General features: G+C 51.2%; 3 protein-coding genes across 3 annotated transcripts; 2 read left to right on the top strand and 1 right to left on the bottom strand.

Moving 5' to 3' along the window:
- The first annotated feature begins 4730 nt into the window (after positions 1-4730).
- Positions 4731-23748, top strand: LOC144610888 (E3 ubiquitin-protein ligase TRIM7-like). The gene is made up of 6 exons (XM_078429869.1): positions 4731-5111; positions 11299-11394; positions 13752-13982; positions 17299-17321; positions 20692-20825; positions 23228-23748. Exons 1-6 carry the CDS (start codon positions 4731-4733, stop codon positions 23746-23748), a joined length of 1386 nt encoding a protein of 461 aa, XP_078285995.1.
- Positions 23749-34942: 11194 nt separating this feature from the next.
- On the top strand, positions 34943-90932 carry gars1 (glycyl-tRNA synthetase 1). The gene is made up of 17 exons (XM_078426243.1): positions 34943-35296; positions 53470-53571; positions 57291-57393; positions 60395-60536; positions 62730-62818; positions 63500-63576; positions 69884-70029; positions 70870-71019; positions 72321-72483; positions 74465-74629; positions 77898-78010; positions 80909-81049; positions 82537-82622; positions 84189-84298; positions 85772-85865; positions 89190-89380; positions 90649-90932. The coding sequence occupies exons 1-17, from the start codon at positions 35006-35008 to the stop codon at positions 90763-90765; spliced, it is 2280 nt and encodes a 759-aa protein (XP_078282369.1). The 5' UTR covers positions 34943-35005; the 3' UTR covers positions 90766-90932.
- Positions 90933-95780: 4848 nt separating this feature from the next.
- Positions 95781-113095, bottom strand: LOC144610895 (E3 ubiquitin-protein ligase TRIM21-like). Its single transcript, XM_078429882.1, has 6 exons — positions 112715-113095; positions 109288-109383; positions 104933-105163; positions 102885-102907; positions 99881-100014; positions 95781-96351 (listed from the first exon to the last, which is right to left on the bottom strand). The coding sequence occupies exons 1-6, from the start codon at positions 113093-113095 to the stop codon at positions 95831-95833; spliced, it is 1386 nt and encodes a 461-aa protein (XP_078286008.1). The 3' UTR covers positions 95781-95830.
- Between the last annotated feature and the right edge of the window lie 31084 nt (positions 113096-144179).

Genomic DNA, 144179 nt, shown 5'->3' on the forward strand with positions numbered 1-144179 from the left:
GCACCTGCGGGGAACATGGATAGGTGACGCTTCAGGTTGGGATCCTTCTTCAGACTGATTGTAGATGGGGAGAAGAAAGATGGGAAAGGGGAAAAGCATGGCAGGTGTAGTTCAGTTCAATTTAGTTTAGTTTAGTTTTGGAAAAAAACTGCAGATGCTGGTTAAAATCAAAGGTAGACACAAAATGCTGGAGTAACTCAGCTGGTCAGGCAGCATCTCTGGGTGGTGGGGGCCTGGAACGCGCTGCCAGGGGTGGTGGTGGAGGCAGATACCATGGTGGTGTTGAAGAGGCTTTTGGATAGGCAGATGGATATGCAGGGAATGGAAGGATGTGGATACATGCAGGGATGAGCGTTGGACAGCACTGGGCCTGTACTTGCTGGAGTTTAGAAGGTTGAGGGGGACCTCGTTAAAACTTACAGAATAATAAAAGACATAGAAACATAAAAAATAGGTGCAGGAGGCCAGTCGGCCCTTCGAGCCAGCACCGCCATTCATTGTGATCATGGCTGATCATCCACAATCAGTAAACCTGTGCCTGCCTTCTCCCCATATCCCTTGATTCCACTAGCCCCTAGAGCTCTATCTAACTCTCTTTTAAATTCATCCAGTGAATTGGCCTCCACTGCCTTCAGTGGCAGAGAATTCCACAAATTCACAACTCTCTGGGTGAAAAAGTTTTTTCTCACCTCAGTTTTAAATGGCCTCCCCTTTATTCTTAGACTGTAGCCCCTGGTTCTGGACTCCCCCAACATTGGGAACATTTTTCCTGCACCTTGCTTGTCCAGTCCTTTTATAATTTTATACGTCTCTATAAGATCCCCTCTCCTCCTTCTAAACTCCAGTGAATACAAGCCTAGTCTTTTCTATCTTTCCTCAAATGATAGTCCCGCCATCCCAGGGATCAATCTCGTGAACCTACGCTGCACTGCCTCAATTACAAGAATGTCCTTCCTCAAATTAGGAGACCAAAACTGTTCACAATACAGCAGATGTGGTCTTATCAGGGCCCTATACAACTGCAGAAGAACCTCTTTACTCCTATACTGAAATCCTCTCGTTATAGATAGAGTGGATGTGGAAAGGATGTTTCCACTGGTGGGAGAGTCTAGGACCAGAGGTCAGAGCCTCAGAATTAAAGGGCGCTCTTTTAGAAAGGAGGTGAGGAGGAACTTCTTTAGTCAGAGGATATTTAATCTGTGGAACTCATTGCCACAGAGGGCTGTGGAGGCCAAGTCAGTGGATATTTTTAGGTGGCTCCCGGGCCTCGGGACCTACACTGTCTGGGCCTACACTGTCCGGAACTACACTGTCTGGACCTACACTGTCTGGGCCGACACTGTCCGGACCTACACTGTCCGGAACTACACTGTCCGGACCTACACTGTCCGGGCCTACACTGTCCGGACCTACACTGTCCGGGCCTACAGCGTCCGGGCCTACAGTGCCCCCTGGGCCTACACTGTCCGGGCCTACACTGTCCGGACCTACAGCGTCCGGGCCTACAGTGCCCCCCGAGCCTAATAAGCGGCAAGGGCGGTCCAGTGAGGGGCAAACCAATTTAGCCCAATATACGGGATGTCCCAGTTAACACGGGACAGTTGGTGTTATGGGAATAGCATGCTCTGTGGCGCAGTACCGGGCATATATTACCCAATAGGCAGTAGTCAAGGAGATCCTGAATTAAAATGGCTGAACCCAAGACTCGAGTGTAAAGCCTCTGTTAATTAGTTGTGTAGCTGTAATGGAACAGGTTACAGAAAGGAAACACACTAACAAAACATGGTGTCAGATCAGGGCCTGTTTCAGGATTAGTCGAGAGGACGACAGCAGATGACGTTTGTGAGTAATTACTGCTGAGAGACGATTGTACGGCCTACATTGTTTCCATCGATAGAGGGGCGGATTTATCAGGAAAATGGATCAGCTGAAGCCCCCTAGGCAACTGAATTTTGAGGCAAGGGACCTGCCGATGGAGTGGAGACAATGGAGGGAGGAGTTTGAGCTCTATGTTGATTTGAGCATGGAAGGGAAGGAGGACAAGACAATGAGGAAACTGCTCATGTACCTAGTTGGACCGCAAGGGAGAGAGCTTTACCAAACGCTCGAGACACGGACGCTAGAGGGCAACGTACAAGAAGTTACGCTAGCGCAGGCTCTCGATGCTTTTGAACAGCATTGTCAACCCGTGAGGAACGAGACCATCGACAGGTATAGATTCTTTATGAGGAGCTAAGAGAGAGGGGAAACTTTTGATTAGTTTTTAATAGAACTGAAGCTCTTGGCAACTCATTGCGGTTTCAGATAGTTGAAGGATTCACTGATACGTGATAGAATAATATGATGCATTAGGGATGACATGCTGCGGGAAAGACTTCTCCGAGAAACCTCACTTGACTTAGAAAAGTGTGTGAAGGCATGCCAGGCTTCGGTGCTGGCCAAGGCCAGAGTTGATGTCCTGTTAGGGGACCAGCGACAAGATGTCTGTGCAGTGAGGCAGGAGGGGAAACGATACCAGCCAACCATAGAGTGCAAATACTGTGGATGCAAACATGAGAGAAAGAAGGAGAAATGTCCTGCATATGGCAGGGAGTGTTTCAAATGCCATCAGAAAGATCATTTCGCCTCACAATGCACAGAAAAGCAGGGGCAGCAGAAGAAAGAAAAGAAAGGGAAAAAACCTGTGCATGCAGTGGTGGTAATGGCCATTTTAAAACGAAATAAATAAACAAACAAATGAATAAATAAAAAGGGGAAAGGGAATGAGGAACCAGACATGTGTTGTTCAAAGTTTAGGTAATTCCGAGCACTGAACTGTCGCAGATCCAAGGGAGGAGAATTTGGAAGCTACCACGGAAATGGAGTGTCAAAGGCATGTTGGAAAATGGACTGTTGGAGACATGTTGGACTCAGTGAAATAAGATGCCATGGAAGAATTTAATTTATGGCTATACATATAGTTCCTGTACGTATCTGTTTTGTAAATAAAGGGGGATGTTATGGGAATAGCATGCTCTGTGGTGCAGTACCGGGGATATATTACCCATGAGGCAGTAGCCAAGGGGATCCTGAATTAAAATGGCTGAACCCAAGACTCGAGTGAAAAGCCTCTGTTAATTAGTTGTGTAGCTGTAATGTTGCAGGTTACAGAAAGGAAACACACTAACAAAACAGTTGGCAACCCCACATGTCACTGCAGGGGGGCACATGAGTGTGAAGCATGTTTGTGTGAACACCGCTGTGAATGGAGGCAAACACAAACCGCTGGAGGAACTCAGCGGGTCGGGCAGCAACTGTGGAGGGAAATGGACAGACAACATTTCGGGTCGACCCTTCTTCAGACTGATTTTAATAAGGGGGGAAAGCTGGCAAGAGAGGTGGGGGGGTGGGTCAAAGCCTGGTGAGTGATGGGTGGATACAGGTGAGGGCGGGGTTGAATGGCAGATGGGTGGAGCAGGTGACAAAGGCTGGAGGTGCAAAGGAGACAAGAGGGTGTCAAACAAGGTGAGAAGAGGAGCGAATTGTGAAGCCAGATGAAGAGGCCATTTGGCCCTTCGAGCCAGCACTGCCATTCAATATGATCATGGATGATAATCCAGAAACAGTACCCCGTTCGTACTTTTTCCCCATGTCCCTTGATTCCGTGTGTAGGTGGAATGAGGGGGGGGAGGGGGAGGAGGAGTGATGGGGAGAGAGGGAGAAATGGGATGGGGCAGAGGGAAGGGGGGGGGAGGGAAGGGGGGGGGGGAGAGAAGGGAGAGAGGGTGTCAGTTCAAATTGGAGAATTTGTATCCAGTGTGGATACATAAGTAGATGGACACAAAGTGCTGGAGTAACTCAGCGGGTCGGGCAGCATCTGTGGAGAGGAGGAATGGTTGGCATTTGGGTGTTGACCCTTCATCATAAGTTCTGGGAGGGACGTAGACCATTCGGCCCATCGAGTCCCCTGTGCCATTCATTCTATGTGACATCCATTGGGTTGTGAGCTGGCCGAGCGAGGGGCTGTTGCTACAGTTGGGGTGTGGAGAGGTGAGCGGTGGATGCAGGGATGCTGGGCGTGTGTGAGGAGCGGCCAGTTTTGGCCATTGGGCTAGCAGGGCGGGGCCGGGCCGATGGGCGTGTGTGAGGAGCGGTCAGTTTAGGCCATTGGGCTAGCAAGGCCAGGCCGGGCCGAAGGGCGTGTGTGAGGAGCGGTCAGTTTAGGCCATTGGGCTAGCAAGGCAGGGCCAGGCCGAAGGGCTTCTGTGAGGAGCGGTCAGTTTTAACCATTGGGTGAGTTGGCCATTGGACTAGCAGATCGGGGCCAGGCCGAAGGGCGTGTGTGAGGAGCAGTCAGTTTTGGCCATTGAGCTAGCAGTGTGGGGCCAGGCCAAAGGGCTTGTGTGAGGAGCAGTCAGTTTTGGCCATCGCGTGAGTTGGCCATTGGGCTAGCAGGGCTAGGCCGGGCCGAAGGGCGTGTGTGAGGAGCGGTGAGTTTAGGCCATTGGGTGCGTTGGCCATTGGGCTAGCAGAGCCAGGCCGGGCCGAAGGGCGTGTGTGTGTGTGTGGTGCTGGGGAAGGGTTAACCCTCGCCAGGCCGGGCTCTCTCTCTCTCCCTCCCTCTCTCCCTCTCTCTCTCTCCCTCCCTCCCTCTCTCTCTCTCCCTCCCTCCCTCCCTCCCCGGCTCCCCGCTGTCCGCGGTCACTCTGCTGTTGCCGCCGCCGGGAGCGGTCTGGCCCGCAGCCGCCCCCATGGACACCCCGGTGCCAGCGTCGGACTGCGCCGTGTGCCGTTCCCCCGGCCTGGCCGCCAGTGCCCGGCGCCTGCCCTGCGGACACCGCCTATGCTCAGACTGTGCCCGCTACTCGGACACAGCGCTGGGCGGCAGCCTGGACTGTCCCGCCTGCAGCGGCCCCGCCGCCACCGTCACCGCCACCGTCCCGCACACGGCAGCAGTGGCGGCAGCAGTAGCAGCCGGCGGACGGGCCGATCGGCTGTGCCCCCAACACGGGCAGCCCCTCGAACTGTTCTGTGAACAGGATGGAGAGTGTGTGTGTGCACCCTGTATGGCCAGTGGCAATCACCAAGAACACACCGCCACCACTCTGGACAGCGCCCGCGACTCACTCAAGGTACACGGGAGAGAGGGGGGGAGAGAGAGGGAGGGGAGGGGGGGGGGGGAGAGAGAGGGGGAGTGAGAGAGGGGGAGAGTGAGGGGGGGTGAGAGGATGAGAGAGGGGAGAGTGAGAGAGAGTGAGAGGGGGAGAGAGGGATAGAGAGAGGGGTAGAGAGAGTGGTAGAGAGAGAGAGAAGGGGGTAGAGAGTGTGAGGGGTAGAGAGATAAAGGGGGTAGAGAGGGGGAGAGAGAAGGGGGAGAGGGTGGGGAGGTAGAGAGAGAGGGGGGGAGAGAGAGAGGCGGGAGAGGCAGAGAGAGAGGGGAGGTAGAATAGAGAGAGATAGAGAGAGGGGGGAGAGACAGGGGGTAGAGAGGATGGTAGAGTGAGGGTGGAGAGAGAGGGGAGAGAGAGAGGGGTGTGTGAGAGGGGGGGGGCAGGGACAGAGGGGCGCAGGCCGACCAGGGGAGAGGGGGACATAGAAGGGGGTCAGAGAGAGAGGGGTGCAGAGGGGCGTTGGGGACGAGGAGGCAGTGATGGAGGGGCGCAGAGGTACAGAGGAGTGCACCTGCAGAAAGTTTCAGGGAGAGGGGAGAGAGGGGTTCAGGGAGAGGGGGGAGAGGGGGATATAGAGGGGTGCGGGTAGAGGGGTTTAGGGAGAGGGGGATATAGAGGGGCACAGGGTAGAGAGGGGATATAGAGGGGCGCGGGGTAGAGAGGGGGATATAGAGGGGCGCGGGGTAGAGAGGGGATATAGAGGGGCGCGGGGTAGAGAGGGGGATATAGAGGGGCGCGGGGTAGAGAGGGGATATAGAGGGGCGCGGGGTAGAGAGGGGGATATAGAGGGGCGCGGGGTAGAGAGGGGATATAGAGGGGCGCGGGGTAGAGAGGGGGATATAGAGGGGCGCGGGGGGAGAGGGGTTCAGGGAGAGGGGGATAGAGAGATGGGGTAGAGGGACAGAGGGGTTTAGTGTACAGAGGTGTAGACAAGCGCAGTAAACACAGGTGCAGATGTGTAGAGGGGCACAGGGATATAGAGGGGTGCAGGGAGAGAGACAGAGGGGTGCATGGGGTTTAGAGGAGCGTGGGGGTGTAGAGGACAGATGTGCAGGGTGACAGGTATATTGTGTGTATAGAAAGCAACACATGTGTGTAGAGTTGTGGTACAGTTGCCAGTATGTAAAGGGATAGGAAATCAACTGCAGATGCCGGTTAAAATCGAAGGTAGACACAAAATGCTGGAGTAACTCAGCGGGTCAGGCAGCATCTCGACCCGAAACGTCACCCATTCCTTCTCTCCTGAGATGCTGCCTGACCCGCTGAGTTACTCCAGCATTTTGTGTCTACCTTCGATTTTAACCAGCATCTGCAGTTTTTTTCCTAGGCAGAATAGTTTTGGGCTTCTGTATCCTCTCTGTGCTCCAGGAGAGGGGAGAAAAGGGAATGGGACGTCTTTGATTATGTTGGTTGATTTCCCGAGGCAGAGTGAATTGTAGATGGAGTCAATGGTGGGGAGTCTGGTCTGTGTGATGGACTGGGCTACATCCACAAGTCTCCGCATTGTCTTGCGGTCGTGGGCAGAGCTGTTCCCAAACCAAGCCGTGATGCAACGCGACGGTATGCTTTCTACGGTCTTCTTCTTCTTGCGTTTGAGGCAGCAGAGGTTATGTGCCGCCCTCCAGGCGCTGTAGCCAGTGCAATGTGCTGTTGTCGAGGGCCGTGAGGTCTACCCCTCCACCAGGGGGACGGAGGACAGTGCAGTCGGACATGCCGCGCTGCACTGTTTGCTGGTCTGCTCCACACACGCAGGCTGCTGATGGTCGCAACCCCCAACGATGCATGTTGGCATTAACCGGCCGACCCCTGTGTGGAGCCGGTTCAGGGCGACCCACTCTTTGCGGGGCGTGTCCGAGCGGGGTGGGGCTGTGGTGTTCGGTGCGACAGTGAATTGAGGAGGTGGCGATGTCTGTTCCCAGCTGGTTCTCCATGCTCCTAGTATGTTGAAACCAGATACACAGAGGGTCGCTGCGTGACGGGAGAAAGGGTGACGAGATGACAGGCGTTGAGGTCCCAGTTGCTGTGAATCCTGGGCGAGGTGGTGCAAAGGATGTTTGGTGTCCGATGGGGCCTTGCACATCAGCCTATGAGTGAAGAACTCTCTGCGAAGCTTGGCGGGTGCGATACCTGCGAGCACCGGCAGGAGATCCGTGGGAGTAGGGCGTAGGCAGCCGATGATGATCCGCATGGTGTCGTTGAGGGTGGCGTCTAGCTTGCTAGTATGAGCGCTGCGGCACCATGCTGGGGCAGCGTACTCAGCGGCGCTGTACACGAGTGCAAGAGCACTGGTTCCAAGAGTAGATGTCCTGGCGCCCCATGACGATCCGGCCAAGCAACGCAGGAGGTTGTTCCGTGCCGAGACTTTAGCAAAGAGAGCTTCAAGGTGTTGCTTGTAGGTCAGCTGCCGATCTAGTTTCACCCCGAGGTTTTCGGAAATGGGTTGTAGGGTAGGGGTGACCCACTGAGGGTGACGGTTAGCTGGCGTTGAGCTTCCTTGTTGTTCAGGTGAAAGGCCGTTGTGGTGGTTTTTGCCATACTCAGTTTGAGTCTCCAGGTCTTAAGGTAGCCCGCGACAAGTTCCATATCCGCCAAGAGCACATCCTCAACATTTGACCAGCTCTTGTCCGGGTGCAGTAGGGCCAAGCATCTGCGTATCCATACTGGCGCGAGGTCGTGCGTGGCAGATCGCTGATATAGAGATTGAAGAGCATGGGGGCCAGTACCGAGCCTTGGGGGACTCCGTTTCTTAGGTGTCGCAGTCGGCTAGATTGTCCGTCGCTGGTCTTGAGTACAAAACTGCGGTTGGCAAGGAACCGCACTAAATGACGGTCAGGGATGGTTCGGAGGAGCTTCAAGATCAGGCCCTGGTGCCACACTGTATCATAAGCGGCAGTGAGGTGCACCAGGGTGATGCCCGCCTTGTCACCCTTTTCCAAACTGTCTTCGATGTCATTGGTCAGCTTGACTATTTGGTGGGTGGCGCAGTGTCCACGCTGAAATCCGGCTTGTTCAGCGGGTAGTTGAGGGTCAACGATTGGATGGAGCCGGGCCAGGAGAAGCCGTTCCAGGAGCTTGTACGGGACACAGAGGAGTGAGATGGGCCGATAGTTCCTTGGGTCGTCCGCAGGCTTGTTTGGTTTTAGTAGTTCAATGACGGTGGCTTTCCGCCAGATCTTCGGAATGGACTGACCAATGAGGCAAGAGGAGTAAAACTCATTGGAGCCAGGCCAGGCATTTAGGACCGCAGTGTTTCAGGAATTCTGGGGGGATGTACGGTAGCGGCACGGTACGGCACGGTAGCGCAGCGGTAGAGTTGCTGCTTTACAGCGAATGCAGCGCCGGAGACTCAGGTTCGATCCTGACTACGGGTGCTGCACTGTAAGGAGTTTGTACGTTCTCCCCGTGACCTGCGTGGGTTTTCTCCGAAATCTTCGGTTTCCTCCCACACTCCAAAGACGTACAGGTATGTAGGTTAATTGGCTGGGTAAATGTAAAAATTGTCCCTAGTGGGTGTAGGATAGTGTTAATGTACGGGGATCGCTGGGCGGCACGGACTTGGAGGGCCGAAAAGGCCTGTTTCCGGCTGTATATATATATGATATATATGTTATCAGGACCCTGAGCTTTTCCACATTTCAGTTGAGAAATAACAGAAGAAAGCATCTGTAGAATTTCTACGGTGCATCTGTAGAAGTTTGTCAGTTATTGGGGATGTGCCAAATTTCCTCAGTGTCCTCAGGAAGACGGGCAAAACACACACCTCCAGATTCAGGAGCAATGTCTTCTCAGCTGTTGTCCGGCAACTGAACGGTTGTCTCACCAACCAGAGAGCGGTCCTGACCTCCCACCTGCCTCATTGCAGACCTTTGAACTGTCTTTACTCAACAACCGTAGAACTATCTTTACTCAACAAATAGGGCGGTCACGGTGGCGCAGCGGTAGAGCTGCTGCCTAACAGCGAATGCAGCACCGGAGACCCGGGTTCCATTCCGACTACGGGTGCTGCCTGTACGGAGTTTGTACGTTCTCCCCGTGACCTGCGTGGGTTTTCTCCGAGATCTTCGGTTTCCTCCCACACTCCAAAGACGTACAGGTTTGTAGGTTAATTGGCTTGGTAAATGTAAAAATTGTCCCTAGTGGGTGTAGGATAGTGTTAGTGTGCTGGGAACACTGGACAGCGCGGACCCGGTGGGCTGAAAGGGCCTGTTTCCGCGCTGTATCTCTAAACTAAACTAAACTAAACAACCTTTGAACTATCTTTAGTCAACAACCTTTGAACTATCTTGACTCAACAACCTTTGAACTATCTTTACTCAGACCTTATTGCACCTCAGTGTTATATCTTTGCACTAAATGTTGTGCACTTTATCCTTTAGCTGTGTTCTGTGGACTGCTTGATTGCATTCATGCACAGCCTTTCCTTTGACTGGATAGCACGCAACAAAAAGCTTTTCACTGTACCTCAGTACACGTGACAATTTCTGAAGAATGGTCTCGACCCGAAACATCACCCATTCCTTCTATCCAGAGATGCTGCCTGTCACGCTGAGTTACTCCAGCATTTTGTGTCTATCTTCGGTGTAAACCAGCATCTGCAGTTCTTTCCTACACAACAATAAACGGATGTGTCTTTAGAATTAAAGGACGTCCTTTTAGGAAGGAGATGAGAGATTTCTTCAATCAAAGGGTGATGAATCTGTGGAATTCTTGGCCACAGAAGGCTGTGGAGGCCAAGTTGGTGGATATTTTTAAGGCAGAGATAGATAGATTCTTGATTAGTACAGGTGTCAGGGGTTATGGAGAGAAGGCAGGAGAATGGGGTTGGGAGGGAGAAATAGATCAGTCATGATTGAATGGCGGAGTGGACTTGATGAGCTGAACGACCTAATTCTGTTCCTAGCACTTATGATCTATGACGCTGTGGCATCAATCAATGTGGTTGGTTCACGACAGATTGTTGGTAATATTAACGCCAATGAACTTCAAACTCTCAACCATTTACACCTCAGCACCATTGATGGCAGAGTGCCAACCTGAAAAGTTGTTTATCTACACTGATCAGCCAAAACATTATGACCACTGACAGGCGAAGTGAATAACATTGATTATCTTGTTACAATGGCACCTGTCAAGGGGTGGGATATATTAGGCAGCAAGTGAACAGTCAGTTCTTGAAGTTGATGTGTTGGATGCAGGAGAAATGGGCAAGAGTAAAGACCTGAGCGACTTTGACAAGGGCCAAATTGGCCAGACGACTGGGTCAGAGCATCTCTGAAACGGCAAGGCTTGTGGGGTGCAGTGGTACCTACCGACAGTGGTTTCCTGGTACCCTGGTTTCTACTAAAAGGGGGAAAAATAACAACTTGCTTAAAATTACTGTTAATGTACTTGTGCTCTAACACCAGGATAAGTGCTCAACCATGAAAACCAAGCCCAATGCCAAAGTAACATCTAAACCTTTCCACACTTATCCTATGGTTTGGGCGGCATGGTGGTGCAGCGGTAGAGTTGCTGCCTTACAGCGCCAGAGACCCGTGTTCCATCCTGACCTTAGAAACATGGAAAATAGGTGCAGGAGGAGGTCATTTGGCCCTTCGAGCCAGCACCGCCATTCATTGTGATCATGGCTGATCATCCACAATCAGTAACCCGTGCCTGCCTTCTCCCCATATCCCTTGATTCCACTAGCCCCTAGAGCTCTATCTAACTCTCTTTTAAATTCATCCAGTGACTTGGCCTCCACTGCCCTCTGTGGCAGAGAATTCCACACATTCACAACTCGCTGGGTGAAAATTTTTTTTCTCACCTCAGTTTTAAATGGCCTCCCCTTTATTCTTAGTCTGTGGTCCCTGATTCTGAACTCCCCCAACATTGGGAACATGTTTCCTGCATCTAGCGGTGCTGTCTGTATGGAGTTTGTACGCTCTTCCCGTGGCCTGCGTGAGTTTTCTCCGGTTGCTCCGGTTTCCTCCCACGCTCCAAAGACGTGCGGGTTTGCAGGTTAAATGGCTGCTTCGAAAATTGTAAAATTGCCTCCAGTGAGTAGGATGGTGTTCGTGTACGGGGTTTTCACTGGTCGGCATGGTGGGCCGAAGGACCTATTTCCGCGCTGTAAAGTCTAAAGAGTCCAAATGTGCCCTCTCCCCAGACCAAGTTGCTCACCCGTGTGAAGACTCTGTTCCAAACTCAACAGAATTGTCACTTCAAATACCAGGACCTGAAGAAGACAGAGAATGAGATAAAGGTAAGTGAGGCATGAAGGTGTGGGTGCAAGTGGCCTACTCCCGCTCCCATGTTCTTGTGTTCATGTCTAGCAGAAAGGCAGGTGTGGGGCGTGGGACCAACACGAGTTCCCTCTGATCGACGGACAAGGGTGGAGTTGCAGGAAAGGAGGCACAGAGATTGCAGGGGCTGCAATCTTGTATTCAACACAAAGTGCTGGAGTAACTCTGCGGGTCAGGCAGCATCTTTGGAGAATGTTGAGAGGTGATGTTTCGAGCCAAGACCCTTCCTCAGACTCTATTGTCATTAAAGATGAAGACGGACATAAAGTGCTGGAGTAACTCGGCGGGACAGGCAACATCTCCGGTGAGAAGGAATGGGTGACGTTTCGGGCTGAGACCCTTCTTCAGACTGAGAGTCGGGGGAAAGGGAAACGAGAGATATAGATGTTAATATAGAGAAATATAGAACAAATGAATGAAAGATTTCCAGGTGAGGCAGAGGTTCACCTGCACCTCCTCCAACATCATCCACTGCATCCGCTGCTCCAGGTGTCAACTTCTCTACATTGGCGAGACCAAACGCAGGCTCGGCGATCGTTTCGCTCAACACCTTCGCTCAGTCCGTCTCAACCAACCTGATCTCCCGGTGGCTCAGCACTTCAACTCCCCCTCCCATTCCCAGTCTGACCTTTCTGTCCAGGGCCTCCTCCATTGTCAGAGTGAGGCCCGGCGCAAATTGAAGGAACAGCACCTCCTATTTTGCTTGGGCAGTTTACACCCCAGCGGTATGAACATTGACTTCTCTAACTTCAGATAGTCCCTGCTTCCCTCTCTATCCCCTCCCCCTTCCCAGTTCTCCCACCAGTCTTCCTGTCTCCGACTACATCCTATCTTTGTCCCGTCCCCTCCCCTGACATCAGTCTGAAGAAGGGTCTCGACCCGAAACGTCGCCCATTCCTTCTTTCCCGAGATGCTGCCTGACCCGCTGAGTTACTCCAGCATTTTGTGACTGCCCGCAAAAAGTAACGCTGATCAAGGAAAGGTGGAGTGGTTTCAGTATAAATAAAAGTCCCACACAATGGCTGCTTTACTCCTGTTGCATCCATGTGGATACAGAACTATCACACTGTGTGTATCATCCATTATCTGTGCAAATTGTGTTTCCAGGAGTGTTATGCTGCTGCAAGTAAGCATTTCATGGCTCCATTGTCACAACATGCAACAATTAAACACGCTTGACTCTCTTACTCTCTCTCGTTTCCTGATCTCCAGACTGCCATCTTAGAATATAGAACATAGTACAGCACAGGAACAGGCCCTTTGGCCCACAATATCTGTGCTGAACATGATGCCAAGTTAAACTAATCTCCTCTGCCTGCATGTGATCCACATCCCTCCATTCCCTGCATATCCATGTGCCTATCGTCAAAGCCTCTTAAACGCCACTGCCTCCAAATCTGCCTCCACCACCACCCCAAGCAGCACACTCCAGGCACCTGGTGTCCTCTACGTTTAATAAAACGCCCTGCACTTCTCCTTTAAACTCTTCCCCACTCATTATAAAGCTTTACTTAGATATACAGATACATAGACAAAAGGTGCAGGAGGAGGCCATTTGGCCCTTCGAGCCAGCACCGCCATTCATTGTGATCCTGGCCGATCATCCACAATCAGTAACCCGTGCCTGCCTTCTCCCCATATCCCTTGATTCCGCTAGCCCTAAGAGCTCTATCTAACTCTCTTTTGAATGCATCCAGTGAATGCTCCTCTGCCTTCTGTGGCAGAGAATTCCACATATTCACAGCTCTCTGGGTGAAAAAGTTTTTCCTCATCTCAGTTCTAAATGGCTGACCCCTTATTCTTAAACTGTGGCCCATGGTTCTGGACTCCCCCAACATTGGGAACGTGTTTCCTGCATCCAGCGTGTCCAATCCCTTAATAATTTTATATGTTTCTCTAGGATCCACTCTCATCCTAAATTCCAGTGTATACAAGCCCAGTCGCTCCATTCTTTCATCATGTGACAGTCCCGCCATCCTGGGAATTAACCTGGTGAACCCACACTGCACTCCTTCAATAGCAAGAATGTCGTTCCTCAACTCCTTCCTTGGACATACAGCGTGGAAACAGGCCCTTCGGCCCACCGAGTCTCCCCTCCCCATCCTCCTGCCCCCATGAACACCCCCCCCTGCAGAAAATGGCCCCTCTTGGAAAAAGTCCCTCAAAGAAAGGGCCTCCAAAGAAAGATCCCTCTGCAGCCCTCCACCCATGGCGGTGGGGGTGTCTCCCCTCCCCCTCTCCTCCCCTTCCCCCCCCCCGCCCCATGGCTGACCAGGTTAACGGACGAGGGCCATGGTTTGTGGATTGTGGGTTGCAGATACAGATGGGCCGGCTGAAGGGGAACCTATCAAAGAAGTTCTCGGAGTGGCGGGAGAGCCTGCAGGAGGGGGAGGCGGAGGTGCTCAGCATGGTGGACGAGGAAGGTCAGCGCCTGCTGGCCCACAGCTCCCGCTCTTCGCACATGCTCAACCGCACCATGGACCACATCCAGCAGATCGACGAGCAGTCCCAGCGCCTGACCCAAGAGGACCCCCTCGCCTTCATCCAGGTATCTCCCACCTCTCGCCACACCCTCACACGCCACTCACCACACTGATCACACACTGTGCCACACGCGGGCACGGTGGCGCAGCGGTAGAGTTGCCGCGTTACAGCGAATGCAGCGCTGAAGACCCGGGTTCCATCCCGGCTACGGGTGCTGTCTGTACGGAGTTTGTACGTTCTCCCCGTGACCTGCGTGGGTTTTCTCCGAGATCTTCGGTTTCCTCCCACACTCCAAAGACGTACAGGTTTGTAGGTTAATTGGCTTGGTATATAATGTAAATTGTCCCTAGTGGGTGTAGGATAGTGTTAATGTGCGGGGATCGCTGGTCGGCGCGGATCCGGTGGGCTGAAGGGCCTGTTTCCGCGCTGTATCTCTAAACTAAACTAATCTTAACTCTGCTTCAGTTCATCTGCGCCTTCATTAGAAGTTTCACATTTTTAAATGTCAGTTAAAAACATATCTTTTTAATCAAGCTTTTAACTGATTTTACTTCGTTTGTCTTTTTACCCTCTCAATTTTACATTTTATATTTTTATTTTATATAAATCTGTGCCTTGTATACTATTAACAGCTTATGTCTTTACTGCTTTAAATTGTATTTTTGTTTTTGTGGAAAGCACTTTGTGGCTGCATTCAATTGCATGAAAAGTGCTATGTAAATAAAATTATGATTATTATTATTATTATTAGTGAGTGGAGCAGAATTAGGCCATTCGGCCCATCAGGTCCACTCCGCCATTCAATCATGGCTGATCTATCTCTCCCTCTCAACCCCATTCTCCTGCCCATAACGCCCTGTGTAGGAAGATGCTGGTTTACACCCAAGATAGACACAAAATGCTGGAGTAACTCAGCGGGACAGGCAGCATCTCTGGAGAGAAGGAATAGATCGGGTAGATACACAGAGTCTCTTGCCCAGAGCTGGGGAATCGAGGACCAGAGGACATAGGTTCAAGGTGAAGGGGAAAAGATTGAATAGGAATCCGAGGGGTAACTTTTTCACACAGAGGGTGGTGAGTGTATGGAACAAGCTGCCAGAGGAGGTAGTTGAGGCTGGGACTATCCCATCGTTTAAGAAACAGTTGGACAGGTACATGGATAGGACAGGTTTGGAGGGTTATGGACCAAGCGCAGGCAAGTGGGACTAGGGTAGCTGGGACATCGTTGGCCCATGTGGGCAAGCTGGGCCAAAGGGCCTGTTTCCACATGGTATCACTCTATGACTATGACTCTATGAATGGGTGACGTTTCGGGTCGAGACCCTTCTTCAGAGTCTGACGAAGGGTCTCAACCAGAAACGTCATCCATTCCCTCTATCCAGAGATGCTGCCTGTCCCACTGAGTTATTCCAGCATTCTGTGACTACCTCTGACATCCATACTAACCAAGAATCTATCTACAGTGCCCTCCATAATGTTTGGGACATTAAATTAAACACACCTGAGCAATTACAAACACCCGTGAAGCCATGTGTCCCAAACATTATGGTGCCCTGAAATGGGGAGAGCGATGTAGAAACACAGCTGTAATTTCTACATGGTGAAACCAAAATGTATAAAAATGCCCTTTAATAAAATCTGACAATGTGAGCTTTAACCACACGTGACTTTTCTATTACAAATCTCAAATTGTGGAGTACAGAGGCAAATAAATAAATGCTGGGTCTTTGTCCCAAACATTGTGGAGGGCACTGCATCTCTGCCTTAAAAATATCCATTGACTTGGCCTCCACAGCCTCCTGTGGCAATGAATTCCATAGATTCACCACCCTCTGAGGTGCAGTGAAAGGTTCATGTCCTGTTCTGTATTGCCCAGAACAATAACCACAATGGTGTAAGTAATGTAATAGTAGTTCACTAATTAACTTCAAACTTAAACCATCATCATAACTTACAATAAATGGCTGTAGCCTTTCAAACTGTGTCCTGGCCAAGATCCAGGCAAGTCTTTAGTTTAGTTTAGTTTGGAGATACAGCATGGAAACAAGCCTTTCGGCCCACTGGGTCTGCGCCGACCAGCGATCCCCACACATTAACACTATCCTGCACATACTAGGGACAATTTACACATACACCAAGCCAATTAACTTACATACCTGTACGTCTTTGGTGTGTGGGAAGAAACCCGAAGATCTCGGCGAAAACCCATGCGGGTCACGGGGAGAACGTACAAACTCCGTACAGACAGTACCCGTAGTCGGGATGGAACCCGGGTCTCCGGCGCTGCAAGCGCTGTAAGGCAGCAACTCTACCGCTGCGCCACCGTGACTGCCCCAAGTCCTGCTTCACCGCCCTCTGGTTGGATGGTGTTTCCAATCAACCGCGCACACGTGTTGGCCAGCATGCATGCGCATAAGAAACCGATCGGGACGGTACGTTCATAAGTTGTCAAACCTCCACCTTAAAAATACCCAATTACCTGGCCTCCACAGCCGTACACCTCAAACCCTCTAATAGGTTCATGTCAGAGGAGCTGAATCAGGCCATTCGGCCCCTTCTAGCCTACTCCGCCATTCAATCATGGCTGATCTATCTCTCCCTCTCAACCACGTTCTCCTGCCTTCTCCCCTGATACCCGTAGTAATCAAAAATCTATCTCTGCTATTAAAATATTCACTGACTTGGCCTCCACAGCCTTCTGTGGCGATGAATTCCACAGTTCCCCACCGTCTGACTAAAGATGCACAGTTTACCACCCTCCGACTAAAGAACAGCTTTTTTTGTTGCGTGCTAACCAGTCAGCAGAAAGACTGTGCACAATTGAGCCATCCACAGTGTACAGATACAGGATAAAGGGATGACTTTCCGTGCATGGTAAAATCCAATTAAAGATAGTCCAAGGGTCTCCAACACAGAAGCCAATTAACCTACAAACCTACACGTCTTTGGAGTGTGGGAGGAAACCGGAGCACCTGGAGAAAACACACACTGTTACAGGGACCACGTGCAAACTCTGTACAGACAGCACCCGTAGTTAGGATCGAACTATACACTGTAAGGCAGTAACTCTACCGCTGCGCTACCATAGCTGTGGAAACGGATACAATCGCGACTTTCAAAGGACACATTTGGGCAGATTTCGGGGATCGGAGGGATGCGGGCCAAATGCAGGCGAATGGGACCAGCCCAGAATGCCAACTTGGCCCGCCTGGGCCGAAGGGCCTGTGTCCGTGCTGCACAGCTCCACGACTCAAACCTCCTCCGCTACGTTTCCGGCGCCTTCTGTTCTCCCATTGGGCAGATTCTGTGGTGTTGGTTTACCGGGTGTAATCATTTAAAACCGTGATCTAATCACCTCTCTCTGCCTTTCTCCCACCCAGGCCATGAAAGAGCTCCTTTCAAAGTAAGTCCGTTACGGCCAGAAGATTACGTAAGATACAGTCGTATGTTGTTAAACTGGAAAGAGTGCAAAGATTTACGAGCTTGTTTCCAGGACCTGTGGCCCTGAGCTGTAGGGAGAGGTTGAGTAGGCAGGGACTTTATTCCGTGGAGCACAGGAGGATGTCGGGTGATCTTATATATAGGATCATGAGAGGAATAGATCGGGTAGATGCACAGAGTCTTTTGCCCAGAGTCGGCTTATGGTGAAAGATTGAATAGGAACCTGAGGGGGCAATTTTTTTTTTACTCAAAGGGTGATGGGCGTCTGGAACGAGTAGTTGAGGCAGGTACTATCACAACATTTAAGAAACAATTAAGGCGGGTACATGGATAGAACAGGTTTAGAGGGACACAAAGTGCTGGAGTAACTCAGCGGGACAGGCAGTATCTCTGGAGAGAAGGAATGGGTGATGTTTCGGGTCGATACCCTTCCTCCCGAAATGTCTCCCATTCCTTCTCTCCTGAGACGCTGCCTGTCCCGCTGAGTTGCTCCAGCATTTTGTGTCTCTCTTCGATTTAAACCAACATCTGCCGTTCTTTCCTACAGGTTTAGAGGGAAATGGGCCAAACGCAGGCAGGTGAGACGAGTATAGCTGGGGCATATTGGTTGGCATGGGCAGGTTGTGCTGAAGGGCCTGTTTCCACATTGTATTACTTTCGATGATAACATTTTGAGAGGAGAGAAAATATTTTTGATATGTTGAGGGCAAGAGGTTTTTGAGGTGGGAAAGTTGAGGGCAAGAGGCATTTGTGACATCACCTTGTCCCTTATTTGGACGTGAGATAGTTGGCACCCCTAGGGGAGACATGGTTGTGAGTCCAGGTGGGGTGCAGAGGAGTGTGTCGGGTGGGGGCATAACTCCCCGTGACCTGCGTGGGTTTTCTCCGAAATCTTCGGTTTCCTCCCACACTCCAAAGACGTACAGGTATGTAGGTTAATTGGCTGGGTAAATGTAAAAATTGTCCCTAGTGGGTGTAGGATAGTGTTAATGTACGGGGATCGCTGGGCGGCACGGACTTGGAGGGCCGAAAAGGCCTGTTTCCGGCTGTATATATATGATATGATATGATATTTAAATTTTTATTTTTATTTTGAAAGCTCTTTAGGTAAAATGTTTGTTATTGCAAGTCTGAAACTCTCTAACATCTGACCTCTTTCCCCATTGATACGATTGGTTTTGGATTTTCATGGATAAGGTTTCTTAAGTATGCAACAGTAGCGTTTAGCAGAACCATCTGCATATTTGTTCAAGGATACTCTGTTAAACAATGTGGCTGGTACTTCAAGGCCATCGAACACAGCATCAGCGAGGGAAAGCCCTGCTTCTGTATCATTGTAGCTGGGCAGCGGAAGGCAACAGATAAATGTTTTGTGTTACTGTAGAGGGGTGGTTACTGTATCCAGTTGTATGAGTTTTGTGTGTTTTCCAACTTGAGAACAAATTTGGCAACAAATAATACCCGTGACCTAGAGATGGCCCAAGTTCATCAAAAAGGCACAGGTTTAGTTTAGTTTAGCTTAGGGATACAGCGCAGGGATATACCCCTTTAGGAATATACCCCTTTCAGCCCACCGGGTCCGCGCCGACCAGCGATCCCATCCTATACATTAACACCATCCTATACCGACGAGGGACAATTTTTACAAACCTGCACGTCTTTGGATTGTGGGAGGAAACCGAAGATCTCGGAGAAAACCCACGCAAGTCACGGGCAGAACGTATAAACTCCGTACAGACAGCACCCGTAGTCAGGATGGAACCCGGGTCTCCGGCGTTGCATTCGCTGTAAGGCGGCAACTCTACCGCTGCACCACCGTGCAGGCTTAGTATTAGCTTAGATTTACCTTCGATCACAACAGCGCGTGCTGTCTGTGTGGAGTTTGCACGTTCTCCCTGTGACCGTGTGTGTTTGCTCCGATTTCCGCCCACGTTCCAAACACGTTGGGCTTTGCAGGTTAGTCGGCCTCTACAAATTGTCCCCAGTGTGTGTAGGATGGAGCTAGTGTAGCGCCAAAGGGCCTGGTCCCATTCTGTATCTCTAAACAAAATGAACTCAATTGCTCCTTGTGTTTCGGGTGGATGGGAAAGTGGGATAACATAGAACTGGTCTCTGGGTCTCCTGCGCTGTGAGGCAGCAACTCTACTTCTGTGCCACAATGCAACCCTAATTCCTAAGACCTCCTATTTGAGACGGGCTTGTGAGCTCCCTGTCCTGATTACTGCCCCCCTGAAGTGCCCCTGAGGGAGGGGAGGGGGTGGAATAACACTGCACAAGATGCTTCATCAGGCTGAGTTTACGAGAATGATCCCAGGAATGAGTGGGTTGACACACGGTGAGCGTTTGTTGGCACTGGGCCTGTACTCGCTGGAGTTTAGAAGGATGAGGGGGGACCTCATTGAAACGTACGGAATAGTGAAAGGCCTGGATAGAGTGGATGTGGAGAGGATGTTTCCACTAGTGGGAGAGTCTAGGACCAGAGGGCATAGTCTCAGTATAAAAGGACGCACCTTTAGAAAGATGCAGAGGAATTTCTTCAGTCAGAGGGTGGTGAATCTGTGGAATTCATTGTCACAGACGACGGTGGAGACCAAGTCATTTAAAGCGAAGATTAATAGGTTCTTAAGTAGTAAGGATGTCAAAGGTTATGGGGAGAAGGCAGCAAAATGGGGCTGAGAGGGACAGATAGACGGCAGAGTAGACTCGATGGGCTGAATGGCCTAATTCAACTCTTATGACATGAACTATGAGAGGAGTTGAGGTGAATGGCTGTGAAGGCCAAGTCATTGGATATTTTTAAGCCGGAGATTGATATTCTTGATTAGTGCGGGTGTCAGGGGTTATGGGTAAAGGGCAGGAGAATGGGTTCGAGAGGGGGAGATAGATCAGCCATGATTGAATGGTGTAGTGGTCTTTAGTTTAGAGATACAGCGCGGAGTGGACTTTAGTTTAAGAAATAGGCCCTTCAGCCCACCAAGTCTGCACCGACCAGCAATTCCCACACATTAACACTATCCTACACACACTAGGGACAATTTTACACATACACCAAGCCAATTAACCTACAAACCTGCACGTCTTTGGAGTGTGGGAGGAAACCAAAGATCTCGGAGAAAACCCACGCAGGTCAGGGGAGAACGTACAAACTCCGTACAGACAGCACCCGTAGTCGGGATGGAACCCGGGTCTCCGGCGCTGCAAGCGCTGTCGGGCAGCAACTCTACCGCTGCGCCACCGTGACCGCCCTTGATGGGCCGAATGGCCTACTTCAGCTCCTATCACTTATGAAGCTTATGAGTCAGTGCCACAGGAATGTTTCTCTTCCGTTTCAGGGCGTCGGACGTACAAAAGCAGAAGATTCCAAGTCTGCACAAGGACACGCTGAACATGAGCCTGATATCTGACTACACCAAGGAGAGGGTGCAGAACTCCATGCTCTATCACTCCGCTATAACCAGCATTGTCGGTGAGTTACAGAGACCCTCAGGAGGAGGGAAGCAGATGGGGTGAACGCAGTCTTTTACCACGGGTGGGGGAATCAAGGGACCAGAGGGCATAGGTTTAAGGTGTGAGGGGCAAGATTTAATAAGGCGGCACGCTGGCACAGTGGGTAGAGTAGCTGCCTTACAGCGCCAGACACCTGGGTTCCATCCTGACTATGGGTTCTTGTCTGTATGGAGTTTGTACGTTCTCCCTGTGACCGCATGGGTTTCCTCCGGGTGCTGCAGTTTCCTCCCACACTCCAAAGACGTGCGTGTTTGAAGTTTAATTGGCTTCTGTAAATTGTCCCTAGTGTGCATAGGATAGTGCTAGTGTGTGCGGGGATCGCTGGTCGGCGCAGACTCGGTGAGCTGGAGGGCCTGTTTCCGTGCTGTATCTCTAATACTAAAAACTAAAGGAACTCGAGGGGCAACTGTTTCCACACAGGAAATGGTGGGTGTATGGAACAAGCTGCCAGAGGAGGTGGCCCAGGCAGGTACATGGTTGGAAACGTATGAGAAGGATATGGGCCAAACGCAGGCAAGTGGGACCAGCATAGATGGAGCATCTTGGTCAGCGTGGGTGAGTTGGGCTGAAGGACCTGCCTCCGTGCTGTATGACTCTATATTACTAGCAGGATTTTAATCTGAGATTGGCCATGCAGGCTGGAACAGGAAAGGTGCCATTAAGATGTATGCACAAGGAACTGATGCAGATGCATGTTCACAAAAAAGACACAGAGTGCTGGAGTAACTCAGCGGGTCAGGCAGCATCTCTGGAGAACATGGATAGGTGATGTTTCGGGTCGGGTCCCCTCTGGTGAACCTCCTCCAACGCCGCCACCTCCTTCCTGTAATGGGGAGACCAGAACTGCATACCATAGATTCAGGGAGGCCGAGAGCATGGAAACAGACCCTTCGGCCCAACTCATCCCTGTCAACCAAGATGGTCCATCTACACTAGTCCCACCTGCCTGCGATTGGTCCAAATCTCTCTAAACCGTGCCTATCCATGTACCTGTCAGTGTCTTTAAATGTTCATGAAACATCACCTATCCACGTTCTCCAGAGATGCTGCCTGACCCGCTGAGTTACTCCAGCACTTTGTGTCTACCATGAAATTATTGGATGTGGGGAGGATGTTTCCACTAGTGGGAGAGTCTAGGACTAGAGGTCATAGCCTCAGAATTAAAGGAAGTTCCTTTAGGAAGGAGATGAGGAGAAATTACTTTAGTCAGAACTAAAGAAGGGTCTCGACCCGAAACGTCACCCATTCCTTCTCTCCAAGATGCTGCCTGACCCGCTGAGTTACTCCAGCATTTTGTGATACCTTAGTCAGAGGGTGGTGAATCTGTGGAATTCTTTGCCACAGAAGGCAGTGGAGGCCAGGTCAGTGGATATTTTTAAGGCAGAGATAGATAGATTCTTGATTAGTACAGCTGTCAGAGGTTATGGGGAGTAGGCAGGGGAATGGGGTTAGGAAGGCGAGATAGATCAGCCACGATTGAATGGCGGAGTGGACTTGATGGACCGAATGGCCTATTTCTACTATTTCCTATGGCCTCATGACTCTCTCCACTACCGTTCCGTCGATGAAGACAGGTTTGAGGCTGGGGGGGAGGTCAGTACCCGTGATAGACCCGGCGGTGTCAACCGCTCTTGACTCTCAGATGATCCTGATCTCCAAGTGTTGGACTAGTTCATAACTTCGTAATTCATAGGAGCAGAATTAGGCCATCCAGCCCATCAAGTCTACACCATTCAATCATGGCTGATCTATCTTTCTCTCTCAACCCCATTTTCCTGCCTTCTCCCCATAACCCTTGACGCCCGTACTAATCAAGAAGCTGTCCACAGCCGTGTGTGGCAAAGAATTCCACAGATTCACCACCCTCTGGCTAAAGAAATCCCTCCACATTTTCTTTCCAAAGGAACGTCCTTTAATTCTGAGGCTTTGTCCTCTGGTCCTAAAATCTCCCACTAGACTTCAAGACTTTAGAGGTACAGTATGGAGACAGGCCCTTTGGCCCACCGAGTCCATGCCGACCAGCGATCATCCTGTACACTAGCGTTATCCTACACAATCTGCAATTTTACTGAAGCCAATTAACCTACAAACCTGCACGTCTTTGGGATGTGGGAGGAAGCCGGAGCACCCGGAGAAAACGCACGTGGTCACGGGGAGAACGTGCAAACTCCGTGTTGTCAGACCACGTCTGTAGTCAGGATGGAACTTGGGTCTCTGGCGCTGCGAGGCAGCAACTCTACCGCTGCGCCACCAATGGAAACGTCCTCTCCACATCGTCCAGGAATCTTGCTGGACTGGAGCAAGGCTGGTGTGGTCAGTAGGTCACGGCGGATGACACTCTCTCTCTCTCCCTCTCTGCAGGCGAGTGGGCTCGGCTGACCTTGGACCCCAAGACGGCCTACTGGTTCCTGACGGTGTCGGAGGATGCCCGCACCCTGAGCTTCGGCTACGACCTGCAGCCGTACCCGTCCAACCCCGAGCGCTTCCGCACCCACCGCCAGATCCTGTGCTGCCAGAGCTTCTCGTCGGGCTACCACACCTGGGTGGTGGAGGCGGAGGGGATCGCCTGGGGCATCGGCGTGGCCTATGGCAGCATTGCCCGCGAAGGCCTCACCTCAGACCTGGCCAACAGCGACAAGGCCTGGTGCATCCACTTCAGCCACGGCACGCTGACTGCCAGCCACTGCGGAGCCCACACCGACATCATCAGCGACCCCACCTACAACAGGTTCCAGGTGGAACTGGACTTTGACATGGGCAGTGTCTCCTTCTACCAGGTCAACCACTCCCTCAAGCACCTCCACACCTTCAAGACCACCTTCAACGAGCCCGTCTTCCCAGCCTTCTCCTGCTTCTACATCTCCTCCCTCAAGCTCTGCTAAATCAATCCCTACCTTCCAATCACCTGCAGTTTAGCTTGCGTGTAGATAGGAACTGCAGATGCTGGTATCTACTGAAGATAGACACAAGGAGTAACTCAGCGGGTCAGACAGCATCTCCGGAGAAAAAGGATGGGTGACGTTCTTCAGAAGGCTTAGTGTGGTTTAGTTTGGATAGACACAAAATGCTGGAGTAACTCAGGGGGCCAGGCAGCATCTCCAGAGAAAATGGATGGGTGACGTTTCGGGTCAGGACCCTTCTTCAGGAGGTTTAGTGTGATTTGGTTTGATTTAGTGCTGGAGTAAGCGCCGGAGTAAATCAGCGGTTCAGGCAGCATCTCTGGGGGAAAAATAGCATTGGTGATATTTCAGATCGGGACCCTTCATCAGTCTGAAGAAGGGTCCCAACCTGAAACATCACCTATCCATAAATGCTGCCTGACCCGCTGAGTTACTCCAGCACTTTGTGTCTATCTCCCCAGTCTTGCTGATGTGGAGAGCAAGGTTGTTGTTCTGGCACCATTCAATGATTCACACAGTTAGAGGGGTCAGGAGAATGGGCAGGGTGGTCAGTAGGTGACCACTGACCCACATGATAAGTGATCCTGGTTCTTCAGAAGAGTCTGTTTAGTTTAGAATTAGACACAAAGTGCTGGGGTAACTCAGCAGGTCAGGCAGCATCCCTGGAGAAAAAGCACAGGGCGGCACAGTGGTGCAGCGGTAGAGTTGCTGCCTTACATCGCCAGAGACCCGGGTTTGATCCTGACTACGGGTGCCGTCTGTACGGGGTTTTTTGTACGTTCTTCCCTGACCGTGTGGGTTTTCTCCAGGTGCACCGGTTTCCTCCCACACTCCAAAGACGTACAGGTTTGTGGGTTAATTGGCTTGGTATAAGTTTAAACTGTCCCTGGTGTGTAGGATAGTGCTAGTGTACGAGTCATAGCTGGTTGACGTGGACTCGATGGGCCTAAGGGCCTGTTTTTTGCACCATATCTCAAATCTAAGGACGATTCAGGTCGAGACCCTTCTTGAGGCCGTTTGATTGATTGAAAGATACAGCACGGATACAGCCCTTCAGCCCACCGAGTCCACGCTGACCATCGATCACCCTTTCACACTAGTTCTATGTTATCCCACTTTCTCATCCACTCCCTACAGGAGGGGGGGAATTTACAGAGCTGTCTGTGCGGAGTTTGCACATTCTTCCTGTGGGTTTTCGCCCAGTGCTCCGCTTTCCTCCCACATCCCAAAGATGTGCGGGTTTGTAGGTTAATTGGCTTCTATAAATTGCCCCTCGTGTGTAGGATAGAACTAGTGTACGGGTGATCATTGATCGGCGTGGGCCGAGGGGCCTGTTTCCATGCTGCATCTCTAAACTAAACTACACACTAGGGGCAATTTACAGAGGCCAATTAACCTACAAACTCGCACGTCTTTGGCATGTGGAAGGGAACTGAAGCATCCGGAGAAAACCCACGCGGTCACGGGCGTAACGTATAAACTCTGTACAGACAGCACCCGTGGTCAGGATGGAACCCGGGTCTCTGGCGCTGTGAGGCAGCGACTCCACCTGCTGTTCTGATTGTAGGGGGTGAGGAAAGCTGAAAAATGAGGGAAGGCAGGACCTGTGTGGGAGGTAATAGGTCGACACAAGTGAGGGAGGCAGCTGGTTGGAATAAAGGCCAAAGATAAGAATGGAAGGAAGGTGTGACACATGTTTGAAGAGTTGCTGATTGTAAAGGGAAGTTAGTTTATTGTCACGCGTGCCAAGGTACTGACGTAAAAATCTTTTCACTGTCCCTCGGTACACGTGACACCAAACTAAACTAAACCTGTCCCACACTTTGCGGGAAACCAGGCCGTTCGGCCCACTGAGTCCGTGCCGACCACAGTGCACCCATGCGTACACTAATCCTATCCTGAACCACTCCCAATATGAAGAGGTATAGAAACAGAGTGCTGGAGCAACTCAGGCAGCGTCAGTGGAGGAAGACAAGACTAAGTGCTGGATTATTTCAGCGGGCCACGGAGCAGAGAAGTCAGATGAAGGGTCCTGACCTGAAATGTGACCTATCCATGTCCTCCACAAATGCCGTCTGACCTGAGTTACTCCAGCACTTTGTGTCTTTTTGTAAGCCAGGATCTACTGTTCCTTGTTTCAGCATCTTTGAAGGACGTGGATTGGTGACAATTTGAGCTGGGACCCTTTGTCGTACTCCCGACCAGTTTTACCCTCCCTCCCCTCCCCTCTCTCCCCATCCCCCACACTTCTTGTCCACTGTTCGCATCCATGTCTCCCTCTCCTTTGCACATATTCCCCAGCCAACAATGGACCATTGTGTGCTCCAGCAGTACACAAGTCAACACACGTCGCCACATGTCCACAGCGCCATCTTGTACCTTCAAAGTTCTCAGATGAAGTGCCTTATCTTGGCCTTAATGGCCCGTAGTCCTGGCGACGGCACTGGTTGGCAGGCTGTGCGTTCCAGTCTATCTGGGTGAAAAGGTTCCTCCTCGGATCCCCTGTGAATCTCTTGCCCCTTCACTTTCAAAATCTTCCTCTCCAAAAAAAGCACCTAGTTTTATACACTTCTGCTGTGATCTGCGGATGAGTTCTGAGTAGTAGTATAGGTTTATTATTGTTATGTGTACTTGGCTACAGTAAAAAGCTTTGTTTTGCATGCTATTCAATACAATCAAGTCAAGCTCAAGTACAACAGGTAGAGCAGAGGGGAAGACACAGAGTGCAGAATATAGTGCTCAGCATTGTAGAGCATCGGTTCCAGAGACAAGGTCCAATGCCCGCAATGGGGTGGAGGCGAATCGGACAGTACCCTAGCTTATGGAAGGACTGTTCAGAAGCCTGATAACAGAGGGGAAGAAGCTGTTCCTGGGTCTGGAGTTGCGCGCTTCAAGCTTCTGCTTGACGAGAGCAGGGTGCAGGAATGACCAGGGTGGGACAAGTCTTTGATTCTGTTGACTGCTTTTCTGAGGCAGTGTAAAGTGTAGGTGGAATCGATAGTGGGGGAGTCTGGTCTGTGTGATGGACTGAGCTACATCTACAACTCTCTACGATTTCTTGCTGTGGTGGGCAGAGCTGTTCCCAAACCCAGGCGGTGATGCAACCAGACAGTGTGCATCTGTCCATGGTGCATCTGTGGTAGTCACTAACTGTGATGTAAGGGAGGGATTTTTTGAAAGGTTTGTAGTGTCTCCCCCACTGTCTACCCTTGGGTTCTGCAGCTTCCGGTAGCTCACTTTCTGTGTATCAGAGCAGACCACTGCTCTGCAAGTCATCCATCTGTGATACTAGCTCACCACCCATAGCCGGGATGGAACCCAGGTCTCCGGTGCTGCAAGCGTTGTAAGGCAGCAACTCTACCACTGCACCAGGGTGTATTTTTAAAGCGGAGTTGGTGGGTTCTTGATTAGTAAGGACGTCAAAAGTTATGGGGAGAAGGCAGGAGAATGGGGGTGAGAGGGGAAGATAGATCAGCCATGATGGAACGGCGGAGTGGACTCGATGGGCCAAATGGCGGAACCTTGCTCCTTTGTCTCATGGTCTTACGATTTTACAAGTGTTCTGAGCCGTATTCTCGGGTGGTTCCAATGTCTCGGCCCACTAACACCGATTCTTTGTCTTTCATGCTGCCCTCTAGCTGAATACTGACCCAGCAGCTGCTTCCCCCTGCACCAGATCCTTTCCGGGTTGTGCGACATGTTGAATTGCTGTGACTTTCCTCCCCAAATAAATTGCAAACGCTTCATTCACTTCCTCGTTGCCTTATTGATGTGGAGTTTCAAACCGGCGGCAGGTCAAAAGGTGGCGAAAGAGAAAGGAATGATGTTCTTCAAGCGCTCCGGGAGGCACGGTGGCGCAGCGCGTAGAGCCTCAGCCTCACAGCACCGTAGACCCGGCTTCCATCCCTACCTCGGCTGCTTTCTGTGCGTGTGTGTGGAGTTTGTACGATCTCCCTGTGACCGCGTGGGTTTCCCCTGGGTGTTCCGGTTTCCTCCCACATCCCAAAGACGTGCAAGATTGGCCCTCGGTAAATTGCCCCTATTGTTTAGTTTAGTTTAGAAATACAGCATGGAAACGGGCCCACGCCAACCAATGATGACCAATATACAAGATCTATCCTACACGCTAGGGACAGAAAATAGGTGCAGGAGGAGGCCATTTGGCCCTTCGAGCCAGCACCGCCATTCATTGTGATCATGGCTGATCATCCACAACCAGTCTCTAAACTAAAAAACTAAACACCCCCTGTATCTGAAACTTCCTTGAGGGAGTATTTCTGTCAGTTCATTATTATCAAGTGTACCAAGATACAATGAAAAACATAGAAAATAGGTGCAGGAGGAGGCCATTCAGCCCTTCGAGCCAGCATCGCCATTCATTGTGATCATGGCTGATCATCCACAATCAGTAACCCATGCATGCCTTCTCCCCATATCCCTTGATTCCACTAGCCCCTAGAGCTCTATCTAACTCTCTCTTAAATTCATCCAGTGAATTGGCCTTCACTGCCCCCTGTGGCAGTCCTTTTATAATTTTATATGTTTCTATAAGATCCTCTCTCATCCTTCTAAACTCCAGCGAATGTAAGCCTAGTCTTTTCAATGTTTCCTCATATGACAGTCCCGCCATCCCAGGGATCAATCTAATGAACCTACGCAGCACAGCCTCAATTACAAGGATGTCCTTCCTCAAATTAGGAGACCAATACTGTACACAATACTCCAGATGTGGTCTTACCAGGGCCCTATACAACTGCAGAAGAATCTCTTTACTCCTAAAGTGAAATCCTCTCGTTATTAAGGCCAACATGCCATTAGCTTTCTTCTCTGCCTGCTGTACCTGCACGCCAACTTTCAGTGACTGGTGTGCAAGGACACCCAGGTCTCGCTGCAACTCCCCCTTACCTAACCTCACACCATTGCGATAATAATCTGCCTCCTTGTTTTTGCCGCCAAAGTGGATAACCTCACATTTATCTATATTATACTGCATCTGCCACGCATCTGCCCACTCACTGAACCTGTCCAGGTCACCCTGCAACCTCCTAACATCCTCTTCACAGTTCACACTGCCACCCAGCTTTGTGTCATCCGCAAACGTGCTAGTGTTGCTTCTAATTCCCTCTTCCAAATCATTAATATATATGGTAAACAGTTGCGGCCCCAACACTGAGCCTTGCCGCATTCCCCTCGCCACTGCCTGCTATTCTGAAAAGGACCCGTTTACTCCTAATCTTTGTTTCCTGTCTGCCAACCAATTTTCTATCCATGTCAACACCCTACCCCCAATACCATGTGCTCTAATTTTACTCAACAATCTCCCGCGTGGGACCTTATCAAAGGCTTTCTGAAAGTCTAGATACACTACATCCACTGGCTCCCTTTCATCCATTTTACTTGTCACATCCTCAAAAAATTCCAGAAGATTAGTCAAGCATGATTTCCCTTTCATAAATCCATGCTGACTTGGACTTATCCTTTTACTGCTATCCAATTATTAAATGCTATACCGTTATTAACTCTTTAATAATTGACTACAGCATCTTTCCCACCACCGAAGTCAGGCTAACTGGTCTGCAATTCCCCGTTTTCTCTCTCGCTCCTTTCTTGAAAAGTGGGATAACATTAGCTATCCTCCAATCCACAGGAACTGATCCTGAATCTATTGAACATTGGAAAATGATCGTCAATGCGTCCATTATTTCTAGAGCCACCTCCCTGAGGACCTTGGGATACAGACTATCAGGCCCAGGGGATTTATCATCCTTCAGTCCCATTAGTCTACCCAATACTATTTCTCGCCTCATGCAAATTTCTTTCAGTTCCTCTATCCCCCTAGATCCTCTGTCCTCCAGTACATCTGGGAGATTGTTTGTTTCTTCCTTCGTGAAGACAGATCCGAAGTACGTGTTCAACTCTTCTGCCATTTCCTTGTTACCCATAATAATTTCACCCATGTCTGCCTTCAAGGGACCCACATTTGACTTTGCTACTCTTTTTCTCTTAACATATCTAAAGAAGCTTTTACTGTCCTTCTTTATATTCTTGGCCAGCTTCCCCTCGTACTTCATCTTTTCAGGCCATATTGCCCGTTTTGTTACCTTCTGTTGTCCTATGAAAGTTTCCCAATCCTCTGGCTTCCTGCTACTCTTTGCTGTGTTATACATCTTTTCTTTTATCATATCATATCATATCATATATATACAGCGCGGAAACAGGCCTTTTCGGCCCACCAAGTCCGCGCCGCCCAGCGATCCCCGTACATTAACACTATCCTACACCCACTAGGGACAATTTTTACATTTACCCAGCCAATTAACCTACAAACCTGTACGTCTTTTTAGTTTTATTTCATCCCTAACTTCCCTTGTCAGCCACGGTTGCCTCTTACTCCCCTTAGAATCTTTCTTCCACTTTGGAATGAAATGATCCTGCATCTTCTGGATTATGCCCAGAAATTCCTGCCTTTGCTGTTCCACCGTCATTCCTGCTAGGATCCCTTTCCAGTCGACCTTGGCCAGCTCCTCTCTCATGCCTTCATAGTTTTCAACTTTGAACTTTGTTCAACTGCAACACTGACACTTCCGATTTAACCTTCTCCTTCTCAAATTGCAGATTAAAACTAATCATATTATGATCACTACCTCCAAGCGGTTCCTTTACCTCGAGTTCTCTTATCAAATCTGGTTCATTGGACATCACTAAATCCAGAATTGCCTTTTCTCTGGTAGGCTCCATTACAAGCTGCATTAAGAATCCATCTCGGAGGCACTCTACAAACTCTCTTGCTTGGGGTCCAGACCCAACCTGCTTTTCCCAGTCTACCTGCATATTGAAATTCCCCATCACCACAGTGGCATTACCTTTGTTACATGCCAGTTTTAACTCCTGCTGCAACTTACACCCTACATCCGGGCTACTATTTGGGGGGTCTGTAGATAACACCAATTAGTGTCTTCTTACCTTTACAATTCCTCAACTCTATCCACAGTGACTCTACCTCATCAGTCCCTATGTCGCCCCTCGCAAGGGACTGAATTTCGTCCCTTACCAGCAGAGCTACCCCACCGCCTCTGGCCACCTGCCTGTCCTTTCTATAGGATGTATAACCCTGAATATTAAGTTCCCAGGCCCGATCCTCCTGCAGCCACGTCTCTGTAATCCCCACAATGTCATATCTACCAACCTCTAACTGAGCCTCAAGCTCATCTACTTTACTTCATATACTTCGCGCATTCATATACAATACTTTTAATTCCTTAATCGTCTCACACTTCACATCGATCCCTATTACACTTGGCCATACTCTCCTATCTCTTTCTTTCCTGTTAATTCTGGGGTCATTAACTATCCCTTTACTCTCTTTCCCTTTAACTCCATCCTTGACTATCCCATTTGACACCCCCACCTGTGTTATCCAGTCAGATGATACCATACATGAGCACAATCAAAGCCATAAACAAGTACAACAGGTAGTGCAAATAGAAAAATACCAGGGTGCAGAATATAGTGTTGCAGTGTTACATTTATCAGACTTACATCCAAGCTTATGGGAGGACCAAAGCTAGACACAAAATGCTGCAGTGACTCCATGGGACAGGCAGCATCTCTGGACAGAAGGGATGAGTGATGTTTCTGGTCGAGACGCTTCTTCAGACTGAAAGTCAGGGGAAAGGGAAATGAGAGATATAGACGATGATGTAGAGATATAGAACAAATTAATGAAAGATATGCCCCACACACTGACCCCTCCCCACACACTGACTCCTCCCCACACACTGACCCCTCCCCACACACTGACCCCTCCCCCACACACTGACCCCTCCCCCACACACTGACCCCTCTCCCAGACACTGACCCCTCCCCCAGACACTGACCCCTCCCCCACACACTGACCCTTCCCCCACACAGACCCCTCCCCCACACTGACCCCTCTCCCAGACACTGACTCCTCCCCGACACTGACCCCTACCCACACTGACCCCTCCCCACACACTGACCCCTCCCCACACACTGACCCCCTCCCCTACACACTGACCCCTCCCCCACACACTGACCCTTCCCCCACACACTGACCCCTCCCCCACACTGACCCCTCTCTCAGACACTGACTCCTCCCCGACACTGACCCCTACCCACACTGACCCCTCCCCCACACACTGACCCCTTCCCACACTGACCCCTCCCCCACACACTGACCCCTCTTCCAGACACTGACCCCTCCCTGACACACTGACCCCTCTCCCAGACACTGACCCCTCCCCCACACTGACCCCTCTCCCAGACACTGACCCCTCCCCCAGACACTGACCCCTCTTCCAGACAGACCCCTCCCCGACACTGACCCCTACCCACTGACCCCTCCCCCCGACACTGACCCCTCCCACACACTGACCCCTCCCCCACACTGACTCCTCCCCCACACTGACCTGTCCCCCACACACTGACCCCCCCGACACTGACCTCTCCCCCACCCTGACCCCTCCCCACACACTGACCCCTCCCCCACACACTGACCCCTCCCCCACACACTGACCCCTCCCCCACACACTGATCCTTCCCCCACACATTGACCCCCCACCACACAGTGACGCCTCTTCTCGCAGCGGTTACGGTGGCGCAACGGTAGAGTTGCTGCCTTACAGCGAATGCATCGACAGAGACCCAGGTTCGATCTTGCGTGGGTACTGGTTCCAAAAGGGTTATCTAGATTTTTTATGTGGGCAAGTTCGGTGAGATGATCCATGTCCAAGTTGTCGAGCTGTGACTTGAAGAGTGACAAGGTTGGTGCACATCTGGTGGTGTCGGGAAGGATGTTCCACTCTGGGATAGTCCATGGATATAGTGACTGCAGGTAGCTATTAATTTTTGCTCTAATTCCAGTATAAATGAAATGACCTGAGGACTGTAAATTTCTGGGTATTGGATTGAATAAAGCGAGATATGTTACTGGGGATGATGCAAGGAGTGTCTTTGTAGATAGTACATAAGCAGGCTTTGATGCGTCTTGACTCCAGCGACTTCCAGCCGCTGTCTGGCCTGAGTAATCGTCACAAACAAACCGTGCTGCACGCCTCTGAACCTTGTCAAGGGTGTCAATGTTATTTTTTCGGTAAGGGTCCCATATTGTCTGGCAATATTCCAACAGTGGGCGGACAAGTGTTATGTACGCTACCTCCTTTGTTGGTTTGTCACAACCGGATAAATTTCTCCGAAGGCCCAAAGTTCTGTTTGCTTTTGTGGCAATCTGGTTTATGTGTCTGTTCCAGGCTCGGCCAGATGCGAGTTCAACTACCAGGTATGGGAGGTGATCAACTTCTTTCAGCAAGGATGAAAGACACCCCCTACATGGCCACCCTTTGCTACCTCGGTGTTTGAAATCACGCAGAAGTTTCCTCTCTTCTGTCCATCCCCGGGGCTGCAGTGCATCATCCAGAAGGCTCAAACTCTGGGAAGAGAGACTAGAGAAATCTCCGGAGACACTCACAGGGCAATCGATCCATCTGAGAAACTCCCGCCAGGTTCCGACCAACCGTGGATAACCTGGCGCAGTCTCAACAGACTGCGGACAGGCGTGGGGAGGAGCAAACCGAACATGCTGAAGTGGGGATATACTGAAGATGCGGCAGACTGCGAGTGTGGACGGAGCCTCCAGACTATGGAACATCTCCTGAGCTGTGGACATGCTGCATGACACACGCACTGTAAAGGATCTTGCTGAGGCCAACCACGTGGCACTAATATTTACTCGCGATTGGCAAATGACGTGGCATAAAATTTGTTCGCTATTGGCAAACAAGTTGTGTGATGACACGAATAAATAAATAAATAAGCCCCATGCAGCCGTTGGTGCGCGTCCCCGCCTCTCCCCGCCCCCGTCCCCAGCGCTAATAGCTGCCACACCAAACGAGTTGACACTGTCCTTAACTCGGTAATGTGGGTCATCACAGAGACGCTTAAGTCAACACCTTTGCAGTGGCTCCCTGTCCTCTCTCACATCGCCCTTCCCAGCACACGCAGAAGGGAGAGGATGTTGAAAGATTGGTGCACCATCGAGGCCAACCCTGACCTTCCCATCCATGCTGACTTGAACAATCTGCCCAACATGCGCATGAAGTCCCGCAAACCCTTCTGGTCTTCAGCCAAATCCCTGGAAGACTTTGACCCCAAGACTGAGTGGCACAGAGCCTGGAAAGATGCCAACACCAACAACGAAGAGGTCATCACAGACCCCCACAGTGAAACCACCCAGCAACTGATGCTGCTCTGGCCTGGATGTCTACCCTTGGCCTACAACTTTAGGCTGTGCACGCCATACGCACGAAGAAGAAGCCCCTCGCGCGCGTCCCCCCCCTCCCTGGTAGTGCGTGTGCGTGTCCCCGCCCCTCGCGCTCCATGCGGCCGTTGGCGCGCGTCCCCCCCTCCCTGGTAGTGCGTGTGCGTGTCCCCGCCCCTCGCGCTCCATGCGGCCGTTGGCGCTCGTCCCCGCCCCTCCCTGGTAGTGCGTGTGCGTGTCCCCGCCCCTCGCGCTCCATGCGGCCGTTGGCGCGCGTCCCCGCCCCTCCCTGGTAGTGCGTGTGCGTGTCCCCGCCCCTCGCGCTCCATGTAGCCGTTGGCGCGCGTTCCCGCCCCTCCCTGGTAGTGTGTGTGCGTGTGCGCGTCCCCGCCGCTCGCGCTCCATGCGGCCGTTGGTGCGCGTCCCCTCCCCTCCCTGGTAGTGCGTGTCCCCGCCCCTCGCGCTCCATGCGGCCGTTGGTGCGCGTCCCCGCCCCTCCCCTCGCGCCTCATGCAGCCGTTGGTTCGCGTCACAGCCGTGCCCAGGCCCTCCATGGCCCCGGCCCAGCCCCTCCATAGCCCCGCCCCCCCCCTCAGCCCCTCGCGCCCCATGCAGCCGTTGGTGCGCGTCACCGCCGTGCCTCTGGCCCCGCCCACAGCCCGATATGACCCCGCCCCCTCCCACAGCCCCTCGCGCCCTATGCAGCCGTTGGTGCGCGTCACCGCCATGTCCCTGGTCTCTGCCCGCCCCCCAGCCCCTCTCTGGCCCCGCCCCTTCCCACAGCCCCTCGCGCCCCATGCAGCCGTTGGCGCGCGTCACCGCCGTGTCCCTGGCCTCTGCCCGCGCCCCAGCCCCTCCCTGGCCCCGCCCCCTCCCACAGCCCCTTACGCGTCACCGCATCTCGCTGACTCCGCCCCCCAGCCCCTCCATGGCCCCGCTCCCTCCCACAGCCCCTCGCGCCCCATGCAGCCGTTGGTGCGCGTCCCTGCTGCTGCTGCTGCCGCCGCCGCCGCCGCCGCGTCCCTCGCCTCTCCCTGTGCGCGCGCTTTGCTGCTGCGGTTGTCCGGCGGCTGGGCGGCGCGGGCGCGGCTGTCGGGCCCCGGCCTCCATTACCAGCTGCACCGGCATCACCACCAGCAGCACCGGCATCAGCTGCAGCCGCTGCCGCCACCACCACAGGCCGCCACCATGGATGGAGACGCGAGTGGCGTGGAGATGGTGCTGGCGCCGCTGAGGCAGGCGGTGCGGGAACAGGTAGGACAGGGCAGGGGAGGGGATGGCAGTGGCTGGCAGGGCAGGGGCTGGCAGGGCAGGGGAGGGGATGGCAGTGGCTGGCAGGGCAGGGGATGGCAGGGCAGTGGCTGGCAGGGCAGTGGCTGGCAGGGCAGGGGCTGGCAGGGCAGGGGCTGGCAGGGCAGGGGCTGGCAGGGCAGTGGCTGGCAGGGCAGTGGCTGGCAGGGGAGGGGATGGCAGGGCAGGGGCTGGCAGGGCAGGGGCTGGCAGGGCAGGGGCTGGCAGGGCAGGGGCTGGCAGGGGAGGGGATGGCAGTGGCTGGCAGGGCAGTGGCTGGCAGGGCAGTGGCTGGCAGGGCAGGGGATGGCAGGGCAGGGGATGGCAGGGCTGGCAGGGCAGGGGATGGCAGTGGCTGGCAGGGCAGTGGCTGGCAGGGCAGGGGATGGCAGGGCAGGGGATGGCAGGGCAGTGGCTGGCAGGGCAGTGGCTGGCAGGGCAGGGGATGGCAGGGCAGTGGCTGGCAGGGCAGGGGATGGCAGGGCAGGGGATGGCAGGGCAGTGGCTGGCAGGGCAGGGGATGGCAGGGCAGTGGCTGGCAGGGCAGGGGATGGCAGGGCTGGCAGGGCAGGGGATGGCAGGGCAGTGGCTGGCAGGGCAGGGGATGGCAGGGCTGGCAGGGCAGGGGATGGCAGGGCAGTGGCTGGCAGGGCAGTGGCTGGCAGGGCAGGGGATGGCAGGGCAGGGGATGGCTGGGTAGGGCAGAGGAGGGGATGACAGTACAGGGGATGGCTGGGCTGGGCAGGGGATGGCAGGGCTGAGCGGGGATGCCAGGGTAGTGGATGGCAGGGCAGTGGATGGGGGGGCAATTGATGGCCAGGGCAGTGGATGGCAGGGCAGTGGATGTGGGGGGGGCAATTGATGGCCAGGGCAGGGGCTCGGCCTCGGTGTGTAGATTGTGCCTTAATTTACAATTTATCACTGCTATTCATTATTCATTTCTTACACTGCATTGTAACTTTTATTCTTGTATTTTATACCTGTCTTATTTTATTTTAGCTTGTTTTCGTTTTCTGCTCTCTTTAATGACTGTTTTTAATTGCTTTTAACTGCTCTTTAATGTTTTATGTAAAGCACTTTGAATTGCCTTGTTGCTGAAGTGCTATATAAATAAATTTGCCTGGCCTTGTCTACTGAACGCATTTCCCTCTTCTTCCCTGAAGAAGGTATCTCGACCCCGAAACGTCACCCATTCATTCCCTTCTCTCCAGAGATGCTGCCTGTTCTGCTGAGATACTCGAGCATTTTTGCATCTACCTTTGCATTTCCCTCTATGCTCTGTATAGAAAGCAACTGCAGATGCTGTTTTAAACCGAAGATTAGACACAAAAAGCTGGAGTAACTCGGCCGGACAGGCAGCATCCTCTGTGCTCTGTTGTCTGTCATCGTCATCGTGTTTAATTTATCTGCTATATTTCCATGAGTTCAAGCCTAATCTTTGATGGTGACAGAAGGTTGCAGAAAGGTAGGGGAGTCTGCAAGATAAACAAACATGATGCAAGCATTCGAGAGATTGAGTTATAAGGAGGGACTGGAAAGCCTGTGGCTGTTTTCCCTGGAGCACAGGAATAAGACGTTGGTGAGACCGCATTTAGAATATTGTGTTCAGTTCTGGGCACCATGTTATAGGAAAGATATTGTCAAGCTACGCACGGTAGCGCAGCGGTAGAGTTGCTGCTTTACAGCGAATGCAGCGCCGGAGACTCAGGTTCGATCCTGATTACGGGTGCTGCACTGTAAGGAGTTTGTACGTTCTCCCCGTGACCTGCGTGGGTTTTCTCCGAGATCTTCGGTTTCCTCCCACACTCCAAAGACGTACAGGTATGTAGGTTAATTGGCTGGGTAAATGTAAAAATTGTCCCTAATGGGTGTAGGATAGTGTTAATGTACGGGGATCGCTGGGCGGCACGGACTTGGTGGGCCGAAAAGGCCTGTTTCCGGCTGTATATATATGATATGATATGATATGAAGCTTGAAAGGGTTCAGAAAAGATTTACGAGGATATTGCCAGGACTAGAGGGTGTGAGCTATAGGGAGAGGTTGAGCAGGCTGGGTCTCTATTCCATGGAGCGTAGGAGGATGAAGGGAGATCTTATAGAGGTGTACAAAATCATGAGAGGAATAGCACAGCCTTTTACCCAGAGTAGGGGAATCGAGGACGAGAAGACATTGGTTCCGGGTGAAGGAAAAAAGATTGAATAGGAATTCGAGGGGTAACTTTTTCACACAGAGGGTGGTGGGTGTATGGAACAAGCTGTCAGAGGAGGTAGTTGAGGCTGAGACTATCCCATCGTTCAAGAAACAGTTGGACAGGTACATGGATAGGACAGGTTTGGAGGGTTATGGACCAAGAGCAGGCAAGTGGGACTAGGGTAGCTGGGACATTGTTGGCCGGTGTGGGCAAGTTATCAATCTATGACTATGATTATAGAGACATATAATTACAAAGGGTATGTTTAAGGTAGATATCACAGTCTTTTCCCGGGGTAGAGGAGACGAAAACTAGAGGGTGCAGGTTTAAGGCGTGAGGGGGAAGATTTAATGGGGATGTGAGGGGCAAGTTCTTCACACGCGTGGGTGGAATGAACTACCATCTTCGTCAGATTGAAAGTAGAGGTAGGGGGGAGGGGTTGACAGTAGTTGAGGAAGATACAGTTATGACTGCAAAAGACATGGACAGGAACGTGGATAGGAAAGGTTTTGGGAGGAGTGCGTATAGGAAAGTGGGATTAGAAACATAGAAAAATAAGTACAGGAGTTGGCCATTCGGCCCTTCGAGCCAGGTCCCCCATTCAATATGTTCATGGCTGATCATCTAAAATCATTACCCCGTTCCTGCTTTTTCCCCGATATCTCTTGATTCCTTCAGCCCCAAGAGCTAAATGTAACACTCGCTTGAAAACATCCAGTGAAATGGCCTCCATTGTCTTCTGTGGCAGAGAATTCCAGATTCACAACTCTCTGGGTGAAGAAGTTTTTCCTCATCTCAGTCCTAAATGGCCTGCCCCTTATTCTTAAACTATGACCCCTGGTTCTGGACTTCCCCAACATCGGGAACATTTTTGCTATATCTAGCCTGTCCAATCCTTTAAGGATTTTATATGTTTCTGTAAGATCCCCTCTCATCCGTGTAAATTCCAGTGAATACAAGCCCAGTTGACCCATTCTTTCATCATATATCAGTCCTGCCATCCTGGGAATTAACCTGGTGAACCCAGGTAGCACTCCCTCAATGGCGATAATGCCTTCCTCAAATTAGCAGACCAAAATCGCACACAATACTCCCGGTGCGGCCTCACCAGGGCCATGTACAACTGCAGTAGGACCTCTTTGCTCCCAAACTCTCGTCCTCTCGCAATGAAGGCCAACATGCCATTACCTTTCTCGACTATCTGTTGTACCTGCATGCTTACTTTCAGTGACTGATGTACAAGGACACCCAGGTCTCGTTGAACCTCCCCTTTTCCTAATCTGACACCATTCAGTCTGAAGAAGGGTCTCAACCCGAAACGTCACCGATTCCTTGTCTCCAGAGCTGCTGCCTGTCCCTCTGAGTTACTCCAGCTTTTTTTGTCTACCATTCATTCTAATAATATGCCTTCCTGTTCTTGCCACCAAAGTGGATAACCTCACATTTATCCACATACTGCATCTGCAATGCGTCTGCCCACTCACCCAACCTGTCCAAGTCACCTTGCAGCCTCATAGCATCCTCCTCGCAGCTCATACTGCCACCCAGCTTTGTGTCATCCGCACACTTGGAGATGTCACATTTAATTCCCTTGTCTAAATTGTTAATATGTACTGTAAATAACTCGGGTCCCAGCACCGAGCCTTGCGGCACCCCACTAGTCACTGCCTGCCATTCTGAAAAGGACCCATTAATTCCTACTCTTTACTACTTCCTGTCTGCCAACCAGTTCTCTATCCATGTCAATACCCTACCCCCAATACCATGTGCTCTAATTCTGCATTCTAATCTCTTGTGTGGGACTTTGTCAAAGGCTTTTTGAAATTCCAGATACACCACATCCACTGCTCTCCCTTATCTATTCTACTTTTACGTCCTCAAAAAATTCCAGAAGATCAGTCAAGCATGATTTCCCCTTCATAAATCCCTTCATGTTCCCAATCATATGTTTATTGAAACATATAAGATTATTAAGGGATTGGACATGCTAGAGGCAGGAAACATGTTCCCAATGTTGGGGGAGTCCCGAACCAGGGGCCACAGTTTAAGAATAAGGGGTAGGCCATTTAGAACGGAGATGAGGAAGAACTTTTCACTCAGAGAGTTGTGAAGCTGTGCAATTCTCTGCCTCAGAAGGCCAATTCTCTGGATGTTTTCAAGAGAGAGTTAGATAGAGCTCTTAATGATAGCGGAGTCAGGGGATATGGGGAGAAGGCAGGAACGGGGTACTGATTGTGCATGATCAGCCTTGATCACGGTGAATGGCGGTGCTGGCTCGAAGGGCCACATGGCCTACTCCTGCACCTATTGTCTATTGTCTATAAATCCATGCTGACTTTGACCGATCCTGTCACTGCTTTCCAAATGTGCTGCTATAACATAAGCGTCTTTGAGTATATGAAAAGCGCTATATAAATAAAATGCATTATTATTATTATTATTATTATAACATCTTTAATAATCGACTCGAGCATCTTCCCCACTACCGATGCAAGGCTAACTGGTCTATGATTCCCCATTTTCTCCTCCCTTCTTTCTTAAAAAGTGGAGTTACATTGGCTACCTCCAGTCCACAGGAAGTGATCCAGAGTTGAGAGATCATTGGAAATGATCACCAATGCATCCACAATTTCGAGGGCCACCTCCTTGAGTACTCTGGGATGCAGACCATCAGGCCCTGGGGATTTATCTGCCTTCAGTCCCAACGGTTTACCTAACAGTATTTCCTGACTAATGTGGATTCCCTTCAGTTCCTCCCCACCACTAGATCCTCGGTCCCCATGTATTTCTGGGAGATTGTTTGTGTCTTCCTTAGTGAAGACAGAACCAAAGTACTTGTTTAACTGTTCTGCCATTTCCTCGTTTCCCATTATAAATTTGCCTGTATCTGATTATAAGGAACCTACATTTGTCTTCATAAAATAGGTGCAGGTGTAGGCCCTTTGAGCCGTTCAATAGGATCATGGCTGATCATCCAAAATCAGTACCTCGTTCCTGCTTTTTCCCCAAACCCCTTGATTCCGTTAGCCCTAAGAGCTAAATCTAACTCCCTCTTGAAAACATCCAGTGAATTGGCCTCCACTGCCTTCTGTGCGGTCACAGTGGAGCAGCAGTAGAGTTGCTGCCTTACAGCAAATGCAGCGCCGGAGACCCGGGTCCCATCCCGACTACGCGTGCTGTCTGTACGGAGTTTGTGCATTCTCCCCGTGACCTGCGTGGGTTTTCTCTGATATCTTCGGTTTCATCCCACACTCCAACGACGTGCAGGTTTGTTGGTTAATTGGCTTGGTAAATGTAAAAATTGTCCCTAGTGGGTGTAGGATAGTGTTAATGGGCGGGGATCGCTGGTCGGCTCGGACCTGGTGGGCCAAAGGGCTGTTTCCGCGCTGTATCTCTAAACTAAAACTAAAGAATTCCACAGATTCACAACTCTGGGTGAAAAAGTTTTTCCTCATCTCAGTCCTCAGATTAACTCAGCTTGGTCAGGAAGGATGAGAGGCCAAATGGCCTGGTTCTGTGCTGTATAACTCTGAATCCATGATGGCAATATTAATATATGCCCCCTTGTAACCTGTACCAAGTACCCCCCAGTCAGTGAAGTACAGGTTTGTACTTCACTGTGAACATTGACTCTTGAGGTGTTGGCAGCCAAGTGCTGCCCCGGGATCCCCCACTAAAACCACTGTGCGAACTACCAGATAAGTATTTCCAGCGATACTGATGAAAGGAGAACTATTAGTCAAAAAATGAGAAGTCCCTGCCTTTTCCTGGAATTAGTGCCACAATGCTAATTCAAACCATATGAAAGCAATGGGGCCCCTCTTTTTAACATCTCATCTGAAAGGGAAAAGTGTTATTGCGAAGACATTGTCAGTGTTGTGGTGCTTGGATTCTTGCAGTCGGATTTGAACCGAGTTGGGGATGTGGCGTCAAAGATCCAGTGTCTGTTCCTCGGCACCGCTGCTAATGAAAATTGTTTGTTTAGGTTAAAGTTTAATTTTATTATTGTCACATGTACAGACGTACAGTGAAAATTAATTTTGTATGCCATCCAAACAGATCAGATAACACTGTATATAAATATAACCAAGGCAAACCCGTAAAATAGGTGGAGCGAAGGAGGAGATACAGAGTGCAGAATATACACCGATCAGCCTAAACATTATGACCTGATGAGCCAAAACATTATGACCACCTGCCTAATATGCAGTTGATCCTCCGTGTGCAGCCCCATACGCAGCAGGGTGCGATGCACTGTGTATTGTGAGACATTCCTCCCGTGACCACCATTAACATTTTCTGTGACTTGTGCCACAGTAGACCTTCTGTCGGTTCGAACCAGACGGGATAGCCTTCTTTGCCCTCGCGCATCGATGAGCCTTGGGCGGTTTGTGGTTTGTCCTTCCTCGGACCACTGTCGGTAGGTACTCGCCACTGCTGACCGGGAGCACCCCACAAGCCTTGCCGTTTCAGAGATGCTCTGAACCAGTCGTCTGGCCATAACAATTTGGCCCTTGCCAAAGTCGTTCAGGTCATTACTCCTGCCCATTTCTCCTGCATCCTGCACACCAACCTCAAGAACTGACTGTTCACTTGCTGCCGAATATATCCCACCCCTTGACAGGTGCCATTGTAACAAGATAATCAATGTTATTCACTTCGCCTGCCAGTGGTCATAATGTTTTGGCTGATCGGTGTCGTCCTCAGCATTGTCTGCAGAGAGGTCCCAACCTGAAACATTACCTATCCACGTTTTGCAGAGATGCTGACTGACCCGCTGAGTTACTACAGCACTTTGTCCTTTTTCAGCATTGCCCTTTGTCGCTGGAACTGACGCGTTGTAATGTCCACAATGGGGTAGACTTGTGAGGTTCAGTGCGGAATCAGGCCCTTCAGCCCACAGAGTCCGCGCGGACCAGCGATCACCTCATACGTTACACTCTAGGGCCAATATTATAATTTTTAAACTACAAACCTGTGCGTCTTTGGAGTGTGGGAGGAATCTGGAGCTCCCGGAGAAAACCCAGGCGGTCACAGGGAGAAGGTGCAGACTCCGTGCTGACAGCACCTATAGTCAGGATGGAACCCGGGTCTCTGGCACTGACAGCAACTCTGCCACTGTGATGGCAAAGGGGCAGATTGGACAGTTGTGTTAAATGGTTATACTGGCCTGTATGTGAAGTTGTTTTTTGATGTGCTGGATTTGGAGTGGGCAGCTTTGCTTTGTTAGCTGGGGTTGAGTTGTATGGTTGGAACTGAATGTAAAAGGCTCATGGTTGTGTTTGGAAGTGTTAGTCCCGGCACATCAAGTCTGCCCCATAACACACTGTGATCAATTCACTGAGATTCTGTTACATATGCTACATATTCATTGTAGCAGTCCCAACCTCCTGCACTACTTTGTATCAGGCACACTCACCACACACACACACACACTGTGATTAGGTATGTAAGCACTTTTCAGTATCACTACGCCACACAGGCAAGGAGCTGAATAAAGGAGTAAATTAAGGCAACTGAAACAACCTGAATTGTGTCGTTATTATCAGGACATCAAACCCGAAGACACAACATGGTGGCAGCGGTGACTTTCGAGTAAAAACCCGCGCTATTGTGAATCGCTATTGTGAATTAGGAACAGCGGCTGCAGAGAAATTGATTTTTTTTGTGCACCCGCCTAACAACACAAGATGGCGGCCTCCACAGCAGCAATGAGCCTCCACCCTACGATGAACTGGGACGCCGATGATGTGGTGGAGGCGTTCAAGAAATTCAAACAAAAGAGCCAGCTGGCATTTAAAAGCTTCCTGAAAGGAACTGCAGATGAAGAGAAGGTCAGTTATATTTTACTATGGCTCGGGGAGAAGGGTCTAGACATTTTTAACAGTTGGAGCTTAACAGAGCCTGACTGCAATAATCCGGGAATAGTCCTTGAAAGGTTTGCGAACCATATGGAGCCCAAATCAAACCACAGAATCCATCGGTATGAGTTCCAAGGGCTAAGACAAGACCCACAAGAAACAACCGACACTTTCCTTTCGAGACTAAGGAACGTGGCCAAGAAATGCAGATTTGGTGATGAAGATGACAGAATTGTCGACCAGCTAATATGGGGGTGCGCCCACCAAGAGGTCCAAAAGTCCCTAATAGGGAAAGACACCCTCAACCTAAAAGACGCCGTAGATGCTGCCAGAGCTTTCGAAGCCACAAGGAAACAAATGTCCTCCCTCTGCCTTCAAGTTGGCTCATCTCAGAGCAGCACCAGAGTGAATATAGACGCTCTCTCAAAACGTGACCCTGGCTCCACCTTAAAGGCTCCAAAGCAGACATTTTCTAGGCATGCAAACAAACAAGCAAGCCAAAGAAGCTGCTGGAACTGCGGTACAGAGCATGCATTTGATGATCGCAGGGCGTGCCCAGCATACGGGACTACCTGCAACTCATGTGGGAGGCCTAACCACTGGAAGAAAATGTGTAGGTCAACAAAATCATACAGCACCAAGCCAAAGCAGCAATGGTCAAAGAACGATAGAAATACGAGAAGGAAACAAATACACGCACACGTCCAACAGGAAGAGGAGATAACCTCAGATACCTCTGAGGAAGAATTCCTTTCCGTTGGGACCATTGACGTCCACGAAATGGGAAACAGCAAAACACATAGCAACAGAGAGGAAGCATATACTATAATACAACTACAGAAAAAAGTGGGAAAGAAAAGAACAACGATTAATCTAAGGCTCAAAATTGATACTGGAGCCCAGAGCAATATCTTACCAGTCAATCTTTACGGAAAGATATTCCCTGAACACATGACAAAAGATGGCAGCGTCAGGAAAGGAATCCTTGGAAGTAGCGATGTAGTCCTAGCTGCATACGGAGGTTCCATAATCCCACAGCTAGGCAAAATAATCATAGCAGGAACATACAAAGGGAAAGAAGTGAAATGCCCCTTCTTCATCACTAAATCGAAAGGACCTGCTATTCTCGGCCTGAACACGTGCCAAAGACTGAAGATTGTGTCAATCAACTATGAAATCAAGACAAACTCCTGCAGAATTGACAGAAACATACCCATCAAAAACCGGCCGCCCATCAGGAACAAAGAAGAATTGATGGACATGTACCCAGAGTGTTTTGACGATACCGTTGGTTGTTTTGAGGAATACGAATACCATATCACAGTAGACCCCAGTGTGAAGCCAGTGATCCACCCACCCCGCCGTGTTCCCCTTGAACTGAAAGAGAGGCTAAGGGAACAACTAAACGAAATGGAAGAAAAGGGCATCATCACAGCAATAACTAAACCAACTGATTGGGTAAATTCAATTGTTATCAAAGAAAAGCCAAACGGAAAACTAAGGATATGCCTTGATCCCAGGGATCTGAACAATGCATTGAAGCGCGACCATTATCCAACTCCAACCCTTGAAGAGATCACACCCGCACTAGCCGGTTCCAAGGTGTTCAGCAAGCTGGATGCTAGCAATGGATATTGGAACGTCAAAATAGACCGGAAGTCATCAATGCTCACCACTTTCAACACGCCATTTGGCAGATTCAGATTCAACAGGCTCCCATTCGGGCTGAAGGTGAGTCAAGATGTCTTCCAGCGGAAAATAGATGAAACATACAAAGGCTGTAAAGGGGCAATCGGGATAGCAGATGATATCCAAGTATACGGCAGAGATGAAAACACGCATGATTACAACCTCCATGAGGCTATGGAAAAAACTCGAAGAGCCGGCATAAAGCTCAATGCAGACAAATGCATAATCAAAGAAAGGGAGTGCAAATTCTTTGGACTGATTTACTCTGCAGAAGGAGTGAAACCGGACCCTACAAAAGTGGATGCTATCAACCACATGGAGGAACCCAAAGACAAGAAACAGTTAAGAAGTTTCCTAGGGCTCATACAATACATGGGAGTCTTCATACCTAAGCTTGCTAATCATACAGCAAATCTCCGTGAATTGATGAAAGACGACGCTGAATTTGATTGGTGTGCTTCACATAGCCAAGATTTTGGGAAATTAAAACAACTCATCAGCAAAGAAACGATCCTGCAGTACTATGACAGACAGAAACCTGTAACACTCCAAGTTGATGCCTCCATGAGAGGAGTTGGAGCAGTACTGATACAAAATGGCCGACCTATTGCGTATGCATCCAAAGCACTCACTCCTACAGAATCAAGGTACGCAAACATAGAGAGAGAACTCTTAGCAGTAGTCTATGGCTGCGAGAAATTTCACACTTACCTATATGGAAGGTATTTCGACATCGAAACAGACCACCGCCCTCTAGAACAAATCGGAAAAAAAAACCTCACCAAAGCACCAGCCAGACTACAGAGACTATTACTGAGGCTACAGAGCTACGACTACAACATCAGATACAAGCCAGGAAAAGACCTGCTGCTAGCTGACGCCCTATCCAGACTATCAACACATGACAAACAAGAGATGGAAGGGCTGAGCATAAAGATCCACCACATTGTGAGTGTGACAAGCGTGAAGCTGGAACAGATTAAAGAGGAAACAGCCAGAGATGAAGAACTCCAGCTCCTCACCCAAATGGTAATACAGGGGTGGCCAGAAAAGAGACAACAAGTTCAGCCTATCCTCCGCGAATACTGGACCATCCGTGATGATATTTCGGTAGAGAATGGAGTCCTGCTGGCCGGATCACGAATCATCATACCCAAGTCCATGAAAAAAGAAATCCTCGAAAAGATCCACCAAGGACACTTAGGAATGGAAAAGTGCAGACTCCGTGCTAAATCCGCTGTGTACTGGATAGGCATGTACAAGGACATAGAAAAGCTGGTATCTACATGCCACATATGCCAAAAATACAGGAATTCACAACAGAAGGAGGAAATGACACCCAGTGATATCCCAAGCCGGCCATGGCAAACCATCGGAGCAGACCTGTTCACAGAGAACCAGCAATGGTATTTGATTATGGCCTGCTACTACTCCAAATTCCCATTTGTGAGAAACATAAAGGACTTGAAAGCTAAAACAATTGTGTCAATTGTTAGAGGGTTGTTTGCAGAGCAAGGAATACCTGAGCAGATCGTATGTGACAATGGAACCCAATTCACATCTCGGGAATTCAGAGAGCTGGCCACCGAATACGGGTTCAAAATCACAACATCTTCACCACATTACCCAAAGGGCCATGGGTTTATTGAAAGGCAAGTACAGACAGCCAAGAAAATACTAATAAAATGCCGAGAGGCAAAGGAGGATCCAAACCTGGCACTATTATCCTTACGGGCAACTCCACTAAAGGCTGACATGAAGTCTCCTGCAGAAATGCTAAATGGCAGGAAATACAAAACCACCCTGCCAAGCAAAATCCAACCCCCTATCGACCAAGAAGAAACAAGGGCAAAATTGGCAGCTGCCCAGGAGGAGGGGCTGAAACAATACAACAAAAATGCACAGTACTTGCCTGAACTATTTCAAGGCCAAAACGTACATGCTCAGGATCCAATAACAAAGAAATGGACCCCAGCACAAATCACCAGTAGGGCTGGAACCCCAAAATCATATATCATAGAGACAGAACCGGGCAGGCAGTTGAGACGAAACAGAATTCACATCCGCCCGACACCTGAAATGTCAACACCTGCAACTTCAAAGACAACACCAGCAACTCCTAGGACACCACCCACAGCAACAGCAACACCTGCCATTGATGACAACACATTCTCACAAACTGCTACCAGTGAGTTATATAGTCAACCAGCACCAACCAATGGCCAGGAAACGACTCAACAAGTCACCAATACATCGAGTGCAACACTGCAGGCAACAACCAGATCTACTAGATCCAGGAGCAACATCTTACCCCCAGCGCGTTATCGCTAGCACTGGAAGGGACAAGTCACAAGTCACGCCAAGACATGACTCTTGACTGGCTACGCACTACCTGAAAGAAAACAAGCTGCCATTATATATTTTGTTGTGTAGTATAGTAGAAAGCAGAATGCCATGAATGTGGGCAGAATAATCCCACGGTATCTGCTACAGGATTGCCACCCTCGCTCTGGAAATCCTCTAGTGTCACTAACTTTTATTCTTTTCTTTTGAGAAGGGGGGATGTTACATATGCTACATATTCATTGTAGCAGTCCCAACCTCCTGCACTACTTTGTATCAGGCACACTCACCACACACACACACACACTGTGATTAGGTATGTAAGCACTTTTCAGTATCACTACGCCACACAGGCAAGGAGCTGAATAAAGGAGTAAATTAAGGCAACTGAAACAACCTGAATTGTGTCGTTATTATCAGGACATCAAACCCGAAGACACAACAGATTCTTTTCAAAAGCTGCCACTGATTGCGAGATGTGCTGCAGGTGAGGTGAGGAAAAACGTTTCCACCCAGAGAGTGTGAATTTGTGGAATTCTCTGCCACAGAGGGCAGTGGAGGCCAATTCACTGGATGAATTTAAAAGAGAGTTAGATCGAGCTCTAGGGGCTAGTGGAATCAAGGGATATGGGGAGAAGGCAGGCACAGGTTACTGATTGGATGATCAGCCATGATCACAATGAATGGCAGTGCTGGCACGAAGGGCCAAATGGCCTCCTCCTGCACCAATTTTTCTATATTTTGAAGTGTGACAGGACCGTCCCTCAGGGTGTGCGGGGATTGTGCCTTGGGGCGAGAGTGCGGTGGGACTGTAATTTACGTTGGGACTGTATTTCAGGGTGTGACAGGACTGACTGAATGATTTCTTACTTTATTGTCACATACCTAGGTACAGTGACATGCTTTGTTTTGCATATAACCCAGTCAAATCATACAACAGAACTCACCCAGGCAGCACAAAAAGGTCACCACGTTTCTGGTGCCGACAAAGCCACAAAAAATCTGTCAAACCGTTTTCTACTGCGCAACGAGCATACCTCAGGTTACCTCAGGACCACGTGGGAACTTCAGGACACCTTGCGCTGTAGCCCAGGGTGGGAGTGTGGTGGGACTGTACCCCAGAGAGGGACTGTACCCCAGGGTGGGACTGTACCCCAGGGTGGGACTGTACCCTAGGGTGGGACAGTACCCCAGGGTGGGACTGTACCCCAGGGTGTGAGTGCGGTGGGACTGTACCCCAGGGTGGGACTGTACCCCAGGGTGGGACTGTACCCCAGGGTGGGACTGTACCCCAGGGTGGGACTGTACCCCAGGGTGGGACTGTACCCCAGGGAGGGACTGTACCCCAGGGAGGGACTGTACCCCAGGGTGGGACTGTACCGCAGGGTGGGAGTGTGGTGGGACTGTACCCCAGGGTGGGACTGTACCCCAGGGAGGGACTGTACCCCAGGGTGGGACTGTACCCCAGGGTGGGAGTGTGGTGGGACTGTACCCCAGGGTGGGACTGTACCCCAGGGTGGGACTGTACCCCAGGGTGGGAGTGTGGTGGGACTGTACCCCAGGGTGGGACTGTACCCCAGGGTGGGACTGTACCCCAGGGTGTGAGTGCGGTGGGACTGTACCCCAGGGTTGGAGTGTGGTGGGACTGTACCCCAGGGTGGGACTGTACCCCAGGGTGGGACTGTACCCCAGGGTGTGAGTGCGGTGGGACTGTACCCCAGAGTGGGACTGTACCCCAGGGTGGGACTGTACCCCAGTGTGAGAGTGCGGTGGGACTGTACCCCAGGGTGGGACTGTACCCCAGGGTGGGACTGTACCCCAGTGTGAGAGTGCGGTGGGACTGTACCCCAGGGTGGGACTGTACCTCAGGGTGCTGGTGTGCCTCGGGGCGAGGGTGTTACGGTTCCCAGTTTAGTTTACTGTTACGGTTTGGTGTGGTGGGACAGTGCTTCTCTGCTGTGGTCAGCGAGTGAGAGGTCCCCGCCCTCCCAGGGGACAAGTGCAATAGTTCCTCCAGCACCTGCTGTGGCCTGTGCACGTGTGTTTCTGTCACCGCGGTCTCCCTCACTGTGCGGCTCCAGCAGCCTGTTCGCTGCAGTAGAAGTCTGCAGCTCCCGCCCCTGCCACGTTTCCTCCTGCACCACTAAGATGCAGCCTGAATGAGTCACTCCTGTTTTTACAGCATTCCTGCATGACAAATTTATTTCTCGTAATCCCATCCAAGTCCCTCCTGGGTTCAGTGCGCTGCCTTGTGCCAATAGACAATAGGTGCAGGAGGATGCCATTCGGCCCTTTGAGCCATTCAATGTGATCATGGCTGATCATTCACAATCAGTACCCCGTTCCAGCCTTCTCCCATACCCCCTGACTCCGCTATCTTCAAGAGCTCTATCTAGCTCTCTCTTGAAAGCATCCAGGGAATTGGCCTGCACTGCTTTCTGAGGCAGAGAATTCCACTGTTTTTCAACTCTTTGACTGAAAAAGTTTCTCCTCATCTACGTTTTAAGTAGCCGACCCCTTATTCTTAAACTGTGGCCCCTGGTTCTGTACACCCCCAACATTGGGAACATGTTTCCTGCCTCTAATAACGTGTCCAATCCCTTAATAATCTTATGTTTCAATAAGATTCCCTCTCATCCTTCTAAATTCCAGTATATACAAGCCTAGTCGCTCCAGTCTTTCAACATACAACAGTCCCGCCATTCCGGGAATTAACCTCGTGAACCTATGCTGCACGCCCTTGTTGTCGTTTTCATGGGGTGCTTTTCTGATCCAAAGAACGACAGAAAAAGCCTCCTGCACACCCCCGTCCAGGCACTCGATGTAAAGAAAACATGCCCAGCACATCTTTAAACTATGCCCCTCTCACCTTACAGTGTCTGTGCAGTAGGGCCAGAAGATTACTTCCTGTTGACGCTGTTTAGTTCAGTGCTTGGCTTAATGCTTGTGCATAGAACCAGGATCTTCGGCCCACCGAGTCAATGCTGACTATCGATCACCCGTTCACACTGGTTCTATGTTATCCCACTTCCTACACACTCAGGGCAATTTTACAGAGGCCAAATAACCTACAAACCCGCAGGTCTTTGAGATGGGGGAGGAAACTGGAGCACCCTGAGAAAACCCACATGGTCACGGGGAGAATGTGCAAACTCCACACAGACAGTGCCCGAGGTCAGGATGGTACCTGCGTCTCTAGTGCTGTGAGGCAGCAACTCTAACAACTGTGCTGTTGTGCTGCCCACTGTAGTTGGTAATTACTGGTACTGGTGAAGACATCCAGGCCCGGTTTGGCAGTCTAGAACCTCAGGACACTCTGGTTATTTTTTTCGAAGTAAAACGTAAGTGGTGGAACAAACTCAGCGGTCGGGCAGCATCTGTGGAGGAAATAAAGCTCTTTGTACAGGGTACAGACGATGTTTCAATTTGGGACCCAGTCTGAATCTGTCTGAAAAGGGCACAAAGTGCCGGAGTAACTCGGCGGGTCAGGCTGCATCTCTGAAGAACATGGATAGATGACTTTTCAGGTCAGGACCCTTCTTTAGACGATTCAGTCTGTTGACTCTGCAGAAGGCTCCCAACCTGAAACATTGTCTGTTCATTTCCCTCCAGATGCCGCCTGACCTGCAGAAACGCTTAGCACTTTTGTGTTTTGCTCAAGTTTTCCTCTATTTTGTCTCTGCCTCTATTTTGCTGATCAGTTTATCTGTTTTTCTGTTGGTATCGGTATGTTATTGTCACTTGTACTGAGATATAGTAGGAAAAACTTTGTATTGCTTGCTATTCAGTCAAATCACACCATCCCGTACCAAACTGTACACAAGTGCAGCAGATAGTATAAAGCGAAAATAGAGTGCAGATTATAGTGTTGCCGCTACAGAGGAAGTGCTGATTTATTTAAAAAAACGCAGGGGCCCCATCGAGGTAGATAGCGACTACATCCTAAATTTGTGAGAGGTCTGTTCAATTGTCCATTAACGGGGAATATTTTTAAGGATAGCACTATTGGCTGCCCCATAGAGTCAGTGGCCCTGGTCCAACCCTGACCTCTGGTGCTCTCTCTGTATGAAGTTTGCATGTGACTGGCTAGTCCTCGTTCAGCTGCTCTGCTTTTCTCCCACATTCAGTCGTTAAATTGGCCGCTGTCAGTTGCTCCGAATGTGTAGGTGAACGGTACAATCTGCAGGCAGTCAATGGTGGCATTCGGGGCGGCACATTGGCGCAGCAATAGAGTGGCTGTCTTACATCGCCAGACCCCCGGTTTAAATCCTGACTACGGGTGCTGTTCTCCCTGTGACCATGTGTGTTTTCTCTGGTGCTCCGGTTTACTCCCACACTCCAAAGGTGTACAGGTTTATAGGTTAACTGGCTTCTAGAAATTGTAAAATGTCCATGGTGTGTAGGATATTTATTTCTCAAAATGCTGGAGTAACTCAGTAGGTCAGGCAGCACCTCAGGAGAGAAGGAATGGGTGATGTTTTGGGTCTGAAGAAGGGTCTCGACCCGAAAAGTCACCCATTCCTTCTCTCCTGAGATGCTGCCTGACCTGCTGAGTTACTCCAGCATTTTGTGAAATAAATACCTTCGATTTGTACCAGCATCTGCAGTTATTTTCTTACACTGATAGTGCTAGTACAATATGATACGATAGAACGTTATTCATCGGATGGGAATTGGCCTGCCAACAGTCATAAAACACAACAAGATACATGAAACATGAAATTAAAGTGACGAGTGGAAAGGATTGGGGATGTGCAAGGATTGTGTGGTGGGGGGGGGGGGGGGGCAGGCAGGAGTGGAGTCAGTCTGCCCCATGACTGAAGGGGAGGAGTTGTACAGTTTGATAGCCACAGGGAAAAAGGATCTGTGGTGTTCTGTGCTGCATCTTGGTGGAACCAGTCCATTGTTGAAGGCGCTCCTCAGATTGACCAGTGTGTCACGGAGGAGTGAGCTGTATTGTCCAAGATGCTCCGCAATTTGAGGAGCATCCTCCCCTCCAAGGCCATCTCCAGTGAATCCAATTCCACCCCCAGGACGGAGCCAGGCTTCCTGATGAGCTTGTTAATCCTGTTGGCATCCGCGGCTTTCGCCTTGCTGCCCCAGCACACAACAGCGAAGAAAATAGCAGTAGCCACCACCGATTGGTAGAACGAGCCTCATCAAAAAGTACAGCCGGCTCTGTCCCTTCTTGTACAGGGCCTCAGCGTTCCTGCACCAGTCCAGTTTACTGACCAGGTAAACTCCATGGTACTTGTACTCCTTGATAAACTGCACATCCACACCATTGATGGAGACAGGGATGTTCCTCTCCTCCAAAGGTCCACCACTAACTCCTTAGTCTTGTCGGTGTTGAGCTGCAGGTGATTCAGCTTCCCTATCATCACTGATGCAGCTCACAATTGCAGAGTCATCCGAAAATCTCTGCAGGTGGCAGGAGTCCGAATTATATCTGAAGTCCGAGGTATAGATGGTGAACAGGAAGGGAGAGAGGCCCGTCCCCTGTGAGGCCATTGTGTTGCTCACAACCGTATCCGAGACACCGTTCCGTAGCCTGACTGTGGTCGTCCAGTCAGGTAGTTGGTGATCCAGGTCACCAATGGACCAGCCACCTGCATCTTCGTCAGTTTGCTCCCTAGCAGTGCAGGCCGGATGGTGTTAAAAGCACCGGAGAATTAAACACACACGACTCTCGCAGTGCTTCCCGGCTTATCCAGGTGAGCACAGGAACGATGGAGCAGTGTACATGGTGACCGCTGGTCGGCGATGTCGCATAAATTAGGGAGAAACCTTATTCCAAACTATGGGCGGCACAGTGGGGCAGTGGTAGAGCTGCTGCCTCAGAGTGCCGCAGACCCATGTTCAATCCTGACCTTGGGTGCTATCTGTGTGTGAGTTTGTACATTATCCTTGTGACTGCTTGGGTTTCTGCTGGGGGCACTGGTTTCTCCCACATCCCAAAGATGTGTGGGTCTTTAGGTTAACTGAGTTTGTAGACTGAAGTGTGTACCGCTCCAGCATGTCCTAATTCCAGCTCTGCTGTGCTCCTTTCCAGGGAGAACTTGTTCGGAAGCTGAAAGCAGAGAGCACGCCACAGGTGGACGTTGATAAAGCAGTGGCTGAACTGAAAGTGCGGAAGAGGATCTTGGAAGCCAAGGTTTGAGCTGACGTTTTGCTGCTGTCAATGTCGTCTTCCACCGAGGCTTCACGGTGCTTCCATCCTCCCCTCTCCGCCGTGCTGCGGTCATCAGCATTCTCTCTCTGCTGTCTGCACATGCTGATGGTATCAGATCCCTGTCCTCTTCCACCCATATCCCTCCCGCTTTTACATTTCACTCCTCTTCTATGGTGTTGTCACATGTAGGTTTCGAGGGACATGGGCCAAACACAGGCAGGTGGGATTCCTGTAGAGTATCTTGGTTGGCACGGGCAAGTTGGGCTGAAGGTCCTGTTTCTATCTCTATGATTATGTCTGACTCTCCGTACCTAGGTACAGTGAGACATTTTTGCATATAATTCAGTAAAGTCCTACTATACATAATCACAATTATACCCACTTCAAGCATGTAAGTATGTGGATTACACTGAGGCAGTACACAAGAGTGGCCATGTTTCCAGCACCATCCTATATTTTGCAAGTTCAAAAATGTTAAAAATATCGAGGCTTTAAAGGCCCGTTGTCCTGGTTCAGGGAGAGGTTAGAAGTTGGTATAGAGGGTGGTGAGAAAAAGTTTAGAGGACAGAATATACAGGAGAAAGCCGGAAACGAGGAAGGAAGGGTAGTTTAAACTGCACAAATTTTAATGCAAGGGGCCTGATGGGTAAGACAGATGAGCTTAGCGCATGGATAGCTTTGTCCGACTGGGTTTTTGTAGCCATTACTGAAGCCTGGTTAAGGGGGGGGGACGGGGCTGGCAGCTCAATGTTCCGGGGTACAGGTGCTTCAGGAGAGATGGGTGAGGGACAAAGAGGAGGAGGGGAGTTGCGTTATTGATTAAGGAGGATGTCACGGCTGTGTTCAGAGGTGACATTGCAGACGTTTCATCCGGTGAGGCGATATGGGTGGAGCTGAGGAGCAAGAATGGGATGATCACCTTGTTGGGGGTGTACTACACCCCCCAAATAGTCAACAGGACTATTGCAGACAGCTGCGGGTCAAATAAGGTTGCCCTAGCAGGGGATTTTAACTTTCCCAATATTGACTGGGTAAACCATCGTGTGAAAGGTTTGGATGGGGTGCAATTTCACAAAAGTGTTCAGGAGAGTTTTCTCCAGCAATATGTAAAGGACCCAACAAGTTAGAGGGCAACACTTGATCTATACTTGGGAAGGACAAGTGAATGAAGTATTTGTGGAGGAGCATTTTGGGACCAGTGACCACTGTTCGATCAGGTTTAAGATAGTTATGGAGGTTAAATAGTTAAAATGCTAAATTGGGGTAAGGCCAACTTTGAGGGTATGAGAGAAGGTCTAACTCAAGTTGATCAGAGCAGGTTACTTGAGGGAAAAGAAACATCAGTCTAGTGAGATGTTTTTAAAAGTGTGCTGATAAGAGCTCAAGATATGCACGTCCCTGTTAGAGTGAAGAGCAAGGCAGGCAAACTTAAGGAAGCTTGGCTGATGAGAGAAATTGAGGCATTAATCAAGAATAAGAAGGACGCAGGGGACAGGTATAGGTAGCTGGGATCAAATGGAGGAGAATCGGGAACTCGGGAGCAACCAAAAAAGGAAATCAGAAAGGCAAAAAGGGGCCAGGAGATAGCTCTGGCAAATAGCATTAAGGACAATCCCATGAGATTTTATAAATATATAAGGGAGAAAAGGGTAACTATAAAGAGAGTGGGACCCTCAGGAATCAAAGTGGTCAACTTTGTATGGAGCCACAGGATTTACCGAGGAGAGAGACAGGAGGACGGAAGAACTTGGGGCAGTCGATAGAAGTGTCTTGAGAGCAGTCAGTGTTACAGTGCTGCAGGTACTATCGTGTATGAAGGTAGACAAATCTCCAGGGCCTGATCAGATATATCCGAGGACATTGTGGGGGGAAACTAGAGAGGAAACTGCAGCAGCAATTTACGAGTCGTCTTTAAATACGGGAGAGGTGCCGGAAGATTGGAGGGTGGCAAATGTTATGCCTTTATTCAAGAAGGGCTGCAGGGAAAATGCTGGGAACTATAGGCCGGTGAGCTTAACATCTGCAGTTGGAAAGTTACTAGAGAGTATTCTAAAGGATAGGATATTCATGCATTTAGATGGACAAGGGCTGATTAGGGATAGTCAGCATGGTTTTGTATGTGGGAGATCGTGTCTCACAAATGTTTTGAAGACATGACGAAAAAGGTTGATGAGAACAGAGCTGTAGATGTTGTGTACATGGACTTCAGCAAAACATCTGACAAGGTTCCGCATGGCAGGCTGCTCTGGAAGGTTAGGTCGCGTGGGATCCAAGGACAGATAGCTGAATGGATAGAAAATTGGCTTTATGGGAGGGAGTGGAGGGTGATGGTGGAAGGTTGCTTCTCGGACTGGAGGCCTGTGACTAGTGGTGTGCCTCAGACAGGACCTATACAGTAAACGGTAGGGTTCTTGGGAGTGTTGTAGAACAGAGGGATCTAGGAGTGCAGGTGCATGGATCCTTGAAGGTGGAGTCGCAGCTAGATATGGGGGTCAAAAAGGCTTTTGGCACATTGGCCATCATCAGTCAGAGTATTGATTATAGAAGTTGGGAGATCATGTTGCAGTTGTTTCAGACATTGGTGAAGCCAAATTTATATTGTGTTCAGTTCTGGGCACCATGTTATAGAAAATATGTTGTCTCGTTGAAAAGAGCACAGAGAAGATTTACAAGGATGTTGCCAGGAATAGAGGGTGTGAGCTATAGGGAGTGGTTGAGTAGGCTTGGACTCCATTTCTTGGGGTGATCTTATCGAGGTGTAAAAAATCATGAGAGGAATAGATGCACAGAGTCTCTTGACAAAAGTAGGTGAATTGAGGACATAGGTTTCAGGTGAAGGGGAAAAGGAATCTGAGGGGCAACTTTTTCACACGAAGGGTGGCGGGTGTATGGAATGAGCTGCCAGAGGTGGTAGTTGAGGCAGGGACTATCACAACGTTTAAGAAACAGTTAGACAGGTACATGGATACGACAGGTTTGGAGGGATATGGGCCAAACACAGACAGGTGGGACTAGTGTAGCTTGGACATGTTGGCCAATGTGGGCAAGTTGGACCGTAGGGCATGTTTCCACACTCTATGACTCTAGGGGTCAGCCTGACCAGACGATGTTGTCTGTGACTTCCACCGCTGTAGGGAAGGATGGAAGGATGCTCCCTGCCGTTGTAGGCTGCATCTAATCCGCCCGCTTGTCCAACCTCTATGGGGGCTCCCCCACTGCTTTTCTGGCACCTTCCATCTTCCATAAAGTGTTAGCCAAAAGGCCGACTCACAAAAAAATGTTCCCCTTCTTCACCTCTGGTGATCCATGGTACAAAACACCATAAATTAAAACTTTAGATCCTTGCCCTCATCACATGCACAATCCAGTCCCCTCAGTAAGTCGGGGACTCAAAGTCAGTCCCGAGTCAGGCCTCCAACTCCACGATGTTAGGCCGCAGGGCGACCGAAGATACGATCCCGAAAACAATCACATCTCCGGCAAGGTAAGAGATTGAAAAAAATATTCCCCCGCCCACCCCCCACATAAAACAAACCAGAGAACATTAACACATACTTTTAAAACTCACTAAAAATAACAAAACAAGACGAAAGAGGCTGCCATCGAAGCGCCACCCGGTGGAATCGGTTGGTTTTAGCTGGCCCGGTTGCTGTTATTTCGATCCTGCACCCACCTCGGCACCTTTGTCCCTGTCTCCACAGGAGTTGGCTCTGCAACCAAAGGATGACATTGTTGACCGAGCTAAAATGGAGGACACGCTAAAGCGGAGGTTCTTCTACGATCAGGCGTTTGCCATCTATGGAGGTAGGGGGGGGGGTCTGGGGTTTGTGTGGGGAAGTGAGAGCTCATTAAATGAGTCAGTGTTGGGACAAGGATCCCACTTCTGCTTTGTCCAGCCTGCTCTTAGGTGTCGTCTTCCAGTGCACTGTGGCTGAGCACCGCCTTGCTCTGTGAGAGTCAGATGGTGGGGTGGGGGTTGAGGAGCGAGCTTCCCCCCACACTCCGGTTGGGCTCAAATAATGTCAGAAGTCAGAGCAGAATTAGACCATTCGGCCCATCGTGTCTCCTCTGCCATTTGATCAGGGCTGATCTATTGTTTCCTCTCAACCCCATTCCCCTGCCTTCTCCTCGTAACCTTTGAGGCCCTTACTAATCAAGAACCTGAAATCTCCGCTTTAAAAATACCCAATGATGGCTTCCACGGAGTCTGAATTCTATTGACTATTGACTATGTTCACCACCCTCTGGCTAAAGAAATCCCTCCTCATAGTGAAGTGTAGAGAGTGACGTGTTGCATTCTGCAGGGCAGAGGTCAGTCATTTGGGTTCTGTAGCAGCTCAGCAACTTTCCTGCTGCTGACCCATTGATTTGAGTTCCAGTTTATGTAGCGTGGGATGTTGGTGATTTGTTGTCCCTGCTTTCAAAGTGACTTTTGGGCTTGCCTTGCACGGAATTTGTACGTTCTCCCCATGACCTGAGTGGCTTTTTGGGATGCCCAATATCCTCCCACACTCTAAAGACGTACAGGTTTGTAGATCAATTGGCTTGGTATAATGGTAAAATTGTTCCTAGTCTGTGTAGGATTGTGTAAGTGTAGGGGGATCGCTGGTCAGAGGGGATTTGGTGGACCGAGGGCCTGTTTCTGTGTTGTGTCACTAAACTAAACTAACTCAGCCAATTGATTTGAGTTCCAGTTTATGCAGCGTGGGATGTTGGTGGTTTGTTGTCCCTGCTTTAATAATGACTCCGGGATAGACAATATACAATAGGTGCAGTAGTAGGCCATTCGGCCCTTCGAGCCAGCACCACCATTCAATGTGATCATGGCTGATCATTCTCAATCAGTACCCCGTTCCTGCCATCTCCCCGTACCCCCTGACTCCGCTATCCTTAAGAGCTCTATCTAGCTCTCTCTTGAATGCATTCAGAGAATTGGCCTCCACTGCCTTCTGAGGCAGAGAATTCCACAGATTTACAACTCTCTGACTGAAAACGTTTTTCCTCATCTCCGTTCTAAATGGCCTCCCCCTTATTCTTAAACTGTGGATATGGCCATTACTGGCGAAGCCAACATTTACAGTCCATCTCTGGATGTCCAGATGCAACTGAGTGGCTTGCCAGGTCACTGCAGGGGAGAGTTCGAAGTCAACCCAGTTTTGGATCGGATTTGCATCTAGGCAGGATTGGCACGGTTGCCCTATTTCCAGCCCTAATGGGTGTCATGAGACTGTTAGGATTCTGCAAGTTCTCAACAGGCTTGTGGTCACTTTTACTGACTGCATGTCTGAGCTTGTAACCTTCCTTAGCAGTAGGAAACAAAAATCTAAAACTGCCCACAGAGGCGATTGAACCAGTCCTGTGAATCTTTGTTGCAAGCCTCTGGGTTACTGAGCCACTAGTGTATTCCTGGGCCGACACAAAATGCTGGAGTAACTCAGCGGGACAGGCAGCATCTCTGGAGAGAAGGAATGGATGATGTTTCTGGCCGAGACCCTTCTTCACATATCTCGACCCGAAACGTCACCCATTCCTTCTCTCCAGAGATGCTGCCTGTCCCGCTGAGTTACTCCAGCATTTTGTGTGGGGGAAAAAAACTGCAGATGCTGGTTAAATTCGAAGGTAGACACAAAATGCTGGAGTAACTCAGCGGGTCAGGCAGCACCTCGGGAGAGAAGAAATGGGTGACGTTTTGGGTCGAGACCCTTCTTCAGACTGAGCCGCTGAGTTACTCCAGTATTTTGTGTCTACCCAGCATTTTGTGTCTATCTTCGATTTAAACCAGCATCTGCAGTTCTTTTCTACACACTGTATATTCCTGGGAATGTTCAATACATTTGGACGGCACAGTGTGACACCCACAGGAACCATTGCACCACTGCTCCCACAACCCAGACCATCATTGACTTTACACTTTAGAGATACGTCGTGGAAACAGGCCTTTGGCCACCGAGTCCACGCTGACCAGCGATCACCCCGTACACTAGCACTGTCCTACACACTAGAGACCATTTACAATTTTACACAAGCCAATTCATCTACAAATCTGTACGTCTTTGGAGTGTGGAAGGAAACTGGAGCACCCGGTAAAACCTATGCAGTCACAGAGAACTTACAAACTCCGTACAGACAGTGTATGGAGTGGTCACGGTGGCGCAGCGGTAGAGTCGCTGCCTTACAGTGAATGCAGCGCCGGAGACCCGGGTTCCATCCCGACTACGGGTGCCGTCTGTACGGAGTTTGTACGTTCTCCCCGTGACCTGCGTGGGTTTTTTCCGAGATCTTCGGTTTCCTCCCACACTCCAAAGACATGCAGGTATGTAGGTTAATTGACTGGGTAAATGTAACAATAATCCCTAGTGGGTGTAGGATAGTGTTAATGTGCGGGGATCGCTGGTTGGCGTGGGCCGAAGGGCCTGTTTCCGCGCTGTATCTCTAAACTAAAATAAACTAACGACAGCACCCGTTGTCAGGATGGAACCTGGGTCTCTGGCGCTGTGAGGCAACAACTCTACTGCTGCGCCACAGCGCCGCCCCAACTGTAGCATAACTGTGTGTGGACAGTTTAGTCCTTTACTCCAAGCCTCGTTATGTTGCTGAGCCACTAGTTTATTCCGGGCAGCGTCCACCACCTTTAGACAGCACAGTGTTACGTCCAGTAGCTCACTGATCCATCAACCCAGGGCCACCCTGTCCAATTCTATCTGTAGGCAAGGCGGTGTGGTGTGTGGGGCTGCTGTCGGGGTGGCGGGAGGAGGATAGACAGCCAGTGCGCTGGGTGACCGGTATCTAACTCTGCCTGGCCCAGGGGTGAGTGGTCTGTACGACTTTGGTCCCGTCGGATGCGCTCTGAAGAACAACACCCTTCAGATCTGGAGGCACCACTTCATCCAGGAAGAGCAGATCCTGGAGATCGACTGCACGATGCTGACTCCGGAAGCGGTCCTCAAGTAAGTCCCAGCGCCGTGGATGCTTGGAGCTTGGGGTGGGACAGTGGGTAGTGTGTAGGGCTGCACTGTGTGTGGGAGCCAGTGTGGGGAAGGGTGCAGTGTTTCTAGCTACCTCAGCCGATCGATATTAGACAGTAAACACCAGGTGCAGGAGGAGGCCATTCGGCCCTTTGCGCCAGCACCGCCATTCACTGTGATTATGGCTGATCATCCACAATCAGTACCCCATTCCTGCCTTCTCCCCATATCCCTTGACTCCACTATCTTTATGAGCTCTAATTCTCTTGAAAGCATCCAGAGAATTGGCCTCCACTGCCTTCTAAGGCAGAGAATTCCACAAATTCACAACTCTCTGGGTGAGAACGTTTTTCGTCATCTCCGATCTAAATGGCCTATCCCTTATTCTTAAACTGTGGCCCCTGGTTCTGGACTCCAGAATTAGCTTATTAATTTCAAGTATACCAAGATAGTGAACAGCTTTGTTAGCATGATATCCAGTCAAATCATACTATACCCAAGTTTAGTTTAGTTTATTGTCACGTGCACTGAGGTACAGTGAAAAGCTTTTGTTGTGTGCTAACCAGTCAGCAGAAAGACTACACATGATTATAATCAAGCCATCCACAGAGCACAGATAAACGATAAAGAGAATAAATAACATTTAGTGCAAGGTAAAGTCCAATTAAAAAGAGTCCAATGAGGTAGATGGTAGCTCTGGACTGCTGTCTAGTTGTTGATAGGATGGGTCAGTTGCCTGATAACAGCTGGGGAGAAACTGTCCTTGATTATACTGGTGACCTTGGCCCTTCTCTAAAGTTAGCATGGCGGTGATATGGATGCCTCAGAACCTGAAGCTGACGACCATCTCTACAGCAGCTCTGTTGGTGAGGATGGGGTTGCGTTCACCTCCCTGCTTTCTTGGATCAACACTCAATTCTTTCCTCTTGCTGATGTTAAGGGCTCGGCTGCTGTTCTGACACCACAACGCAGGGTTATTGATCTCTTTCCAGTAATCCTTCTCACCATTGTAGTTCCGGCCGACAACAGTGGCATTATGGGCAAGATTAAAGATGGAGTTGGTGCCGTACGTCGCCGCACAGTCATGGGCGGACAGGGATTGAGCACACAACCCTGAAGGGCAACAGTGTTGAGGGTCAGGGTGGAGGCAGTGTTATGACCAATTCTAACCGACTGACATCTGTAGGATGTTTGTACGTTATCCCCGTGACCTGCGTGGGTTTTCTCCGAGATCTTCGGTTTCCTCCCATACTCCAAAGACGTGCAGGTATGTAGGTTAATTGGCTTGGTAAATGTTAAAAAAATGTCCCTTGTGGGTGTAGGATAGTGTTAATGTGCGGGGATCGCTGGTCGGCGCGGACCCGGTGGGCCTAAAAGGGCCTGTTTCCGCGCTGTATCTCTAAACATCTGTCAGTCACGAAGTCTGGAAGCTAAATGAGGGGGGAGGGTTTAGGTCTGTGAGGAAAGAGCAGGTGGTGGGACTGATTGATCAGCTTTTGCATGGATTTGATGCAAGGGAAAGGTACCGAGTGCGGAACATAGTTCTCAGCATTGCAGCGCATCAGTACCATAAACAAAGTCCAATGTTCGCGGTGGGGTAGAGGTGAATTGGACGGTACCTTAGCTTATGGAAGGACCGGTCAGAAGCCCGATAACAGAGGGGAAGAATTTGTTCATCGTTCACTCCGGCCACCAACTGCTGAATGAACTCATATCCCAGGGATTAATAGAAAACATAGAGAATAGGTGCAAGAGTAGGCCATTCGGCCATTCAATATGATCATGGCTGATCATCCAAAATCAGTACCCCGTTCTGGCTTTTTCCCATACCCCTTGATGTCGTTAGCCCTAAGAGCTAAATCTAACTCTCTCTTGAAAACATCCAGTGAATTGGCCTGCACTGCCTTCTGTGGCAGAGAAGTCTACAAATTCACAACTCTCCGGGTGAAAAAGTTTTACCTCATCTCACTCCTAAACGGCCTACCCCTTATTCTTAAACTGTGGCCCCTGTCACATGGAGACTCTCCTTGGGTCACCCTGACAGTGATTTTCCAATAACACTGGGTTGCCTTTAATCCATCACTGTGGGGAAGGATGGATGAGGAGGCTAAGGAACTCTTGACATTTTCCCTAATGGAAGACAGTGTGCCTGATCGTCGGTGCTTGGTGTTGCAGGACCTCTGGCCACGTGGACAAGTTTGCTGACTACATGGTGAAAGACCTGAAGAACGGGGAATGTTTCCGAGCTGACCACCTGCTCAAAGGTAATGCTTTGTGTAGAGCCTCTACTGAATAAGAATGAGGCTATTCCCATTCAAAATGTTTGGATCAGGGGCCTTATTCAGATTGATAAGCAGAGTTTCAATTCGAAACGTTGCCTACCGCATCAGACTGAAGAAGGGTCCCGACCCAAACGTCTCCTATCCATTCACCCCACAGATGCTACCTGACCCTCTGAATTCCTTCAGCACTTTGTGCTTTGCTCAGGATCCCAGCATCTGAAGTTATTGTGTCTTCACCTATCACTTTCCAGGCTTTGTTTCACCCCTCGTCTCTTTTCCAACTTTCTCACCCCCACCCACTCCAATAAGTCTGAAAAGGGGCCCCAACCCGGAATGCCATCTCCCCATTCTCTCCACTGATGCTGACTGACCCGAGTTCCTCCAGCATTTTGACATGCTACTTGAATGCCCAGTATTCTAAGGACTCATGAAGTGAATATGAATTTTTGAACTTTTGAAATTTTACAAAAGAAATCTGAGAAAATGCTCAGCAGATCAGGCAACATCTGCGGAAAGAGAGGCAGTTAAAGACTTGATGGTCACTTGCTTGGCCTGTTGGCCATAGAACTTACCCGGTGCTGTAGTTAGCTGAGCTGCAGTAAGGACTGGTTGTGGGACTGGTTGTACAAGGTGGTGATCCCTCATTGTCTTCTGCTGTTGTAGCTCATTTGCAGAAATTGATGTCTGATAAGAAATGCACAGTGGAGAGGAAAGCAGAGATGGAAGATGTCATCACCCAGGTAAGCTTTGCTTTATTATTGTCATGTGTACCAGGAAACAGTGAAGAATGTTTCTGGTCAAATCATACTATGCCTTACCTGCAGTTTTGACAATAGACAATAGGTGCAGGAGTAGGCCATTTGGCCCTTCGAGCCAGCACATTCAATGTGATCATGGCTGATCATTCTCAATCAGAACTCTGTTCCTGCCTTCTGCCTTCTCCCCATACCTCCTGACTCCGCTATCCTTAAGAGCTCTATCTAGCTCTCTCTTGAATGCATTCAGAGAATTGGCCTCCACTGCCTTCTGAGGCAGAGAATTCCACAGATTCACAACTCTCTGACTGAAAAAGTTTTTCCTCATCTCCGTTCTAAATGGCCTACCTCTTATTCTTAAACTGTGGCCCCTTGTTCTGGACTCTAACCCTGCCTCTAACGTGTCCAACCCCTTAATAATCTTATACGTTTCAATAAGATCCCCTCTCATCCTTCTAAATTCCAGCCTAGTCGCTCCAGTCATTCAACATATGACAGTCCCGCCATTCCGGGAATTAACCTAGTAAACCTACGCTGCATGCCCTCAATAGCAAGAATATCCTTCCTCAAATTTGGAGACCAAAACTGCACACAGTACTCCAGGTGCGGTCTCACTAGGGCCCTGTACAACTGCAGAAGGACCTCTTTGCTCCTATACTCCTCTTGTTATGAAGGCCAACATTCCATTGGCTTTCTTCACTGCCTGCTGTACCTGCATGCTTCCTTTCAGTGACTGATGCACTCGGACACCCAGATCTCGTTGTACGTCCCCTTTTCCTAACTTGACACCATTCAGATAATACTCTGCCTTCCTATTCTTACCACCAAAGTGGATAACCTCACACTTATCCACATTAAACTGCATCTGCCCACTCACACAACCTGTCTAAGTCACCCTGCAACCTCATAGCATCTTCCTCACAGTTCACACTACCACCCAGCTTTGTATCATCTGCAAATTTGCTAATGGTACTTTTAATCCCTTCATCTAAGTCGTTAATGTATATTGTAAATAGCTGCGGTCCCAGCACCGAGCCTTGCGGTACCCCACTGGTTACTGCCTGCCATTCTGAAAGGGACCCATTTATCCCGACTGTTTGCTTTCTGTCTGTCAACCAATTTTCTATCCATGTCAGTACCCTACCCCCAATACCATGTGCTCTAATTTTGCCCACTAATCTCCTATGTGGGACCTTGTCGACGGCTTTCTGAAAGTCGAGGTACACCACATCCACCGGCTGTCCCCTATCAATTTTCCTAGTTACATCCTCAAAGAATTCCAGAAGATTTGTCAAGCATGATTTCCCCTTCGTAAATCCATGCTGACTCGGAACGATCCTGTTACTACTATCCAAATGCTCCACAATTTTGTCTTTTATAATTGACTCCAGCATCTTCCCCACCACTGATGTAAGACTATCTGGTCTATAATTTCCCGTTTTCTCTCTCCCTCCTTTCTTAAAAAGTGGGACAACATTAGCTACCCTCCAATCCACAGGAACTGATCCTGAATCTATAGAACATTGGAAAATGATCACCAATGCGTCCACAATTTCTAGCGCCACCTCCTTAAGTACCCTGGGATGCAGACCATCAGGCCCCAGGGATTTATCAGCCTTCTGTCCCATCAGTCTACCCAACACCATTTCCTGCCTAATGTGGATTTCCTTCAGTTCCTCCGTCACCCTAGGATCTCTTGCCACTAGAACATCTGGGAGATTGCTTGTATCTTCCTTAATGAAGTCAGATCCAAAGTACCGGTTCAACTCGTCTGCCATTTCCTTGTTCCCCATAATAAATTCCCCCGCTTCTGTCTTCAAGGGACCCACATTTGCCTTGACTATTTTTTTCCTCTTTACATACCTAAAAAAGCTTTTACTATTCTCCTTTATGTTATTGGCTAGTTTACCCTCGTACCTCATCTTTTCTCCCCGTATTGCCTTCTTAGTCATCTTCTGTTGCTCTTTAAAAGAGTCCCAATCCTCTGGCTTCCCACTCTTCTTTGCTATGTTATACTTCTTCTCTTTTATTTTTATGCTGTCCTTGACTTCCCTTGTCAGCCACGGGTGCCTCTTAATCCCCTTAGAATATTTCCTCCTCTTTGAGATAAATTGATCCTGCAACTTCTGCATTATTCCCAGGAATACCTGCGATTGGTGTTCCACCGTCTTCCCTGCTAGGGCCTCCTTCCAGTCAATTCTGGCCAGCTCCTGCCTCATGCCTCTGTAATCCCCTTTGCTATACTATAATACGACACTTCCGATTTTCCCTTCTCCCTCTCAATTTGTAGAGTAAAGCTTATCATATTATGATCACTGCATCCTAATGGCTCTTTTACCTGGAGTCCCCTTATCAGATCAGGTTCATTTTAGTCTCCAAATTTGAGGAAGGATATTCTTGCTATTGAGGGCGTGCAGCGGTAGGTTTACTAGGTTAATTCCCGGAATGGCGGGGCTGTCATATGTTGAAAGACTGGTGCGACTAGGCTTGTATACACTGGAATATAGACGGATGAGGGGGATCTTATCAAAACATATAAGATTATTAAGGGGTTGGACACGTTAGAGGCAGGTCCAATGGTTCAATGGTTTCTTTATTACCACTCGTACCAAGGTGCAGTGAGATTCTTTTTTTTGCGTACAGATTAGTGAGATTATTGCCATACATCAGCATAATACCCGGTTAAGCGTATGATGCAAACAATAGATAGAGCTCTTAAGGATAGCGGAGTCAGGGGGTATGGGGAGAAGGCAGGAACGGGGTACTGATTGAGAATGATCGGCCATGATCACATTGAATGGCGGTGCTGGCTCGAAGGGCCAAATGGCCTCCTCCTGCACCTATTGTCTATTGTCTATTGAAACATGTTCCCAATGTTGGGGGAGTCCAGAACCAGGGGCCACAGTTTAAGAATAAGGGGTAGGCCATTTAGAACGGAGATGAGGAAAAACTCATGGCCTACTCCTGCACCTATTGTCTATTGTCTGAGTAAAATCAGGCTTTGTGCAAGTAACTAATTTGAGGAAGGACATCCTTGCTATTGAGGGAGTGCAGCGTAGGTTCACGAGGTTAATCCCCTGGATGGAGGGACTGTCATATGAGTAAAGATTGGAAAGACTGGGCTTGTATTCACTGGAGTTTAGAAGGATGAGAGGGAATCTTATATAGGAAAATAACTGCAGAGGCTGGTATAAATCGAAGGTATCACAAAATGCTGGAGTAATTCTGCGGGTCAGGCAGCATCTCAGGAGAGAAAGAATGGGTGACGCTTCGGGTCCAAACCCTCAGACTGATGTCGGGGACGGGACGGGGGGACGACAAAGAAAGGATATAGGTGGAGACAGGAAGACAGTGGGAGAACTGGGAAGGGGAGGGGAAGAGAGGGACAGAGGAGGTATCTACAGTTAGAGAAGTCTTGTCGTCTTCCCACAGTCGATTCGGACCAGACGGGATAGCCTTCGTTGTCCTTGCACATCAATGAGCCTTGGGCGCCCAACACCCTCCTTTCTCCCTCTTCCTCTCTCCCTCTTTCACCCCTCTTCACCTCTCCTTCTCCCCTCCCTCTCCCTTCAATCATTGTGGTGCAGATAGATAAATAGTTTGAGATTCGGGGAAAAGATGAATTTGGTGTGGCGACTCCCAAGGGTCGGGCCATACTACTACCGACCCCTCGGCACGGGAATGGACCAGTCCAGGGGGGCGGTCCGGTACCATGTATACAAGGACAAGGTTTTGGGCGCGAAGCCATTCCGGCAGACTCGACCCGTCTGATAACCGAGGTATAATAAAACATAACGCCCCCGAAATACCTGGCTCCTTGCCTTTATTTCGGGCCTCTATCGACGCGCCAAATGGGCGTTGAAGTCCTGGATGTGGGGCACGGGGTATCGGTCCTCGGCGGTAGCGACGTACAGCTGCCGATAATCCCCGCAAGGTCTCCAGCCCCCGTTTGCCTTGGGGACCATGTGGAGTGGGGATGCCCATGGGCTGTTGGAAGGGCGGACGATCCCCAAGGACTCCATCATGCGGAACTCCTGTCGTGCCAGGCGTAGCTTTTCAGGCGGCAGTCGGCGTGCTCGTGCGTGGAGGGGTGGGCCGGTAGTTACTATGTAATGGAACACCCCGTGCTGGGGGGTCGACGACCGGAATTGCGGGGCCATAATGTCTGGAAACTCCGCCAGAACCCGAGCGAAATGGGAGTCCACGGACGACAGTGGGCGTACAACGGGCTCATTCAGCTGCAGCGCAATGGTCCACCGTCTTCCCTGCTAGGGCCTCCTTCCAGTCAATTCTGGCCAGCTCCTGCCTCATGCCTCTGTAATCCCCTTTGCTATACTGTAATACGACACTTCCGATTTTCCCTTCTCCCTCTCAATTTGTAGAGTGAAGCTTATCATATTATGATCACTGCATCCTAATGGCTCTTTTACCTGGAGTCCTCTTATCAGATCAGGTTCATTTTAGTCTCCAAATTTGAGGAAGGATATTCTTGCTATTGAGGGCGTGCAGCGGTAGGTTTACTAGGTTAATTCCCGGAATGGCGGGGCTGTCATATGTTGAAAGACTGGTGCGACTAGGCTTGTATACACTGGAATATAGACGGATGAGGGGGATCTTATCGAAACATATAAGATTATTAAGGGGTTGGACACGTTAGAGGCAGGTCCAATGGTTCAATGGTTTCTTTATGGAGTTGTGAATCTGTGGAATTCTCTGCCTCAAAAGGCAGTGGAGGCCAATTCTCTGAATGCATTCAAGAGAGAGCTAGATAGAGCTCTTAAGGATAGCGGAGTCAGGGGGTATGGGGAGAAGGCAGGAACGGGGTACTGATTGAGAATGATCGGCCATGATCACATTGAATGGCGGTACTGGCTCGAAGGGCCGAATGGCCTCCTCCTGCACCTATTGTCTATTGTCTATTGAAACATGTTCCCAATGTTGGGGGAGTCCAGAACCAGGGGCCACAGTTTAAGAATAAGGGGTAGGCCATTTAGAACGGAGATGAGGAAAAACTTTTTCAGTCAGTGAGTTGTAAATCTGTGGAATTCTCTGCCTCAGAAGGCAGTGGAGGCCAATTCTCTGAATGCATTCAAGAGAGAGCTAGATAGAGCTCTTAAGGATAGCGGAGTCAGGGGGTATGGGGAGAAGGCAGGAACGGGGTACTGATTGAGAATGATCAGCCATGATCACATTAAATGGTGGTGCTGGCTCGAAGGGCCGAATGGCCTACTCCTGCACCTATTGTCTATTGTCTGAGTAAAATCAGGCTTTGTGCAAGTAACTAATTTGAGGAAGGACATCCTTGCTATTGAGGGAGTGCAGCGTAGGTTCACGAGGTTAATCCCCTGGATGGCGGGACTGTCATATGAGTAAAGATTGGAAAGACTGGGCTTGTATTCACTGGAGTTTAGAAGGATGAGAGGGGATCTTATATAGGAAAATAACTGCAGAGGCTGGTATAAATCGAAGGTATCACAAAATGCTGGAGTCATTCTGCGGGTCAGGCAGCATCTCAGGAGAGAAAGAATGGGTGATGCTTCGGGTCCAGACCCTTCCTCAGACTGATGTCGGGGGGGGTACGGGGGGGGACAAAGAAAGGATATAGGTGGAGACAGGAAGACAGTGGGAGAACTGGGAAGGGGAGGGGAAGAGAGGGACAGAGGAGGTATCTACAGTTAGAGAAGTCTTGTCGTCTTCCCACAGTCGATTCGGACCAGACGGGATAGCCTTCGTTGTCCTTGCACATCAATGAGTCTTGGGCGCCCAACACCCTGTTGCCGGTTTGTGGTTTGTCCCTCCTCGGACCACTGTCGGTAGGTACTCACCACTGCTGTCTGGGAGCACCCCACAAGCCTTGCCGTTTCAGAGATGCTCTGACCCAGTCGTCTGGCCCTAACAATTTGGCCCTTGTCAAAGTCACTCATTTCTCAACCCATTTCTCAACACATCAACTTCAAGAACTGACTGTTCACTTGTTGCCTAATATATCCCACCCCTTGACAGGTGCCATTGTAACAAGATAACCAATGTTATTCACTTCACCTGTCAGTGGGCATAATGTTTTGGCTCATCGGTGTATAGCTTAGGCCTAACGGAATCAAGGGATATGGGGAGAAAGCAGGAAGGGGGAACTGATTTGTGGATGATCAGCCATGATCATATTGAATGGTGGTGCTGGCTCGAAGGGCCGACTGACCTCCTCCTGCACCTATTTTTTCTGTTGACGATTGTGGGCAGAACCCTTGACTTGTTGCAGAGAAATGGCAAGTTTGCATTTTGCTTTTGCGATTAGATGGACAACTACAGCCAGCAGGAGCTAGCGGACCTGTTTGTGAACTACACCGTCAAGTCCCCAGTCACCGGGAACGACCTGTCCCCGCCCATCTCCTTCAATCTGATGTTCCAGACATCCATCGGACCAGGGGGCAACATGCCAGGGTGAGATATATTACCAACCGAGCGCACTTGGGGAGCGTCCGTACCAACGATAATAGACCACTCCACCCTAAAAACTGTCGTAGGTCACTGCGCCATTTTAGTAGGCAGAAATTTGCAGAAACATTTGAAAGAAAAATAACAAAAATCTATGAATTGACAGATGAGATATATTCTGCATTTTAATGGTATCATCACACATACTGTTCCCCCACAACACTGATTACACTGCGAGAGGCAGAGTGAACGGCGGGGTTTGCTTACTAAAATGGCGGACGTTATGCTCCTTTGCGTACCACACTTGAGTATGTGTGGTTTCGACAGAGTGGTTCATCTTGCTCCTCTGGAGCCATTTGTGTTTGTACTAACTGTTTAGCATATTATATTATTTTGTATCTTGCTGTATTATTTTTGGACACTTGGGGGTTGTCGTGAGATGAATACATATATGGGTATAATGGACTGGGAGGAGCCAGAATTAGGAGTACATTTGGGAATGCAGCGATAGGAGGGGTCAGACACGGAGGGGCTTGGTGAGAAATAGTTTTTACCAGACCTACGATGAGAGACAAGCTTGGAGAGAATACAGATCTGTTTCTATTACTACTTCAATAAACGACTAATTAAACTGAAACGTCTTTAGGATCTCTCTGTTGTTTGTTTGTGTCACGAACGTTCCCTCCACCCTCTGTGAATTGGTGGCAAACGGAGAGGACTTTATGGAAAAGACCAAAGTTGCCACAACAGAGGGCTTTCGAGAGCTTAAGACACACACTGTGCACGTTTATCGCATCTCAGGTGTGGAGCTGGTCTTAAACCCACCGCTTCCATTTATGTTTCCAGCTACCTCAGGCCTGAAACAGCTCAAGGGATTTTCCTCAACTTTAAACGGTTGCTGGAATTCAATCAGGGAAAGCTTCCCTTTGCGGCCGCCCAGATTGGGAACTCGTTCCGCAATGAGATCTCCCCACGATCAGGTCTCATCCGTGTCAGGTAGGAGACTCGTGGCAAATTACTGACGGTGTTCTGCTTATGGTATTGCTTTGTTATCGTCACCTGTACACAGATTTGCTGCTTATCCAGTTAAATCAGTGGTGCAGCGGTAGAGTTGCTGCCTAACAGCACCAGACACCTGAGTTTGATCCTGACTTGGGGTTCTTACTATGCGGAATTTGTTTGTTTTCTCTGTGACGACGTGGATTTTCTTCAAGTACTTTGGATTCTTCCCACAACGTACAGGTTTGTAGGTTAATTGTCTTCTGAAAATTGTAAATTGTTTCCAGTGTGTTGAATAGTGCTAGTGTATGGGGTGATCGCTGATTGGCGCAAACTCGGTGGGCTGAAGGGCCTGTTTCCATGCTATCTCTTAAGTCTAAATTCATATTGCCCATGAGTACAAACAAACCATACACAATTACAGAATATGGTGCTATACTGTTATAAAGTAACGATTACAGAGAAAGTGCAGATAAAAAGAAAGTGCAAGGTCCACAGCCAGGTAGATTGGAAGATCAGGACCGCAATGAAGTTTTAAGTTTGGGACCACGAGCTTGCTTGTGGAAGGATCGTTCAAGGGTCTGATAACAGAGGGGAAGAAACTTTGACTGAATCTGGTGGAAAACGGTTTCAGGCTTTTGTATCGTCTGCCCGATGGCAGAGGAGGGAATGAGCGAGGGTGAGGTGGCTTTCCCGAGGCAGCGTGAAGTGTAGATGGAGTTGGTGGGGAGTGTGGTCTGTGTGATGGACTGGGCTACATCCACAACTGCGCAATTTTTTGCTGTCTTGGGCAGAGCCGTTCCCAAACCATGGATAGGACAGGTTTGGAGGGATATGGTCCAAGCACAGGCAAGTGGGACTAGGGTAGCTGGGACATCGTTGGCCGGCGTGGGCGAGTTGGGCCGAAGGGCCTGTTTCCACACTGTGTCACTCTATGACTCGACGCTGTGATGCAACCTCACAGGATGCTTTCCAAGGTGCATCTGTAAAAGTTTGTAAGAGTCACAGATGACATGCCGAACTTCCTTCGTCTTGTGATGAAGGTGTGCTTTCTTCTCCAGGGCTTCAATGTGATGGAGATTGTTGTCCCTTGTCCTGTTGTCCCCTCAGTTCTCTCTTGCCCACCCAGCCTCTCTCTGCCCTGCATGGCTGCTGTTGGTTATTTCTGTGTTTCGGCGAGTTAGTTAGTTGGTTCTGCAATGGACGGTCCCAGACTTGGAGATGGAAGTACTAGGTGAGGGCGCGGTGTGGGCGGGGGCATTTCCGAGCGGCGTTCTCAGCTCCCTCTCGCTGTGCAGGGAGTTCACCATGGCGGAGATCGAGCACTTTGTGGATCCCAGTGAGAAGAACCACCCCAAGTTCTCCAGCGTGGCCGACCTGGAGATAATGCTGTACTCGGGCCAAGCCCAGACCAGCGGGCAGTCGGCACGGAAGATGCGGCTCGGAGACGCCGTGGAACAGGTGAGCTGTGTGTGTGTGTCTATGGACTTTGCACAACAGCCCACTATCATCTGATATGCAATGACCTGTCTTGTGATGCTCTTGATTTTTGCCGACTACACCCCTCTTCTCTACTTCCCTTTCCTTTCTCTTTCCCTCTCCCCGTCCTTTCTCTCTCTCTCCCTCCCCCCTTCTTTCTCTCCTGTCTCTCCCTCTCCCCCTCTTTTCTCCGTCTTCCTCTCTCCCTCTTTCTCCCTCTCCCTTTTTCACCCCGCTTCACCTCTCCTTCTCCCCCTCCCTCTCCCTTCAATCATTGTGTTGCAGATAGATAAATAGTTTGAGATTCGGGGAAAAGATGAATTTGGTACAGTTCTTACATTCTTCGGTGACAAGATTACACAGAAATATGATTAACAGTAAAATTAGGTCTTGATTACAGAACGGGGTTTACAGAAAGACTGAATTAGGCAACAAACTAGGTCTTGATTACAGAATAAAATGATTATCCGCAAGTCTTAGTTGACAGTAGATCCAATTTTCTGTTGCAACAATGGGTGCACGCTATAACATAATCAAAGAAAGTTCTTGAAACTTGGGTGTCGTCACTGCTGTATTCCATGTCTCTACTGTCAAAGGTTCAAAGGTTTGTTTATTGTCACGTGTACCAATTAAAGTACAGTGAAACCTGATTTGCCGCGTACAGCCATACTAAAAAAAGCAACAAGACACACAACTACATAAAAGTTAACATAGACATCCACCACAGCGGATTCCCCACATTCCTCACTGTGATGGAAGGTAATAAAGTCTAATCTTCTTCCCTCTTTATTCTCCCGCGGTCGGGGCAATCGGACCATCCGCAGTCGGGACGATTGAAGCCCCCGCTTTGGGGCGATCGGAGGCCCCACGATGGGGCGGTCGAAGCCCCCACAATCGGGGCGGTCGAAGCTCCTACGGTTGGAGCTCCCGAAGTCGGTGTCTAACCAGGGACCGCGAGCTCCACGATGTTAAAGTCCGCAGGCTCCCGCGGTTGGACCTCCCGAAGTCGGTCTCCAGCAAGAGGCCGCCAACTCCTCGATGTTAGGCCACAGTGCAGACGGAGATACGCTTTTAGGCTTTGTCTGTGGTTCCCTGTTACCACATTAGCACAATCCCTATTTACTAGTTACTAGTCCTCGCTATTCTTTCCCCTACAACACATGCTTCAGAGAAAGGTGTACATGAATACAATCAAGCTGTGCACAGATCAAAGATAAAGGGGGCAACAGTTAGTGCAAGATAAAGTCTGATTAAAGATAGGTAAAAAGGTCTCCAATTAAGTTATTGTCCCATGTGTGACTGCGCAGTGAAATTATTTTTGCATGTTTACACATGTGAGCGTTGCCATGTCTTGGCGCCATTTCCAATGTTCATTCTGCCCGCTTGTTCGGTCTACTGGAGCTGCTCCCGTTCCAGGCGAGCCCCAGGCTCCTGTCTCCGACCGGCTCGGCTCATGATCCGACATTCCTCTCCTTGTCCAGCCAGTGTTGTATCGCAGGAGCGCTTCCTGCAGCCGACCTTGAAGCTGCTGGAGGCTTTACCCCGGTTCACCCTCCTTCCGGCCCTTGCTCCTCACGCCCCTCTCTCCAGTGGTGTCCGCAAAGCCTTTGGGTCACCGGGGTAGGTTCCCCGTTCTGCGGTGCGCTGGGTCCCACTGGCCGGGTCCATCGTTCCGCAGTGCGCTGGGTTCCACTGGCCGGGTCCACCATTCCGCAGTGTGCTGGGTCCCCCGGGTGGGTTTCCTGGCCCGCAGTGCTCTGGGTCCTCCGGGTGGGTTTCCTGGTCCGCGCTGCGCTGGGTCCCCCGGGTGGGTTTCCTGGCCCGCGGTGCGCTGGGCCTTCAGGCCGGGTCCTCTGGCGGGTTCCCGATTAAAGGCGGCAACAAGTCGGGAAGGTCAGGACTGCGCTCCAGCTGGCGAGGGGACAGCTCAGCTGCCCATTTACAGCCCCATCTTCCGTTGCAGGGGATCATCGATAACTCTGTGCTGGGCTACTTCATCGGAAGGATCTACCTGTTCCTGGTCAAGGTGGGCGTGTCCGCCAGCAAGCTGCGCTTCCGGCAGCACATGGAGAACGAGATGGCCCACTATGCCTGCGACTGCTGGGACGCCGAGGCCAAGACCTCCTATGTAAGTGTGCTCCTGCCGGACCACAGCCCAGCCAGCTCCAGCCTCCACAAACCCTCCGCCACAAACATAGTGTGGAGACACAGCGTAGACACCGGCCCTTCAGCCCACCGAGTCCACCAATCACCCCGTGCACACTCGTTCTCTATTTTCCCAGTTTTGCATCCACTCCTTACACACTAGAGGCAATTTACAGAGGCCGATTAACCTAAATCCCACATCTTTGGAGTGTGGGAGGAAACCAGAGTATCCGGAGGAGACCCATGCATGTACCGGGAGAACGTTTAAACTACGTACAGATAGCACCCGTAGTCAGGATTGTAACCATGTCTCTGGCGCTGTGAGGCAGCAACACTACCGCTGCGCTCTGTGCATATCTCTGGGTTTGTAGTGACTGGTTTGTTTCATCACTGCAATCTTCTGCACCTGGTGTGCAGTCAGTTGACCAGCCCTTTACCCTCTCCTCCGATCGTGAATCAGCTTCTTAAGTAGGGTGGCATCAGGGGTAAAAGCATTGCTTCCTTAGAGACACAGCACGGAAACAGGCCCTTCGGCCCACTGGGTCCGCACCGACCAGCGATCCCCGCACATTAACGCTATCCTGCACACACTAAGGACAATTTTTACATTTACCAAGCCAATTAACCTACAAACCTGTACATCTTTGGAGTGTGGGAGGAAACCGAAGATGTCGGAGAAAACCCACGCAAGTCACGGGGAGAACGTACAAACTCTGTACAGACAGCACCCGTAGTCGGGCTAGTATCCGGGTCTCTGGCTGTAAGGCAGCAACTCTACTGCTGCGCCACCGCCCTCTAAATTTCCACATCCTTTACCCTGCGGCGCTCCCTGCACAGCCAGGGGCCTGTCTGCAGTAGCTATCGATTCCAGAAGCTCTGGATACCCGGTAACTTGCCACATATCCACCTGGAGGATGTTACTGTTACTGTCACAGTGAATGGTAGGGCTCTGGTGAGTGTTGTAGAGCAGAGGGATCTAGGAGTGCAGATGCATGGTTCCTTGAAGGTGGAGTAGTAGGTAGATCGCGTGGTCAAAAAGGCTTTTGGCACTGTGATTCCACAGTCATAGTATTGAGCATAGAAGTTGGGAGGTCATGTTGCAGGTCTGTCAGACGTTGCTGAGGCCGCGTTTGTGTTCAGTTCTGCGAACTATGATATAGGAAGGATGTCAAGCTGGAATGGGTACAGGGAAGAGGATGTTGCCAGGGCTAGAGGATCTAATCTGTCGGTAGAGGTTGAGTAGGCTGGGACTCTATTCCTTGAAGCGCAGGAGGATGAGGGGTGATCTTCAAGAGGTATCACTCAAAAATGAAAAAAGAGGGTTTGCATTAGAAACGTAGAAAATAGGTGCAGGAGGAGGCCATTTGGCCCTTCGAGCCAGCACCGCCACTCATTGTGATCGTGGCTGATCATCCACAATCAGTAACCCGTGCCTGCCTTCTCTCCATATCCCTTGATGCCACTAGCCCCTAGAGCTCTATCTAACTCTCTTTTAAATTCATCCAGTGAATTGGCCTCCACTGCCTTCTGTGGCAGACAATTCCACAAATTCACAACTCTCTGGGTGAAAAAGTTTCTTCTCACCTCAGTTTTAAATGGCCTCCCCTTTATTCTTAGACCGTGGCCCCTGGTTCTGGACTCCCCCAACATTGGGAACATTTTTCTTGCATCTCGCTTGTCCAGAAGAACAAGCTAGTTACCAGAAGAAGCTGGATAGGCTGCGTCTTTTTTTTCTCTGGAGCGCGGGAGGTTGAGGCGGGACTTTATTGAGGTTTGTAAAATCCTGAGGGGCATCAATAAGGGTTTTTTTTTCTCAGGGAAGGGCTGTTTAAAACTATAACAGGTATAACAGAGCTTTATTTGTCGTTCGGTACCGAAGTACCGAACGAAACTACATAGCAGTCATAGAAAAAAAAAAACACAAGACACATAACCCCAACACAAACGTCCATCACAGTGACTCCAAACACCCCCTCACTGTGATGGAGGCAACAAAACTTCCACTCTCTTCCCCACGCCCACGGACAGACAGCTCGTCCCCGACCGACCCGCACAGTCCCCGCACCGGGCGCTGAAACGTCTCGCGGCCGAACCGGGCGATGAAAGGCCCGCGACCAAGCCTTGCGCAGCTAAGTCCCGTGGTCGAGCCGCACCGGGCGATGTCAAGTCCGCAGCCGAGCTGCACCAGCGATGAAAAGCCCCGCAGCCGAGCTGCACCGGGCGATGTTAAGTCCCGCAGCCGAGCCGCACCAGCGGTGAAAAGTCCCGCAGCCGAGCTGCGCCGGGCGATGTTAAGCCCCGCAGCCGAGCTGCACCGGGCGATGTTAAGTCCAGCGGCCAAGCCGCACCGGGATGTAAAGTCCAGCGGACATAGGTTCAAGTGAGGGGGAATGATTTAACAGGAGCCTGAGGGCCTGAGCTACAGGGAGAGGTTAGGCAGGCTAGTACTTTATTCTTTAGAGCGCAGGAGAATGAGGGGTGATCTTATAGAGGTGTGCAAGATTATGCGTGGAATAGACAGGGTAAATGTACAGAGTTTCACCCAGAGAAGGGGAATCACAAACCAGGTTTAAGGTGAGAGGAGAAAGATTTAATAGGAACCTGAGGGGTAGCTTTTTCACGCAGAGGATGGTCGGTACAGGGAACGAGCCGCCAGAGGAGGAAATTGAGGCTGCTACTATAAAAGCATTGAAAACATACAGGTGCTCCTCGACTTACGATGCGGTTACGTTCCGATAAACCCATCGTAAATCGGCAATATCGTAGGTGGAAAATGCATTTAATACACCTTGCCTACCAAACATCACGGCTGTGGCAGCTCCCAATCGGGAGCCGCGGCTCGCTGCCGTTGCCCGGCATCACCAGAGAGTATCGTACCACGTTAGACACTGGCAGCCTGAGCAGCGGACAGGTCTGCCAGCCCGGGAAATGCCCAGCAGAAGATCAACATTCGAAGCAGGGTTTCTACTGAACGTGCATCGCTTTTGCACCATCGTAAAGTGGAAATATCGTACGTCGAAGCTTCGTAGGTCGAGGAGCATCTGTATTTGGACAGGTACATGGACAAGAAATGAAAGATAGAGGGATATTGGCCAAATGGGGCATCTTGGTGGGCATGGACGAGTTGTGCGGTGTGACTCGATGACTATAATCCGTGGGTTTTACTGCCCTGCTGAGGACAGTGAGTGGCCATTTGCCTGGGTAAATGACTCTCCTCTCCTGCGGTCTCACTCCGTCTTATCTCCCCGCAGGGCTGGATCGAGATCGTTGGCTGTGCTGATCGATCGTGCTACGACTTGGCCTGTCATTCCCGAGCAACCAAGGTGCCCCTGGTGGCAGAGAAGCTTCTGAAGGAACCCATATCCTTATCAGTGTGGAGCCTGGGCTGGGAGCAATCACTGAATATGGGCACCCCTCCTTGATCAATACCCACAGATTTTATTTTCTTTATATACTAATACTTTCATTCAGAAACCAAAAACAAACATAGAGTAGTAACATGATCAAAGGCTGCCTATATTGGCAGTTTACAGACAAACAGTTTTCAAATTAATATATTGCCAACTTTATCAATAATACCCTCGACCTCCCGCAGCGACCAGCGCTCACGGAAGGCCTCCAGAGTCCTCGTGGACACCGCGCGTTCCCTCTCCAGGGACACGCGAGCATGGGCGTAGGACCGGAAGAGGGGCAGGCAGCCGACTCTGGTGTGGCCGTCGACTACCCGCTGCCTGGATCCACGAACGGCCATCTTGGCCAGGCACAGGAGCTGACTGACAGGGAGTCCCCTCCCTCCCTCCCGACCCTCCCCCCTCTTATTGGGAGCACGAGTAGGCCATTCGGCCCATCGAGCAGAGAGGTGGTGATATGGAACGAGCTGCCATTGGAGGTAGTTGTGGCAGGGACTATAACAGCATTTAAAGACCATTTGGACATGTACATGGATAGGAAACTTTTAGGGATATGGGCCAAACATGGGCAGGTGGGACTAGCATAGATAGGGCATCTTTGTCAGCATGACTAGACTTAATCTTGCACTGAACGTCATTCCCTTTATCCTGTATCTGTACCCTGTGGATGGCTCGATTGTAATCATGTATAGTCTTTCCACTGACTGGTTAGCACGTAGCAAAAGCTTATCACTGTACCTGTCACACGTGACAATAAACTAAGCTAAACTAGCGTAAATGGGGCATCTTTGTCAGCATGACCTCTCTTGTCCAGATTTCTCCCTTCTACCATGATCAATCTGAAATGGTATCTTATCTATTTCCTCCACAGATACTCCCTGACTCACTGAGATAGTGATTTGCTCAAGATTCCAGCATCTGCAATTCCTTGTGTTTACTTTTCTGTTGGTTAAGCACGATACAAAGAGAAAGGTGGGGTGCAGCCTAGTCATGTTCAAAGATATGAGGTGGGTGGATGAAAAGTTACTTCATCTTTATAGGCGTACAGGAAAAAAAACTGCAGATGCTGGTATAAATCGAAGGTAGACAAAAAAATGCTGGAGTAACTAAGCGGGTCAGGCAGCATCCCAGGAGAGAAAGAATGGATGATGTTTCGGGTCGAGACCCTTCTTCAGACTGATGTCAGGGGAGGGGGCGGGACAAAGATAGGATGTAGTGAGAGACAGGAAAACTAGTGGGAGAACTGGGAAGGGGGAGGGGATAGAGAGGGAAAGCAGGGACTATCTGAAGTTAGATAAGTAAATGTTCATATCGCTGAGGTGTAAACTGCCCAAGCGAAATATGAGGTGCTGTTCCTCCAATTTGCGCTGGGCCTCGCTCTGACAATGGAGGAGGCCCAGGACAGAAAGGTCAGAATGGGAGGGGGAGTTGAAGTGCTGAGCCACCGGGAGATCAGGTTGGTTAAGGCAGACTGAACGGAGGTGTTGAGCAAAGCGATCGCCGATCCTGTGTTTGGTCTCGCCGATGTAGAGAAGTGGACACCTGGAACAGCGGATACAGTAGATGAGGTTGGAGGAGGTGCAGGTGAACATCTGTCTCACCTGGAAATACTGTTTGGGTCCTTGGATGGAGTTGAGGGGGGAGGTAAAGGGACAGGTGTTGCATCTCCTGTGGTTGCAGGGGAAAGTTTATAAGCTGTGACTCAGTTGCATATTTTGTCTGTGAGGCCAGAGAACTATTGGATCAACTTGAAAGTTGTAGGTTAATTATCTAAATAGTTGAGTCTGTGTGATCAATGGCACAAATCAATATCACAGACCATAATGTCAAGCCCTCATATCTGCAAGTTCTTATATTTGCATACAAGTGAGGCATTGTGAATGGAAAATTAATTTTGAATGAAATAGTTCAATGGCAGTAGGGTTACACATGGGTGTCAGGGGTAATGGGAAGAACGCAGGAGCATAGGGTTAGGAGGGAGAGATAGATAGCCATAGTCTGAAGAAGGGTCTTGACCCGAAACGTCACCCATTCCTTCTCTCCAGAGATGCTGCCTGTCCCGCTGAGTTACTCCAACATTCTGTGTCTGCGATAGATCAGCCATGATTGAATGGCGGAGAAGACTTGAAGGGCCGAATGGCCTAATTCCGCTCCTATCACTTATGACCTTGTGGGCAAGTTGGGTCAAGTGCTCTGTGCTCTGTCACCTATCCATGTTCACCAGAGATGCTGCCTGACCTGCTGAGTTACTCCAGCACTTTGTGTCTTTGTGAAACAGTTTAAGGATAAGGGGGAAGTCTTTTAGGACCGAGATGAGAAAACATTTCTTCACACAGAGAGTGGTGAGTCTGTGGAATTCTCTGCCACAGAAGGTAGTTGAGGCCAGTTCATTGGCTATATTTAAGAAGGAGTTAGATGTGGCCCTTGTGGCTAAAGGGATCAGGGGGTATGGAGAGAAGGCAGGTACAGGTTACTGAGCTGGATGATCAGCCATGATCATATTGAATGGCGGTGCAGGCTCGAAGGGCCCAATGGCCTCCTCCTGCACCAATTTTCTATGTCTCTATGTTTCTATTCCCCTGAGAGACAAAAGGGGTCTGACTTTAATATCTAATCTGGGGAACAGCACCTGTATTCCCACCTCTTCTTCTCCAACCGCCCGCCCACCCACCCCTCATCCCACGTAATACACTGGGGTGTAGAGAAAGGCACGACTGAAGTGCCAGCAACGGGGTTATTGAATGACCGCGTCAACCCCCCTTTAGGATGCCGTGTGTTTGTACGAGGGCCAGATGCCTCGTAGTTCCTTTGGATATATTGCCGGGCTTTCCCTTAACGTCAGTGCACAAAACCGTCAGCGTTGTGCAGTTTGAAGCCAACAAGAGTGCAATTGGCAAGGTGTTTAAGAAGGAGGCCAAGATTGTGATGGAGTACCTGAGTGTGTGTGACACGTGCTACATCACGGAGATGGAGAAGGAGCTGAATGAGAAGGGGTGGGTATCTGTCATCTCCCTGCCTCCACCACGACCGGCTCAGCTCAGAAACGCCCGAGTGTTCATTGTCAGATGTCCCAAACACTGCACCTCACCCAGTAGAACGAACGCTCCACTACACCTCCACCTCAACACAGCCTCTCACCCAGTAGAACGCTCCACTCCACTACACCTCAACACAGCCTCTCACCCAGTAGAACCCTCCACTGCACCTCGCCTTGCTTTCATTTGCTATTCAACTCATTTGGATGTCCCAGCCAACCCACTCACTCACTGCTCAGATCTCTGCTCAAGATTCAACATTCAATTTATTGACAGTGAAATTTGAGGTACCATACAGCCGTACGAAGTGAAAAGCAACAAGACAGCCACATAAAGTAAAATTTAACTTGAACATCCACCACAGCGGATTCCATATTCCTCACTGTGATGGAAGGTAACAAAGTTCAATCGACTTCCTCTTTGTTCACACGCGGTCAGGGCTGTTGAACCGTCCGCAGTTGCCGCTGCCGACGGTCTGATGTCCGAGGCCCTCGCGTCGGGATGATCGAAACTCCCCGCCTCGGGGTGGTTGAAACTCTCTCCGCGGCATGGAGCTCCCGGGTCGGCCTCTTCTCACCAGAGACCGCGGGCTTCACGGTGTTAAAGTCCACAGGCCCCGCGGTTGGAGCTCTCCACAGTCGATCCCGGCAAAGGATCGCAAGCTCCACGATGTTAAAGTCTGCAGCTTGAAGCGCCGGGCCGGTCTCCAGGGAAGGCCGTCAACTCCTTGATGTTAGGCCGCAGTGGGGACGGAGATACGATACGGAAAAAAATCGCATCTCCGTCGTGGTAAGAGATTGAAAAAAGTTTCCCCCAATTCCCTCCCCCCACATAAAACAGACCAAGAAACACTAAAACATACTTAACACATACTTAAAATAACAAAAAACAGAAGCAAGGACAGAGGGACTGTTGGCGAGGCAGCCAGTGCTGGTAACGCCACCCATTCCTCTGCCAACCTTTGCATGAGCTGTTTAAGGCTGCTCCTGGGCGGGATTGTTTAAACTTCCCGCACTGCAACTCACCGAGGATTCCCTTCCTCCAGCTGATCCACTCACTGCTCAGACTGCCGCTCTGCATTAACTGAGGGGGGACCTTGATGGGCCGAATGGCCTAATCCTGCTCCTAGCACTTAGGAGCTTATGAAGGTACATGGCTGTGCATGGAATGGAGGGATATGAATCAAGTGCAAAAAGATAAGAGTTGGTTTTGGCATTGTGTTCAGCACAGACATCGTGGGCCGAAGGGCCCCTTCCTGTGCTGTACTGTTCGGTGTTCTCTGGAAACATAGGTGAGGTGCGTGCTGGGTTCTCCCTCCCAGGTTCAAGGTCGCTGGACAGGCCGGGGAGATTTTGCAGCCAGTTGGTTGCTCCAAATTCCTTGGCACCTTCCGAGACTGATCTTGTTTTATGCCTCTACCCCCCCCCCCCCCCCCCCCCCTCCAGGGAGTTCACTTTTGAATCCAACGGGAAGAAGTTCACCCTGACCAAGAACATGGTTGGAGTGAAAAGGTTTCAGAAGACTCTGCATGGTGAGTCGATCCTCTCAGCCTCCACTGTGTTTATTGACAGATTATTCCCCTCCACCCCCCCCCCCCCCCCCCCCCCCCCCTCCATACGCTGAACCTCTCTCCCCACCTCCAGAAGCTGGTGAACAACTTGTGTGGGCATTGAATGACAAGTGTGTGCTGTACACCCACTGTGGTGCACCATGTTAGTTTAGAGATACAGGCCCTTCTGCCCACCGGGTCCGCGCCGACCAGTGATCCCCGCATATTAACGCTATCCTACACCCACGAGGGACAATTTTTAGGTAGACGCAAAAGGCTGGAGTAACTCAGCGGGTCAGGCAGCATCTCGGGAGAGAAGGAAAGGGTGACGTATCGGGCCAATTTTTACATTTATCAAGCCAATTGACCTACAAACCTGGTACGTTTTTGGAGTGTGGGAGGAAACCGAAGATCTCTGAGAAAACCCACGCAGGTCACGGGGAGAACGTACAAACTCCGTACAGACCTTACCTTTGCTAGAGGACATGATGCTGGTAGCAGCCTTGCTGTCAGACAGCCTTTCGTGCCTAGGTGAACTTCACACTATGCGGGCGGTTCAGATACTGGTCAAAGCTCCGGGCGGCGCGGTGCTGCAGCGGTAGAGTTTCTGCCTTACAGCGAATGCAGCACGGAGACCCGGGTTCCATCCCGACCACGGGTGCTGTTTGTACGGAGTTTGTACGTTTTCCCCGTGAGGTTTTGTGGGTTTTCTCTGCGTGGGTTTTCTCTGAGATCTTTGTTTTCCTCCCACACTCCAAAGATGTACAGGTTTGTAGGTTAATTGGCCTGCTAAAATATCAATTGTCCCCAGGGTGTGTAGGATAGTGTTAGTGTGCAGGGATCGCTGGTCGGTCCTCCGAGTGTATCACAGGCACAATGTGGTCCTCACACTCACTAAGTTAACGGTGCTTTGAGTTTTGAAACAAGGAGCTGCATGTCCTGGTTAATGCACAAAACAACATGCAGTGCTGCAGTATCTCAGCAGGTCAGGCAACATTGCTGGAGAGCATAGATCAGTGGCAATAATTGACAAACAAAAGTTCATTAAATTAAAAAAAGAACAGTGCGTCACGGTGGCGCAGCGGTAGAGTTGCTGCCTGACAGCGAATGCAGCGCCGGAGACCCGGATTCCATCCCGACTACGGGTGTACAGAGTTTGTACGTTCTCCCCGTGACCTGCGTGGGTTTTCTCCGAGATCTTCGGTTTCCTCCCACACTCCAAAGACGTGCAGGTGTGTAGGCTAATTGGCTGGGTAAATGGAAAAATTGTCCCTAGTGGGTGTAGGATAGTGTTAGTGTGCGGGGATCGCTGGTCGGTGCGGACCCGGTGGGCTGAAGGGCCTGTTTCGGCGCTGTATCTCTAAACTAAACTAAACAATGAGTGCAGAGTGCATCCTGCTGACAGTAGGAGGGAGCTGAGAGTGTGTCCAGGGTGGTGTGGGTCTTCAGTTACTGTTGGTGGGCAGGGCAGGGCATGTCCAGCTTTTCACCTGCAGCCCAGGGCTTCACTCCCCTCACTAACGCTGCCTTCTCTTGGTGCTGCTGCAGTTGAGGAGATCACCCCCAGTGTGATTGAGCCCTCCTTCGGCATCGGGAGGATCATGTACACCGTGTTCGAGCACACGTTCAACGTCCGGGCTGGCGATGAGCAGAGAACGGTGAGGAGGGTGTGAGTGGGACAGGCACTCGGGTGCGGGTGGGTGGGGGAGTGGGTGGTCGATGGGACAGACATTCGGTGGGGGGGGAGCTCTCAGGAGAGGAGAGGTTGAGGTGGGGGTTGGTGGCTCAGACACTGGGTGGGGTTGCTCAGGGGAGGGGGGGTGTGGGTGTGGAGGGTGGGAGGTTGCGGTGGGGGTTGGTGGCTCAGACACTGGGGGGGTGGGAGGTTGCGGTGGGGGTTGGTGGCTCAGACACTGGGTGGGTGGGAGGTTGCGGTGGAGGTTGGTGGCTCAGACACTGGGTGGGTGGGAGGTTGCGGTGGAGGTTGGTGGCTCAGACACTGGGTGGAGGGGGGTTGCTCAGGGGAGGGGGGTGGGTATGGGTGGGGGGGGTTGCTCAGAGGAAGTGGGTGGGGGGGGTTGCTCAGGGGAGGGGGGTGTGGGTGGGGGGGGTTGCTCAGGGGAGGGGGGTGGGGGGGGGGGTCAGTCACGGGGCAGTCCAGTGCATAGCTGGATCGCAGTGCCGGCTGTCATTGACTGTCTGGGTCAAGGAGCGATCTGTTTGCGGGGATCGGATCCGATGGTTCGGTGGGCACTTGCCACCCTCCCTGTGTTGCTTCAGGGATGAATGAGGAATTACGGGAACCTGTGCTGGAAGGCCCAGGGGAATGATGATGGGAGTTTCCTGTGTGAAGCAGTCACCAATGGTTTGTCCTGGAGCAGCCACGTGGATGCGATGGCTGAGAAAGCACACTGATGTCTCCACTTCCGCACAATTTCCTCAGCGGGTCAGGCAGCATCTGGAGAGAAGGAATGGGTCGAGACCAGTATTGGAGTCTGAAGAAGGGTCTCGACCTGAAACGTCACCCGTTCCTTCTCTCCAGAGATGCTGGAGCAACTCAGCGGGTCAGGCAGCATCTGGAGAGAAGGAATGGGTCGAGACCAGTATTGGAGTCTGAAGAAGGGTCTCGACCTGAAACGTCACCCGTTCCTTCTCTCCAGAGATGCTGCCAGACCCGCTGAGTTACTCCAGCATTTTGTGTCTGCCTCCGGTTTCCTCAGTCTCCTCAGCCAGTACAGGTGCTCCTCGAATTACGATGGGGTTATGTTCCGATAAACCCATTGTAAACCCAAAATATCGTAAGTCAAAAATGCATACCGCTAGCCCGGGGGAAAAAAAATCAAAATGCAAAATTCGAAGTAGGGTTTCTACTGAATGTGTATCACTTTTGCACCATCGTTAAGTCAAAATGTCGTAAGTGGAAGCACCGTCAGGCGAGAAGCATCTGTAGTGGCATTGGCATGGGTGTGTTTGGTTCACGGCAGATTGCTGGCGATGTTAATGCCCAGGCTGCCAGGTTGAGAATACACAGGGTTCCTGCAGGGATGGGGGGGGGGGAGCTATGATGGTGTTGCCCTGCTGTTGTTGCTCCTGTCTGACCAGCTCGCCACTGCCTCCGTCTCCCTCCGCAGTACTTCAGCTTCCCGGCGCCCGTGGCCCCCTACAAGTGCTCCGTGCTGCCGCTCAGCCAGAACCAGGAGTTTGCTCCCTTCGTGAAGGAGCTGGGTGAGTAGACAGTCGCCGAGACACAACACAGGGTGTAAGTCTCATCTTCCAACCTTCCACGTTGTTGTCTTGGCACTTTAAAAAAAATCTACTTTAAAGCTGTACACTACATCTTGCACTCTGGTATCTTCTCTTTGCACTACCTGTACGTGTATGACTTGATTGTACTCATGGTTTGAGTGGATGGATGAATGAATGAATACGTTTATTGGCCAAGTATGTGCATGTGCAAGGAATGTGCCTTGGTGCTTTGCTCACAAATGACAACACAAACATATAGTTAACAATTAAGAATAAAGCATAAACACATCAAAACAATAAGGATACAACATTACGGTCTAAACGTGGGTGAAAATAAACCAGAACAAAAGGAGGCTACAGGCTTTTGGTTGTTGAGTAGAACTATCACTCGTGGACAAAAACTGTTTTTATGTCTGGCTGTGGCTGCTTTGACAGTCCAGAGTCACCTTCCAGAGGGAAGTGCTTCAAAGAGTTTGTGGCCAGGGTGAGAGGGGTCAGAGATGATCTTGCCCGCTCACTTCCTGGCCCTTGCAGTGTACAGTTCGTCAATGGGGGGAAGGTTGCAGCCAACAACCTTCTCAGCTGTGTGAACGATCCGTTGCAGCCTCCGGATGTCGTGCTTGGTGGCTGAGCCAAACCAGACCATGATGGAGAAGGTGAGGACGGACTCAATAATAGCAGTATAGAATTGGACCATCATTGCCTGTGGCAGATTGTGTTTCCTCAGTTGCCGCAGGAAGTACATCCTCTGTTGGACCTTTTTGACTGTGGAGTTGATGGTGGCCCCCCATTTAAGGTCCCTGGAGATGATGGTTCCAAGGAACTTAAATGACTCCACAGATGTGACTGTGGTGTTGTTGATGGTGAATGGGGGGAGGGGAGGGGGAGTTCTTCGAAAGTCTACAATTAGAGCACTGAGCTCCAGGTTGTTGCGATGGCACCAGGATGCCAGCTGTGTCACTTCCCATCTGTAGGCAGATTCCTCCCCATCCTGGATCAGTCCAATCAGGGTAGTGTTGTCCGCAAACTTGAGGAGCTTGACAGAGGAGTCTGTGGAGGTGCAGTCGTTGGTGTAGAGAGAGTAAAGGAGAGGGGAGAGTACGCAGCCTTGCGGTGCTCCTATGCTGAGGGTCTGCGGGTCCGAGATGTGCTTTCCCAGCCTCACATGCTGCTTCCTGTCTGTCAGGAAGTTGATGATCCACTGACAGAGGGGTTCAGGCACAGTCAGCTGGGAGAGTTTGTAGTGTAGTAGCTCTGGCACAATGGTGTTAAATGCAGCGCTAAAGTCCACAAACAGTATCCTGGCATAGGTCCCCTTGCGGTCTAGGTGCTGGAGGATGAAGTGCAGGCCTAGGTTGACTGCATCAACCACCGATCTATTGCCCTGTATGCAAACTGCAGGGGGTCCAGCAGGGGGTTTGTAATGTTTTCAGCTGGGCCAGCACAAGTCTTTCAAAGGACTTCATGACTGCAGAGGTCAGTGCGACAGGCCTGTAGTCATTAAGACCAGTGATCCTTGTCTTTTTGGGTACAGGGCAATAGTGGAGACCTTGAAGCAGGCAGGGACAGTGCAGGTTTGCAGGGAATGGTTGAAAATGTCTGTGTAGATTGGTGCCAGTTGTTCGGCACAGAGCTTGAGGGTAGGAGATTTCCGGCTTTTCTGTTTCCTGAATAGCCTCTCCACCTCTGCAATTTCTATTGTTGGAGATGGAGAAGTGGCCAGACTGATGTTGGGCAGTGGATGGGGGCCCAGTCTGGAGTCAGGCTATGAGTATGTGCAAATTGGTGATTGCAGAGGCGGGGGGGGGCGGGGGAAGGGGCCAGTCTTTGCAAACTGGAGTCAGCCTGTGAGTAGGTGTGAATTACTGCTTGGGGAGGAGTGGATGGGGAAGGGTCCAGTCTTTGCAAACTGGAGTCAGTCTGTGAGTACATGTGAAGTGATGATTGGGGGAGGGGATCCCAGGATTATGTTTCTGTTTCTCATAAGTCATAGTGATACAGTGTGGAAACAGGCCCTTCGGCCCAATTCGCCCACACCGACCAACATATCCCAGCTACACTAGTCCCACCTGCCTGCACTGGGTCCATATCCCTCCAAACCTTGTCCTATCCATGTACCTGTCCAACTGTTTCTTAAATGTTGGGATAGTCCCTGCCTCAACTACCTCCTCTGGCAGCTTGTTCCATACACCCACCACTCCTTATGTGAAAAAGTTACCCCTTAGATTCCTATTAAATGTTTTTCCCTTCACTTTGAGCCTATGTCCTCTGGTCCTCGATTCCCCTACTCTGGGCAAGAGGCTCTGCATCTGTGTGCACACATGTATGCAGGCCTCTGGGAATGTTGTAGAGCTGAAGAATCTCGGCGTGCAGGTATGTAGTTCATTGAAAGTGGAGTCACGGGTAGATAGGGAGTGTTGTAGAGCAGGGGGATCTGGGTGTGCAGGTATGTAGTTCCTTGAAAGTGGCATCGCAGGTAGAGTGGTCAAGAAGGGTTTTGGTACATTGGCCTTCATCAGTCAGAGTATTGAGTAAAGAAGTTGGGTGGTCATGTTACAGTTGTACGAGACATCGGTGAGGCTGCATTTAGAGTAATGTGTTCAGTTTTAGTCACCCTGTTATAGGAAAGATGTTGTTAAGCTGGAAAGGGTGCAGAAAAGAATGTCAAGGATGTTGCCAGGACTCGAGGGCCTGAGCTATAGGGAGAGGTTGAGTAGGCTGGGACTTTATTACGGAGTGCAGGAGGATGAGGGGTGATCTTGTAGAGGTATTAAAATCAAAAGATTTTAATAAAAATAAAAGAGCTCTTAAAGATAGTGGAGTCAGAGGTATGGGGAGAAGGCAGGAACGGGGTACTGATTGTGAATGATCAGCCATGATCACATTGAATGGTGGTGCTGGCTTGAAAGACTGAATGGCCTCCTCCTGCACCATGAAGAGAATAGATCGGGTAGATGCACAGTCTCTTGCTCAGAGTAAGTGAATCGAGAACCAGACGACATAGGTTTAAGGTGAGGGGGGTATAGATATAATAGGAATCTGAGCGTTAAACGTTTTCACACAAAGGGTGGTGGGTGTTTGGAAGGAGCGGCCAGAGGAGGTAGTATCGCAACGTTTAAGAGACATTTGGACAGGTACATGGATTGGACAGGTGTGGAGGGATATGGGCCAGACGCAGGCAGGTGGGACGAGTGTAGATTGTTGGTGGGTGTGGGTGAGTTGGGCTGCTAGGACTGTTTCCGTGCTGTGTGACGTGGCGATAATGAACCTGTGCTGACGGTGCTCCCTCTGCCCCTCTCCCAGCCGAGGCGCTGATCAGGCACGGGGTGTCCCACAAGGTGGACGACTCGTCGGGCTCCATTGGCAGGCGCTACGCCCGCACGGACGAGATCGGCGTGGCTTTCGGCATAACCATCGACTTTGACACGGTCAACAAGGTGCCGCACACGGCCACGCTGAGGGAGAGGGACTCCACGCGGCAGATCCGGGCAGAGGTAGGCGGGGGGGGTCTCTCCCCATGCGCAAGTCGCCTGTCGCTGCGAGTGTGGCCCCAGCATCAGTGTGGCAGCGAGGCCTGCACTGTGTAGAGAGGAACTGCAGATGCTGCTTTACACCAAAGACAGTCGGACGTGCAACGCTTCAGTAACTCAGCAGGACAGGCAGCATCTCTGGAGAGAAGGATAGGGGACGCTTCGGGTCGAGACCCTTCTTCAGACCCTTCTTCTGAAGAAGGTTCTGAACCCGAAGCTTCAGAGTGAATGGTGGGATCCTGGGGAGTGTTGCAGAGCAGTGAAGTGGAGGAACTTAGTTCCCTGAAAGTGGCGTCAGGGGTAGGATAGGGTGGTGAAAAAGACTTTTGGCCCATTGGCTTTCATCAGTCAGGATAATGAGTACCAAAGTTGGGATGTTATGCTACAGTTGTATAACTGTTTTACATTGGTCAGGCCACACTAGGGGTATTTAGTTTAGTTTTGGTTAGTTTTGAGAAACAGTGCGGACGGCAACAGACCCTTTTGGCCCATCGAGTCTGCGCCGACCAGCGATCCCCGCACGTTAATTTATTTTTACATTTACCAAGCCAATTAACCTACAAACCTGCACGTCTTTGGAGTGTGGGAGGAAACCGAAGATCTCGGAGAAAACCCACGCAGGTCACGGGGAGAACGTACAAACTCCGTACAGACAGCACCCATAGTTGGGATGGAACCCGGGTCTCCGGCGCTGCATTCGCTGTAAGGCGGCAACTCTACCGCTGCACCACCGTGAGCGGCCAATTGTGTTCAGTTTTGGTTACCCTGGGGATCTTATTGAAACTTATAAGATTATTAAGGGATTGGACACACTAGAGGCAAGAAACATGTTCCCGATGTTGGGGGAGTCCACAACCAGGGTCACAGTTTAAGAATAAAGGTTAGGCCATTTCGAACGGAGATGAGGTGAAACATTTTCACCCAGAGAGTTGTGAATCTGGAATTCTCTGCCTCAGAAGGCAGTGGAGGCCAATTCTCTGGATGCTTTCAAGAGAGAGTTAGATAGACTCTTAAGGATAGCGGAGTCAGGGGGTATGGGGAGAAGGCAGGAACGGGGTACTGATTGTGGATGATCAGCCATGATCACAGTGAATGGTGCTGGTGCAAGGGGCCGAATGGCCTCCTGCACCTATTGTCTGTCTAGGCCTGTACCCTGCCACACAGACCGGCCCCTTGGCTGCCGCAACCATCGATTGTCCGTGCTCAGAACAAACCTTTATTGTTGTCGACAGATTTCCGAGCTGCCGCAAGTTGTCCGGGATTTGTCCAACGGTTCCATGACCTGGGCTGACGTCGAGGCCAACTACCCGTTGTTCGAAGGGCAGGAGACCAGCAAGAAGGAGAATTAAACAGCTGGCCCGCTCCCGTCCCGTCCCGGAGCCACGTACGTTACGTGGGCAGTGTTATTCGGTGAGGGGCGGCCACAGTGTGGCACCGGGACGTTGGCCACTCCACCCAGTGAATGTCAGCCCACCCCCACACCTGCCAATGGTGTTCCCAAGCAATAAAGTCTGAGTGGGAAACCACCCCTTGTGCTTTCTGACCTCCAGCAAACAGCCAACGGCTGAGGTATTGTGTTGCTGCGCGACAAACACGGGAGGGGAGAGCACGGTGATCATTAAACCTCGCACCACCAGGACCACTCCACACCCAGTCATGAGCGAGAGCTGGTCAATGCCAATGAGGAAGTGGTCTATGCCAATGGGGAAGTGGTCTATGCCAATGGGATAGTGGTCTATGCCAATGGGATAGTGGTCTATGCCAATGGGGCGCTGGTCAATGCCAATGGGGAAGTGGTCTATGTCAATGGGGCGCTGGTCTATGCCAATGAGGAAGTGGTCTATGCCAATGGGGTAGTGGTCTATGCCAATGAGAAGTGGTCTATGTCAATGGGGCGCTGGTTTATGCCAATGAGGAAGTGGTCTATGCCAATGGGGTGCTGGTCTATGCCAATGGGGAGCTGGTCTACGCCAATGGGGTAGTGGTCTATGCCAATGGGGCCCTGGTTTATGCCAATGAGGAAGTGGTCTATGCCAATGGGGTAGTGGTCTATGCCAATGGGGAGCTGGTCTATGCCAGTGGGGCGCTGGTCTACGCCAATGGGGAAGTGGTCTACGCCAATGGGGCGCTGGTCTACGCCAATGGGGAAGTGGTCTACGCCAATGTGGCACTGGTCTACGCCAATGGGGCACTGGTCTACGCCAATGGGGAAGTGGTCTACGCCAATGGGGCGCTGGTCTACGCCAATGGGGAAGTGCTCTACGCCAATGGGGAAGTGCTCTATGCCAATGGGGAACTGGTCTACGCCAATGGGGCACTGGTCTACGCCAAAGGGGAAGTGGTCTACGCCAATGGGGCACTGGTCTACGCCAATGGGGAAGTGGTCTATGCCAATGGGGAAGTGGTCTATGCCAATGGGGAAGTGGTCTATGCCAATGGGGCATCCCTCCTCACCTAATGGTCTCGGCCAATGCGGGCTAGGTTTAGAGGGATATGAACTAAATGGATACAAAGGGGACTTGCCCTATGTGCCAACTTTGTGGAAATACCTTGTCCATGCCAACCTGGCCTGTTTCCATGTTGTGTAGCTCTATAACTCTGCATCTGCTATTTCTTCCGTTGCATGCTCACCCTAGGGCGGCTGAACTGATGCAGAGAGAGATAGGGTTGGAACTTGTTAAATCCTGATATAACTGGACAGAATAGATGCAGGAAGGTTGTTCCCGTTGTGGGATAGCCCAGGGATACAGGGTGGGTTGTGTGACACTGTGATGAGGAAAGTCTTTGACAAACCTGGTGCTTCTCTACCAGAGGGGGTCATAAAATACATTCCAAACAGAGGGATATATTGTTGGGGTGAGTGGGGATTAAGGAACAAGGACAGCTGCAATGTGGATCAGCCATGGTTGCACTACCTGGTGGAGCAGGCTTGATGGGCCGAATGGCCTGCTGCTACTTTTCCTTATTGAAACAAGGTTGTTTAGTTTAGAAATACAGCGCGGAAACAGGCCCTTTCGGCCCACCGGGTCCGCGCGACCAGCGATTCCTGCAGATTAACACTGTCCTATAGTGTATATACTATAGAATAGTGTTAATGTGTTAGTGTCAATATCCACTAGGGACAATTTTTACATTTACCGAGCCAATTAATAAACCTGCACGTCTTTGGAGTGTGGGAGGAAACTGAAGATCTCGGAGAAATCCCACGCAGGTCACGGGGAGAACGTGCAAACTCCGTACAGACAGCACCCGTAGTCGGAATGGAACCCGGGTCTCCGGCGCAGCATTCACTGTAAGGCAGCAACTCTACCGCTGCGCCACCCATGGACAGTTTGGTTCCGTGCCCCTGTATCCCCTGTGCTGCTCCTGTATTGATGGAGACTTGTGCTGTTCCTAATGCAGGACGCAGAGCTCTGGAGAGGCTTTGCCTTGGCTCGCACTCAAAGAATCCAAACATGTTTCATTAGCTTTAAGTTTATTTTAGTGCAGAAATTCTTCACAGTACAATACATGGAGGATGTTTAGTTTATTGTCACGTGCACTGAGGTACGGTGAAAAGCTTTTTGTTGCGCGCTATCGAGCCATCCGCAGTGTACAGATACTGCCGTAAAGGGAATGATGTTTCGTGCAGGATGGAGTCTGCTGTTGGAGTGGAGGTTTAAGAGTGGAGTGATTGTACTGTGTGATTGCAGATCCGCTGCTGGGATCAGCACGCAGAGAGTCGCCTGGCTTGGGTGCCACATAAAATAAGTGTAATGTTCTGGGCTCAGATGCTAGTGCAAGCAGTGAAGCAAGATGCTGGGGTTAGACTAACATAAATCATAAGCTGTCCATGAAGTAGTCTCTAATCAATCTCTCGTCCTGTTGCAGGTGTTATAGATTTCGCCGGTAGATCAGTTAAAGATAACTATTGAAGCATGTTTTTTTTTAGAAAGTATAAGTCAGATGCTCCAAACCTACAGCTCCCCCGAGCTCCACTATTTCACGTCACCACAGGAACCGACGGTGAGTAGATGGGCAACCACAACAGCTCAGTTTAGTTTTTGCAGGAAAAATGTTCCCAATGTTGGGGGAGTCCAGAACCAGGGGCCACAGTCTAAGAATAAAGAGGAGGCCATTTAAAACTGAGGTGAGAAAAAACTTTTTCAAGTATTGAATTTGTGGAATTCTCTGCCACAGAAGGCAGTGGAGGCCGATTCACTGGATGCATTCAAAAGAGAGTTAGATAGAGTTCTTGGGGCTAGTGGAATCAAGGGATATGGGGAGAAGGCAGGCACGGGTTACTGATTGTGGATGATCAGCCATGATCACAATGAATGGCAGTGCTGGCTCAAAGGGCCAAATGGCCTCCTCCTGCACCTATTTTCTATGTTTCTATGATACAGCACGGAAACAGGCCCTTCATAACACCAAGTCCACATCAATCAGCCGTTCACACTGGTTCTGTTATCCCACTTTCCCATCCACTCCCTACACATTCGGGGCAATTTAGTTAACCTACAAACCCGCACGTCTTTTGGATGTGGGAGGAAACACAAACGGTCACATGAAGAACGTGCAAATTCCACATCAGGATCGAACCTGGGTCTCCGGCGCTGTGAGGCAGCAGCTCTACCTGCTGCACTGCTGTGCTCCAAATGTGGCCTGACCAACAACATAAGTTGCATCATGATGTCCCACCTTGTGTACTGGAGGTGATCTTGATAACAACAGGATAAAGACGGGAGAGATGGAGGTCTGAACGGAGGTAATAGGAAGTGGGGTCAGCTAAGGTGCAGCTGAGAGACATTGGTGGCCCCCAAACAGGGAAGATAATGCAGCAGAGAATAGAAATCAGAAGATAGAGTTGCGTGTAACAAGTGTAAAGCAATCACAGGAGAGTTTAATCTAATCACTGGGCACTGGGCCATGTTCAATCCTGACCTCGGTCACTGAGTGGAGTTTGCACGTTCTCCATGCACGTTTCTTCTGGGAGCTCCGGTTAAGTTTAGTTTAGAGATACAGCGCGGAAACAGGCCCTTCGGCCCACTGGGTCCGCACCGACCATCGATCCCCTCACACTAACATTATCCTACACACACTAGGGACAATTTTTACATTAACCAAGCCAATTAACCTACAAACCTGCGCGTCTTTGGAGTGTGGGAGGAAACCGAAGATCTCGGAAAAAACCCACACAGGTCACGGGGAGAACGTGCAAACTCCGTACAGACGGCGCCCGTAGTGGGGATGGAACCCGGGTCTCCGGCGCTGCATTCGCTGTAAGGCAGCAACTCTAACACTGTGCCACTGTGCTGCCATTAGCTCCTGCTTGTTTCAGCTCAAAGATAGACGCTCACCTGGTCTCTTCCCTCTGTTCTCAACATTAGGATTTGTTGAAATGAGTTGTCAATGGTCAGCATGGACACAGGAGGCCAAAGGGCCTGTTTCCCCATCTGTATTGCTTTGTGACTGAGCACTAATGGTGTGGAGGTGGAATTTGTGGCTGGAGAATTCTGCTCCAGAAATCAATGAGTGCATGGGTGTTTTTCAGACCCAGTGTTGAGAAAGAGTTGTGATGAAGGGGCCATTACAGGGGCATGTGATGCAGTTTTGTACAGAAACTGGAAGTGGTTTCGTTTTATAGAAAAGAAGCAGCGTACTGGAGTAACAGCGTGTAGGACAACATCTGTGGAGAGGAAGGGACGTCCTTGATATTGAGGCAGTGCAGCGTAGGTTCACCAGGTTAATCCCCGGGATGTGACATGAGGAAAGATTGGAAACGCTGGGTTTGTATTCACTGGAGTTTAGACGGATGAGAGGGGATCTTATGGAGACGTGTAAAATTATAAAAGGACTAGAGAAGCTAGATGCAGGAAAAATGTTCCCAATGTTGGGGGAGTCCAGAACCAGGGGCCACAGTCTAAGAATAAAGAGGAGGCCATTTAAAACCGAGGTGAGAAGAAACTTTTTCACCCAGAGAGTTGTGAATTTGTGGAATTCTCTGCCACAGAGGGCAGTGGAGGCCAATTCACTGGATGAATTTAAAAGAGAGTTAGATAGAGCTCTAGGGGCTAGTGGAATCAAGGGATATGGGGAGAAGGCAGGCACGGGTTACTGATTGTGGATGATCAGCCATGATCACAATGAATGGCCAAATGGCCTCCTCCTGCACCTATTGTCTATGTTTCTATGATAACGTGGTTAGGTGGCGTTTTGTGTCGGAAATCTTTAGTGGGTTAGTTTAATCTGATTAAGGTGTGAGCTAGAAAGGAAGCGAGATAAATTGAAGTGAAGGCTGTGAAGAGTGGGCGGACGCTGGGTTCACTCACTCTGTGCTGTGAGGGTCTTGGTGACAGACAGACACACCCCACCCTTGCCTCTCCTCCCCTGGCATTGAGGGACAGAGAGCCCACCCTGGCGGGGCGGGTAGTTTCAGCAGAGTTTGAGGGAGGAGTTGCCGGAGCAGGAGAAGGCGGGGTAGACGGGTTCGGTGAAGGTGGTTTGGAAGGTGTGGAGGTGGCGATGCTGCTCCCCCACCTGGTAGAAGGCCAGGGTGCCCGCCTCGTAGTCGAGTTGCAGGCGCACCCTGCTGGTGGCGGGGAAGTCCAGCAGGTAGGTGTGCTGGTCGCAGTGGCAGGCTGTCAGCGTGCCGCGGTAGAAGTACACGCACCACGACTTGGGGCTGTTGGTGAAGTAGGAGCCCAGGCCGCCGCGCTCGATGCTGCCGTACGCCACGCCGGCTCCCCACGCCACGCCCCCCGTCCTCACGTCCCACGAGTGGCAGCCCGCCGTGAAGCTCTGCGCGCACAGCACCTGGTGCATGTTCTCAAACATCTTGGAATTGTGCCACGAGTTCTCCCCCATGTAGCCAAACATCACCGTCTTCTCATCCTCCGACACGTTCAGCAGCCAGTACGCAGAGTCTGGGTCCAACGTCAGCGAAGACCACTGGGCTGGCGGAGGACACCAGCATTACCATCACTAGCTCACAGACAAACAGACCCTCGGCCCCACATGCCCACGCCAACCAACATGCCCCATAGTTAGTTACACAGCATGGAAACAGACCCTCGGCCCCACATGCCCACGCCAACCAACATGCCCCATAGAGTTACAGTCACACAGCATGGAAACAGACCCTCGGCCCCACATGCCCACGCCAACCAACATGCCCCATAGAGTTACAGTCACACAGCATGGAAATAGACCCTCGGCCCCACATGCCCACACCAACCAACATGCCCCATAGAGTTACAGTCACACAGCATGGAAACAGACCCTCGGCCCCACATGCCCACGCCAACCAACATGCCCCATAGAGTGACAGTCACACAGCATGGAAACAGACCCTCGGCCCCACATGCCCACGCCAACCAACATGCCCCATAGAGTTACAGTCACACAGCATGGAAACAGACCCTCGGCCCCACATGCCCACGCCAACCAACATGCCCCATAGAGTTACAGTCACACAGCATGGAAACAGACCCTCTGCCCAACATGCCCACACCAACCAACATGCCCCATAGAGTTACTGTCACACAGCATGGAAACAGACCCTCTGCCCAACATGCCCACACCAACCAACATGCCCCATAGAGTTACAGTCACACAGCACGGAAACACCCTCTGCCCAACGTGCCCACGCCAACCAACAACCCCCATAGAGTTACAGTCACACAGCACGGAAACGCCCTCTGCCCCACATGCCCCACGCCAACCAACAAGCCCCATAGAGTTACAGTCACACAGCATGGAAACAGACCCTCTGCCCAACGTGACCACTGCAACCAACATGTCCCATAGAGTTACAGTCATACATACAACATGGAAACAGGCCCTCTGCCCAACGTGCCCACGCCAACCAACATGCCCCATAGTTACAGTCACACAGCACAGAAACAGGCCCTCGGCCCAACATGCCCACGCCAACCAACATGTCCCATAGAGTTAGTCACACAGCACGGAAACAGACCCTCTGCCCAACATGCCCATGCCAACCAACATGCCCCATAGAGTTAGTCACACAGCACGGAAACGGGCCCTTCAGCCCAACATGCCTCAGACTCATACAGCATGGAAACAGGCCCTCTGCCCAACTTGCCCATGCCAACCAACATGCCTCACTCATACAGCACGGATCCAGGCCCTTCAGCCCAATGTCCATGCAAACCAACATCCCCCCTAGAATCATGCAGCATAGAACCAGGCCCTTTACCCCCAACTTGCCCAGGGCGGCTAGCATGCCTCATCAAGCTAGTCCTACCTGCCTGCGTTTGGCCCAGATCCCTCTAAACCTTGATAGACACAAAAAAAAGATGGAGTAACTCAGCGGGTCTGCCAACATCTCTGGAGAAAAGGAATAGGTGACGTTTCAAGTCGGAACCCTTCCTTGGACTATAAACCAGCACCTACAGTTCCTTCCTCTACATTCTCTAAACCTGTCCTGTCCATCTACCTATCCAAATGTCTTTTAATTGTTGTAAGACATTAATCTATCTCCTCTGGCAGCTCATTCCATATACCCACCACCCTCTTATTGAAAATGTTGCTCCTTAGATTCCTCTGCTTCTTAATTCCCCTACTCTGGGTAAAAGAATGTGCATTCACCCAATATCTATTTTGCTCATGATTTTGTACACCTCTATAAGATCACCCCTCAGCCTCCTGTGTTCTAAGGAGTAAAGTCCCAGCCGGCCTATCCTCAAAGCTCAGGCCCTCAAGTCCTGGCAACATTCTCGTAAGTCTTCTCTGCACTCTTTCCACTTTAATGACATCTCTCCTATATCAGGGGAGACCAAAACTGAACACAATACTCCAAATGTATCCTCACCAACATCTTGTTCAACTGTAACTTAACGTCACAACTTCTTTCCTCAATATACTGACTGGTGCAGGCCAATGCTCGCAGTGGAAGCTGAGCCTCGGAGAAATATTGGGCATTGGATAGCAATCTTGGGAGGGTTCCCCACTCCCCAACTTGCAAGGGAGGATGAGGCAGAGTCTTTTATTCAGAGTAGGGGAATGGAGAACCAGAAGGCAATAGACAATAGGCGCAGGAGGAGGCCATTCAGCCCTTCGCGCTAGCACCGCCATTCACTGTGATCATGGCCGGTCATCCACAATCAGTACCCCGTTCCTGCCTTCTCCCCATATCCCTTGACTCCGCTATCTTCAAGAGCTCTATCTAACTCTCTCTTGAAAGCATCCAGTGAATTGGCCTCCACTGCCTTCTGAGGCAGAGAATTCCACAGATTCACAACACTCTGGGTGAAAAAGGTTTTCCTCATCTCCGTTTTAAATGGCCTACCCCTTATTCTTAAACTGTGGCCCCTGGTTCTGGACTCCCAGAAAATCGGGGCATAGGGTGAGGTGAAAGATTACCCTATGCCCCAGAGGGTACGGGGAGAAGGCAGGAACGGGGTACTGATTGAGAATGATCAGCCATGATCACATTGAATGGCGGTGCTGGCTCAAAGGGCCGAATGGCCTCCTCCTGCACCTATTTGTCTATTAAAGAGGGACCCGAGGGGCAACGTTTTCACACAGAGGATGCGTATATGGAGGTCGTTGCAGCAGGTACTATAATGATATTTAAAAGGTAAATGTTTTGAGGGATATTGTCCACACGAGGTAAGGTGGGACTAGTGTAAATAGGGCATCTTGGTTGGCGCAGGCAAGTTGGGCCTGTTTCTGTGCCTGCACTCTAAACCTGCAACCACTTTGAGGATGTGACCGCAGGGTAGATCAGGGTGGGCCAGTCAACATGGTATATGTGGGGTTTTGAAAGGCATTTGGTGGTTCCAAACAGTTATACACAAGGTTCTCTACACAGAAACAGACCGTTCAATCCAACGTCTATGCAGACCAACGTTTCTTTTTAAACGTCCCTTTTTGCCTGTGTTTGGCCCATGTCCCTCTAAAACGTTCCAATTGTACCTGTGCAATTAAACATTGTTAATGCTCCTACCTGTAGAGCTTGCTGTGTCAGTCCCTTCCATGTGTGCACATCACCCTCCTTGTGACAAACGCACCCTTCAGCTCCCCTTGAAATTGAGTCCTCTCACCCACCACTAGGGTCACCAACTGTCCCGTATTAGCCGGGACATCCCGTATTTTGGGCTAAATTGGTTTGACCCGTACGAGATCGCCCTTGTCCCGTATTAGGCCCGGATGGCGCTGTAGGCCCGGGGGCTGCTGTAGGCCTGGACAGTGTAGGCCCGGAGGCACGGGCGGCCGCCATTGGTGGAGCGGGAGCACGTGGCCGCTGGCTGGCTGAGGTCACGTGGGGCGCGGGGCGGTGATGTCACCTTGTCCCATATTTGAGAGTGAGATAGTTGGCACCCTACCTATGACCCTTAGTTCAGACTCCCCCTGGAGTGCTGGGACAAGACTGACCGTCCACCTCATACTGATGATTTTGTCCATCCTCTTGCTCCTGTGCTCCAGGGTATAAAAGTCCCAGCCTCCCCACTCACTTACTGGTTGTTCCCAAGATGGCCGACTGGTACACGAAGGAACTTCTCAGGCGTTTCTTGATGGCCTCCGGTGCACTGCACAGGTTGAGGACCAGCTTCGGCACGTCGGGAGTTGGCACCTTCTGCTCCTCCGCAACTCTGCAACAAGCGATGAGGCAAGATCTTCATCAGACAACGCTGCGCGCCCTTCACAACCAATCCATCCACTCCCGCGCTACCAACATCCTCAGAGCCGCACAACACAGAGAGGGCCTCTGCTCACGGCATCATGGCACAGTGAACAGTCCAGCACAAGAACAGGCCCTTCAGCCCACAACGTCCTTGCTGAACACAATGCCAAGTTAAATTAATCTCCTCCGCCTGCACGTGATCCACATCCCTCCATTCCCAATACACCGATCAGCCAAAACATTATGACCACTGACAGGTGAAGTGAATAACATTGGTTATCTTGTTATAATGGCACCTGTCAAGGGGTGGGATATATTAGGCAGCAAGTGAACAGTCAGCTCTTGAAGTTGATGTGTTGGATGCAGGAGAAATGGGCAGGAGTAAAGACCTGAGCGACTTTGACAAGGGCCAAGTTGTTATGGCCAGACGACTGGGTCAGAGCATCTCTGAAACGGCAAGGCTTGTGGGGTGCTCCCGGTCAGCAGTGGTGAGTACCTACCGACAGTGGTCCGAGGAGGGACAAACCGGCGACAGACAGGGTGTTGGGCGCCCAAGGCTCATCGATGCGCGAGGGCAACGAAGGCTATCCCATCTGGTTCGAACCGACAGAAGGTCGACTGTGGCACAAGTCACAGAAAATGTTAATGGTGGTCACGGGAGGAATGTGTCACAATACACAGTGCATCGACACCCTGCTGCGTATGGGGCTGCACACGGAGGACCAACAGCATATTAGGCAGGTGGTCATAATGTTTTGGCTCATCAGGTCGTAATGTTTTGGCTGATATAATTAAAGTGTCTATCCAAAAGCCTCTGAAACACCTCTTTAGTATCCCCATCCACCACCACCACTGGCAGCATGTTCCAGGCACCCCAAACCTGCCCCCTCTCACAAACCTATGCCCTCTTTGACATTTCCACCCCAAGGAGGAAGAAGTTTCCGGCTACCCTATCTATGCCTCTCATAATTTTAGAGACATCTATCAGGTCTCCCCCCCCCCCCCCCCCCCCCCCGTCTCTTTACCAGAGAAAGCAATCCGCCTCTCTCCAATCTGTCTTTATAACCAATGCCCCCTAATCCAGGCATCATTCCGATCTGCACCGTCTCCAAAGCCTCCACTCATTGTGAATGATCGGCCATGATCACATTGAATGGCGGCGCTGGCTCGAAGGGCCGAATGGCCTCCTCCTGCACCTATTGTCTATCCTTCCTGTAATGGAGCGACCAGAACTGTACACAAAGTCCTCTCCCCCTTTTTTTTTAAAATCAAAAATATTTATTCAAATATTAAAATAATAGAAGCAATACAATAAAATCAAAACAGAACTCACCACCAAAATACAAGACAAACAATAAATGACTACACAACAATGTTACACTCCTTGTCCAGGATGCATCCCCCCCACCCCGCGGTGCCCAGCGGTCCCGGGAAACCCCCAGGATGCCCGTGGACAGCGCGTGGTCCCTCTTCAACCCCACCCGGGCGCGGACGGACGTGACCCCGGAAAAGGGGCAGGCAGCCGGCTCGGACAGAGCCCTCTTCCGCCTGGTGCCGTGACTCGCGGATAGCCAGCTTGGCCAGGCCCAGGAGCAACCCAACCAGGACATCCTCGGCCCTGCCCTCTCCCCTACGCACAGGGTGACCAACGATGAGGATGGTGGGTGTGAAGTGCAGCCTGAAGGCAAAGAGCAGCCCCTTTAGATATTGGAACAGGGGCTGCAACCTCACACACTCCATGTACACGTGGAACACAGACTCACACACTCCATGTACATGTGGTACACAGACTCACACACTCCATGTACACGTGGTACACAGACTCACACACTCCATGTACACGTGGTACACAGACTCACACACTCCATGTACACGTGGTACACAGACTCACACACTCCATGTACACGTGGTACACAGACTCACACACTCCATGTACACGTGGTACACAGACACACACTCCATGTACACGTGGAACACAGACTCACACACTCCATGTACACGTACACAGACTCACACACTCCATGTACACGTGGAACACAGACTCACACACTCCATGTACACGTGGTACACAGACTCACACACTCCATGTACACGTGGTACACAGACACACACTCCATGTACACGTGGAACACAGACTCACACACTCCATGTACACGTACACAGACTCACACACTCCATGTACACGTGGAACACAGACTCACACACTCCATGTACACGTGGTACACAGACTCACACACTCCATGTACACGTGGTACACAGACTCACACACTCCATGTACACGTGGTACACAGACTCACACACTCCGTGTACACAGACTCACACACCATGTACACATGGAACACACACACTCCATGTACACGTGGTACACAGACACACACACTCCATGTACATGTGGTACACAGACTCACACACTCCATGTACACGTGGAACACAGACTCACACACTCCATGTACATGTGGTACACAGACTCTTCCAGCCTACAGAGGTGGCAGGCGGCTGGCTAGTCTGTGAACCGCAAGAGGAACAGTTTGCAGGGGACTCCTCGATGCAGTGCCCTCCACCCCAGGCCTCCTTCCTCAGGTGCCTCGCCTACACAAGGGAGAGGGGTGTCCTGGACGGTCACGGGGGGAACGTGCAAACTCCAGCGCCGGAGGTCAGGGTGGAACCTGTGTCGCCTGAGCCTGGGTGCAGCAGTTCCACCCGCTGTACGACTGAGTTTGTGCTCCGCGGTGTGGGAACGCTGGTCGTGGAAAGGGAGGCAGAGACCCTGCAAACACTCTGATTGAACCACCCCCCCCCCCCCCCCCCCCTGCAGCAGAGTGACTGGAAGACACTTACTTCTGGAAGAGCTGGCTGGAGGCCTGTGGGGGGAGGAAAGAGAGCGGAGGTTAATTAAATTGCAGCAGGACTATAAGAGGGAACATAAAACAGCACGGCACCAGAAAACACCCTGCCCCCCCCCGGGATGTGTCAGTCACTACACTCAATTTAACAATCATCACTTGCCTGTATTTGGGTCCCTGCATATCCATGTGCCCAAGGACAAGGATCTCAAAAAAACAATGCCATATATGCCTCCACCACCAGCCCTGGCAGCACATTCCAGGCACCCACCACCTTCTGTTTGAAAATAACTTGCCCCACACATCTGTCCACACACTAAAACTCTCGTTTGTTTGTTTGTTTGTTCCTGATCTACAGCCAAAAACGGTACACGATAGCGCGGCAATTTCAGGCCCACCTTGCTCACCGTCGTCCCTTTGGTGCTAATGGATGAAGTTTCAGTGAAATCGGTGTTATATTCACATTTTAAAGTTTAAAAAAAATCTATCTCCTAGGGAGGGAGGGGGAGGGAGGATAAGGGGGGGTTGAGGGGGATGGAATGGGGGTGAGGGGAAGGGGGAGGGGAGGAGGGTGGGGGAAGAGGGGGGAGGGAGAGCGGTGGGTGGGAGGAGAGGGTGCTGCACCAATGCAGGAGAGGTTTGGGCCCAACAGGTCCACTTGGTCTAGTATATTACTAAAGCTTTCTTGTATATTTGTGGGTTTGGGGATAGATTTGTTCCCGAAATACAGCACACGATAGTGCAACAATTTTAGGCCCACCCTACTCACCATTCCCCTGCGGTCTCGAATGATCAGGTTTTGTTACATTTTAAAAGCAATTAACTTAATAAACTTTAATAAATGTGAACACAACACCCCCCCTCCCCCCCCTAGAGCTCTATCCAACTCTCTTTTAAATCCATCCAGTGAATTGGCCTCCACTGCCCCCTATGGCAGAGAATTCCACAAATTCACAACTCTCTGGGTGAAAAAGTTTTTTCTCACCTGGGATAACCGGGGTGAGGTTTGAACGTACAGACATCACCCGTAGTCGGGATGGAACCCGGGCCTCCGGCGCTGTGAGGCAGCAACTCTACCACTACATGTGCCTCCAATGCCAGCTTCCAACCCCCCCAGAGAATAAACCACAGCAGCCAAGTGTTCGGGCACGTTTCTGGGCCCTGCGTGCTAACAGAGAGAGGGGCTGGGATAACCAGGGTGAGGTTTAACCTGGGATAACCGTGGTGAGGTTTGGCCTGGGATAACCAGGGTGAGGTTTGGCCTGGGATAACCAGGGTGAGGTTTCACCTGGGATAACCATGGTGAAGTTTGGCCTGGGATAACCAGGGTGAGGTTTGACCTGAGATAACCAGGGTAAGGTTTCACCTGGGATAACCAGGGTGAGGTTTGGCCTGGGATAACCAGGGTGAGGTTTCACCTGGGATAACCAGGATGAGGTTTGGCCTGGGATAACCGTGGTGAGGTTTGGCCTGGGATAACTAGGGTGAGGTTTGACCTGAGATAACCAGGGTAAGGTTTCACCTGGGATAACTAGGGTGAGGTTTCACCTGGGATAACCGTGGTGAAGTTTGGCCTGGGATAACCAGGGTGAGGTTTGACCTGAGATAACCAGGGTAAGGTTTCACCTGGGATAACCAGGGGAGGTTTGGCCTGGGATAACCAGGGCGAGGTTTCACCTGGGATAACCAGGGTGAGGTTTGGCCTGGGATAACTAGGGTGAGGTTTGACCTGAGATAACCAGGGTAAGGTTTCACCTGAGATAACTAGGGTGAGGTTTGGCCTGGGATAACCGGGGTGAGGTTTGGCCTGGGATAACTAGGGTGAGGTTTGACCTGAGATAACCAGGGTAAGGTTTCACCTGGGATAACTAGGGTGAGGTTTGACCTGGGATAACTGGGGTGAGGTTTGACCTGAGATAACTAGGGTGAGGTTTGACCTGGGATAACTGGGGTGAGGTTTGGCCTGGGATAACCAGGGTGAGGTCTGACATGGGATAACTGGGGTGAGGTTTGGCCTGGGTTAACCCGCATGCATGGCCGTACCTGAATGAACTGCAGCGGGCCTTGCTGGACCAGGCTTCGTGTCTCGTCGTCGATCAGCTTGATCTGGTTCATCCTGTCCATCAGCTCATCGCCACTCCTCCTGCTCAGCCCCAGCACCTTCTCCCCCTCGGTGTCAATCACCCTCAGCGCACACTCCTCGTCCTCCTCCAGGCACTTCCTCCACTCCGTGAACTTCTTCGACAGGTTCCTCTTCAGCTGCTCGATCTGCGTCTGGAATGGCAAAGCCAGGACCCATTACCGCAGGTGGCTGGCAGTTCTAGCAACACGAGGAGGAAGCACAGTCCCACAGAACACACCACAGACCCTCGACAGACCAGGACAGCACCTTCACAGTGAACAGCAGGGACCTGGGGAGTGCAGGTACATCGTTCCCTGTAAGTGGGGTCACTGGTAGACAGGGAGTGTTGCAGAGCAGGGGCATCCAGCAGTGCAGGTACATCGTTCCCTGTAAGTGGTGTCACAGGTAGACAGGGAGTGTTGCAGAGCAATAGACAATAGACAATAGGTGCAGGAGGAGGCCATTCGGCCCTTCGAGCCAACACCACCATTCAATGTGATCATGGCTGATCATTCTCAATCAGTACCCCGTTCCTGCCTTCTCCCCATACCCCCTGACTCCGCTATCCTTAAGAGCTTTATCCAGCTCTCTCTTGAATGCATTCAGAGAATTGGCCTCCACTGCCTTCTGAGGCAGAGAATTCCACAGATTCACAAATGACTGAAAAAGTTTTTTCTCATCTCTGTTCTAAATGACCTACCCCTTATTCTTAAACTGTGGACCCTGGTTCTGGACTCCCCCAACATTGGGAACATGTTTTCTGCCTCTAACGTGTCCAACCCCTTAATAATCTTATACGTTTCGATAAGATCCCCTCTCATCCTTCTAAATTCCAGTGTATACAAGCCTAGCCGCTCCAGTCTTTCAACATATGACAGTCCCGCCATTCCGGGAATTAACCTAGTGAACCTACGCTGCACGCCATCAATAGCAAGAATATCCTTCCTCAAATTTGGAGACCAAAACTGCACACAGTACTCTAGGCGCGGTCTCACTAGGGCCCTGTACAGCTGCAGAAGGACCTCTTTGCTCTTATACTCAACTCCTCTTGTTATGAAGGTCAACATTCCATTGGCTTTCTTCACTGCCTGCTGTACCTGCATGCTTCCTTTCAGTGACTGATGCACTAGGACACCCAGATCTCGTTGTACGTTCCCTTTTCCTAACTTGACGCCATTCGGATAATAATCTGCCTTCTTATTCTTACCACCAAAGTGGATAACCTCACACTTACCCACATTAAACTGCATCTGCCATGCATCCGCCCACTCACACAACCTGTCCAAGTCACCCTGCAACCTCATAGCATCTTCCTCACAGCTCACACTGCCACCCAGCTTTGTATCATCTGCAAATTTGCTAATGGTACTTTTAATCCCTTCATCCAAGTCAGAGGGATCAAGCAATGCAGATACATAGTTCCCTGTAAGTGGCGTCACAGGTAGACAGGGAGTGTTGTAGAGCAGAGGGGTCTAGGAGCGCAGGTACACAGGTCCCTGCAAGAGGCGTCACAGGTAGATAGGGTGGTGAAGATTGTTTTCGGTACATTGGCCTTCATCATGCAGGGTTTTGAACACTGAACGAAGAAATAAAGAACTGCAGATCTTTTATACCAAAGATAGACACAAAATGGTGGAGTAACGACGATTCAGGCAGCATCTCGGGGAAAATGGATGGGTTACGTTTCAGACTGAAGAAGGGTCCCGACCTGAAATGTCACCTATCCATGTTCTCCACAGATGCTGCCTGTCCCGCTGAGTTACTCCAGCACTCTGTGAAACGTCACCTATCCATGTTCTCCAGAGATGCTGCCTGACCCGCTGAGTTACTCCAGCACTCTGTGAAACGTCACCTATCCATGTTCTCCAGAGATGCTGCCTGACCCGCTGAGTTACTCCAGCACTCTGTGAAATGTCACCTATCCATGTTCTCCACAGATGCTGCCTGACCCGCTGAGTTACTCCAGCACTCTGTGAAACGTCACCTATCCATGTTCTCCAGAGATGCTGCCTGACCCGCTGAGTTATTCCAGCACTCTGTGTCTATCTATTGAGCATAGATATTGGGATGTTGTGCAAGACGTTGGTGAGGCCGCGGTTGGAGTATTGTGTTCAGCCTTAGTCATCCTGCTATCTGAAGGATGTTGTTCAGCTGGAAAGGGTGCAGGGAAGGTTGACAAAGATGTTGCCAGGACTCGTGGGACTCAGTTACAGGGAGAGGTTGGGCAGGCTAGGACTTTATTCCTTGGAGTGCAAGAGCTCAAAGGGTGGATCTGATACAGGTGTATAAAATCTTTTACCCAGAGTAGAGGAGTCAAGAACCAGAGGGGGTGGGTTTAAGGTGAGGGACGAAAGATTTAATAGGAACCTGAGGGGCAACCTTTTTCCACACAGAGGGTGGTGGGTGTATGGAACGAGCTGCTGGAGGAGGTAGTTGAGGCAGGGACCATTTGGAGAGGTACCTGGATAGGAAAGATTTAGTGGGTCTGACATGAAACGTCACCTACCAATGTTCTCCAGAGATGCTGCCTGACCCGCTGAGTTACTCCAGCACTCTGTGAAACGTCACCTACCAATGTTCTCCACAGATGCTGCCTGACCCGCTGAGTTACTCCAGCGCTGTCTCTTTTTAGTAAACCAGCATCTGCAGTTCTTTATCTCTCTAAGAGTTAGTGGGATTATTATGGAGATAAATGGCACTAGTCATTTAGGCCGGTACATGGACAGGATAGGTTTAGAGTCTCAAAGGAGTTCTGAGGAACAAACCGGGGCATTATAAAGGAGGGAATAGTTTAGTTTACAGATGCAGCATGGAAACGAGCCTCAGCCCACCGTCCACGCCAACCAGCGATCCCCCAGTCACACAGCTTTTTAATCAAAAAAATTATTCAATGATTAAAAATAATATTTACAATACAATAAAACAAAACAGAACCCACCGCCATCATTCAAGACAAACAAATATAACAAATGAACTACCACACAACGATGTTACACTCCATGTCCAGATGCATTCCACCCCTCACGGTGCCCAGCGGTCCCGGAAATCCCCCAGAGTGCCCGTGGACAGCGCGTAGCCCCTCTCTAACCCCACCCGGGCGCGGACAGACGTAACCCTGGAAGAGGGACAGGCAGAGCCCCCTTCCGCCTGGCGCCGTGACTCGCGGACGGCCAGCTTGGCCAGGCCCCGTTCGCACAGTTGCATGTTATCCCACTTTCCCATCCACTCCCAACACACTAGAGACCACTTACCCTACAAACCCAGCACATCTTTGGGACGTGGGAGGAAACCGGAGCACCCGGAGAGAACCCAGGCAGTCACGGGGAGAACGTGCGAACTCCACACCGACAGCGCCCGAGGTCAGGGTCGTACCGGGCGGGGTCTTTGGCGCTGAGAGGTAGCACCTCTACCAGCTGCGCCACCGTGCCGCACGAACAGCTGGAATGGGAATCTCTGCTCCCTCCTCAGTCCCAGCAGCCATGCAGAGGAGTGACCGGCCACATCTACACAACTACAGAGTGCTGCTGAAGGGCGTGGTGTTACTGCACTGGTATCCAGATCCCGAATCTTTGTCCCAGCGAGCGATCTGGGCCACAGGAACACTCCCCAGGTCTAATCCAGACGCCCATTCCCATGATTGCCCCCTTTTAAAAAAATATATACAAATACTTTTATCCAGAAAACAAAAACAAACATAGAGTAGTAACACGATCAAAAGCTGTCTATATTGGCAGTTTACAGACAAACAATTTTCCAATTAATATATTGCCAACAATATCAATAATACCCTCGACCTCCCGCGGCGACCGGCGTTCACTGAAGGCCTCCAGAGTCCTCGTGGACACCGTGTGTTCCCTCTCCAGGGACACACGAGCACGGGCGTAGGCCCGGAAGAGGGGCGGGCAGCCGACTCTGGTGTGGCTGTTGACCGCCCGCTGCCTGGACCCACGAACGGCCATCTTGGCTTTCAGGAGATCGAGGTAAAAGCCAGGCATCTCCCGCCTAGCGGGTCGACTGATGCCAGCTACCGGGAGCCGCGAGCCCTCCTGGAAGCAGCGCCCCAGCGGAAAACGTAGCTGGCCAGCTGGGAGGGCGCTCGGAGTACATGCACCTCCGTGGGGTCCTGAGACGGAGGGCCGCCATCTATGTACAGACGCAGACCAGCGCCTGACCGCCCTCCTCCAGCGGGAGGCTCAGAACCCCAGTAGGTCCTCTCTCCCTAGACAGAGCTCACGATCGCCCCTGGCCAACGTCAGCACCACCCCCACACATCTACCTTTATATCGGACTCGGAGATGGCCACATCCTGGTGCTTGAAGTGGCAATCCTGCTGGATTATACGGAGGTTCTCCACTTCCTTCTTCAGCTTCTCCTGTGGAGAGAGTTTCAACAATTTAATGAAGAGGGGGGAGACGAACCACAGCTTGGTCTGGGAACAGCTCCATCCAAGGCCACAAGAAATTGCAGAGAGTTGTGGAAGCAGCCCAGACCATCACACAAACCAACCTCCCTTCCATTGCGTGTGATCCAGGTGGTGGGAAGACTATACAGTACATGATTACAATCGAGCCGTCCCCAGTGTAAGATGAAGTTCAGTAAAGTCTGATTAAAGATAGTCCGAAGGTCTTCAATGAGTTAGGTACTAGCTCAGGACCACTCTCTAGTTGGTGGTAGGATGGTTCACATCTGATAACAGCTGGGAAGAAACTGTCCCTGAATCTGGAGGTGTGCGTTTTCACACTTCTGTACCTCTTGCCCGATGGGAGAGGGGAGAAGAGGGGGGTGAGACTGGTCCTTGATTATGCTGCTGGCCTTGCCAAGGCAGCGTGAGGTGTAGATGGAGTCAATAGGGAATAGGCAATAGGTGCAGGAGTAGGCCATTCGGATTATGGCACTAGATTATTATTGTCACAATGAAAAACGTTGCGTGATATCCAGTCAGATCACACCACACAGGTGTACACTCAAACCACACACAAGTACAACAGGTAGAGAGAGCAAAGGGAAAATCAACAGTGTGCAAACACTGTCACAGGTACAGACTTACAGAGAAACAGCGTCACAGTTGCAGAGAAATCTAATGTTCGAGTTACGGTAAAAAATAGTATTAGCTTCAGAACAAAAAAGTCACAGCGACAGAGAAATGATGCAGCCAGCGAGACTCAGTGTTACAATTACAGAAACAGCAGGGAAACAGTTACGTTTATTGTTGTGTTAGTTGAGTTTATTGTCACGTGTACCGAGGCACAGTGAAAAGCTTTTTTGTTGCGTGCTAACCAGTCAGCGGAAAGACAATACGTGATGAAACAAAATACAGAGCGGAGGTGCAGAACCTGGCGGACTGGTGCTCAGTTAACAACCTGTCCCTAAACACCACCAAGACCAAGGAGCTGATCATCAACTTCCGTAGGTCACACAACGGGGAATACGCCCCGATCTCTATCAACGGGGACAGTGTGGAGAGAGTGTCCAGCAGCAAGTTTCTGGGCACTCACATTTCGGAGGACCTCACATGGTCCAATAACACTGCTGCGCTGGTCAAGAAGGCGCAGCAACGACTGTTCTACCCGAGAACACTGGAAAAGTCTGGTCTACCCCAACAGCTGCTGACGACCTTCTACCGCTGCACCATAGAGAGCATCCTAACACATGGCATCCCTGTGTGGTGTCTCAGCTGCACGGAGGCAGAGAGGAGAGCACTACAGCGGGTAGTCCATAGAGCTCAGAGGACCATCGGAACACAGCTACCAGCCTTGGAGGGCATCTACAACACACGATGCCTCAGGGAAGCCACCAGCATCCACAAAGACTCTTCACACCCCTGCAACAGTCTGTTCAAACTCCTTCCATCGGGCAGACGATACAAGGCCTTCTACGCCCGCACCTCCAGACTCAGGAACAGCTTCATCCCCAGGGCCATAGCTGCTATGAACCGGTCCTGCTGAGCCGGATGGTCACATCACACAGTGAACCGGCACAGACCTACTTGCACTTTATTCTGTTTTAAAACTGTTCTCATTGTGTTTCATTGGGTTGTTTAAATTAATACTGATTAGCTAATTAAATTATTGCATCGTATGGGAGGCGCATTCCCAACCTCGTTGTACCCCTGTACAATGACAATAAAGATATATTGTATTGTATTGTATTTTATTGTATTGTACTACAATCGACCCATTTACAGTGTGATAAGGGAAGTAACTCAGCGGGTCAGGCAGCATCTCAGGAGAGAAGGAATGGGTGACGTTTCGGGTCGAGATGCTGCCTGACCCGCTGAGTTACTCCAGCATTTTGTGTCTACCTTCGATTTTAACCGGCATCTGCAGTTGATTTCCTATCCCTTTACATACTGGCAACTGTACCACAACTCTACACACATGTGTTGCTTTCTATACACACAATATACCTGTCACCCTGCACATCTGTCCTCTACACCCCCACGCTCCTCTAAACCCCATGCACCCCTCTGTCTCTCTCCCTGCACCCCTCTATATCCCTGTGCCCCTCTACACATCTGCACCTGTGTTTACTGCGCTTGTCTACACCTCTGTACACTAAACCCCTCTGTCCCTCTACCCCATCTCTCTATCCCCCTCTCCCTGAACCCCTCTCCCCCCGCGCCCCTCTATATCCCCTTCTCTACCCCGTGCCCCTCTATATCCCCTCTCTACCCCGCGCCCCTCTATATCCCCCTCTCTACCCCATGCCCCTCTATATCCCCCTCTCTACCCCGCGCCCCTCTATATCCCCCTCTCTACCCCGTGCCCCTCTATATCCCCCTCTCCCTGAACCCCTCTCCCCCCGCGCCCCTCTATATCCCCTTCTCTACCCCGTGCCCCTCTATATCCCCTCTCTACCCCGCGCCCCTCTATATCCTCCTCTCTACCCCGTGCCCCTCTATATCCCCCTCTCTACCCCGCGCCCCTCTATATCCCCCTCTCTACCCCGTGCCCCTCTATATCCCCCTCTCCCCCCGCGCCCCTCTATATCCCCTTCTCTACCCCTGCGCCCCTCTATATCCCCCTCTCTACCCCGTGTCCCTCTATATCCCCCTCTCCCTGAACCCCTCTCTCCCCTGCGCCCCTCTATATCCCCCTCTCCCTGAACCCCTCTATATCCCCCTCTCCCTAAACCCCTCTACCCGCACCCCTCTATATCCCCCTCTCCCTGAACCGCTCTCCCCCAACACCCCTCTATATCCCCCTCTCTACCCCGCGCCCCTCTATATCCCCCTCTCTACCCCGCGCCCCTCTATATCCCCTCTCTACCCTGTGCCCCTCTATATCCCCCTCTCCCTAAACCCCTCTACCCGCACCCCTCTATATCCCCCTCTCCCCCTCTCCCTGAACCCCTCTCTCCCCTCTCCCTGAAACTCTTTCTGCACGTGCACTCCTCTGTACCTCTGCGCCCCTCCATCACTGCCTCCTCGTCCCCAGCGCCCCTCTGCACCCCTCTCTCTCCGACCCCCTTCTATGTCCCCCTCTCCCCTGGTCGGCCTGCGCCCCTCTGTCCCTGCCCCCCCCTCTCACACACTCCTCTCTCTACCCCCTCACTCTCTCTCCCCCTCTCTCTCCCCCTCTCACTCTCTCTCACTCTCCCCTCTCTCATCCTCTCACCCCCCCTCACTCTCCCCCTCTCTCACTCCCCCTCTCTCTCCCCCCCCCCCTCCCCTCCCTCTCTCTCCCCCCCTCTCTCCCGTGTACCTTGAGTGAGTCGCGGGCGCTGTCCAGAGTGGTGGCGGTGTGTTCTTGGTGATTGCCACTGGCCATACAGGGTGCACACACACACTCTCCATCCTGTTCACAGAACAGTTCGAGGGGCTGCCCGTGTTGGGGGCACAGCCGATCGGCCCGTCCGCCGGCTGCTACTGCTGCCGCCACTGCTGCCGTGTGCGGGACGGTGGCGGTGACGGTGGCGGCGGGGCCGCTGCAGGCGGGACAGTCCAGGCTGCCGCCCAGCGCTGTGTCCGAGTAGCGGGCACAGTCTGAGCATAGGCGGTGTCCGCAGGGCAGGCGCCGGGCACTGGCGGCCAGGCCGGGGGAACGGCACACGGCGCAGTCCGACGCTGGCACCGGGGTGTCCATGGGGGCGGCTGCGGGCCAGACCGCTCCCGGCGGCGGCAACAGCAGAGTGACCGCGGACAGCGGGGAGCCGGGGAGGGAGGGAGGGAGGGAGAGAGAGAGAGGGAGGGAGGGAGAGAGAGAGAGGGAGAGAGGGAGGGAGAGAGAGAGAGCCCGGCCTGGCCAGGGTTAACCCTTCCCCAGCACCACACACACACACACGCCCTTCGGCCCGGCCTGGCTCTGCTAGCCCAATGGCCAACGCACCCAATGGCCTAAACTCACCGCTCCTCACACACGCCCTTCGGCCCGGCCTAGCCCTGCTAGCCCAATGGCCAACGCACCCAATGGCCTAAACTCACCGCTCCTCACACAAGCCCTTCGGCCCGGCCTAGCCCTGCTAGCCCAATGGCCAACTCACGCAATGGCCTAAACTGACTGCTTCTCACACACGCCCTACGGCCTGGCCCCGATCTGCTAGCCCAATGGCCAACTCACGCAATGGCCTAAACTGACTGCTCAAGCATACCCTTCGGCCTGGGCCCACCGTGCTAGCCCAATGACCAACGCACCCAATGTCCAAAACTGACTGCTCCTCACACACACCCTTCGGGCCAGTCCCACCCTGCTAGCCCAATTCCCAACTAACCCAATAGCCAAACTCACCGCTACTCACACACGCCCTTCGCTCTGCTAGCCCAATAGCCAACTCACCCAATGGCCTAAACTGACCGCTCCTCACACACGCCCTTCGGCCTGGCCTTGCTAGCCCAATGGCCTAAACTGACCGCTCCTCACTCACGCCCATCGGCCCGCCCCCGCCCTGCTAGCCCAATGGCCAAAACTGGCCGCTCCTCACACACGCCCAGCATCCCTGCATCCACCGCTCACCTCTCCACACCCCAACTGTAGCAACAGCCCCTCGCTCGGCCAGCTCACAACCCAATGGATGTCACATAGAATGAATGGCACAGGGGACTCGATGGGCCGAATGGTCTACGTCCCTCCCAGAACTTATGATGAAGGGTCAACACCCAAATGCCAACCATTCCTCCTCTCCACAGATGCTGCCCGACCCGCTGAGTTACTCCAGCACTTTGTGTCCATCTACTTATGTATCCACACTGGATACAAATTCTCCAATTTGAACTGACACCCTCTCTCACTTCTCTCCCCCCCTCTCTTCCCTCTGCCCTACCCCATTTCTCCCTCTCTCTCATTCCTCCCCACGTCCCACCATCTTCCACCCCCCTCCATCCCACCTACATCCCTCCCTCTCACACTAGGGACAGTTTTTACATTTACCAAGCCAATTAACCTACAAACCTGCACGTCTTTGGAGTGTGGGAGGAAACCGAAGATCTCAGAGAAAACCCACGCAGGTCACGGGGAGAACGTACAAACTCCATACAGACAGCGCCCGTAGTCAGAGCGGCACGGTGGCGCAACGGTAGAGTTGCTGCTTTACATTGAATGCAGCGCCGGAGACTCAGGTTCGATCCTGACTACGGGTGCTGTACTGTAAGGAGTTTGTACGTTCTCCCCGTGACCTGCGTGGGTTTTCTCCGAGATCTTCGGTTGCCTCCCATACTCCAAAGACGTACAGGTATGTAGGTTAATTGACTAGGTAAATGTAAAAATTGTCCCTAGTGTGTGCAGGATAGTGTTAATGTGCGGGGATCACTGGGCGGCGCGGACTTGGTGGGCCGAAGAGGCCTGTTTCCGCGCTGTATCTGAAATATGAAAAAATATGAAATATGGAACCCAGGTCTCCGGCGCTGCATTCGCTGTATGGCGGCAACTCTACCGCTGCACCACCGTGACCGCTTCTTGTCTCTCTGTGGGAGAGATAGATCAGCCATGAATGAATGGCGGGCTGGACGATGGGCCGAATGGCCTAAATTCTGCTCCTATCACTGATGAACTGATGAAGATATTTTGGCTGCTTTTCCAACGCATTGTGGAGTTGATGGAATCGATGGTGGGGGCCTACAGTGTCCGGGCCTACAGCGTCCGGGCCTACAGCGACCGGGCCTACAGCGACCGGGCCTATAGTGTCCGGGCCTACAGCGTCCGGGCCTACAGCGCCCCTCGGGCCTAATACAGGACATGGGCAGTCCCGTACGGGACAAACCAATTTAGCCCAAGATACGGGATGTCCCGGCTAATATGAGACAGTGGACAACCCTACGTATATCTAAACTAAATTCAACATAGGACTAGTGTGAATGGGTGGTTGGCGTGGACTGGGTGGGCTGAAGGCCATGTTTCGGTGCTGTATCTTTAGACTGGACTACATACTTAAGAAAGGAGGGAGAGAGAAAACGGGTAATTATAGACCAGTTAGTCTGACATCAGTGGTGGGGAAGATGCTGGAGTCAATTATAAAAGACGAAATTGCTGAGCATTTGGATAGCAGTAACGGGATCATTCCGAGTCAGCATGGATTTACGAAGGGGAAATCATGCTTGACAAATCTACTGGAATTTTTTGAGGATGTAACTAGGAAAATTGACAAGGGAGAGTCAGTGGATGTGGTGTACCTCGACTTTCAGAAAGCCTTCGACAAGGTCCCACATAGGAGATTAGTGGGCAAAATTAGGGCACATGGTATTGGGGGTAGGGTACTGACATGGATAGAAAATTGGTTGACAGACAGAAAGCAAAGAGTGGGGATAAATGGGTCCCTTTCGGAATGGCAGGCAGTGACCAGTGGGGTACCGCAAGGTTCGGTGCTGGGACCCCAGCTATTTACGATATACATTAATGACTTAGACGAAGGGATTAAAAGTACCATTAGCAAATTTGCAGATGATACTAAGTTGGGGGGTAGTGTGAATTGTGAGGAAGATGCAATAAGGCTGCAGGGTGACTTGGACAGGTTGTGTGAGTGGGCGGATACATGGCAGATGCAGTTTAATGTAGATAAGTGTGAGGTTATTCACTTTGGAAGTAAGAATAGAAAGGCAGATTATTATCTGAATGGTGTCAAGTTAGGAGGAGGGGGAGTTCAACGAGATCTGGGTGTCCTAGTGCATCAGTCAATGAAAGGAAGCATGCAGGTTCAGCAGGCAGTGAAGAAAGCCAATGGAATGTTGGCCTTCGTAACAAGAGGGGTTGAGTATAGGAGCAAAGAGGTCCTTCTACAGTTGTACCGGGCCCTGGTGAGACCGCACCTGGAGTACTGTGTGCAGTTTTGGTCTCCAAATTTGAGGAAGGATGTTCTTGCTATGGAGGGCGTGCAGCGTAGGTTCACTAGGTTAATTCCCGGAATGGCGGGACTGTCGTATGTTGAAAGGCTGGAGCGATTGGGCTTGTATACACTGGAATTTAGAAGGATGAGGGGGGATCTTATTGAAACATATAAGATAATTAGGGGATTGGACACATTAGAGGCAGATAACATGTTCCCAATGTTGGGGGAGTCCAGAACAAGGGGCCACAGTTTGAGAATAAGGGGTAGGCCATTTAGAACGGAGATGAGGAAGAACTTTTTCAGTCAGAGAGTGGTGAAGGTGTGGAATTCTCTGCCTCAGAGGGCAGTGGAGGCCAGTTCGTTGGATGCTTTCAAGAGAGAGCTGGATAGAGCTCTTAAGGATAGCGGAGTGAGGGGGTATGGGGAGAAGGCAGGAACGGGGTACTGATTGAGAGTGATCAGCCATGATCGCATTGAATGGCGGTGCTGGCTCGAAGGGCTGAATGGCCTACTCCTGCACCTATTGTCTATTGTCTATTGTCTATTGTCTATTGACTGTGATCCAACACTGGCCCCACCACTGCCCAGGAGCTGGCAGACACATTCAGTGTGAATCCTTGCCCCGCAGGTCAAGGCTGTGATCACACTGGGACACTCTTATTTCCCCGAGCTCAGCTAAAGGACGGCTGAAGTAACACTCTGGTGAAAGATATCATCTGCAAGAACATCACATTGAAACATTGATCGGCTGAGAGTGCTGATTCTGTCGTTCTGCAACCCACAGCTCTGATTAGATGCTGCTGGTTCAGTTTAGTTTAGTTTAGTTTAGAGATACAGCGCGGAAACATGCCCTTTGGCCCACTGGGTCCGCGCCGCCCAGCGATCCCCGCACATTAACACTATCCTACACCCACTAGGGACAATTTTTACGTTTACCAAGCCAATTAACCTACAAACCTGCACGTCTTTGGAGTGTGGGAGGAAACCGAAGATCTCGGAGAAAACCCACGCAGGTCACGGGGAGAACGTACAAACTCCGTACAGACGGCGCCCGTAGTCAGGATGGAACCCGGGTCTCTGGCGCTGCATTCACTGTAAGGCGGCAACTCTACCGCTGCGCCACCATTTATAGAGATACAGCACGGCAACAGGCCATTCGGCCCACCATGTCCATGCCAACCGTTGATCACACGTTCACACTTGTTTCTACGGATAGTTTAGTTTAGTGACACAGCACTGAAACAGGCCCTTCGTCCCACAGAGTCCATGCACCTAAAGGTAACGCACACGGTCACAGAGAGAACGTGTTAGCTCCACGCAGACAGCACCCACGGTCAGGTGTGCGTGGAGCGATTCCGACCGGGCTTACCCCCGCTCCGTCGGAATTGGTCATCGGGCCCACGTCCTTTCCTGAGAGCCGGCCCCACGCAACATGAACCGCCTTTCCCAGATGCCCAGCGTGTTGTTCCGTGACACGGAGAGGCGCGTATTGTACAGGCTGCTGCTGAAAACTCTCCATTTCCTCGCTCTCGTCTTCCGTCCGACAATAGACAATAGGTGCAGGAGGAGGCCATTCGGCCCTTCGAGCCAGCACCACCATTCAATGTGATCATGGCTGATCATTCTCAATCAGTACCCCGTTCCTGCCTTCTCCCCATATCCCCTGACTCCGCTATCCTTAAGAGCTCTATCTAGCTCTCTCTTGAATGCATTCAGAGAATTGGCCTCCACTGCCTTCTGAGGCAGAGAATTCCACAGATTCACAACTCTCTGACTGAAAATTTTTTCCTCATCTCTGTTCTAAATGGCCTACCCCTTATTCTTAAATTGTGGCCCCTGGTTCTGTACTCCCCCAACATTGGGAACATGTTTCCTGCCTCTAACGTGTCCAACCCCTTAATAATGTTCAGTCTGAAGAAAGGTCTCAACCCGAAACGTCACCCATTCCTTCTCTCTTGAGATGCTGCCTGACCTGCTGAGTTACTCCAGCATTTTGTGAATAAATACCTTAATAATCTTACACGCCCTGGCGGTCCGTGTTACCACCTGACGGCGGGAGCGGTCCCCAGTGGAGGTCTCTCTATAAGGGGGTCCTCCCGCTTTACATCGGGGACCTGGGATGGAGAGTGTTGCATAAGGCTATAGCCTGTAACAGGTACTTGAGCCGGTTCACGGTCTCGTCTGCCGCCTGTCACTTCTGCGGTGAGGAGGAGACCGTGTACCATTTGTATACAGAGTGCGTGAGGTTACAGCCCCTGTTCCAGTATCTGAAGGGGCTGCTCCTCAAGTTCTGGCTCCATTTTAGCCCTACGCTTTTAATGTTTGGGCACCCGGTACAGAGGGGGGAGGGTCAGGAGGGAGGAGGGGGTCTCCCTGTCGGTCTGCTCCTGGGCCTGGCCAAGATGGCAATCCGCGGGTCCAGGCAGCGGGCAGTCGACGGCCTCACAGAGGTCGGCTGCCTACCCCTGTTCCGGGCTTACGTCCGTGCCCGCGTGTCCCTGGAGAGGGAACACGCGGTGTCCATGGGGACTCTGGAGGCCTTCCGGGAACGCTGGTCGCCGCGGGGGGTCGAATGTATTGTTGACAGAGATGGCGGGATTTTAATGTGATCATTGTTTATTTTGTAAACTGCCGATACAGGCAGCTTTTGTTTGATCACATTTCACTTTGTATGTTTGTATGTTGTTCTTTGGAATAATTTTTTTATATATAATAATAATAAATAAATTAATAAAATGGTCAGGACTGAACCCGGGTCTCTGGTGCTTGGAGTAGCGTTGCCAACTATCTCACTCCCAAATAAGGGACAAGGTGACGTCACCGCCCCCGCGCCCCACGTGCCCTCACCCAGCCAGCGCCATGTGCTCCCGCTCTACCAATGGCGGCCACCCGGGCCGGGAGGCGGCAACCGGACCTCCGGGCCTACAGCGGCCCCCAGGCCTACAGTGTCCGGGCCTACACTGTCCGGGCCTACACTGTCTGGGTCTACAGCGGCCCCCAGGCCTACAGTATCTGGGCCTACAGTGTCCAGGCCTACAGTGGCCCCTGGGCCTACAGTGTCCAGGCCTACAGCGCCCCCCCTGGCCTAATATGGGACAGTTGGCAACCCTAGCTGTGAGGCAGCAGCTCGACCAGCTGCACCACTGTTAGGGATATATCACGGAAACTGGCCCTTTGCCCCACCAAGTCGACCATCGATCACTGTTCACACTCGTTCTATGTTATCCCACTGTCTCACCCACTCCCTGCACACTAGGGGCGATTTACAGAGGGCCGAGTAACTAACAAACCCGCACGTCTTTGGGATGTGGGAGGGAACCGGAGCACCCGGAGAAAACCCACGTGGTCACAGGCAGAACGTGCAAACTCCGCACAGACAGCGTCTGTGGTCAGGATTGAACCCGGATCTCTGGTGCCGTGAGGCAGCGGCTGTACCAGCTGTGCCACACCCAGGAATGTGCCAACAGACCATTGAGTCATAGAACAAGGACGTACAAACAACCCCCAGCAAGCGTGAGACTGTAAATGCAAGGAACTGCAGGTGTGGCTTTACAAGTGTCGATGCCAGTTTCAAACAATAGAGTGATACAGTGTGGAAACAGGCCCTTCAGCCCAACTAGCCCACACCGGCCAACATTGTCCCAGCTACACTAGTCCCACTTGCCTGCGTTTGGTCCATATCCTTCCAAACCTGTCCTGTCTTTGGAGTGTGGGAGGAAACCGAAGATCTCGGAGAAAACCCACGCAGGTCACGGGGAGAACGTACAAACTCCGTACGGACAAATAATTATGTTGGCTGCTTTCCCGAGGCAGCGTGAAGTGTAGATGCAGTTATGGGGGGGGACTGGACTTTGTGAAGGACCGGGCTGTATTCACAATCGGGACATTTAGTCATATAGAGTCATAGAGTGACACAGTGTGGAAACAGGCCCTTCAGCCCAACTAGCCCACACCGGCCAACAATGTCCCAGCTACACTAGTCCCACCTGCCTGCGCTTGGTCCATATCCCTCCAAACCTGTCCTATCCATGTACCTGTCCAACTGTTTCTTAAACGATGGGATAGTCCCAGCCTCAACTACCTCCTCTGGCAGCTTGTTCCATACACCCACCACCCTCTGTGTGAAAAAGCTAACCCTCGGATTCCTATTCAATCTTTTCCCCTTCACATTGAGCCTATGTCCTCTGGTCCTCGATTCCCCTACTCTGGGCAAGAGATTCTGTGCATCTACCCGATCTATTCCTCTCATGATTTTGTACACCTCTATAAGATCTCCCTTCATCCTCCTGTGCTCTTGAGCCTTGAAAGGGTGGGTTGTATGGGAAAACTTTGGAGGGATGTGGGCCACGGTGAAATGAGCTCAGTTTAGCATAATTTAGTTTAATTTAGGGATACTGTATGGAAACAGGCCGTTCGGCCTACCATGTCGGCACGGACCAACAACTAGAACACTAGAACTAGGGTTGCCAACTATCTCACTCCCAAATAAGGGACAAAGTGACGTCCGCGCCCCAGGTGACCTCACCCAGTCAACGGCCACCTCATCTCGCTCCTGCCCCCGCCTCCGGGCCGGGAGGCGGGTTGCTATGCAACCTCTGTTAGGCGGCGCCTGAGCCTACAGTGTCCAGGCCTACACTGTCCGGGCCTACAGCGTCCGGGCCTACAGCGTCCGGGCCTACAGCGTCCAGGCCTACAGCGTCCGGGCCTACAGCGTCCGGGCGTACAGCGTCCGGGCCTACAGTGTCCAGGCCTACAGAGTCCAGGCCTACAGTGTCCGGGCCTACAGCGTCCGGGCCTACAGCGTCCGGGCCTACAGTGTCCGGGCCTACAGCGTCCTGGCCTACAGCGTCCAGGCCTACAGCGTCCGGGCCTACAGCGTCTGGGCCTACAGTGCCCGGGTCTACAGTGCCCGGGTCTACAGCACCACCCGGGCCTACAGTGTCCGGGCCTACAGTGCCCGGGCCTACAGTGCCTGGGCCTACAGTGTCCGGGCCTACTGTGCCCGGGCCTACTGTGCCCGGGCCTACAGCACCACCCGGGCCTAATACGGGACAAGGGCGGTCCCGTACAGGATAAACCAATTTAGCCCAAAATACGGTATGTCCCGGCTAATACGGGACAGTTGGCAACCCTGCCTAGAACCATCCTACACATTAGGGACAATTTACAATTATACCAAGCTAATTAACCTCCAGACCTGCACGTCTTTGGAGTGTGGGAGAAAACCGGAGCACCCGGAGGAAACCCACGCAGGTCACGGGGAGAACGTACAAACTCCGTACAGACAGCGCCCGTAGTCGGGATGGAACCCGGGTCTCTGGCGCTGTGAGGCAGCAACTCTACCGCTGTGCCACCGTGACGCAGTGAGGCTACTCTTGTCAGCAAGGGCGCGGTGGGCCGGAGGGCCTGCTTCTGTGCTGTGTTGTTCTAAGACCCTGTTTCAATTTACAGCGTTGGCCAGGAATGTAACCCACCTGTACCTCTGATGGTGGTGTCCCCCACCCCCCCCCCCCACAGTATTTTGCCAGGTTGTATTGAACGGGAGTTTGCATTGTGTGAACTTTCCCAACAGCCGATACCTCGTATGTGAAGGAGTCCGTCACATCCTGCGATACACTTCAGCAAAGCATTCGACAAGGTGCCACATGGGAGGCTGCTCTGGAAGTTTACATCACATGGGATCCAAGGAATGATAGCTGAATGGATGGCAAATTGGCTCCATGGAAGGAAGCAGAGGGTGATGGGGGCAGGTTGCTTCTCGGACTGAAGGCCTGTGACTAGTGGTGTGCCTCAGGGTTCGGTGCTGGGCCCGTTACTGTTTGTCATCTACATCAATGATTTGGATGAGAACAGACAGGGTAAGATTAGCAAGTTTGCTGATGATACAAAAGTGGGTGGTTTTGCAGACAGTGAAGATGGTTGTGAAACATTGCAGCAGGATCTGGATCAATTGGCCAGGTGGGCTGAGGAATGGTTGATGGAATTTAGTACAGAGAAGTGTGAGGTGTTGCATTTTGGGACATCTAACATGGGCAGGACCTACACAGTGAATGGTAGGGCTCTGGGGAGTGTTGTAGAGCAGAGGGATCTAGGAGTGCAGGTGCATGGTTCCTTGAAGGTGGAGTCGCAGGTGGATAAGGTGGTCAAAAAGGCTTTTGGCACATTGGCCTTCATCAGTCAGAGTATTGAGTATAGTGGTTGGGAGGTCATGTTGCAGTTGAGTAAGACGTTGTTGAGATAACATTTAGAATATTGTGTTCAGTTCGGGGCACCATGTTATAGGAAAGATGTTGTCAAGCTGGAAAGGGTTCAGAGAAGATTTAAGAGGACGTTGCCAGGACTAGAGGGTGTGAGCTACAGGGAGAGGTTGAGTAGGCTGGGTCTCTATTCCTTGGAGCGCAGGAGGATGAGGGGAAATCTTATAGAGGTGTACAAAATAATGAGAGGAATAGATCGGGTAGATGCACAGAGTCTTTTACCCAGAGTAGAGGAATTGAGGACCAGGGCGGCACGGTAGCGCAGCGGTAGAGTTGCTGCTTTACAGCGAATGCAGCGCCGGAGACTCAGGTTCGATCCTGACTACGGGTGCTGCACTGTAAGGAGTTTGTACGTTCTCCCCGTGACCTGCGTGGGTTTTCTCCGAGATCTTCGGTTTCCTCCCACACTCCAAAGACGTACAGGTATGTAGGTTAATTGGCTGGGTAAATGTAAAAATTGTCCCTAGTGGGTGTAGGATAGTGTTAATGTGCGGGGATCACTGGGCGGCACGGACTTGGAGGGCCGAAAAGGCCTGTTTCCGGCTGTATATATATGATATGATGATATGATATGATATGATGATATGAGAGGACATAGGTTCAAGGTGAAGGGGAAAAGATTTAATAGGAATCTGAGTGGCTACATTTTCACACAGAGGGGGGTGGGTGTATGGAACGAGCTGCCAGAGGAGGTAGTTGAGGCGAGGACTATCCCAACGTTTAAGAAACAGTTGGACAGGTACATGGATAGGACAGGTTTGGAGGGATATGGACCAAGCGCAGGCAGGTGGGACTAGTGTAGCTGAGACACGGTGGCCGGTCGGTGTGGGCAAGTTGGGCTGTTTCCACACTCTATCACTGTATGACTCTGACTCTATGACACCGTGAGTACAGGGCTGCATGAGTTATCACCGTGCTTGGCCCTGCCAGCGATTAGATTAGTGGTGCTACATGTTACATTGGTGCAACACTTTCCTGCCTCTCCTCGATACATTCTGTCCGTTACATCGAAAGACAAGTTGTTCCAGTAATGTGCTGCACGTATTTGCTACTGCTGAAGGTCGTCTTGCAATGGTTACAGTCAGAGATTAAAACAGCGAGGGACAGACAGGCCCTTCGGCCCATCAAGTATGTCAACCATCAGCCATTCATCATTCTACACTCACCCTCCAGGGCACGGTGGTGCAGCGGGTAGAGCCTGGCGCTGCCTCCCAACGCCAGAGATAGGGTTGCCAACTGTCCCGCATTAGCCGAGACATCCTGTATTTTGGGCTAAATTGGTTTGTCCCTTACAGGACTGCCCTTGTCCCGTATTAGGCCCGGACGGGGCTGCAGGCCTGGACGCTGTAGGCCCGGACACCGTAGGCCCGGACGCTGTAGGCCCGGACGCTGTAGCCCCAGACGCTGTAGGCCCGGACACTGTAGGCCCGGACACTGTAGGCCCGGACACTGTAGGCCCGGGCAATGTAGGCCCGGACGCTGCAGGCCTGGACGCTGTAGGCCCGGACACTGTAGGCCCGGACACTGTAGGCCCGGGCAATGTAGGCCCGGGGGCCGCTGTTGTCCCGGACAGTGTAGGCACGGAGGCCCGGGCGCTGCCTAACGGATGTTGCATGGCAACCCACCTCCCGGCCCGGGTGGCCTCCATTGGTGGAGCGGGAGCACGTGGCTGCTGGCTGGGTGAGGTCATGTGGGGCGCGGGCGGCGACGTCACCTTTTGTCCTGTATTTGGGAGTGAGGAGGTTGGCGACCCCTAGCCGGAGACCCAGGTTTGATCCTGACCTCGGGCGCTGTCTGTGTGTGGAGTTTGCACGTTCTCCCTGTGACCACGGGTTTCCTCCGGGCGCTCCGGTTTCCACCCACATCCCAAAGGCGTGTGGGACTCTAGGTTAATTGGCCCTCTGCAAATTGCCCCCTAGTGTGTGTAGGGAGTGGATGGGAAAGTGGGATAACATTGAACTAGTGTGAGCGGGTGATTACTGGTCGGTGTGGACTCAGTGGGCCGAAGGGCCTGTTTCCATGCTGTATGTCTAAACTCTAAATATCCTCCCCTTAACCGACACACGAGGGTAATTTACAGAGGCCAATTAACACTCCAATCTGCTGGGACATGGGGGGAATCTGGGGAGAACATACACACTGGTCATCCAAAACATTATGCCCACCTGCCTAATATGCTGTTGGTCCTCCGTGTGCAGCCCCATACGCAGCAGGGTGCGATGCACTGTGTATTGTGACACATTCCTCCCGTGACCACCATTAACATTTTCTGTGACTTGTGCCACAGTCGACCTTCTGTCGGTTCGGACCAGATGGGATAGCCTTCGTTTCCCTCGCGCATCGATGAGCCTTGGGCGCCCAACACCCTGTCTGTCGCCGGTTCGTCAAGTCAAGTCAAGTCAATTTTATTTGTATAGCACATTTAAAAACAACCCACGTTGACCAAAGTGCTGCACATCTGATTAGGAAAAAAAAAGAAACATACAGTGGCAGGCAGCCAAACACAACGGCGCGGCCATCTTGAACAAAATGTTTAACTAAAGCAGAATGGTGTCCCGCGGCCACGCCGCACCGGGCGATGGAAGGTCCCGCGGAAGAGACCTAAAAAAAAAAAGAAGAAAGATTTCCCCCACCCACACCCCCCCCCCCCCCCCCCCAAATACACAACCAAAACAAAACACCCCACCACCAACACACAAACAAAAAGAACAAAGGACAAACAGACTGCCAGCGAGAGCAAATACTGCACCTGGTATTATGTACTTAATCTTGTGGTTTGTCCCTCCTCGGACCACTGTCGGTAGGTACTCACCACTGCTGACCAGGAGCACATTGAGGGCGTGCAGCGTAGGTTTACTAGGTTAATTCCCTCACCCAGCCAGCGGCCACGTGCTCCCGCTCCACCAATGGTGGCCGCCCGGGCCGGGAGGCGGGTTGCTACACAACCTCCGTTAGGCAGCGCCCGGGCCTCCGGGCCTACACTGTCCGAATCAACACGGTCCCGAAGGTAGACACAGATTTTAACCAGCATCCGCAGTTTTTTCCTACTTCACTGTCCGGGTCTACAGCGTCCGGGCCACCAGTGTCCGGGCTTACAGTGTCCGGGCCTGCATTGTCCAGGCCTACAGTGTCCGGGCCTACAGCGTCCGGGCCAACAGCGTCCGGGCCTACAGCGTCTGGGCCTACAGCGTCGGGGCCTACAGTGTCGGGGCCTACAGTGTCGGGGCTGACAGTGTCCGGGCCTACAGTGCCCGGGCCTACAGCGTTCGGGCCTACAGCGTCGGGGCCTACAGTGTCGGGGCCTACAGTGTCCGGGCCTACAGTGCCCGGGCCTACAGTGTCTGGGCCTACAGTGTCGGGGCCTACAGTGTCGGGGCCTACAGTGCCCGGGCCTACAGTGTCGGGGCCTACAGTGTCGGGGCCTACAGCGTCGGGGCCTACAGTGTCGGGGCATACAGTGTCGGGGCCTACAGTGCCCGGGCCTACAGCGTTCGGGCCTACAGCGCCCCCTGGGCCTAATACGGGATAAGGGCGGTCCCATACGGGACAAACCACTTTAGCCCAATGTAGGGGATGTCCCGGCTAATAAGGGACAGTTGGCAACCCTAGTGCTGGGTCCACTGGGTCTTCCCCTTCCCCCACTTATCACCAGGTGGCCCCAGCTACTCCCTGCCCTTACTCTGGTCCTCTCGCCCTCCCCCCCTCCTCTCTGAACACCCACCATCTCCCCACCAGACCTCACCTCAGCCACCCTCCACTCCCCGGCCCTCCTCCGCCCCCCCTCCCCCCTTGTGGTGTGTTCACCATCCCCCCTGACCTCCCCCTTTCCGATACGGAACAGTCTGTCCTCAGCAGGGGCCTCACCTTTGTTCCCCTCCGCCCCCACATCAACGAGTTCCGGGTTTGCCACGACGTGGAGCTCTTCTTCCGTCGCCTCCGAGCCTTTTCCTATGGGAAGGAGTACTCACCACCCAGTGTCATTGCAGGCTCCCGCACAACACAACCTGTCCACTAACACTCTCCTCCGCCTAGTGGAGCTGGTCCTCACCCTCAACAACTTCTACTTCGACTCCTCCTACTTCCTCCAAGTCTAAGGCGTAGCTATGGCCACCCGCATGGGCCCCAGCTGTGCCTGCCTCTTTGTAGGGTACGTTGAACATTCCCAGTTCCAGGCGTACACCGGCCCTGGCCCCGAACTCTATCTCCGTTACATTGATGACTGATTCGGTGCTACCTCCTGCATCCATGCAGAACTCACTGACTTCATCAACTTCACCACCAATTTCCATCCTGCACTCAAATTCACTTGGTCCATCTCCGACACCTCCCTCCCCTTCCTTGATCTCACCGTCTCCATCACAGGAGATAGACTATTGACTGACGTCTATTACAAACCCACTGACTCACAACTATCTCGACTACACTTCTTCCCACCCTGCTTCCTGCAAAGACTCTATCCCCTACTCCCAATTCCTCCGTCTACGCCGCATCTGCGCCCAGGATGAGGTGTTCCATCCCAGGGCATCCGAGTTGTCCTCATTCTTTAGGGAACAGGGGTTCCCCTCTTCCATTATAGATGAGGCCCTCACTAGGGTCTCCTCGATATCCCGCAGCTCCGCTCTTGCTCCCCTTCCCCCCATTCGTAACAAGAACAGAGTTCCCCCTGGTCCTCACCTTCCACCCCATCAGCCGTCACATACAGCACATAATCCTCCAACATTTTCGCCACCTCCAATGGGATCCCACCACTAGTCACATCTTCCCATCTCCACCCCTTTCCGATTTCCGCAGAGACCGTTCTCTCGGAAACTCCCTGGTCAACTCGTCCCTTCCCACCCAAACCATCCCCTCCCCAGATACTTTCCCATGCAACCGCAGGAGATACAACACCTGTCCCTTTACCTCCCCCCTCCACTCCGTCCAGGGATCCCGACAGTCTTTCCAGGTGAGGCAGAGGTTCACCTGCACCTCCTCCAACCTCATCTACTGTATCCGCTGTTCCAGGTGTGGACTCCTGTACATCAGCGAGACCAAGCGCAGGCTCGGCGATCGTTTCGCTGAACACCTCCACTCAGTCCACCTAGATCTACCTGATCTCCCGGTGGCTCAGCACTTCAACTCCCCCTCCCATTCCCAATCTGACCTTTCTGTCCAGGGCCTCCTCCATTGTCAGAGTGAGGCCCAGCGCAAATTGGAGGAACAGCACCTCATATTTCACTTGGGCAGTTTACACCCCAGCGGTATCAACATTGACTTAGAAACATAGAAACTGTTGTGAGACAAATGAGAATTCCAATTTACTTAAACTTTATTTAAGCTTTAAGCAACTCATTTCTGTAATACATATCTTCGAAATGCCTGGAAATTATCACTGATTCCACAGGCCTCGCCCGCCCAAGAATCCCGCACATGGGCACATGCGCACACTTCATTCTCCCCTCCTATTTATAAGTTGAGACGGTCAGGGGGTTTATTATGTCTTGATGACCATCGCAGCACTGGAGCATCAGGAGATAATGGTGTTTCCATAGCTGGTGGTACATATGTTGCTTGGTCATCAACTTCACTCATATTGTTATTTACATTTTCAATTTTAGAATTACATAGAAGTTTTCATAGGGGATGATGGGAGTGTTGAAGGAAGTTCTCGATTAATATTATCAAGGAGTGATGGAGCTGATGGAGAAGATGGACATGGTGCAAGGTCACGAAGTGAGACAGTTGACTGACGTCCATCCTGATACTTGATAGTTGCATAAGAAGGGTTGACATCAGTCAGTTCAACTTCATCATCAAAGGGCTCATTCTTATTTGATCGGACATATCGACGAAGCAGCACAGTCCCAGGGCTAGTCAACCATGATGGCAGAGAAGTACCACTAGAAGAACGGTGTTTGAAGTTAAAGAACCACTCATGTGGAGTAGTATTGGTAGCGGTTGACAGTAGAGATCTGATGGAGTGTAATGCATCTGGTAGAACACATTCCCACTGCTGATCTGGTATGTCATTTGACTTTAAAGCCAGTTTCACTGCTTTCCAAACGATTCCGTTATACCTCTCAACCTGACCATTTCCAATAGGATGATATGGTGTCGTTTTACTTGTTGCAATTCCTCTATTAGAAAGGTAGTCCTTTAAATCTTTTGACATGAATGAGGTGCCCCTATCAGAATGTATGTAACTTGGAAATCCACAGAATGAAAACAGTTGAGCTAAACATTTGATAACCGTAGCAGCTGACATATTTGGACAAGGAAAGGCAAATGGAAACCTCGAATATTCATCAACTATGGTAAGTATATAAACATTTTGAGAGGACGATGGTAAAGGCCCTTTGAAGTCAATACCCAAACGTTCCATAGGTTGAGTAGCTTTGATCAATCTTCCTTCAGGACGGAAAAACCTTGGTTTTAATTCAGCACAGATTCTACATCATATCATATCATATATATACAGCGCGGAAACAGGCCTTTTCGGCCCACCAAGTCCGCGCCGCCCAGTGATCCCCGCACACTAACACTATCCTACACCCACTAGGGACAATTTTTTTACATTTACCCAGTCAATTAACCTACATACCTGTACGTCTTTGGAGTGTGGGAGGAAACCGAAGATCTCGGAGAAAACCCACGCAGGTCACGGGGAGAACGTACAAACTCCTTACAGTGCAGCACCCGTAGTCAGGATCGAACCTGAGTCTCCAGAGACATGAAGCACATGTCATCTTCACATCTTCTGTAGAGAAAGGTAAGTTTTTGGAACGAACATAGTGTAACATACGAGTGACTCCAGGATGACACAGCCCATTGTGAAGATCAGTGAGTGCAGAAGAATGAACAGAGGCACAAAATGCTCGAGTTAATGCATCCGGAACAACATTATCCTTACCAGGGCGGTACTCAATTGAATAACTATATGCAGATAATTCAATCCTCCATCCATGAATTTTACTGTTTTTAATCTTCGTTCATTTCCGATTATCTAGCATAAAAGCTACTGAACGCTGATCTGTTACCAAAGTGAAGTGCTGGCGAGCAAGGAAATGACTCCATTTCTTCACTGCTTCAATAATTGCAGTAGCTTCCTTTTCGACGGGTGGGTAATGCAATTCACTACCTTGGAGAGTACGAGACATGAAAGCCACTGGTCGTCCTCCTTGATTTAATGTTGCTGATACTGCTAAATCAGAGGCATCACATTCAACAACAAAGGGGAGATCCTCATCGATGGCGTGTAATGTCGCAGATTCTAATTGTTTCTTTAAAGAAGTAAAGGCACCAATTGCTGTAGAGTTAAGGGGGAAAGATTTTGCTCTAATCAAAGGTTGAATTTTGTCAGAGAAATTTGGTATCCATTTAGCGTAATATGCAAACATGCCAAGAACCCTTCGTAGAGAGTTTAATGTAGCTGGAACAGGTATCTCTGGGAGTGGGCGGAGTCTTTCTGGATCAGGCTTGATCGTATCATTTCCAACCCAATAACCAAGAATATTAATTGATGGCACTGATATTGTTGACTTAGCCTCATTTAATGTTAGATTTTTAGAATGTACAACTTCTAAAAACCGTTGTACATTTTTGTCATGTTCAGCTTGGTCTTTTCCTGCAATAGTTATATTATCAAGATAAGGGAAAGTATCTTTAAGGTTTTCCTGTTCAACAAGTTTGTCCATCTCTCTCTGAAAAACTGCCACACCATTAGTTACACCTAAAGGAACTCTGCAGTAGTGGTATAATTTTCCATTTGCTTCAAACGCAGTGTATTTCTATTCGGATTCTTTCAAAGGAATTTGGTAGTAAGCACTTTTTAGGTCAAAAGTAGAGAATACCTTATACTTAGCTAATGTATTGATAATATCTTCTATACGAGGTAATGGATATGCGTCAAGCTCCGTGAACTGGTTTATAGTTTGAGAGTAATCAATGCAGAGTCTCTTTCTATGTCTCTCCAAGGGGTCCTTAACCACGACAACTTGTGCCCTCCAAGGGGAAGAGCTGGGCTCTATGATACCTTCTCGTAAAAGATTAGTTACCTCTGTGTTGATAAAGTTTTTGTCATCCTTACTAAAATGTCTTGATTTTGTAGCAATTGGCTTGCACTTAGAGGATAAATTAGTGAATAATGAAGGACATTCAACAGATGCAGCAGAAAAAACACACAATATTATTAATAGAAAATAGGTGCAGGAGGAGGCCATTTGGCCCTTCGAGCCAGCACCGCCATTCATTGTGATCATGGCTGATCATCCACAATCAGTAACCCATTCCTGCCTTCTCCCCATGTCCCTTGATTCCGCTAGCCCCTAGAGCTCTATCTAACTCTCTTTTAAATTCATCCAGTGAATTGGCCTCCACTGCCCTCTGTGGCAGAGAATTCCACAAATTCACAACTCTCTGGGTGAAAAAGTTTCTTCTCACCTCAGTTTTAAATGGCCTCCCCTTTATTCTTAGACCGTGTGGCCCCTGGTTCTGGTCTCCCCCAACATTGGAAACATTCTCTAACTTCAAGTAACCCTTGCTTTCCCCCCCTCTCCATCCCCTCCCCCTTCCCAGTTCTCCCACCAGTCTTCCTGTTTCCGACTACATTCTACCTCTGACATCAGTCTGAAGAAGGGTCTCGACCCAAAACGTCACCCATTCCTTCTCTCCCGAGATGCTGCCTGCCCCGCTGAGTTACTCCAGCATTTTGTGTCTATCTTCGATTTAAACCAGCATCTGCAGTTCTTTCCTTCACAATAATAACACTCATGGGGTGCAGCGGTAGAGTTGCTGCCTCACAGCGCCAGAGACCCGGATTCCATCCTGACTAAGGGTGCTGTCTGTACGGAGTTTGTACGTTCTCCCTGCGACCGTGTGGGTTTTCTCTGGGTGCTCCAGTTTCCCCCCGCACTCCAAAGATGTGCAGGTTTAATTGGCTTCTGTAAGTTGTAAGAGCTGCAAAATTGTCCCTGGTGTTTGTAGGCTGGTGGACCGATTGCTAGTCCATACGGACTCGGTAAAGTAAATGGCACGTGCAAAACAGCACAACAGTGCAAGATTATAGTGCAAAATCCGTGTGGTGCAAAAGAATATTAAGGTAAAGTAGTGGAATACCGAAAATATCGTACGTCGAAATGCATTGAATACATGCGATCACGTGGCTGGAAGCGAGCTGTGGCTCGCTACGTGTCGCTGCCGTTTGCACCATCGCTAAGTCGCGACATCGCAAGTCGAAGCATCGTGAGCCGGGGAACATCTGTACACTAAAACTCTCGTTTGTTTGTTTGTTTGTTTGTTCCTGAACTACAGCCAAAACGGTACACGATAGCGCGACAATTTTAGGCCCACCTTACTCACCGTCATCCCTTTGGTGCTAATGGAAGACGTTTCATTGAAATCGGTGTTAGATTTTTATAATTATTCACATTTTAAGGTTTAAATCTATCTCCTAGGGAGGGAGGGGGGAGAGAGGGATGGAGGGGGTGGAATGAGGGGGGAGGGGGAGGGGAGGGAGAGGGAGGTGGGAGGGAAGGGGGGGATAGGGGATGGGGAGGGGGGGAGGAGAGGGTGCTGCACAATGCAGGAGAGGGTTGGGCCCAATGGGTCCACTTGGTCGAGTCTGGGGTAGAGTTAAGAGTAAGAGTATTTGGTAGCACCTATTGATTCAGGAGTCTGATAATCAGAGCATCACGTTCCTTGGTGCTAACATGACCAGAGATTATCAGTCGTGGAGCAGCCAAGAGGCCACCAAGGCCTCTCCTCCCTGAGGACACTGAGGAAATTCAGCATATCTCGATGGAGATGCGATTTTTCTCTGTATCGTATCTCCGTCCCAGTAAAGTAGAGTTGCCGCCTTACAGCGAATGCAGCGCCAGAGACCCGGGTTCCATCCCGACTACGGGCACTGTCTGTACTGACCTACCTGAACTCTCGGTGGCTCAGCACTTCAACTCCCCGTCCCATTCCCAGTCTGACCTTTCTGTCCTGGGCCTCCTCCATTGTCAGAGTGAGGCCCAGCGCAAATTGGAGGAACAGCACCTTATATTTCGCTTGGGCAGCTTACACTCCAGCGGTATGAACATTGACTTCTCTAACTACAAGTAACCCTTGCCTTCCCTCCCTCTCCATCCCTCCCCTTCCCAGTTTTCCAACTAGACTGATTGTCCTCATTAGATAGCTTTAGATAGTTCCTCTGTCCCTCTTTCCCCCCCTCCCCCTTCCCAGTTCTCCCACTGTCTTCCAGTCTCCACCTATAATCCTATCTTTGTCCCGGTCCCCCTGACATCAGTCTGAGGAAGGGTCTCGACCCGAAACGTCACCCATTCCTTCTCTCCACAGATGCTGCCTGACCCGCTGAGTTACTCCAGCACTCTGTGAAACGTCACCTATCCATGTTCTCCACAGATGCTGCCTGACCCGCTGAGTTACTCCACCATTTTGTGACACCCGGACGTAAATGCAGATAGGTTCGTCAGTAAGTTTGAAGATGACGCCAGATCCACCGGGTGGTCCCACCAGCACTGGCTGTCTCGACAACCGACTCTCTGTCCGTGACCCTCCCAGTAATGAAGGGTTTCAATCCCAAGCCAATGGTCCACACTGCGGTCCCGTAACCAGTAGCAGTGGCACCTGTTCATGCTTCAAGAAATGCAAGCTAAAAAAAAGTCTGTTTGTTATTTTTTCTCACGAGTTCTGTGAGAATATAATTTTTTCAATTTCTTGAATTCTAAGGTAACAAATTGTGAATTTTGTAAAAGCAAATATCCCCTACCCAAAATGCCACAACGTGGTTGGTGTGTGTATTCTTGTTCTTAATATTTGATATAAAGTAAATGATCTATAAAGTTTGCCAAAAAAAAACCAGTCTGTCTGTCCTTTCTACTGTATTTTGTTATTTTAAGTATGTTGTTAAAGTATGTTTTAGTGTCTCTTGGTGTGTTTTATGTGGAGAGTTGGGGGGGGGTTTGTGAAACTTTTTTTCAATCTCTGACCTCAACGGAGATGTGACTTTTCTCCGTGTCGTATCTCCGTCCCCACTGCGCCCTAACATCGAGGAGTTGGCGGCCTTTCCTGGAGACCGGCCCGGCGCTTCATGCCGCGGGCGCGGCGCGGACTGTAACATTGCGGAGCTGCGATCCTTTGCCGGGATCGACTGTGGAGAGCTCCAACCGCGGGGCCTGTGGACTTTAACACCGTGAAGCCTGCGGTCTCTGGTGAGAAGAGGCCGACTCGGGAGCTCCATGCCGCAGAGAGAGTTTCAACCGCCCCGACGAGGGGAGTTTCGATCATCCCGACGCGAGGGCTCGGACATCGGACAGTCGGCAGCGGCGACTGCGGACAGTTCAACAGCCCCGACCACCGGTGAACAAAGAGGAAACTGATTGAACTTTATTACCGTCCATCACAGTGAGGAATGTGGAATCCGCTGTGGTGGATGTTCATGTTAAATTTTACTTTATGTGGCTGTGTGTCTTGTTGCTTCTCACTTAGTACGTCTGTATGGTAACTCAAATCTCACTGAACCTTAATTGGTACATGTGACAATAAATTGATCTTGATCTTGAAATTTCTTGATTGTAGATGAGCTGCAGAAATGGGCGGAGAAATAACACATGGTGTTTCATTCCAGCAAGAGTGAGGTGTTGCATATTGGAAGGTCAAATAAAAGGGGAGAATATACAATTACTTCCCTACATCCACAACATTGATGCACAGAGGGATCTTGAGGTCCAGATCCATAACTCCCTGAAAGTAGCCACACAGGTAGATGGACTGGGAAAGAAAGTATATGCTATGCTTGCCTTTATTGGTTGGGGCATTGCGTACAAGAGCCAGGAAGTCCTGAGGTAGACAGAAAATGCTGGAGTAACTCAGCGGGTCAGGCAGCATCTCTGGAGAGAAGGAACGGGTGACGTTTCGGATCAAGACCCTTCTTCAGACTGAAGAAGCTTCTCAACCCGAAACATCACCCATTCCTTCTCTCCTGAGATGCTGCCTGACCCAAGTCAAGTCAAGTCAAGTCAAGTTTACTTGTCACATACACAGACACGATGTGCAGTGAAATGAAAGTGGCAATGCCTGCGGATTGTGCAAAAAAAGAATTATAGTTACAGCATATAAATTAAAGTTAATACAGAAAAAACAAAATATAGTCCCTGGAGTTATAATAGTTAACAGTCCTCATGGCCTGTGGGAAGAAACTCCGTCTCATCCTCTCCGTTTTCACAGCGTGACAGCGGAGGCGTTTGCCTGACCGTAGCAGTTGGAACAGTCCGTTACTGGGGTGGCAGGGGTCCCTCATGATCTTGCTTGCTCTGGATCTGCACCTCCTGATGTATAGGTCCTGCAGGGGGACGAGTGTAGTTCCCATGGTGCGTTCTGCCGAAAGCACTACTCTCTGCAGGGCCATCCTGTCCTGGGCAGAGCTGTTCCCAAACCAGACTGTAATGTTGCCGGACAGGATGCTCTCTACAGCCCCAGAGTAGAAGCACTGAAGGATCCTCAGAGACACTCTGAATTTCCTCAGCTGTCTAAGGTGGTAAAGGCGCTGCTTTGCCTTACCCACCAGTGCGGCAATGTGCGTTGCCCATGTCAGATCCTCTGTGATGCGGACTCCCAGGTATTTAAAGATGCTCACCCTATCCACAGTAGACCCATTTATCTCCAGTGGCGTGTACGTCCTTGGATGTTGAGCCCGAGTCCACAATCAGCTCCTTCGTTTTAGTGACATTCAAGAGGAGTCTATTGTCCCACTGAGTTACTCCAGCATTGTGTGTCTACCTTCCATTTTAACTAGCATCTGCAGTTTTTTCCTGCACAGGAAGTCATATGCAGCTTTGCAGGACTTTGTCTCGGCTGCATGTGGAGTATTGTGTGCAGTTGTGGTCGCTCTCATTACAGGGAGGATGTGGGGGCTTTGGAGAGGGTGTGGAGGAGGTTCACCAGAACGATGCCTGGATTCGGGGCTATCAGACCGACTTGGATTATCTTCTCTGGAACACCAGTGGTTGAGGGAGACCTGATAGAACTATATAAAAATATGAGGGTCATTTTGAGCGTGTGGACAGTCAGAATGTTTTCCGCAGGTTGGAAATAACAAAGACTAGAGAGCGTAGTGTGAGAGGGGCAAAGTTGAAAGGCGATGTGTGGGGCAGGTTTTTTACACAGAAGTGGTGGATGCCCAGAATGCATTGCCAGGGATGGTGGCAGAGGCAGATATGATAAGTGGCATTTGGTTTAGAGAAGTTTAGTTTAGTTTAGTTTAGAGATACAGCGTGGAAACAGGCCCCTTCGGCCCACCGGGTCCGCAACGACCAGCGATCCCCGCACACTAACACTATCCTACACCCACTAGGGACAATTCACACATACACCGAGCCAATTAACCTACAAACCTGCACATCTTTGGAATGTGGGAGGAAACCGAAGGTCTTGGAGAAAACCCACGCAGGTCACGGGGAGAACGTACAAACTCCGTACAGACGGCACCCGTAGTCGGGATGGAACCCGGGTCTCCGGCGCTGCATTCGCTGTAAGGCAGCAACTCTACCGCTGCGCCACCGTGACCGCCCTTTAAGAGGCTTTTACGAATGAAAGGATGTGGCTTGTGTGCAGACAGATAAGAGTTGGTCTTGTCATCACGTTTGGCACAGACAATTTGGGCCAAAGGGCCTGTTTCAGTCTCGGTTTAGTTTATTGTCACATGTACCGAGGTGCAGTGAAAAGCTTTTGTTGCGTTCTATAAAGTCAGCAGAAAGACAATACATGATTACAATCGAGCCATTTACAGTGTGTGGATACACGATAAGGGAATGACGTTTCGTGCAAAGTAGAGCCAGCAAAGTCCGATCAAGGATAGTCCGAGGGTCACCAATGAGGTAGATAGTAGTTCAGCACTGCTCTCTGGTTGTGGTTGGATGGTTCTCTGACTCTGTAACCATTGCCTGTTAACAGCTAGGAAGGAACTGTCCCTGAATCTGCCTGTGCTGTACTGTTTAGTTTAGTTTAGTTTAGTTTAGTTTAGAGATACAGCGCGGAAACAGGCCCTTCGGCCCACCGGGTCCACGCCGACCAGCGATCCCCGCACACTAACACTATCCTACACCCACGAGGGACAATTTACACATTTACCGAGCCAATTAACCTACAAACCTGCACATCTTTGGAGTGTGGAAGGAAACCGAAGATCTGGGAGAAAACCCACGCAGGTCACGGGGAGAACGTACAAACTCCGTACAGACAGCACCCATAGTCGGGATGGAACCCGGGTCTCCGGCGCTGCATTCGCTGTAAGGTGGCAACTCTACCGCTGCGCCACCGTGACGATGTTCTATGGGAGGTTGGGCAGGCTGGGACTTCATTCCTTGGAGTGCAGGGAACTAATGGGGGATTTGATAGAGGTGCACAAAATGATGAACATAAGTGGAGTGAGTCTTTTTCCCCCATGTTTTGGGAATCCAGAACAAGAGAGCAAAGGTTTAAGGTGAAAAGGGAAGGATTTAAGATGCACTCGACAGCAACCTTTCCACAGACTGTATTATGGAACAAGATACAGCATGGAAACTGGCCCTTCGGCCCATCGAGTCCATGCCAACCATCGATCACATGTCCACACTAGTTCTATGTTATCCAACTTTTTCATCCACTCCCTTACACACTGAGGGCAATTTACAGAGGGCCATTTAACCTACAAACCCGCACGTCTTTGGGATGTGGGAGGAAATCGGAGCACCCGGACAAAACCCACATGGTCACAGGTTAGGGGTGCCAACTATCTCACTCCCAAATACGGGACAAGTTGACGTCACCGCCCCGTGCCCCACCGTGACCTTACCCAGCCAGCGGCCACGTGCTCCCGCTCCACCAATGGCGTCCGCCCGGGCTGGGAGGCGGGTTGCTCCGTTAGGCGGCACCCGGGCCTTCGGACCTAGATTGACTGGACCTACAGTGTCCGGGCCCACAGCGCCCCCCCGGGCCTACAGTGTTCCAGGCCTACAGTGTCCGGGCCTACAGTGTCCGGGCCTACAGTGTCCGGGCCCACAGCGCCCCCCCGGGCCTACAGTGTCTGGGCCTACACTGTCCAGGCCTACACTGTCGGGCCTACAGTGTTTGGGCCTACACTGTCCGGGCCTACAGTGTCCGGGCCTACAGCGTCCGGGCCTACAGCGCCCCCCTCCCCCGGGCCTAATACAGGGACAAGGGCGGTCCCATACAGGACAAACCAATTTAGCCCAAAATATGGGATGTCCCGGCTAATACGGGGCAGTTGGCAACCCTACCACAGGTGGAACGTACAAACTCCACACAGACAGCGCCCGATGTCAGGATTGAACCTGGGTCTGTGGCGCCCTGCCACCCTGCTGGTGGGATTTTCTTCATGGTGATCTAAGCTGTTCCTTGCTGCTATCAGCCTCTTGGACTGAGTCCTCATATTCTATGGATGCCATCCCAATCTCCCAATTTACTTCTAGTGCCCCTGGTATTTAAAACAAAATCCTTCTCTGTAGATTATGTAACACTATATTCTGCACTAGACACAAGGAACTGCAGATGCTGGAATCTTGAGCAAAACACAAAGTGCTGGAGGAACTCAGCGGGTCAGGCTGGGAGGGAATGGACTTTAGTTTAGTTTAGAGAAACAGCGCGTAAACAGGCCCTTCGGCCCACCGGGTCCGCGCCGACCAGCGATCCCCGCATACTAACATTATCCTACACCCACTAGGGACAATCTTTACATTTACCAAGCCAATTACGGCTGGTGTCATTACCATCTAGCCCGCTGCTCCACCGCCTGCCACCCCGCCCAGACCTTGCACCTTCTCGGGAAATGCCTCGGCCGATCGTACATAGAGGCAGTTGCGATTGGCCAGAACCAATGCCTCTACGTCAGGGATCGATTCACGGACACAGAGTTCTTGGTCGACACGGGAGCCATAGTCAGCATCGTACCGCCGACCGACCTCGAAGCCCGATCGGGTAAGAGAAGGCCTACCCTCATCGCGGTTAACGGCAGCCCCATCCGCACGTATGGTACGCGGGCAATGTCTCTGTCTTTAGGCACCCGCACGTACAAATGGTCGTTTATCGTCGCGGAAGTCGGTCAGGCAATCCTGGGCGCAGATTTTCTCTGGGCCTTTTCGCTAGTGGCCGATGTCCGAGGTAAAGGCCTCCGATCCTCCGCTAGCAACGATGAGCCCGCTGCTCCACCGCCTGCCACCACGCCCAGCCCGACTGTCAATAGACAATAGACAATAGACAATAGACAATAGGTGCAGGAGTAGGCCATTCAGCCCTTCGAGCCAGCACCGCCATTCAATGCGATCATGGCTGATCACTATCAATCAGTACCCCGTTCCTGCCTTCTCCCCATACCCCCTCACTCCGCTATCCTTAAGAGCTCTATCCAGCTCTCTCTTGAAAGCATCCAACGAACTGGCCTCCACTGCCTTCTGAGGCAGATAATTCCACACCTTCACCACCCTCTGACTGAAAAAGTTCTTCCTCATCTCCGTTCTAAATGGCCTACCCCTTATTCTCAAACTGTGGCCCCTTGTTCTGGACTCCCCCAACATTGGGAACATGTTATCTGCCTCTAATGTGTCCAATCCCCTAATTATCTTATATGTTTCAATAAGATCCCCCCTCATCCTTCTAAATTCCAGTGTATACAAGCCCAATCGCTCCAGCCTTTCAACATACGACAGTCCCGCCATTCCGGGAATTAATCTAGTGAACCTACGCTGCACGCCCTCCATAGCAAGAATATCCTTCCTCAAATTTGGAGACCAAAACTGCACACAGTACTCCAGGTGCGGTCTCACCAGGGCCCGGTACAACTGTAGAAGGACCTCTTTGCTCCTATACTCAACTCCTCTTGTTACGAAGGCCAACATTCCATTGGCTTTCTTCACTGCCTGCTGAACCTGCATGCTTCCTTTCATTGACTGATGCACTAGGACACCCAGATCTCGTTGAACTCCCCCTCCTCCTAACTTGACACCATTCAGATAATAATCTGCCTTTCTATTCTTACTTCCAAAGTAATGCTGTAGCTGCTCGTTCAGCGTTTCGACGCCCCTTCTGCAAGGCACGGTGTTGTCCATTATATTTCCACCGAGGGGCCCCCCGTTTTCGCTTGGGCCTGGAGGTTGCCGCCGGACAAACTAATGGTAGCACGTGAAGAATTCCAGAAGATGGAACAAATGGGCATTGTCCGTCATTGCGACAGCCCGTGGGCCTCTCCGTTGCATATGGTCTCCAAAGCATCTGGGGGGTGGAGACCATGTGGAGATTACCGGCGCCTTAACGCCGTCACCACGGCAGACCGCTACCCCATACCGCACATCCAAGACTTCTCGTCTAGGCTGGAAGGTGCCACGGTATTCTCCAAAATTGATTTGGTGCGGGGCTACCACCAGATTCCTGTGCATCCGGAAGACATACCAAAGACTGCCACGATCACTCCGTTCGGGTTGTTCGAATGGTTGCGTATGCCTTTCGGTTTGAAAAACGCGGCACAGGCTTTCCAGCGGCTTATGGACCATGTTGGTCGGGGATTGTCTTTTATTATCATTTATTTCGATGATATCCTGGTCGCCTGTCGCTCGGAGCAGAGGGCAGATTTGATCGACCTGAAACGTCGACCAGAGGGCAGAAGAACAAACAGACGGTGGCCGGGGTGGGATGGGTCTTTTATTATTTTGCCTGCTCTACTGAGGCAGCGTAGGCTGAACAGGTGCCATGTAGATGGCAGTTGGCAGCTCTTGGCGTTTTTCAGCCGACAGCTTAATCAGGCTGATCTGAAATATAGCGCTTTTGACCGGGAGCTTCTGGCTCTCTATTTAGCTGTCCGCCACTTTAGGTATTTTTTAGAAGGCCGCCCGTTCGTGGCCTTTACTGATCACAAACCACTGACTTTTGCTTTTTTGGAAGTGTCGGACCCATGGTCGGCCCGCCAGCAGCGGCACCTGACTGCCATCTCAGAGTTTACTACCGACGTCCGACACGTCGCGGGTAAGCTTAATGCCGTTGCTGATGCCCTGTCCCGGCCAGCCATTTCCCCAATTTCAGCGGTGGAATGCGAGGTGGATTTCCAGGAGCTTGCGGAGGCACAGCACCTGGCAGACACTGCCTCAGCATATCACTCCACCACTTCGGGGTTGAAGTTGGCCCAAGTGGCTTGTGGGCCTGCGGGTACAAAAGTCTGGTGTGATGTTTCCCTTCCCCGCCCTAGGCCGGTGGTGCCGGCCGCCCTTCAGCGCCGGGTGTTTGAGGCCATTCATGGGCTGGCGCACCCGTCCATTCACTCCACCTCTGCCTTAGTAGCCGCTAGGTTTGTGTGGCATGGCCTGCGGAAGCAAGTAGCCACTTGGGCCCGATCCTGTGTTCCCTGCCAGACCTCTAAAGTTCACCGGCATGTCCAACCTCCGGTGCAGGAGTTTGCGGTCCCTGCGGTCCATTTTTTCCACATTCACGTTGATTTAGTTGGGCCTTTACCTTCCTCCAGGGGCTACACTCACCTACTCACGGTGGTTGACCGATTTACCCGTTGGCCGGAGGCCTTCCCGTTGTCCGACATCTCCGCCGCCTCTTGTGCCCGGGCCCTGGCCCTCCATTGCGTGGCCCGTTTCGGTGTTCCGTCCGTCATTACCACCGACCGGGGGCCCCAGTTCACCTCTACCCTTTGGGCTACGTTAGCAGAGCTGTACGGTTCCCGGTTGCAGCAGACCATGGTGTACCACCCACAGGCTAATGGGCTCGTGGAGCGGTTTCACAGGCAACTTAAGGCGGCCTTCAGTGCGCGGCTGGATGGCCCAGACTGGGTAGACCAGCTCCCCTGGGTCCTTTTGGGCATCCGTACTGCTCCTAAGCAGGATCTTGGAACTTCGTCCGTGGAACTGGTATATGGCTCGCCACTCAGAGTGCCCGGGGATTTCCTTCCGGATTCCTCTGGTCAGCAGCCCTCGGTTCCGTCGGTTTTAGCATCCCTCCGGGCGCGAGTGGGTTCCCTGGCTCCGGTTCCTACTTCATGTCACGGGTGTTTCATGGTGCATGAACCGCCAGCCTTGAAGGACTGTGAGTTTGTGTTTCTGCGTAGAGATGCCCATCGTTCCCCGTTGCAGAGGGTCTATGAAGGACCGTTCCGCGTGTTGCGTTAAGGGACAGTCACCTTCACCTTGGATGTTGGGGGCAGGAGTGAGCTCGTCTCTGTGTCCAGGCTCAAACCTGCCCACTTGGATCAGGACAGCCCTGTCCTGGTCGGTTAACCGCCTCGACGGGGCCGTCCTCCTGCAATTCCCCCTGATCCGGGACCTCCTGCTCCTGTGGTTCCGGCAGCCCCTCTCCTTACTTGTTCTGGTCGCGAAATCCGGCTCCCTGCTAGATTCCGTACCTCGGGTTTTGTGGGGGGGGTCATGTAGCGACCATAGGGATTGGTCCTGAGAGTCGAACCCTCGGATTGGCCAGCTAGGTCAGGTGGTGGTTTGGGCGCCCAAAACCAGTTAGTGGGAAGAGAACTTCGAAGCGAACAGTTTGAGTTAATGGTCGTCTGTAAATCCGTTTGTTATACTTTGTAATCGAATATTGCTGCCGCAATAAACTTCTTTAACAAAGAACAAGCCTCCAGACTCGCCATACACTGTAGGCCCGGACACTGTAGGCCCTGACACTGTAGGCCCGGACACTGTAGGCCCTGACACTGTAGGCCCGGACACTGTAGGCCCTGACACTGTAGGCCCGGACACTGTAGGCCCGGACACTGTAGGCCCGGACACTGTAGGCCCTGACACTGTAGGCCCGGACACTGTAGGCCCTGACACTGTAGGCCCGGACGCTGTAGGCCCTGACACTGTAGGCCCGGACACTGTAGGCCCTGACACTGTAGGCCCGGACACTGTAGGCCCTGACACTGTAGGCCCGGACACTGTAGGCCCTGACACTGTAGGCCCGGACACTGTAGGCCCTGACACTGTAGGCCCGGACACTGTAGGCCCGGACACTGTAGGCCCGGACACTGTAGGCCCGGACACTGTAGGCCCGGACACTGTAGGCCCTGACACTGTAGGCCCTGACACTGTAGGCCTGGACAGTGTAGGCCTGGACAGTGTAGGCCCGGAGGCCCGGGCGCCGCCTGACGGAGGTTGCGTAGCAACCCGCCTCCCGGCCCGGGTGGCCGCCGTTGATGGGGCGGGAGCACCTGGCCGCTGGCTGGGTGAGGTCACGTGGGGCGCGGTGCAATGACGTCACCTTGTCCCTTATTTGGGAGTGAGAAAGTTGGCAACCCTTAGCTGAGATACTCCAGCACTCTGTATCTATCAATAGTGAGTGGATGGGCATGCAGTTGCCGGAGCTCCCAGCAGATGGTGGACTCTCTCCACTGCCCGCTGCAGGAGGTGGCGCCGGCTCTCCGCCCCATGGTGGGAGCGCTGGGTTTGCCCGGCCCGGCCTGGCCCGGCCTGCCCGGCCCTGCTGCAGAATGCACCGCTAGCGATCACACGCAGGGCAGGGAACTGACTGCCGCTGGGTCGGGTTACACTCTGCAACCTGCGCTCACACACACACACACACACTCACACACACACACACTCACACACACACACACACACACACACACTCACACACACATACACACACACACACACACACACACACACACACACACTCACACACACACACACACACACACACACACACACACACACACACACACACACACACACACACACACACACACTCACACACACACACACATACACACACACACACTCACATACACTCATACACACACACACACACTCACATACACTCACATACACTCACACACACACACACACACACACACACACACACACACACACACACACACACACACACACACACTCACACCTTTTGTTTTTCTAAATAAAAAATAATTGAATCAATTATTAAAAATAATACTTACAGTACACAATAAATCAAAACAAAACCCACCACCATAATACGATGTCAAACAAATATATTAAATAAACTACCATCCAACTATGTTACAATTAGGGGTTGCCAACTTCCTCACTCCCAAATAAGGGACAAGGTGACGTCACCGTCCCGCGCCCCACGTGACCTCACCCAGTCAGCGGCCACGTGCTCCTGCTCCACCAATGGCGGCCGCCCAGGCCGGGCGGCGGGTTGCTATGCAACCTCTGTTAGGCGGCGCCCGGGCCTCCGGGCCTACACTGTCCGGACCTACAGCGTCCGGGCCTACAGCGGCCCCCGGGCTACAGCGTCCGGGCCTACAGTGTCAGGGCCTACAGTGTCTGGGCCTACAGTGTCAGGGCCTACAGCGTCAGGGCCTACAGGGCCCCTGGGCCTAATACTAGACAAGGGCGGTCCCTTACGGAACAAACCAATATAGCCCAAAATACAAGATGTCCCTGCTAATACGACACAGTTGGCAACCCTATACAGAAGCCTGAAGTCTCACACCGCCAGGTTCAGGAACATCTACTTTCCTGCAGCCAGATGGTGCGTGAACCGACCGGCACAACCCTAATCCCACCTCAGCAACGGAACACTACACACCACCACTGGCACCGACACGGACCTGCATTGTAATTGTGCTTTACATCAACGTCTTGTTTATTGCAAAGACTTTCTCTTTTTGGAGGAAACTATTATGTGTCATTCATATCCAATTTATGTG

This window comes from Rhinoraja longicauda, chromosome 2 (genome assembly GCF_053455715.1).
Source record: "Rhinoraja longicauda isolate Sanriku21f chromosome 2, sRhiLon1.1, whole genome shotgun sequence".
NCBI lineage: Eukaryota > Metazoa > Chordata > Chondrichthyes > Rajiformes > Arhynchobatidae > Rhinoraja > Rhinoraja longicauda.

Bases quoted from the DNA above. Each gene is read 5' to 3' on its own strand.
- gars1 (XM_078426243.1), top strand. From the start codon at position 35,006: ATGCAGCCGTTGGTGCGCGTCCCTGCTGCTGCTGCTGCCGCCGCCGCC. The intron at 53,572-57,290 runs GTTTGAGCTGAC...CTGTCTCCACAG, and splicing joins AGAGGATCTTGGAAGCCAAG to GAGTTGGCTCTGCAACCAAA. The intron at 89,381-90,648 runs GTAGGCGGGGGG...TGTTGTCGACAG, and splicing joins CGCGGCAGATCCGGGCAGAG to ATTTCCGAGCTGCCGCAAGT.
- LOC144610888 (XM_078429869.1), top strand. From the start codon at position 4,731: ATGGACACCCCGGTGCCAGCGTCGGACTGCGCCGTGTGCCGTTCCCCC. The intron at 5,112-11,298 runs GTACACGGGAGA...CCCTCTCCCCAG, and splicing joins GCGCCCGCGACTCACTCAAG to ACCAAGTTGCTCACCCGTGT. The intron at 13,983-17,298 runs GTATCTCCCACC...TCTCCCACCCAG, and splicing joins ACCCCCTCGCCTTCATCCAG to GCCATGAAAGAGCTCCTTTC.
- LOC144610895 (XM_078429882.1), bottom strand. From the start codon at position 113,095: ATGGACACCCCGGTGCCAGCGTCGGACTGCGCCGTGTGCCGTTCCCCC. The intron at 105,164-109,287 runs GTAGATGTGTGG...TTGCCATTCCAG, and splicing joins TCTCCGAGTCCGATATAAAG to ACGCAGATCGAGCAGCTGAA. The intron at 100,015-102,884 runs GTAAGTGTCTTC...CGCTTGTTGCAG, and splicing joins TCCAGCCAGCTCTTCCAGAA to AGTTGCGGAGGAGCAGAAGG.